Genomic DNA, 144179 nt, shown 5'->3' on the forward strand with positions numbered 1-144179 from the left:
CTTGGCCTTCTTCATCGTCCTATGTGTGAGCTTATCTTGCAAGCTCTCTATAATTACACCTTTTCACTGGACCTTTGGATGAAAATTATTAATAATGGCTTCACAAAACACCAATGACTGGCCTTGCTTGGTATAAACATCCATACTCAAAGGAGCCTAATATAACTAGCCTTTCCATCAAGGTTGGGAGGGGGGAGGCAATTAGCGCCATCCATCCACTCGACATTCCTTAGCAAAATGGATTGCTGCATAGGTTAGATGCACACCATGTCAACACGCAGAATTCACTAAGTCTGCATGCAATGAAAAATCTCCAACAACTACAGCTTTGTCTGCAAGCTGGAGCTTATCTGCATTAGGGTCGTACTCCACTGGCTCACCACCAAGGCATGTAGCCTCTAAGAAGAGCACTTGTGCTGATGGGTTGTGGATTCCAATTCTCTCTCTCTCTCTCTCTCTCTCTCTCTCTCTCTCTCTCTCTCTCTCTCTCTCTCTCTCTCTCTCTCTCTCTCTCTCTCTCTCTCTCTCTCTCTCTCTCAAGTGATGATTGATCATGTTCATATTTGTATTGAACCAATCTGGAATATATTTTCTTGTGCCAATCCAAAACACAACAATTGACAAATAAATTTACTTTATCGAGATTGTGAATATATCATCCTATGACCAGCATATCTACAACTTAACCACTGCTGATATTACATCCGTTTTGGATAAGGATTGCACTCAATGGGTGTCCCATAAGTGCATCATTACTAATCAAACAAGCCATCAACAAGATAAGGAAGGGAGAACATAGTGTCAAGTTGATTGCATGAGGATTGCAAGTTTATACAGTCATACCACATAACATCTTAAGTCGACAGTACAAGCATGAACTTCCATTTACTGCTAGGTATACTATTAGAACGATCACATATGACCACCAACCCATCCGCCCTTAACATCAGATTTGTTAAGAACCTCAATGATGAAGTGGGCGAGCGGGAGCATGTGTGAGTGTGTGCAACAATGGAGAAGAGAGGAGAAGAGGAGACCTTGTGTTTGCAGGGGCTAAAACCCACTCTCAACATGTGAGCCCCCCTTATTCTATTAAGTATATAATGAATAAATATAGTGGGCAGGCACCTGGCCTAACTGGCCACATGGGGCTTTAACCCAACAACCTCCCACATAAGGAGTATGTGGTCGATCGCTCAATACTTCCTCTACGATTAGAGCTAGATGCACACACATTCAGTGAGCTAGTGGGCATTGGCTGAGGTCATACTTGTGATGGCTTTGTACAGATCTTGTACGGTTTTCTTTTCTCTTTTACGGTCACACTGGCCTTTACGTGGGAGGTTGTTGGGGTAAAGCCACATGTGGCCGGTTAGGCCAGGTGCCCACCCACTATACTTATTCTATTATGCACTAGTGGGCGGGCACTGGCCTAACCGGCCATATGGGTCTTTACCCCAACAACCTCCCACATAAAGGCCAATGTGGCCGTGAGAGAGAAAAGAAAACTGTATAAAATTTGTACAAGGCCATGACAAGTATGACCTCAGCCAATGCCCATTGGCTCACTGAATGTGTGTGCATCCAACTCTAATCATAGAGGAAGTATAGAGCGATCAACTACATACTCCTTACCAAAGCCGCACACATCCCATAGGTATCTCACCGTACGCTACAAAGTGCCCCTATGCTCAAGGCCAACGTCAATCACTGCACGGCTAACTTCTCCCACTGCAAATGCACCTATCGTAAATGCAATCTCGGATCTTGTGATTAGTATCTCGTACATGAGACTCTCGAATGTTGATGCAATCCTTGCAATCTCTACCAATTTGACCATCTCAGTCAAATCTGGCTCACACCTCCACTCATGGAAATCACCCTGACACCCAAACTTCGATCCCTGGAATCCATCCTCGTGTTCATCGCGTGTCACATGCACACCAAGAGCATCTGTTTGTTCTGAACCTTGTGTAGCAAGAGCAATGCCTACAAACCAACCAAATATGGCACAAATTGATGCTCAAAACATCTGAAAATTAGCCCACATATGCCATTGCAAGGTGAAGAATATCATTCCCCCAAAAACACACATTGTGTGCATCCACATGGAAATATAAACGAGCATCAACAAATGTGTATCAGATGAGCATCCAAATCAGCTGAAAATTTAACTCACGATCATGCTAGAAATATTTGCAGAACTCTCTGCAAATCCATGTACCACAATCTTGAAATTTGCTTAATCGCATTAGTCAATGCACATTAACATGTAATGAATCCACTCTCGAATCAAGTGTCATAAAATCTAATATCTAACCAACCCAAATGATTTTCTCATATTAAACTGATCATTTAATATGGGAGAATAAACGGGAACAAGGGTTAGAATAAAGACATGTACTTATGGATCTGTCTCAACACGGGGCCAAGGTTAAAGGGGTCCAAATAAGAGATGGTATGTTAAAGGGCAATGCTACCTAATGGAGCTTAAAGACCTTAGGGTTAGCTTCACTAAAGACCAAAAGTTAGTGTTAAAAAGTCATTTGACCTTAGGCAAGCTAGGGCTGACCATTAAGGTGGGAACCCTGCCCAAGTATGAGGTGCTTGTCGGCTTGCTAACTAAAGTGCTTAAAATGTTTGTGGGAACCTTGCGCAAAGCTTGAGGTGATTTTTATGCTTAAAATGACTAAGGTTCTTGAAGTGTTCAATTCAAAGACAAACTCTCAAGAGGTATCAATGATTTCCATGCTTGAAACTAAGTGCGTGGAGTATTCAATTCAAACCAAATGACTTAAGAAGCATAAAACACACATGTTCAAATGATCCTCCACATGTGGTCCTCATGATGTGCTTGAATCCTATTGGATAGGTTTTAAAGGGGTCCAATGAGAATTTAGATGCATAAAAATAAATAATTAAGTTCTTTCTCTCAAAGAGGAAAAAGAGGACACACGTTCAAATAAAATAAGTAAATAAGACGAGAGAGAGAGAGAGAGAGAGAGAGAGAGAGAGAGGTGTTGACCAAGCATGAGAGGGGGGTATATGAAAGGCCAAGGGGAGACTGAATACTAGATCCTCCTCCCAGCCAACCTTTTATAGGAGGGCCCATGGTCCTTTGCCCTAAATGGATCCCCTGTCCATACCTTCAGTCCGGCCCTTGGCCTAGGTCCCTGATCCCCCTAGGTCGGGTCGTGCCCTTTAGCCCTTGGCCTGACATTACTTCCCCCTTGGTGTCCTCAAAAACAAAAGTGAAAACATCTTCTAAAGAACACTATTGTTTTTGGCAGTGGAATCCTTGTCGGATCCAGCTGCCTAAGTGACCAAAACACGATTTAGTAGAAGGTTCGATGAAACCAAGAAGACTATCTTGATTTTCAACATTGTTGTCCCTTTGCATATTCAACATAGCATAAAAATTCCATTTAGAACTCACATAAGCATGCTAAATGAATTATCACAACTAAGATATATCTAAAGAAAACTCCAACGCAATACATGCTTACTAATTGGATTGCTTGGTGCTAACGTACACACTTTGCATATCCTTTAGCACAAGATTATGCTTTGTAATCTACTTAATTTGCCTTTCCCCGTGGATATTGATAGTAGCATAATCGTTGTAATTTGCATATCCCCTTGGATACTGACATTAGTATAACTTTTGTAACATGGCTATCCCCTTGGATACTGACAGTGGTGAGGTTTGTGGGAATTCCCCACGGTTTACAGACATTCTTTCAGATGACTGGTAAACGGAGATCACAATGTTGTACACCATTGCTAAGAAAATAACAATGTCTTGAATAACCATCTTGGTTAACTTGAAAGATCCACAAGCCCCCAAACCAAGCCATGAACTCTATTGGATTGCTTGGTAGACCCCAAAAGGAATCTCATAGAGATACTGAACTTAGAGTGCAAATATGCTTCATAAGCAACGAATGTGATGAATATGCATGCCACTCCAAATCAGCGTTTGCTAAACACTAGGACCCATTACACCTAGTGTGCATGCATTTAGCAAAAAACAGATCCGAACATGTATATCCATGATCATGCTAACACACATTAAAGAGGAATGTAAATAATTTTGAAACGAAACCAAATACTTTCAGCTGCAATCATTTGCAAGCCTTGCTGAAACATTTGAACCATAATAGAAGGTGAAACAGTAATCACTTCTAGGTACAACCAATGAAACCTTTTCATTAACAACTCATAGCCGTGCTATATGCATAAACAACCATCTGTAATGTTGTTTAGCTGCACTTGTACCTTAGCAAGTCATTCTAACTATTTAACAATTTCTAGCCACCGAAATTGCTCCTGATACGTCGTGCAAAAAATGGTCTAGAAAACATATTTGACCAGCACCTAGGGACTTTTTCGTGACACAAAATTGAAATAGTGGGTGTCGGTGTCAATCCCAGAGACTCATATTTTCCACATGTGGAATATGTCTCATGTAAGGGTGTTTGAAAAAAAAACATCCTTCAAGTACGAGATGTACTTGTGCGTGGAGGTAACATCAAACACTCTATGACGGGAGTGGGAGGGACCCTCATTAGCCTTGCTCCACACTGGCTAAACCGAACTCCTTGAGTTCTTAGACCATGTTGTATCCCATGTGACAACATGTGCCAAATAAAACCCTACAAGTGGGTCCATAACTGCGTAATGCAAAATTTTATTTATTTATGGGCTCTTACCTGACCTTGTCATTTTGCTGAAGAGCAAAATAAATGAAAACATAGAAGTCTATGCATCCTACTTGGAAAAGGAAACAAAAAGCATAAAACCAAATCAGATGCGTACCTGGGGGGTGAACATAGTGTTGTTCATTTATTCGTAGCAAAGGCCTAGGAACACTAATTGAAAATTAGTGAAATGCAAGTAGTATTGCACATGTAACCTTGGGTGTTGCCTTTGCAATCCAGACCCCTTGGTTAAAGCAACATTGTCAAACCCCTTGATGAAACATTGCATGAAAACTGTTCAACTAGCAGCCGATATTATCTTAATTCAACTTTGGAAGTTGAAATTATCCAGGAGCCCTTAGCAGCTTATGGACTTCTTTCCGTGAAAGTGCAAGTGTGAAGATTCCAAGAATTGACCATCACACTTAATAAGTGATTTAATAATCACGATCTGGATCCTACCCCAAAACTAAACTCATATAGACACTCGTAGTGCTAGATATAAAATAGGAGACCCACTGAAGTTGGAATCGTATTCACATAGATCTTTTATGGACCAAAAACTCCATAATCTTGGGTTTTTGTGAACAACCGTGCTGTCTGAAATGTTGGCGTCATCTATACACCTTGGTAGAGATAAGACCTTACGAGTTTAAGACGTTCAAGAACTCAACTGGATTTTCGCACTCAAAGTGTGTAGTTCTAAAATAATGCCCAAAAAATCACTAATGGCAAGACTCTTGCTTGTCCATTATAACTGATGGGTACTTAACTGGATAGAAGTGTTCGATTTTGAAATCAATCATTGATGGACCACAAACAGAGGACGCTTGGTGTGCGTGTATGTCGCACGTGTCAATGTAAGGAACTTTTCGATACACTGCGTGCGAGCCACAAATGGCTCGAAGCACACAACAAGCCTAAACTAGTAAGCTCAAAGATGACGATGGTGTGTCACTCACCGCTCTACGCTTGCTTCGTGGAGGATTCCTCGCCGCGAAGAAGAGGAGATACCGCTACGCCGCGCTCAATGCTCGATCGCACGCTCTCTCTCTCTCTCTCTCTCTCTCTCTCTCTCTCTCTCTCTCTCTCTCTCTCTCGCTCGCATACACACACACACACACACACACACACAGGGAGATGAAGAAGAAGAAGATGGAGATGGAGCAAGACCACTCTTCAATTGCACAAATGAGAGAATGAGTGAATTTTAGGTTTAGTTGACTTTTATATGAGCTCGCCCCATTCACACTTGGGCACCCATGCTTAGCCAACTAATCCCTTGAATGTTCCAGTTAGAGTGCGCCTCTCATCGGCGATCACTCTTACCCTTTTCCTATTGGACCGACAAGCCTGGTACCTGACTCTACCAAGTAAATAATACAACGTCCGTCGTAGGTGATATGGTGTCCGCGAGTCGTGAGGGTTAACATGCCCCCCTTCCTGATGTAGATTCCGTCCTCGGAAGCTATTGAGTTGAAGCTCGTTCGTCGAGGTGGAAGAGCATTTGAGATGAATGTCCTTAGCCTTCTTCAGTCACTGCAAAATCAAACAACATTGACACATGTAATTGCATTCTCATATAGAATTAAAAAGCATATGCAGTTGTAGGCAAACAATGTGATTGGTAACAGAATTTTAAACCATTTGTCAGCAATAAAGATTAGATTGCAATATAATCAAATGCATAAACAGATGTAAAGATAAAAAATTAAACAAGTATGGGTTCGCTAATTTAATGGTCGAAAGGCACTAGATCGACTATTAATACCATGGGTAAGCTTCTTAATTTTCTTTGGTCAATTAAGCTGTTTAATAGTGAGAGCCAAGTATTTCATGTTCGATGGCTAACTAGAGGCTATACCTAGAAGACCTTGTAGTTAAGTTACGATAAAAGGAATTTCTCATGAAATCATTGCCTGACTGATTACCTTTTCTTTGACCCCCCAAAGTCTTTTCACAGTGATTCAATTTTGATGTGTGTGCTTATTTTGTATGCCTTGGGTTTTTTGCTTTTCAAGGAAAAGCGCCCACACTAGGAACCTCTAGGGCTCTAGTACCATAGGCGATACATGTGAGTGAAGTACCAAATCAAGCTGAGATTTCTCTTCCAGCTTAAGATTTTACATTGTGGCACTTTGTTTTTTAAATTTTTTTTGTTCATTTTCAACATTTTAATTTTGTAACTTTGGGGGGTCATATAACACTGTTACACCTCCCCAGGCTCATCACACTAGTAAACTCCCTTTATAATACTTAAGCTAAAGGTCAATAGGGTCAAGCCCACTAGAAAGCCCTAGTACATTTCACACAATGCTGCCTAAATCGGATTAAGAACGTAAGTAACCATTGATTATTAGGAAGGCATTCCCCATGGTATTAAAAGAAGATCTGTAACACCTAACTTGGTCAAACTAGCTTAGTCAGACTCCTTGATTTTTAAATCTAGACAAGTGATTATGACAAAAAATTACATTGAATTTAATGTTTGATACTAAGCAAATGCACTAAATATTATGCTACCAATCACAATTAAAGCAGACAAACATGGATGCAAAAAGAATAAGGGGCAATGTTAATGGACAAGAAACACCTGTTTGTGTTGCTGGTTGCGCTTGATTTGAAGTGTGAACGCGAGAAAGATTCCATGAATGTCCAAATCCTAATCACAGCAACACGTTCCTGTACACACAAGGAAGCACAAAGAATACCTCTAGGAGGCACATCAGTGGGAAGAAAGAACTTTGCTAATCACTAAACTCTCAAACAGAGACACTCCTATCGTACTAATCTTACCTACCCTCCATCACTAAAGTGATGAGGATCAAAGTTGTTTTCTGACATAGGTTTCTGTTTCAGTGTACCGGATGTGAATGTGTAGGTCTGGGTCAATGTTTTGACTTTTGTTGTGCATACTCGTTTGCTAATTGCTCTTGCTCTTTATTATTTTTGTTTTTTGTGAGTATAAGGCTTTATATGTACATTCCCTAAGATTGGGAGATTGAGAGGTCAGGGAGGAAGGTTGAGAGGAGAGTGAGTGAATGATGACTGTCAGAAATCAACCACTCCCCCCTTCCTTGGGTAGATCTTACCGTTTGAAATGTGCTCGTCACCCTTTGAAACCAATTGTTCCAGTTGTGGTACTAGGTGGGGATTTTTGCCATTAGTTTTCTATTACCTTAGGTGCCTCGTCGAGTTGCAAGGGTGGTAAGGTGCTCTCCCAAGATCAAACTTGAAGTGGTTCATCAGGTGATTCTTGAACAATGGGAGGTGTGGATTCCTTTGTAGCTTCATGGAGGTCCACTATTGTAGGTAGAAGATGTGGAGAAGCTTTTACCTCTATGGATGCATTACATGAGGAGCTAGAAGCTTCATGGGACTCCCCCCTTCCTGCGCTAGGTGGAACAAATCGTTCTTTCTTCGGTACCCAAACTAGCTTTGGAGCGGGTGTGTAGCATTCAATGATTTTTTTCTTTCCACGATTGTCGATTTGTTTTGGAGCTACGGGATTGAGTTCACATGGGTCAGGTGATAGGTAAGAACACAATCTACATTTTGGCACCCATATTTGATCATTTCCTTGATAGGAGCCTTGGGCTTCCAATACTCGTTTAGGAATCCAACTCCACGTTTTCTTACATTTCTTGGAGCGAGTGGAACGTTTCTTACAAAGCTTTTGTTTTTTAGCACTAGCTATGGTCGCTAAAGAAGCTTTAGGGACCCACTTGTATGTTTTCTTTGTTATATTAGGATGAGTCTTGCCAGAAGCTATATGCATTGCTTGTAGCATATTTAAGGGTACGGGCATTTCATCCCCCTCAGGTGTTACCCAGGTTGTCCCCCTATTTCCCCAAGTGACTGTGGTTGCTGCTAGGTGGACCCAATCCACATTGTCGGACTCAGTCATTCCAAGTAGTACGTCCATATAAGGAGAATCTTCCCCAACATCAGTGTCTGCTTTACACGTGTAACAATACTGCAATGGGGCCGAGTGAACTGTGGTGTCAGATCTATGATCAATTATAAACCTGTTTCCTAGGGGATGTGCTCGACCAGTTACAAGATCCACTCGAATGACAGAATCTTGAAACTGCAAGGAGACATGGTTTTTAGACCAGTCATGCACCATTTTTGCTTCCCTCATAAAAGGACGTCCTAAGATCATCTCCGATGCCATAGTGTGTTTGGAGAAATCCATAACAATGAAGTTAATCCTTATTTTATGTCCAAAGATCTTGATCTTGAGATCTTCTAGCATCCCAATAGGTTTAACAATAGACCCATTGGCCATTTTCACTACTATGGTTCTGGTCGCAAGGTGAGGTCTTCCCATAGTTACCCAACAATTTTTAGTCACAATGCTAACCCCAGTGCCACCATCAAGGATTCCCTTCACAGTTAATCCCTTAGTAGTGATTGGTATGGTCGCATTGGATTCATCACCCTCAAAGTATTGTCCCAACTTGTTAACGGGTATTTCTATAACAAGGTTCTCATCTAGGTTGGGTTGTGGATCTAAGTGTTCCTCCTCTATTGGCATCTCCCCAACTCCATCCATCTGGGCAAATTGTGGCAGCCCAAACTTCAGTTCTCCATTGAGGAAGGCTCGAAGAGCTGAGACTAGCTCAGGGTCTTTATATAGTTTGGACATGATGGTGGTTCTAACTTCTGAAGACATGACATCCATCAATTTGGCAATGTTTAACGGCAACTTTTGGGCCTCAGTCCCTTGACGTGGGGAAGATGGGATCTCCATTTCTTCAATAGGATCAAGTAGTCCCTCTATAAACATTCTTTCCATCAAGAAGTGAGTACGCCCACTTTCCCATGACTTTAAGTCACTTTCTTCTTGGATGACACTAGGTATGGCTAAGGGTCTATGGTCTTGGTGAGGTTGTTGTTACGTAGGGAACACGGTGTCTGTAATCTGGATCTGCCTAGGGGCTGGTTCTAGACTCCTTTGGGTATCTTCTACCAAACTCCTTAATTGCTTGACTCTCTCAATCTCCTCTGTAGGGTTTGGGTAAGTTCCTATCTTCTTTTTGGATCCTGGCCATTGTGGCTTATGAAGATCTTCCTTGTTGGTTTCTATCTTAGTGGTCGTTTTGGTCTCCATGGTTTCACTTGAATCTGAATCCTCTTCAACGTCGTTCATATACACAAGGTCGTCACCAATCCCTATGTTGGTCTTTGAACTGGGGTCTGACTTCGCTGCTTTTTGCGATCTCTTTCTTCGTGTTTTCTTCTTTTTCTGTGATTGGGCAATTGATGTCGTGTCTCTTTCCTCAAGAATATAATTTTGTTTTTGGAGCATCGATCGTGTGAGTACGTTTTATCACTTGTGGGCTCAGATTGCACTGAGACTCCTGGAGAAACAACATATGGAGGATCCATCGGACTTACCGAAGGAGTCTCCATTTACGATAAGGTCGGTTGTTTAGCCTTTCATGTATCTAAGAATCTCATGAGACCCGTTGAAGGCATGTTGATCCCCTTGTTCTGTCTCTCTAACTCAATGACCCTGTGGATGACCTCACAAACTCTTTGTTGTTGATCCTCCACACTAGTAGCGCCCATTGTGGATTGTAGGACATCTAACCAACCCACGTGATGGGTGTGACCTATGTATAGGTCGGTCAGAGTTTCCATTTGTAGTTCGTATTGTCAGTTCTCATTTAGGAACACTCCATCTAGGATTGAGGTGCTAGGGGTGTCCTTTGAGCTAGATGCCATGTTGCTTTCTAGGGGTTGGCTCTTAGCGGTTGCTAAGTCAGGAGCACTCGATTGCTCTCTTAGCAAGGATATTGACATAGGGGCTTTTGCTTTTAACTCTCTTCGTTGCTCCGCCTTACGTAAGCTCTCGACTTCCTTTTCCCTCGCGGCAAGGATATTTCGCTCAACCTGTTGCACTTCGGCAAGGCTTCTACCATCGGGTAATATGACCTCGGAGGGGAATAACTCTGAAGAGTCAGGAGGTGCAGTGAATGAAGTATTCATGTGCACATTCTCTAAGGGCATAGGGTCTACGTTGGTCACGAATGGAGAATTTACTTCCCCACCCTCCTCATTTACATCATTAGCTCCATGTTCGGAGCGAGTGGCTCTACTAAAAGTTTCCTTCAGGTGGCTAAGCACGCTCGGCCTGGACCGAGGACCCATGGCATGCATGTCTTGGCTTGAGCTATCGGGATTAGGCATTGGGAAACCCTCCATGACGTCGTAGTCAGAGGAAGAGTCACTAGCCGCTATGTTCGGGTCTTGGTTTGTACTACCTTGGGTCCCCGCCGAGGGCCCAGAACCTAAAGTAGGTGGATATTGAGAACTCGTGTAAGTCGAAATTCTCTCTAGTTGCTCCGTCTCTATCACACGACCAGAGCGCAGATGCATGTGCCTTTGGCACCCTACAAGTGTCGGTGAATAACCTCGAAGGTTAACCGCTTACTTTTCTTAAGCGTCCGTTTTCACTCGTGTTTTTAATGTTTTTTAATGTTTGATTTTTTAAATTAAAGTTGTGATAGCTCGAAACAAGCGTATCACTTAGAGGGTCGCTGTGTGCTTTACAGTACAATTTTCGTGCATCTGAAGTTCTTTTGGTCCTCAAAAAATCGATTTTTAGCTACGTGTGAAGCTAAAATTCGTAATTTTAAAAGGCGACTGAGGCCTAGTCCTGAGCGTGAGCTTGGGCTTGGGTCTGGGAGATATTCCCGATCGTCGTGACTTATTATAGATAGGAGGAACAAGTGATGATGAGTGTAGGGAAAGTTGGAGTGAAAGGTGAGTCGGAAACGGGAGACCAATGACAAGCTTGATAAGGGTTTCTCCATAGGCTGACGATGGCGGGGTTGGGCTCATGAGTTGCTGCCTGAAACACTATTTGGAGGGGTATTTAATATCTCAATCAAGATCTAGAGGGTCATCCTCGGTTTGGCCCTCATGAGATACGAGGAGGTGGCCTTGCTAGCAGCTCCAAGCCCACACCTTAGGCGGTCACATACCCTACATGCTTCAATACATACTAGTACCTTTTCCAATTCCCATTTCTTAGAATCGTTCCCAATTCCGTTGAAGATTCCATTCATCACTCATACTTTGGTAAAAGCTCTCTCTTCTCACTCCTTGCACTAGCACGTAACGGCCTCAGGATCCCGATGTAAAGAGAACACTCTGGCATAAACCAGTTTAGCGGGTCCATTGCGTTGCACCTTGGGTAAATCCTTTCGTTAAAAAATGGTACGCTTTTCGTCTCATCCACCTTCCTTCTCGCATGGCCTCCTGCTCGCTCCAACCCTACCATGTGTTCCTCTCCCTACCTCACGTGTTTGTTGTTGCCATCGCTCGTTCTCTCCCGACTGCCACACCTCACCAATTGCCCCCATCCTCCCCTACTTGCCACGTGAGACACCTTTAGACTTTCATAGTACCCCCAGATTCGCAAATTGGTAATTCTCCAAGATACCGCCTAATGAAATGCAAAAAACATTTGTACCACCTACCTACTAGATTCTCATTAATAAACCTCTTCAAAAGATTAGACCCACCTACTAGGTGGAATCTCAGGAGCTTCCACCTCCATTTTTGTCGAATGCCAGTCCAACATGCAATGTGTTTAGGGTCAAAACATGCCTTCGAACCCGATACCTTCCATGCGTCCTATGCGAATCACAAAGTTAACCAAAAGAAATACTTTCTTTGCCTGTTTCCTCGCACACGTTGCTCCACCACACATCTAGGTTTAACTTCTTCCCATACATCTCGCCACATGGACCCCACAATCCCCCATCACTTACCACTTAGCATACCCCCTTTTCACTTAACTTACCACGCGTCCAATCCAGGTTTCGGTTCTTCATTTTTGGCTTTCTAAAAGAAACCCTTAGTGTTGGGTTGGGTTAGGGGGACTTTCATAGTTTTTAGTGCATGATGGAGAATTACCTTTCATTTCACATCCTGTCTTTACTTTTCTTGCATTCTATTGTTTTAGAATGCTAAAGTAAAGTTTCACCTTACATAATTTTAATAAATTTTACACACACATATATGTTTTTTGGCCTATTGAAGACCATAGGGTTCATTGTGCAAGTTGTTGCAAGACTCAGGCCATTGGATTCTTTGGCTGGATGAGTGCCACATGGCAAGGGTCTTTGTAAAATAACTTTGTTGTCCTTTTTGTTTCCTTACATCACCTTCTTTGAGAGACAAGTGTCCCTAAGGGATTCAAAAGTCTTCTGAATAGAAAGCTAAAACTTTGGAATAGAAAGCTATTCTCCAATGCAGCATTTAGTTTCTCCGCATGCTTGAAAATGACTTTAGAGATAAAAACATTAAACAAAATATTCATAGGAGTTTGATCTTATGATGCAGTCTTCGAGAAAGTCCTTTTTGTTTAAGTGGCAAGTTTTCTCCTTATACAAATACAAAATGGAAATACTAGTAGAAAATTTTAAATTTGCAAAAATATTCAAACTACTTTCTAGTATATTTCATCGGGTTTTTACTCCTTTGCCATCCTTTGCAACCGGCTAATCTTGATTTTCAATTGGCTTAAGCCTAAGCTCAGACACATCTTTCTCAAACACTGAGGTATTGATAAACGATTCTCTCATTTGAGGATTTCAAAAAGAAAAATTCACTTCACTAAATTATTTAATTATTTTCTATGCTTATTTGAAAGCATTAAAATATTCTTTTGTTTTGATTTTAATGTGTCTTTTTATTTTACTTCCTTTTTGTTTTATTTTGTTTCAAAATACTAATGTGCAATGGACACCATTTACCTTATTATTGGGGCTCTTTCATAATATATAAGCCATTTGCGAGTGCCGACTAGAAGAACATTAAAAAATGGCCTAATTGAGACTTACCTTAAATGTTATTTAAATTTTATTTGTTTTTTCTCATATAGATTTATGTAGACCATAATGAACTTTCACATTGTTTTTTTGGGACTCCATAAGGCCATTGTAAAAGGGTTACATTTTGGGTGCAATTGTGGACCATTGGTTCAAAAGCTTGTTGATTAGTGATACATGGCAACAAACTATCTTTTTTGGCTTTCTAAAAGAAGCCTTAGAGATGTGTTGGGTTATGATACTTTCAATATTTTCAGCGATGACTGAGACTTACCTTAAGTGTTATTTTGGTTTTAAAGTATTAAATGGATTTTTTTTTTCCATCTTAATTCTAGTAAGTTCTATACTACATACATACACACACACACTTATATATTAATTAGTTATATATATATATATATATATATATGAGTGAACCATGATAAAGAAAAGAAAAACCGGTGCAATGATGTCAAAACTTAGCTCAAAAATTCTACAAATTTTTAAAAAAATACTAGTATATTTGGTTTGTTTCTTTGCGAGAAGGACACTCGATCGCTTAATAAAAGACACATTCTTGAATAGTGCTTCACTTCTACTTAAACTCAACCTAAAGATTTTATTACTTTCTTATTGTTTTAGAAAGCCATCGTGATCCTTTCACTTGTTATATTGAAATTGAGTAGCAAAGACTTATCATTTACTACTCCTTTTCCAATTAAATCCCAAAGATGACATCTCACTTAAATTACCCCCTATCTCGCAAGATACTTTGCTTGACATACTCCCACTAGCACAGCCAACAATCTATGTGCTAGCCATCCCTCCTTGATAAAGTTGGTGTTGCCTGAGTGACGGGCTTGCTATATAAAAAGAAGGAATCACCTCCACCCCCCCCCCCCCCCCCCCCCCCCCCCCCCCCCTCCCCCCCACGCATGTCACCCTGCATGTTCCCCAAGTTGGACCCCATGCTTTTCCTTCATCTTCCCTCTCCACGTCATTCGGTCATCTTTCCCTTGATTGTCAGCTCCTTCCCTACTATTCATCCCCTTGTCGTCCACCTATCATCCATTTTCACTTTGCTTTTTGATAACAAAAGGGGGTATCTCCCTTCATTCCATGCAAAAAATGTTTGTACTACCTACTGGTATGACAGATTATGAGTACCGAAAACCATCATTGACAAATTAAAATAGTATCGCACAGTTTTATCAATTTATTTCCCTTTTCCTTTTTTTCCCCCAATAAAACATTGGGAAATATATAAGAGAGGGCAAAAAAGAGTACAAAGACTGTCATGCCAAGGGTAGGACTATAGGAGGGCACGACCCTGGCCAAGGGCCGATGGATACACATGCGGTACAGGGGCTATGTATAGGAGGGCCAAGGGCCTATATATAGGTATGGTTGGGTGGTTAGTGGCAGGTCTATCTCTCTATGTCCTTTCACTCGTATCAGAGCTCAAGGGGGAGGAAGGAGAAGGAGGGTGGAAGGCATGGAAGCCAGGTCTCTCTCTCTTTTTCTCTCTCTCCATTCATGGAAGCTCCGACAGCTGGCTCTTCCTTCTATGAGAAAGGCACCTCTTCTGCATGCATCTAAAAACGCCTCTGCTGCATGTTGCTACACAAGGTCGTGGATGCATGGCCGTAGATGGTCTCTCTCTCTCCCTCTCTCTCTCTCTCTCTCTCTCTCTCCCCCTCTCTCTCTCTCTCTCTCTCTCTCTCTCTCTTTCGAAGAAGAAACTCCAAGGCAGGTTTGGACAGAAAACAGGGGACGCAGGAGCGGTCCCTTGCATGGGGGTGGCGGTTTCAACAGAAGAGTCGGCCGCGGGAAACCTCCCTAGCATGCAAAAGGCGACGCCATGGACCTGCACGGTTGGGGGCGCGACAAGCACCAAAGAGAAGCGCCATGGCATACTCTGCAGGTTTCATCTCCTTGCTAAGGCCTTTCGGAGCCGGCAGAAGATGGCGCAAGCGATTTTTTCCTGCGTGCGCTCTCTGCAGCAGAGCAGCCATGGCAAAGGGCTTGAATTTCATGTTTTTAAAAATTCAATTTTAATTAGGGCGCCCTATTTTTGGGCACCCTCTCCTGTTAAGGGCTACGGCCCGTGGTGGACTGACCACGCAAGCACATAGTCCATGGATGGAGGTTGTGGCACCATGCATAAAGGCAGGACGCCCTGCTCGGTTTGCCAGGATGCATGCGAGGCTTGAAGGGGCAGAAGCAGCCATGGCTGCATGGCATGCCTAATACAATAGAGAGGAAGCAAAGTGCAAATTCACGAATTTCCGCTCAAGGAGATATCCAAATTTTTGAGTTTTCATTGGTTACCAAAGTGGGTTTCGGCATGCAAAGCTTAGCATAGATGATTATGCGGCATGCAAGATGTTTCTCGCAAAGGGGATCAAAAATATGAGGATATGCTTGCCGCATACACGGACGAACGCCATGCTCATTAGGTTTAGTTTTTTTCCTAATTCCAATAATTTTTTTTAATCTCTGTGAAATCTTACTTTGATAATTATACGGATAGCATCTCAAAGATTGATTTTTGATGCAACGGCAAGGGCGACTGGCAAGAGCCCAGAGTTTGGGCTTGCCAAGCAAGGATTCTCTACCTATACATTGTTTAACCACAGTATGTGGTGATGCAGACACTAATGCTAGAGGTTGGAGATTGTCACAAACAATGGCAATCAAACCTGGCAGGTACGAGCCTTGCAGTTCTCACACAATTCCACATTGGTTGCGAATTTGGCAAGGCCCTTGACAACATGAAGTAGAGTAACTATTGAGCATGTGATTGATAACTCTCGTATGCAATGGCATGAATGATCACGGCTATCATTCATAGAACCAGGCAGGTCTGAGATACATAACTTGTACGTGTTCTACTATTTTTCACTTACATTTACAATTCGACAAGGTCGATTTTTTGTGCATGATCGACAAGGTCGAGTCTCTTTGCTATGCCATCTGTCGTCAATAGCATTTGTTGGCAATGAGGCTAGACATAGTTCTATGAAGCAAGGCTTCAATCTATACATCTTGCATTGAGGCTGGCCATGCTTGGCATATGCTATGAGCATACAAAATTGGGAAGAAATAGGCAATGTGTTTGCAGGTTATTTCATTATGTACCAGACGAGTGTATAGGATATACGATGGCGTCTGTGTAAATTTGGCTATGAGATTACTTTGGAATGAGTTTTTTCCTTCCAAATTTCATGACAACTAGTTGCAGCAACAACGACCAGGTTAGCCAAGTTTAAGTTTTTCTTGTTTTTCCCTGTTTACTTGGCAATTACTGTCATTGTGCAAAGCAAAGTGCTTTGGCAATTTCATATGAAGCAACGCTTCGGGGAACTGGCAAAATAGGGAATATCAGCTCACAGAATCCCTATCAGTCTAAACTATGCAAGGCACTTATGGTTTTGGTTCTCACGGTTGAGACCATCACTCTCCGCAAGGGCTTAAAGATTCTGCATACAAGGCATGCTAGTGAGGTGGATTCAATTCTACCGCTTCATGCATTACGCTTCCGCTATCACGCTCGCAAATCTATTAAGGATAGACTAAGTGATGGATTGTTTAATATGATTGTTGGTTGCTATCAACACACAACACTAAAAGGAACATAAATCTAGGACTTATTTTCAAAGTGCCAATGCTAAGTCGTCCTCATACAATCACGACCCCTGCATGGTAGGTGGGCCGGAACGAGTTCTTTGTTTTTCTGTTACCTCTCTCGATGACCGAGTCATACCGAAAAACTGTGGAATGCTTATACAATAAGCTGCAATTTAGGCATAAGATGCGTAAGAGCACACAACTTGGATACACACTCTAAAAACTTAAGAAAAGTTCCTCAGCCCAGCATGCTCTTGTTTCTCTCTTTCTCTCTCTCTCTACGGGAAAATGAAAATCTTCTAAGAAGCTTTTGATATATGTTTTCAGTGCAACAGCCAAGGTGCTCAAACTCTCGGCTAACACGTGGCTAAGATGCTACTCAAATTAGTCTTCATCGTTTCGTCCATTGAGCACTAAATTGCATAATGGCTATGAGTCACATTGGCTAAGAGCCACTGTCATGCCAAGGGTAAGACCTAACTATTGGCATTCGTTGGGTGATTGTTTTCAAGATCGAACAGATCTACCCAGGGAAGTACACATCGATGTTGCTGGACAAGCAAGAGTCTTGTTATTACGGATGTCTAGGGTGTTATTTTTGCACTACATGTTTTCAGTGCGACACTCAAGTTGAGTTTTTGATAATCTTCAACTCACAGCAACCGATCTCTATAAGGAAGTATCGATGCAACAATCAGTCGAGACAGCATGGTTGTCCATAAGAGCTAGGCATTTCACTTTTGTTGATTTCCTGCTCCTTCTATAGCACTACGGAGTATGCCCGTTATACTTTCAAGGAACGAATTCCGCAATTTACCATGCGACAGTGGGCAGATTTAACTTTTCAAGTTGATTCCAATCATTCTGTACACGGTTGACTATGTGTGATTACTGTTACCTGCTAGTTGAGCAATTCCTACAAAGGGTCTTACCAAGGGGTTTGACTACGTAGATTCTAACCAATGGGTTTGGATTGTGAAGGCAACAACCAGGGTTTCCAATGCAATGTTGCTTGTTTTTCCACAGGTAGGCGAGGTGCTCTTGTGCATTTGAATACGGGTAAGTGAACATTCAATTCAAATCTCGCATCTATTCATTTGGTGTTATTCCATTTTTTAGTATACTTTGCTTGGTTTTTTCAAGTCGTATAAATACACTTGAATCCTTGAGAGCCATGCCCAGGGCATGTCAGAGCAAATTTTTGGGCCGTAGTGTCCACTATACATTATGATGTTATGAACCCACTTGTCAAGTTCGCCTTGGCACATGTTGTCACATGGGATACAATGTGGTCTAGGAACTCAAGGAGTTTGGTTTAGCCAGTGTGGAGCAAGGCTAATGAGGGTCCCTCTCACTCCTGTCGTAGAGTGTTTGCAGTTACCTCCACACATGAGTACACCTTGTACTTGAAGGATGTTCTTTTTTAATCATCCTTACATGAGACATATTCCACATGTGGAGAAAATGAGTCTCTGGACTGACACTGGCGCACATTATTTCAAGTATGTGTCACGACAAAGTCCCTAGGTGCTAGTCTCATCTGTTTTCTAGACCATTTTCAGCACGACGTCTCAAGAGCAATTCCAGTGACCAGAAATTGTCGGATACTTAGAATGACTTGTTAAGGTACAAGTGCTACTAAACAACATTACAGATGGTTGTTTATGTATATATCAAGTCTATGAGTTGTTAATCCAAAAGTTTCATTGTTTGTACCTAGAAGTGATCACTATTTCACCTTCTATTATGGTTCATACGTTTCAGCAAAAGATTGCAACTGAAAGTATTTAGTTTCTTTCCAGGACTATTTACATTCCTCTTTAATGTGTGTTAGGTGCGTCACATTTTCCATAAGTATTGGCAAGGATCACCATGGATATACAGGTTCGGATCTGTTTTTTGCTAAAGGCATGCACACTAGGTGTTATGGGCCCTAATGTTTAGCAAAGGCTGATTTGGAACGGCATGCATATTCATTAAGTTGTTGCTTATGAAGTATTTTGCACTCTATGTGCAATATATCTATGAGATTACTTTTGGGTCTACCAATCCCCAATAGAGGTCATGGCTTGGTTTAGGTGTTTGTGGATTTTTCAAGTTAACCATGATGGTTATTCCGGACATTCTTGATTCCTCAATAATGTTACACGATATTGTGATTCCCATTTACCAATCATCTGGGAAGACTGCCTGTAAACCGTGAGGGAAACACACCTCAGTACTGTCAGTTATCCAAGGGGATAGGCAACTTACAAAGTGTAATCTTGTGCTAAAGGATATGCAAAGTGCGTACATTAACACCAAGCAATCCAATTAATAAGCATTTATTGCTCTACTTGGAGTTTGCTTATTATCAGATAAAGCATGTTTGCGATTAGGTTTAGTCTCTTCATGTTTAAATCAGGTTCTCAACCTTGAACACTAGTTATGGTCGGGTTGTTTACTGATGAAATTTGAGAATAAGTCAAGGACTTATACTTGGCTGATGAGTTATGTCAGCAAGTTACTTTCATGAAAAGTGTTATGTCAGCAAGTTACTTTCATGAAAAGTGAAAAGCGGTACTCTTTCAGGTACATCTTTGTTGTGAAAACTCGTTTAAGCATGCTGAGGTGCAGTCTAAATGGATTCTACACACTAGATGGTTCCAAAAGGACAACAATGTGAAAAAGCGAGATGTTATTCTTGATTTCATTGAACTTCCTACTGCACCGTGTTTTCAGTCAAACAAAAGAAGACGAGGGCCAGGCATGCGTTAAGGGGACCTCCTTGCAAGGGCCAAGGGCTATAAGTAGGGAGGTTGGAAGGAGAACCACATGCCGGTCTACCCTTTGTCCTCTCACTGGTTTACCAACCACTGTACAAGGTCATGACTCGGTATGGGTGGTCGTAGACCGGTTGACTCAACTATGTAAGTTTATTTGCTGGAGCCATGAAGGATACCACTATGGAAAACATTAGTGTTCTTATGAAGATCCTACCACTTTTGTTTTCACGGACGAAAACGCTTTTCCAAGGGGGGAGTAATGTCATGCCAAGGGTAGGAATATAGGAGGGCACGGCCCTGGCCAAGGGCCGATGGATACACATGCAGTACAGGGGCTATATATAGGAGAGCCAAGGGCCTATATATAGGTATGGTTGGGTGGTTAGTGGCAGGTCTATCTCCCTATGTCCTTTCAAAGACCGTGAGGAATACGAGAGCATAGGGGACTTGAATCAGAGCAGATCGTGCAGAGAGACGGAGAGAGAGAGAGAGAGAGAGAGAGAGAGAGAGAGAGAGAGAGAGAGAGAGAGAGAGAGAGAGTATCTAGGGGTGGTGATTGGGATGAAGCATGTATTACAATGGGAGGTGCACGAGGGGTGCATGGGAGATTGATGCAAGGAAGCGGAGTGGTTAGTCAAGGGCGACTTGGGCATGAGGAAGGTGGGTGAGTTAAGGAAGACTAAAGATGGCCTCCTGAATGTCCTCCATGAGGGTGATAGAACGAACAACCAGCTGTGAGGCCTCTCTGATCTTGTCCATATTCTCAAATGTCATGTCAATGAGTATGGATGGTTTAAGCTTCACTGTGTTGGCTTGCTTTTGAGTGTCACCCAAGGACTGGAAGTATGCGCCGATGTCCCTCACGATTGGATTTCGTACATTGTAAGTTGTAGCTTTGGCATGTTTGGTTTGAACCACTTGCAGGTTAAAATCAAAGAATGTGCATTTCAGATCTTGAAAATGATAAGAGTGATCAAATAGAGATTTATTTCTTTCTTTCTACATAATCCAATAGAACTTTTGCTCTTATTATGTTCCAACATGAGGAAAGGATTATGATGAAGTCCCCACGAAGGATCTGTTTCCATGTGGGGGTGAACTTTAGCACCGAGACTAGAGGGCAAGTGATGGTTTTGGATCGAGGGTAGTTGAGGAAGGGATGTGGGGAGGGTTTCAACTTTGAGATGGCATAGGGACTTGAACAAGAGCAAATAAGGGGGGGGGGGGGGGGGGGGGGGGGGGGGGGGGGGGGGGGGGGGGGGGGGGGGGGAGAATATCTAGGGGTGGTGATTGGGATGAAGCATGTATTACAATGGGAGGTGCACGAGGGGTGCATGGGAGATTGATACAAGGAAGCAAAGTGGTTAGTAGAAGGCGACTTGGGTATGAGGAAGGCGGGCGAGTTAAGGAAGGCTAAAGATGGCCTCCTGAATGTCCTCCATGAGGGTGATAGAACAAACGACCAGCTATGAGGCCTCTTTTTGATCTTGTCCATATTCTCAACTGCCATGTCAATGAGCGTGGATGGTTTAAACTTCGTTGAGTTGGCTTGCTTTTGAGCGTCACCCAAGGACTCGTAGTATGCGCCGATGTCCCTCAAGATTAGATTTCGTACATTGTAAGCTATAACTTAGGCATGTTTGGTTTGAACCACCTACATGTTAAAATCAGAGAATGCATTTCAAATCTTGAAAATGATAAGAGTGATCAAATAGAGATTTATATCTTTTTTTGTACATAATGCATAGGAATTTCTCTCTTATTCTGTTCCAGCATGAGGGGAGGATTCTAATGGAGTCCCCAAGAAGGAGCTGTTTTCATGTGGGGGTGAACTTTACCACCGAGATCAGAGGGCAAGTGATGGTTTTGGATCGAGGGCAGTTGAGGAAGAGATGGGGGAGGGTTTCAAACTTCGAGATGGCATCTTGCACAGAGGCCGTCTGAAAGACCAGCTTGTATGCTTTTGTCTCTTGAGGATTAGCCACAAAAGAATGGACTCTTTAGGATGGATGGTGGGGTCCCATATTTTGGCGAATTTGAAGGCCCAATGTCTCCTATCTAGGGAGACCTTTGGTTGAGGACGATGTGGAGGGAAGGGAAGACTGGGGGAGATGATGGTTGGGGGTGGGCCAGAGTGAACCCGCCAACCCACTCAAACGCCTTGACTGGGACCTGGGCTGTGGACTGAGAGTTACCACGACTCACCAGGAGGGAATTGGGCAGTTCTTGCATGAATGAAGGTCATCTCCCATGATTGGAGAGGGGTTGAGAGGGAGAGATCGTCGGTTGTTTTCCACCCGCGCTTGAGGCGGTTCGAGAGGTCGCCCTAGTGTTTTAGGCCTTTGTTGTAAATTTTGAGTGCCGATCTTTCCTAGACCTGGGATATAAGGGGATGGGCCACTAGATTGGATCTTGAAGCCTGACTATTTGGGAGTGATTCGGAGCCCATTTAACGTTGATTATGAACCTGTTCCATGATGACCAGAGGGATTTCAGGAGATCTGATCCTTTGGCCTTAAATTCAAACAGGTTGAAGAAGATGAATACCTAAGAGAAGTTCTTCCAGCCTTTGTAACCCCCAGGAGAACTCCTGCATGTGTCGAAAGAAGAGGATTAACCACTCCTGGCTTGGGTTGGTGAGAGTTATGGTGATCTGCTTGACTGTGAGCTTGTCAGCCCAGATTGAGATGTCCTGAGTCCCTAATCCCCCTTTTTCTTTATGGAGGTAGTTTAGTTGCAGAATTTTTGAAAGGGTCTCCTGACCAAAGAAAGTTCACGCAACAGGAGCTAACCTATTGGAGGTGGGAGTCAAGAGGTATCCAATAGGAGAGGAAGAAGCAGACATAGGCTAAGAGTAAATGACTGACGATCATGACTCTGCCAACCAGTGAGAGTTGGAGCCACCCATCTATGGAGTTTATCCCTGAACTTGGAAAAACCCGTTTCCAGCGTTGCTTCAAGGAGACCTGGAATCCGAATGGGATCCTCAGTAGTCTGCAGATCTCCCCTTACTTGATAATTTTGCAACCTTGTTGGATAAGCCAGTCGGGAAGGGGGGACTTGGAAGCCCTGATGCTTGTTTTTTTGTGATTCACTTTGGAGCCCAAAGCTAGACATAAAGTTTGCATGGCTGCCCAAACGTGCATGAGCGAGGACTGCGCGTACAAGAGGAGAACGTTGGTGCCATCAACGAACTGCGAGAGGCACTGTTGGCCGCTGTTGTTGTCAGAGAGGGGTATTCCTTTGATGATCCTTTGTTCTAGCTTACCCTTTATCAGGCAACTGAGGCCGTCAGTGCCAACAACGAAAAGAAGAGGAGCTAAAGGGCACCCTTGTCTCACACATCTGTTGACCTCGAAATACCGAGATAAAGCTCCATTGAGGGAGACCCTGGCTCTGGCATTACCAAAAAGGGTGGCTACATATCTGATAAGGTTGGGCCCAAAACCCATCCTTTCTAGACTTTGGAGGATGAAAGACCACTCCAACCGATCATATGCCTTATCAAAGTCAATCTTCACGAACACATAATCTAGGCCTTTGTCTTTCGCATGCTCTATTCCTTCCCAAAGAGAAATAACAGCTTCTAGGACCCTCTTGCGTTGATGAAGCCTTTTTGTTCAAAGCACAACCACTTCATAAGTATTGGGGTAATCCTATTGGCAAAAATTTTGTATCAGGTGGTGAGCATGGTGAGGGGTCTCTAATTGCTCAACTGATCCTTGCTACCTCATTTGTGAAGCAACTTGATGATGTATGTGCTCAATAAAATGGGCAAAGCCTGAAATTTGAGAGATTCATTCCAGACCAGAAGGAGCATTGGGCCCAGGGTCTCCTTGAAGGTAGAGAAAAATTCAGCAGGTAGTCTGTTGATGCCTCGGGTTTTCTTTGGTTGGAGGCCCCCTATGGAGATATGAACATCTTGGAGCGACATGGGTTGATCTGCCAGAGCTTGAAGCTCGGGGGGGACTATTGATGTCCTGTGGGTCCAAACAAGGTCCCTGGCTAGCTGGATTTCATGCGGCGGGGGGGGGGGGGAGAGAGCCCGGTAGTGGCTTTTTACATACTCTAGGTTTTCTTGTTCTGAGGAAGCCCTCCCTTGGGGGGTGAGCTATAGTATCTCTCTTGTTGTACCCTTAGGATGTTGAACATTTGCTTGGAGGGCCTATCGATCTGACCCTTTTCAGGAATGTTTCCATTTCACTTCAATTGAATCTGGTTATCCATTATAATAATAATAATTATAATTATAATATAGATTAAAGCGATTCAAATACGAAGTGCTCTAGTTACATATTTTCACCGCCCATAGCGCACAATTTTAGCGGACGAATGTCTGCTTTCGAGGCTAGCAGTAATGCAGATGCTGCAGTGGTGTAGAACGTGGAAACCCATTGGGCGGGAGATCTGCGAGCGCTCCGTTCTCTTCATTCAGTTTTTCTGCTGCCTTGACATATTCAAAGAACATGTTGCCGAGATTTCGCAGGTAGGAATCCTTGACTTGAGAGAGAGAGAGAGAGAGAGAGAGAGAGAGAGAGAGAGAGTGAGAGAGAGCGCATTGCAGGTCGTGGGCCCAAGTATGCTGCCAACCTTCAGTGCCACTGGAGATGTTCTTGTCGTTGAGCGTTTGTCCACGCGATTCCAAAGAATAAAGCAAGGTGATGTTGTTATGGCCGCCTCACCAGAAAACCCTAGGCTCATTGTCTGCAAACGTGTACTCGGACTTGAAGGAGAACGAGTAGTTGTGATGCCTACAAAGGGCAATGGCCGTGTACAGCATGTGCAGGTATTTTGCATTCTTGTTTTCATGTAAGCCTTATGAGGAATGCACAAGTAAATTTTTCCTATATGCTCACTATCACCTGTCATGTTTCTACAAAGTCAACTGCATAACTCCTTTTTCAATATTTGCATTGTAGGTTCCCAAAGGACATGTGTGGCTGCAGGGTGACAATACGTCAAATTCAACGGACTCACGGGATTATGGACCTGTGCCTTATGGATTATTGAGGGGCAAGGTTTGCCTTAGAGTAAGTAATTTAACACAGTGCACACTTGTATGAGTGCCTATTATGTGCACCCATGTGTCAAGATTTATGGAAGTTACCAGCTTGTTTCTTACCGGCAGGTGTGGCCTCCAAATGGATGGACTAGGTTTTAGGACACATGAATGAGGAAAATATGCAGTTGTTATCCTTCTCTTTCTCGGATTCAAACATTACTTCTAACACCATAGGTAATTGCTACTATAGCTTTGTTTCTGGATGCTTGGCAAGACTTTTTGTCGAAATCTTAATGCTACTCCCACTATTGAGCGCTGACGACGTTAGTGGGGATGTCACTGTATTTTGGCAATACTATGCATGATGGAGTTGATGGTTATATGGTCTTGTGGGTGACTACCATGAATGTAGACCTTCCACTTTCCTCAAATGTGAATCAGGGATTATTCTTGATTCATTTAGGTATATGTTTCTATATGATGTTTTTAATGCAGGCTGTCGTTATGCGTTGCGCTTACTTAGCATGTGACGGACTGAAGAATTTTTCATGGACATACTGACATTATTATCCGATAGGTTGTTATGCTCTTGTTGGGAAGAGAAGACGAGGTCTTCTAGAAAATTGAGTGTTCGCTAATAAGAAGTATTAGGGTTCTGTACAGGCCTCTCTCTCATGGGTTTGGTACATGAGTATCTTCCATAAATCAAGGCAGGTCTTTGGCTTTTGCTAGGTGTGGAGGATGAGTGCCATTGGGCTTTGTTAGACGGGCTCACTTTGTTTGCTCTATGTCAGACATGTCGCTACGAAGGATTTCAGGCTGGCATTGATGTATCTTCATAACAACAATTTGAGCCAATGTTGCGATCTGACTACGAGGAGCTTTGCCATTGGTAGGGCTTTGATTATGAGCCGGGTGTTCTTGCTCCATCTAACTACATTCTGGTGGACGATGCATCTAGGGGTGTTATCTCAGTTGAGGTGCATGGTTTGCAGTTTCTTGTGGGGTGGATCCGATGGCACTAGACACTTAACCCTCGAGTTGCATCGCGCATTGTTATTATCCTAGGGAGGATGGAGGCTTAGGTATCATTGATTTGGTGTTGCAGATAATGTATTGTTTTCCAAGCTCATTGTAAATGACTCAAAAAGGGAAGGACTCAAGAGTCAAGACTCAAGAGGTCTACATGTTGGCCCATGGTGCCAACTGAATGACAACTAGCTGTGAAAAGTCAGTTTGCTCCAAAAGATCATCCTCAAGTGGTGCTGTTTCAATCTCTCCCTCTGCATCTATCTCTGTCTGTGGGATAGGATCATCCTCTGCAAGTGCCCACTCCGTGAAATCATCACTTTGGTCTGACTTTGGAAGCATCTTCAAATTTGATGAGACATATATGAGATCATTGGCTCTTTGCACATCAAGGCGATTCCTCTTTTTTGAGGCAACATGAGCATACACACTCCAAAGTTGCTCCAAGCAACTCGTAGTGCATGCTTGACTAAGAATGCGAATAGCCAAATCTTGTAAACCGCCCAATCTCGCCCCAAACTCCCCTCACCAAAGAGCACTCCCATCTCAAAGCGAGATGCTTGTGCATCAGACATGTGACAAATTTCTCCCTTTCCATTCCTGCAGACATTGATTTGCCTCCGAATCTCGGTTCTTTCCTTTGGGTCGGGCACAAGGCGCGCAAGGATGGTTTGCCAACCATTCATCACCTCTTTGGTTCCCTTGTTGGAATTGTTGATCCACTACATAAGCGCCGCTTGAAGAGGAGAATGGTAAGCGTTCCACCTTGACACACAATTCTTGGATCTCCTCGTATCTACATTATACATAGTACATGGCACATGCACAAGGCTTGAATCAAGATTCAAAACAAACTCAAGCGAGTAAACTTGTAAAGCATAGGGAAAAGTGACTCGTGACTACCTATCGGGGTCGGTCTTTTCAAGATAGGCAATCATGGTGTCCATGGCCTCATATATCTTGCTGATGTAAGGTTTCATGGAATCCGACGCTTGCAAAAGGTGGATGATAGGCTTCACTATTTTGGAGATTGTCTTTACTTCCTTCCATTTCGGCATGTCGGCCCGTGCTCGGCATGCCACTCCATTGGCACTTTTTGACTCCGGCATTGCCATGAACTCATCACTAATGAAGAGTCCCCTCAATGCCCCACTACACACACTCAAGCAATGGAGCATAATGAAGTTGAAGGCGAAGCGAGTCTTTGAGTATGTGAAGAGCTAGCTTTGACCTCTTTGAAAATTCTGCCCTAACCTATTTAGAAAATTTAACATTAAAAATGAGAATTGGCATTCCATATTGAAATTAGCTTCAAATTGAAATAAGATTGGTTAACACTTAATGGTTACCTTTTAATGATTGTTGACAAAAGTCACCATTGTATTTCCAAGGCGCCTATATCTTTGAGCAGATTGTTGAGGCAATGAGCCATGCAATATGTGACCGTGGTTTTTGGATAAAGGGATTCGATGATGGCTCAGCGGCGCGATTGCTATTTTTCCAAGCGGTGACGACGGAAATGACATCATGCTTTCCCACCTTCTCAATGGTAAGCGCCCACTCCGATGCAAGTACTTGCGCACTCTTCGCGATCCCGGATGCATCATGGGAGTCAATGAAGTACATCTCTCCCCGAGAATATGCCACCACGCCATGGACGGCGACGGGTATCATTCCACCCATCCACAATGAGGGATACCCCATTCTTCTTCCATGAAGCCCTTGTGGATGTACATGCTACCTCCACCATCATCTTCTCCCCCTATCAAGAAGAGTGATGCACAAGCTCTCCGAAGAGGGAGGGACATATGTGGGTACAAACTCTCCGATCTTCCGTGCCATTTCTTTAAAATATGGAGACTTTTTGTTAAAAAAAAAGTGTACATTAGTGATATACATTGTACAAACTAAAGATTAAAGCTTAAGCCTTTTAAGTTGTAGTCTATAGAGCTTACTGTGCCGCATTGAAAGCAATATGGTCATCTTGCCACGGCCACATCTACCTCCTCTTTCAAGGCTGGTTTCCAACTCTCTTGGGTGGACGAGAATAGGGAAAGGTGACGATGAAGGGTTTGTAGAGGGTGGAGGTGGACGGTCGCCATTGGTGTTGGTTGATGCACAAAATGATGCCGAAGAACGGGATGCCGATGCTCAGATGAAAGCCGTCGTGGCCATCTTCCTCAGATCCACCGTGCGACGCTTGGTGCTATTCTTCTTGGCCTCTTTGATATCTGCAAGAGTCTTCTCAAGGTGTATGAGCTTTTGCTTCTCCTCATCCGAGACGGTTTGCAAGCAAAATTGAATTTGATGCCCTTGTTCATGAAGGAAGTGTGCGCGCACCTTCCTCATGAAACCGTTGCGTTCGTAGCCACAATGACGACACTTCCATGGCTTGCTTCCACCTCCAACACCGGACTTGGGAGCAATCACCTCACTCCACCATGTCCATGTGAAGTTGGCGGAGGAAGGGGGTTGAGAAGCCACGGCGGGGCCGGAGAGAGGAGGAGGAGGAGGGCTTAGAGAAGCGTCGGATCCATCTTGAGATGCCATAGATGATAGATATTAGAGAGAGCTCGCCGCTCGGAGAGAAGGAGAGAGGGGTAGGCTTCAAGGAATCAAGCCTCAAGGCTCCAAAGTTTCGACTTGGAGTCGAGGAGAGATGGGAGAGAGAGAGGGAAGGAGAGGGGGAGGGCAACTTGCAAGGCTCAATGCTTGGTTATGTAGTATGAGGCTATGGTGACTACGAGCCTTGAGGGTTGAGGCCTTGCCACCTTGGGCCCGATGGCCATGGGAAAGAGAGGGGAAGCAGAGAGTCTTGGCCCTTGATGGATATGTATGAGGTTTGCCCCTTGAGCCGCTTAGTCTTTGGCCCTTGGGACCTTGGGTCCCCTTAAATAGAACCCCCCCCCCCCACCCCCCCCTCCCAAACTTCCAATTGAAACGTCCCCTAGGGCCTAAACGGCGTTTGGAATTTGAAGTTCAAATTTTAAAATTCCCGCCCGTTGGGGCCTACGTCCCATACAAATCTCACCCTGGACGCGTCCCGTCCCCGCCCCTTGTGATGAACGTCTCAATGTCCCAAAATCGCGTCTCGTCCCGCGTCCCGGCGTCCCCCGTCTTGTCCCCGCCGTTAAGGCCCGCGCTGTTAGGTGCAGCGGAATGAATGTTGTATTTTCTCAAGATTAGTGATCTATATTTGCTCAAGGTTCCTTTTAGTTCTTAGGGAAGGAGAGAGCCTTCCGTCTTATGGAGAGTGCTATGATCACGAACAAAGTGAGTGGATATTGTGCGTGCAAGTGTATGAGACTGAGGGAAGGAGAGAGAAGAGATACGACACCCGAGAGGTTGTAAAACCCTCCTCCGAAGGCCCCACTCTTGTCGGCGAGAGTGGTCTACTTTTGATTGCACAAAGGTGTACAATGATGATGCATGAACTGATGGAAATGGGGACTATGTCGGTGACGACGATGATGACTTTAGGGCTGTTTTTGGTCTTCTTCTATCTGCTGTCCACAAAGGGGGGAAATGCTGAGGTTCTAGGTGATCTTTGGGCTGATTCGTATGGCTGAAAATCTCTGTTTTACTGCTGTGGTTATGGCTGAAATTCTCTGATTTGAAGAGGCTCGTATAGCTGACAAAAACGCTGGGGTATTGCACTGATCAACCTGCGTTTTTGGGGCTGAGGTCGAGGGCTGAAAACGCTGGATATTTGCAGGGCAGAGCTGCGTTTTAAGGCTGATTTGACGTGCTACTTGACCCTGTATGGCTGCGTTTTACAAGGCTGAAAGCATCAAGTAAAAACGCTGAGATCTGAAGTACAAAAACGCTGATTTCTGCTGAGTCTTTGCGATCCAAAAACGTTGGGCTTTGGGTTGCCTGAAGGGGGAACAAACGCCGGGGGATGGAGCTTGTAGGCATGGGAGGCTTGATCTAATGCTGAAAAACGCTAGGGGTGCGGGGGGGGGGGGGGGTGGTTTTATTGCTGAGAAGTTGCCTGTTGAGCGGGAAGCTCCTGCTGCCTCTTCTGCCAGAAAGTGCTAACTTGGGTTTGCTTATATATTAACTTAGCAATATTGCCCCGCCTACTTTTGTTGGAAAGTCACTTAAAAATAATAAGTGAAAATAACCAAAAATAGGAAAAATAGGCTAAATGCATTGGAAAATTCCCATGACTGAATCTGATGGATTCTGAAGGGAATACTGATGATCATGTTGTGTGCAACCAGAGGATATGCATCTATGCTAAGTGACTGGGCATGCACGGTCTACGAATAGACTCACAAAAGTGCCAGATCACTGCTAATCTAGACTTGACTGGACTGACTGAACCCTGCTGTGGTGTAGCTTGTCCACGGACACATAGGGTTGGGATGTGTCACGTGACATCCCCTCCTTTTCAAAGTGAGGTACTGTTACCAAACTGTATGGCGTCGAGGGAGATCGTCAATAGCATCCGGAATCTTGGAAGGGACTCTTCGTCGGCCCACTCTGATGTGTGGGTCGTGCGGTACTTGAACTTCATAAAGGTCTGCAACGCTTGTTTCTTTGGGCCGCGCCGAAAGCGACAAAGTCTTCTGTGGCTCCTTCGATGCTTCAACTTCGTCGAGAGACCTGCTTCTTTCGTCTTCAAGAATCTCCATGGTTGAAAATTCCTGAAACCATTTCCAACACAAAACCATGAACATACCCATTCCATGTAAAGTGAAGGAAAAAAATATTGTCTTCTCTAAAGACTGTGTATGCAATGTAGATGAACAAATAGATGGAGTGACAACCCGTTCATCAAACACATGCAAACAAGGAAATCGAATCTTTTCTGTTTGATCGAAATCAATCAACTGTGGCAAATCACAATGGAAATGCCCATGCTTGGTGCTCATACTATCATGTGCTCTTTCGGAAACTGTGTCACGCCAAGGAAGAGACATGGCATGTGACTTCCTCACATACAAACTTTTCAGCTTTTCATGAACAATCCGCATACATTCGTGCTCATCCATGAGAGGAACGTGCTCAACATACAGTATGTCATGCCTAGGAAAAGGGATCACATAACGATGTTGACTAAAATACAGGAAACCGTCACGAATGAAACATTCGAACAATGCGTGCGTATCAATCATGCGAACACATAATACTTCCTGTGATGGTTCTTTGGACCAAGGCTCGAGAGCCAAGATCGCTTCGTCGGGATGTATCGAATCTACAACGAGGTTAGCTTCACTAGAAAAAGCATCAACTAACACATCATCCTTGTGAATAATCACATCTTCTTCATGCAACTCATCATGCTTGTGAGAAATCACATCTTGATCATGCAAATCATCATGCTTGTCATTGTCATCCAAATCATTATCCCCAAATTATCATGCTTCTCATTATCATGCAAATCTTGTGTATCATGCTTTGGAGAAGAAGAGACTGAGAGAGTCTCCTTCTCTTGAATCCTTGCAATCTTGTCCTGCATATTAGCAATGAGAGATGGAGAATGAGCAATGTCTTCTCCATGAAAGACAGTAGAAGAATCACTTTTGGCATTGAGAGTTAAAGTGCTAGCCTCAAAATCAATGAGAGCGTTAGTCTCACGAAACCATCGAATGCCCAAAATCATATCACATCCTGAGAGAGGAGAAACAACAAATCTTCTAGTGAAGGCAGTCTGTTGAATTGCAAACAACACATCAAGGCACTCCTCCGTGATGAGAGTGTCCATACCAGGATGAAAACCAGAGACCTCGATAGGAGATCTCGGACTAACTTCGAGGCGGGCTCTCTCAACAAGAGAGGAACTGATCACATCATGCATACTACCTGGGTCAAACAATATGACAAAACGGTGCCTCGACGTACGACCATAACATTTAATGAGAGATTCATCAATGGGAGGGTCTTGAGAAACTTTGGGCACACTCGCGTTATCATTCATTGCATTGACAGAGAAAGTGGGTGCTGTGGGTTCTTTAGATTCATTCGATTCAAGCTTAGGACATGTTCTTTTTATGTGACCCTTAATGTGACAATGAAAAAAACGACCTTCTTTAGAATAAGTGCTTTGTTCTTTCGACGTGCTGTGTCCTTCTACAATTCCTTGTGCTACCTTTTCATCTGGAGTAAGCTTAGATTTAGCAATTGTGTTAGCCTTCCCTTAGATTCATTGGAAGAATTCTTTGATGAGAGACTGTTGGAAGATTGGTTAGAAGAGTTATCATTCTTACCGTTCTTACCATTCGGAGGGTTCTGAGAAGTCTGCGAGGTACTTGTGGAAGTCTTGTTCTCCTTAGGCTTTCCCTTGTTGTGCTTCATCTCCTGTGCGAGAGCAATCGCTACCGCCTTGTTGAGATCGATTGGATCGAGTACCTTGACATCGTACTTGATATACTCGTCCAATCCAAAGAGAAAAGACTCTTAGCGCTCATCATCCGATTTTCGTAATTGAGTGCCTAGCTGCAAAACACGATTAGAAAAAGACATAACTGGCATACCATTTTGCTTGAGAGAGCGCCAATCGTACTTCAATCGTGCAAGGTACTGAGGTGGCATAAACCGCGCCTTGAGCTTGTCTTGGAAATCAGCCCAACTGTCACAAGGAGGTGGCAGTTATTAACCATGTCACAAAGATGTGGCAACTGCTAACCTTGGTTGTTGGTTTCTTTCCAATGGGGATTATTTTATTTGTTTTGAGACCCTCTTTTTGAAGTAGCAAACGGTTGGACATTGTATGGCCAATGTGAACGATAGATTCACCCGCAGACGGGAAGTGGTCGGCATTGGAATTCGTATGGTAAGAGGATGTCTAGGCTCAGAGCAAGATCATATAGGTCCCCCCGTCGCACTTAGCAAGTTGGTGGATACTAGGAAGTGAACTCAATTAAGGCGTAAAGTCAAGGTGGGACTACCAACAAAAAGTATCCGACATTTGGGCCACATTGCACTTTTGGATGCGGTCCCAATGAGGATAGATGGTCAGAAGACCAGTGGGAGCCCAACGGAAGCATCTCCTAAAATTTAGGGAACTTCTATTTTGGGCCGTGAAATGTGTTCGCGTCATTACCTCCGGTATGACTAGGGGAACATTTTACAACTCTGCCGCGAAGTCAACTGGGCAACTGGTTAGGATATTTTTAAGCTGCGAACCCGAAACGGGAAAATGCTTGTAAATGCGCCAAGTGGCATTTCTGTGCACTTTCCAATGCAAGGAAAAATGGGCGCTGAATTTTAAGCTGAGAGGAGCCTCATTCACTCTCTGTCACAGAGTAAGAGCTATGGAGTGCTTCCTTTCCCTCTCATGTACAATGTGGTGCTAGGAGTGATGCCCTGCACACTACACACTGTTCTCTCTCTCCCCTACGTGCAGTTATGTGATGCCCCACAAGAGGGCTACTCATTTGACTGATGTACAGTTGTGTGGGTTCATGCTTTTGTGCTGAGGCAAGAGCCTCCTTGAGCAGGAACAGGGGTAGCTAGTTGTTGCTCCAAAGTAGGCACTGGTGAGGGTCATAACCTCACCGTACAGGTGCAAAATCAGCGCACTGTAATTTTACTGTTTTTCAGCCATACGGACGCCTGGACCATTGGGAATCGTGCCCCATTGGCAGAGGACAGTTAGGGGACTGTTTGGGGCTGAAAACAGGGCAAAAACCAATAAATACAGCGTGCTGAATTTACTATTTTTGGGCAGGAATCAAAGGGTATACGCTAGTAGAAGCGAGTTCGAGCAGGGGAATTGGTTTCGCGCAAGTTTTGGGGTTGTTATGTTGCCAAAATTTGGCCAAAACAGGCGGTATCTAGTGGGATATAGTCAAAGGATTCCCAGGACTCTTCTTTGTACTTTACCCTCCTAAGGAATAAAGAAATACCGAAAGGGGCACCAATTTTGGGGCCTACAGGTTGCCGGTGTCTGCTCGGAGCATTCTAGCTTGCGAGCTGTGTGTATTCAAGTGTTAATTCCCGTCGCAGGTTCTCTTTGCAAAGTGCTCTGTGTGTGTGTGTCTAAAGTAAAGAATTTCGGGTGAAAGCCAACGCCTACCGCCCTACGGGCCGGTTCATGGTTCCGTTGCTGGGATATCAATCACTTTTTCCTTAAAGAGTGAGCCTGGATTGTTTTGGGTAAAGACACAGAGTGCAGGAACGCGGGGATTACACTATGGCCGACAAGGGGAAGGGAATTATCGAAGAGGGTTCCTCTTCAAAGGACAAGCAGGAGATTCCTATGGTTTTTGAGATTTGCGAGAGCTCACGGCCACGTCAGTCTATACCTCCTGTCAACGTAAATGTCCCTCCAGTAGTACAGGGCTTTATGATTGGGCAACTTGAGGATGATGCGTTCAAGACTCAGTTAGTTGCCACGATGAATGTCTTTTCGCAGCTGGTGCAGAATCCGAGGTTTATGGAATTCTTGCAAGCGCCATCAATGCAACAACAAAATAGGCAACCTACGCCGCGTATGGAGCTTGTTGATGCTCAAGCCCAGGTACTTCATGTGGCGCAGGAGGAAAGGGAACACTCGCATGTTGCGTCGGGGGCTCCAAAGTAGGTTCCTCCCGTGAGTGAACAGGTGGCTAGAACGCCTATTCCACAGGTTATGCCAGTTCAGCCCGCTACCTTTCAGAGCCAACATGCTGTCTTGAATGGACAGGGAGGTGGATACCAGGCTATGCACTCAGTTTTTCCACCACCCACGGTATATCCTGGGTATTTCGCGGGTAGATCAGTGTTCCAAAGTATGGCTGGTTATGCGCCTGGAAGTCAGCCGTACATGCCAGGAACAATGTTCGGGGGTATGCAAGGCATCATGCCAAACCCCATGTATGGTAGTATCGACATGCAGCAAGGTTTCCACTGCAACCAAGGTCAATTTGGGGTGCCACAGGGTCATTTTGGCATGGCTGGTTTTTCTGGACAGCAGCCAGATATCGCACCTCTGACTCAAAATGTGAATGGCCAACACGTGCCGATCATGCCTACTACAATGTCCATGTTGCAGACCATTCCGTATGACAACTTGGGGGCAAAAGCCGAAGGCTTACAAAGAAGATGGTGCAGCGGTAAAGTTCAGTATCTTCAGTGGTTTCGAGGATAAGACAAAGGCCCTCACTTTCCTCCAGCAGTTTGACACAGCTTATGCGGGAGGGAATTTTACAGAGGCCTCGAAGGTGAGGAAAGCTGCCACTTTCTTAAAGGACAATGCGCTTACATGGTGGACGACATTGTTAATGCAAGGACAGGCACCCGCCACTTGGGTTTACTACAAGCAAATGTTTGCATCTGCTTGGCTGTCAAATGAATTTGAAGCCGACGTCATGACAGATTGGCACTAGCTTACTTCAGCTTCGTGCAAGAGCTTGCTGGAGTACAATAGGAGGTTTTGTAAAGCGTTACTCTCAGTGACCTATAGATTTGTGCCATTGACAGAGTAGATAGAGAAGTACTGTTGTGGGCTGCCTAAAGGGCTTCGCGATTACTGTACAAAGAACAGAGTGGCTACCCTTACTCAGCTTATGGAAGTTGCGAACACTGGTCTTGCCTTGTTGAAAGGAGAGGACAGTGGATTTCCGAGCAGTGACAAAGGAGGGCAGCAAAAGAAAAATTCAGCGAAGAAGCCCTTTGTGAAAACGGCTCCTGATGCGTCACAGGGGTCAGAAAAGGCCACCAAAGACAAGGATTCAGCCGGGACTTCCGGAGCGCAGGCAAAGAAATAGAAAAGGAAGCCTTTTGTGCGCAAGTCGCTCGAGGAAAAGAAGGTCCTAATGGCTGAGAACAAATGCTTTATATGCGAGCAGCCTGGTCACTTTTCTATCAATTGTCCACAAAGGAAAAGGTCAGCTGACTCAGAGGATAAAGAAGACCAGAAAGGCAAGAAGCCAAAACCCACGGCAGGTTTAGTGCAAGACATGGTGGGTGACAGGCCCAACACAGATGCCAGTGAGTTATGTAGGGCATGGGGTAAAGTTAGGGATCAGACGGCACTCATCTTCTTTGATCCAGGTGCCAAAGCCAACTTTATCTCACCAGAGTTAGCTATGAAGCTGGGCATCAAAGTTGAAGAGATGGGATACACAGCAGAGGCAGGGTTGGCATGTCCTGGCCACTCAGAGTGTGTTACTCCCATCAATGGAAAGCTGCGTCTGCATATTCAGTCGTATGTGGACATTGAAGAGTTTTACATCATGCCGCTGGAAAATTGTGACGCCTTGTTGGGGATCCCGTGGATGTTCCGAGTGCATGGAGTCTTGGATGCCTACAACAAAAAGATCAGTGTACAACATAGGGGCAAAACTCACATCTTGGATGTAAAGTTTAAAGGAGAGTCAGTCCCTATTGTATTTGCTTCTGCTATCACTTCTGTAATAAAGAATCATCTTTTTGTGTACTTGATTTTTGCACGTGATGTCTCAGATAGTGATCAGTCAAATTTATCTATGTTAGATAAAGAAAGGTCAGCATTTTTGCAAAAGTTTAGTGACTGTTTTTCTGATTCATTACCGTCGCAATTGTCGCCAGAGAGACCCGAGGACCATCGGATAGATTTGGTGCCAGGGTGTAGCCCACCAAATAGACCTCCCTACAGGGTTAGTGCGGCGCAACAGAAAGAGATTATGGGCCAGGTTGAGGAGTTATTAGAGAAGGGGCTGATTCAGCCTAGTTCTTCACCCTTTTGCTCCCCAATGCTCCTAGTGCAGAAGAAGGATGGCTCATGGCGCATGTGTATTGATTACCGTGCGTTGAATAAGAATACCATCAAGAATAGGTTCCCTATTCCTAGAATTGATGATATTCTCGATCGTTTAGAGGGTGCTGCAATTTTCAGCAGGATAGACCTTAAGAGTGGGTACCATCAGATTCGTATAAGGCCAGAGGATGTGCACAAGACTGCGTTTAGAACGACATTTGGCCTTTATGAGTTTCTAGTGATGCCGTTTGGGCTAACAAATGCTCCTGCCACGTTCAACAGAATGATGGACCGGATTTTCCGCTCGCATCAACAGTTTGTTGGAACGTTCTTCGATGACATGATAGTGTATTCGAAGAATGAAGAGGAGCATAGGCGTCACTTGACCATTGTGTTTGAAGAGCTGCGCAGTCACAGGTTTCTTGTCAATCCTAAGAAAAGTGAATTCTTCCTCGAAGAGATCCACTTTCTGGGCCACATAGTCTCAAAGGATGGTGTTAGAATGGATCCCGCAAAGGTCGAAGCTATCAAGACATGGCCAGACTTGAAGACTGTGCACGATGTCAGAAGCTTCTTGGGATTGTGTTCCTACTATAGAAGGTTTATCAGAAATTTTGCAGAGATAGCATCGTCTCTTCATGCATTGCAAAAGAAAGCGGTCACTTTCAGATGGACCCAAAAAGAGATTTCAGCTTTTAGTCTCTTAAAGGAAAAGTTGACTTCAGATCCAGTTATTGTTTTGCCAGATCTCAGCAAGTCATTTGTGGTCAAGTGTGACGCGTGTGGCAGTAGCATCGGAGCAGTGCTAATGCAAGACGGACGGGTAGTAGCTTATGAAAGCCGAATTTTGCAAGGGCCAGAGAGGACTATGCAAGTCTATGAGAAAGAGCTCTTGGCCGTGATTCATGCGCTTTCTAGCTGGAAGCACTACCTCTTAGGTGTTGATTTTGTTGTCCAAACAGATCATCAGACCTTGTGATACTTCTTGACACAGTTGTTGGGTTAAAGGCCTAAATAACCCCTTTTTGTACATTTTTATACTTTGGACACATTTTTTAAAGGTCACTTATAATAAAAGTGGGAAAACCCAAAACTCACTTATTGAGTTTTCCCCAAAAACGTGAGCTCTCTCTCTCTCCCTCTTCTTTTGCTAGCGCTTCCTCTCCTGCTGCTCTTCGCCTCCCCTCTCTGCACACACATTGCACTTCCTCGCGTGCTCTTTCACTTGCACACACCGCCGCGCGCTCATCAACTGGTATCAGAGCCCGATCAGGGTTTGCCCACAAACCTGCAAACACTGAATTTCAGCCAAGAAGGTCAACTTTCTCGCGAGATTTTGCAATTTCGTCGCCAAAGGACTCGTCCCCGGACACTAGAGAGCTCCCGGTAACCCAAATTGACCTAAAACAGGTTGAAATTAGGTCAAAAACAGGAAATTACAGGTTATGACAGCGAAAATACAAGTTTTGCAAATGATGTATTAAGGCGTGAGAATACTTTTGCTAAGTCCCCGCTACCCGAAAACCCTGAAATTGCCGAAAAACAAGCCCTAAAACAAGTGTTTTAAGCAAATTTCAGATTTACGCAAGTTTTTGCAAGTGTTTTTATGGTGCGATTACATTCGGGAAAGTGCAAATTGATGCAATCTACGCACATTTGACAAATTTTGTCGATGTATGACCATTTGTGGCTCAATTTCATGCAATTTTGATGCTACAAATTGGGGCTTTTGCGCTTACATGCTTCTAAAGGCTTTGTATTAGCCTTATGTATGTCTTCTGAGGCTAAAAACAACTAAATTCGTTGTTTTCGAGCACAAATTCGCTCGCTGAAATTTCCTGCGCATAAATTCCAGAAATTGAATTTTGTGTCCAAATCGTCCTATTTTGCTCCAAACTGCTCCTGTGACCATTTGGAGCTGTAGTGCACATCTCTGTGAGGCTATACTCCGATTTTTGCGCATTTTGCCCAAAAATTCAGCGTATTATCCCTCTTATTTCGTGCAACTATGGTCTCATCTTCTTCGGATGTCAAGAACCTCTTCGAGATTAGGAGGTTTGATGGTACAGGTTTTGATCTTTGGAAAGACAGGATTCGGGGAATCCTATTTCTTAAGGATTGCGAAGGGGCACTTGAACAGGTGAAGCCACAGAATATGACGGATGAAGCATGGGTTAGCATGAACAGGAAGGCTGTTACATACATTAAAATGGCCATGACAGATGAGACCGTCATTGATGTAAAAGGTCTCACGACTGCTTTTGATATGTGGGAGAAGTTAAAGGGAATGTATGAAAATACAACGCCTGTCAACCAGGTGCACTTGATGCGAAAACTTGTTGGCATGCAACTAGATTAGTCCAAGAGCGCGGCAGAGCACTTGTCATTGTTCGCAGGTACTTTGTCGCAGTTTTATAGGATTCTGGCTTGCCCCCTTTTGATGATAAGTTGAAAGCTATCTTCTTGCTTATGACCTTACCATGAGTCATGGGAAACTTTGGTGGTTTCATTGTCCAATAACCCCAATTTGACCTTTGATGGTGTTAGGGGTTCTATCTTGAATGAAGAAATCAGGAGGAAAGCAAGTGGAGAGGGAGGCAGCTCTGCCAACATGGTTAGAGGCAGGACAGAAAAGAAGAATGCTTATGCACAAAGGAGTAAGAGTAAGAGTAAAGAAAAGGGAAATGCAAGCAAAGGCAAGGGTGATGTGACTTGCTATCAATGTGGCAGGAAAGGTCACAAGAAACTTGATTGCAGGTACTATAAAGCTGAGTTAGAAAGAAAAAAGAATGGCGGAGACAAAAAGAAAGAGAAGAAGGAAGTCAAGGCAAATGCACAGGATAGCTCAAAGGACAAAGAGAAGGCCAATGTGGCTTCTAGTGTCGTGATTGAGGAGCTGTCAGATGTAGAGGACATCTTGTGTGCCACTTTGTCAGATGATGATGCTTATGACTTTGATGCCTCTCTCAATGTTCATTCACAGGACATGCAGATCACCAAGAGTGATCTTATTGATGCTTTGTTGACTGTCAATGATGCATTGTCCCAGACTTGGATTGTTGATTCCGGTGCTTCATTTCATGTGACTCCTATCAAGGAGTGTTTCTCTACTTTTGATGTAGGTAAGCGTGGCCATGTATACCTTGGAAACAATCATGCATGTTCCATTGAGGGTATTGGCACTGTGCATCTCTCCATAGATGGCACGAATGAGCTTGTCTTGCATGATGTTAGATATGTGCCGGGAATCAAGAAGAGTCTGCTTTCTGTTGGTCAGATGGATATGCATGGTTACAACATCTTGTTTGAGAGAGGATCATGGAAAATGACCAAAGGCTCAAGGCTGATTGTAAAGGGCACAAAGAAAGGGACACTTTACTGCATGCATGGAAAGGCCGTGTTGGGCAAGTTTATTGCATTGACTGAAATTAACTCTCACATGGAGTTGTGGCACAAGAGGCTTGGCCATATGAGCCAAAAGGGCCTTTCTAAGCTTTGTACTTTGAACAAGCTTGATGCTAAAGACACAAAGCTTGACTTTTGTAATGAATGTCAATATGGCAAGCAAGTAAAGCGTTCTTATTACTCTGGTGTCTCTCGTAAATCTTGTGTGCTTGATCTTGTACATTCTGATGTATGTAGCATGCCTACTAAGTCTATGGGTGGTGCATGTTATTTTGTCTCCTTTTTTGATGATCATTCTAGGAAAATTTGGGTTTATTTGCTTAAATCTAAGGATGAAGCCTTTGCTGCGTTTAAGAGATTTCATGCATTTGTGACCACCCAAATTGGTAGAAAGCTAAAATGCTTGCGTACAGACAATGGGGGGAAGTACACAAGTGCTGAATTTAACAAGTTTTATGAAAATTTGGGCATTAAGAGGGAGCTTATTGTACCATACAACCCCTCTTCTAATGGTGTGGCTGAAAGATTCAATAGGACACTTTGTGAGAGGGTGAGATGCATGCTGTCCACAGCTAATCTCTCTCATGGATTTTGGGGAGAAGCTTTGAAAACTGTAATGCATGTATGCAATCGATCCCCTCACATGTCTTTGAAAGGTGACATCCCTGAAGAGGTTTGGTCTGGCAAGCCTGCTTCATATGATCACTTATGTATTTTTGGTTGCGAAGCTTTTGTGCATGTTAGACCGGAGTTGAGGAGTAAACTAGATGCAAAGTCCATTAAAGGCCTCTTCATGGGATATGGTGAAGAAGGCGAAATGGGTTACAGGATTTGGTTACCTCAGCTCAAAAGGGTTCTACGCAGCCGAGATATTGTTTTTAATGAAACAAGGTTGCTAGTCGAGAGGAAATTCCGAACTGTGTTAGAATTGTGCACAAGGAAAAAGCAAGCACTTGAATGAAGATGGGTTCAAAGGAAACTTTGAGGAAAAACAGATGCTTTCTGAGAAAGCGGGATTGCTTTTCGGGAAAGCAGATGCTTTCCCGCGAGGAAGTCTATGTCTGCATTGTAACTGTGCATGTGATTGCATCCAGGGACGCCTGGGAAGTGCTGTGAAAGCATTGTTTTTAACTTATAAGGTTTTATTGAGTTTTTGGGCAGGTTCAGACTATTTTTAAAATACGTTGGTCGCCCACTTAATAAGTGGGCAGCCATTTGATAAATAAGGCAACATATCAGCCAGCGTTTTCTCTCTCTTTTTCTGGCAGAACAGAAAAAAATAAATAAAAAAAATGGCCGCGATCTCTACGCGAGCAGCTATTCGTGCCCGTGGCTAGGAGCTATAAAAGCATCACATGCCCTCACTCAAAGGGGAGGACCAATCTTTGCAAGGAGGAGATGTTGCTGCAGATTTCAGCCGTAAAGAAACGTTGCCGGTGATGCCCATGACTGCTCCAAGTGTACCAGATGTCGCCAAGACCCAGTGTGCGAGTTCCCTCGCGAAGAAGTGCCTACGAAGCGTGTTTCCATCGCGACAAGTTGCTGTTTTTCTCTGTTTTCAGCCCATAAACGCTGTAGACGGGGCTGATTTACGAGAAGGAACCCGAGAACATACCTCTTTTGTGTGTAGGATTGGAAGAGAGGATTTTTCTATGTAAAGATCTCTTCCGGGGAATTGCTTTTTCGAGAACCGAGTTGCGTTTCGAGCGTCGAGACTTTGAAGGTAACGATTTTCATGTTATGATCTCTGAGTATTTGATTGTAGGTGTACTTCCTCTTTGTGAGGGAGTAGGAGCAGAGGAAGGTATGAGCCTCTGCAGGAGAAAAGCGCTCTGAGGAACTAGAGCTAGATCAGCCCAGGGGTTTCGTACCCGAGTTTGGGAAGTAGATCCACGGATCGGAGAGAGGTAGTCTCTCAAGTTGTGATCCAGAAGTTGGGATTCCCAAGTAAGGACTTCGTGTCCGGGAAAGCAGAGTTGTTCTGCGGGAAGGGGACTCTGGAAAGAGAGTTGGAAAATAGTTGCAGGGATGTCATGCCTTGAGTCTGGAAGGTGAGATCCAAAGGCGAGAACCTTGATTTTCGAGGAATTGGAATAAGGAACGGAAGTTCCTTGGAATAGGGTTTTGCCCTAGGAATCGGAAGCTGAGGCTTCCGGGAACCATCAAGTCTTATTCTCGAACGAACGTGGTAATATGTTCGGTTCAAGTGCTTGTATAGACTTCTCCTCAGTAATAAAGATACTATTACAGGGGGGGGACGAGCCCATCTTTTGGTCCCCAGTACTGTGTCGATCTTCTCACTCGCTATCTCTCTCTCTATTTATTTCTCTCTATATCCTCTGGCTTCAGTAATAAGTGATAAATCCTATTTATCCGAATGTATTTTATATTGTTATACTCTCTTGAGCACCTTTTTGCGCCAAAGATATTCCGACACGAGAATCTCTATTTGAGGTGTGTTCGGTAGAAGAAATTTGAGTTTCTCTACGAAGAAGAGGTTTTCTGATGGTCGTTGATCATGAGTACGCTATGTGCTTTTATCATTACAGTAGCAACTTTTGGTTGCGGTATATGTTTCTCCATGAGCAGGCCAAGTAGCATTTACACGCTGTTGGAATAAATTCGAACTATTCTGTTCGTAAGAATATAATTCTCCAACCGTTTCAAAACGGCAAGAATTACATATGGGAGAACATCCCTGAGAATCAAAGAGGGTTCGCTCTATTGTGAACTAGGTTTGAACGTATGTTCAGAAAATGCTATGGCTAGAATCCTATCTGCTTGAGATTTTGCAAGGCGTCATTGATGCTTGCAAGGAGGAAAAGATTGGAAGGAAGTGCGCCGTGCACAAGGAATCTTCGGATTGGAACCGTCCGCTTACGTTGAGCGACGGCCCGAAACAAGAACCTTCTATAAGGTGATCACAGACTTTGTTTGTGAAGGAAGACATCGAGATTAATACTCTTATGATCTGGGCATTCCCTATGTGAGAGGACACAAGAGGTTTAATACCCTTTGGACTAACAGCGCAGGATTATGCGTAACGACAAATACCTAGATTGATTTCTAGGAAGATTATTCTTCTTGAATTTGAGAAGACGAAATCAAGTTAACAGAGTCTTCGATAAGGAAACTTTGGATCAAAACAATTGGCCTACCCAAAGCAAAGGCCCGGAATAAGAACTTACTTTGGTAAGATGACACACTTTGTCTGCCACGGGAAGATTCACAGGAGCTTAATGCTCTCGACATGCCCTATGCGGCAGGACAGAAGAGGTTTAATATCCTCAGGACTAATAGCGCAAGGTTATGCGCAAGGACGTAGACCTAGATTGATTTCTAGGAGGAATTATTCTTCTCGGGATTGAGAAGGTGGAATTGAACTAACAGATTCTCGGATAAGGAAAACTTCCGATGTGTTGGAAAGATGTGAATGATGAGTTCGTACATAGCTCGTTAGTTTGATGATTGGTGAAGTATATCCTCGAGGTACTAAAGGAAGGACATGAACCGGTAAGGTAAGTATTGAATTATTGAATTTTTGTTTAATTTAATTTCTAAGTTCTCTTTTGAGAAAGGACTGGCTCAACTCACCATTGAGCAAAATTTGAAATTTTCCGGTTTCTCCCCGGCAGTTCAGTTGGACCTCTACAATTGAGGACAACTGTTTATAAGCGAGAGGGATGTTGCTAAATTGGCTTTATCTGATAGAAAAATAATTCTAAATGAATTATTGGATTTATAAGTGAGAGGGTTTTCTCGCTTGGAACACCAAGGAAAAATAATTCTAAATGAATTATTGGAATTTTAAGTGAGAGGGTTTTTTTCACTGGAGACATCCGAGTACAGAATATTCCTAGTGCGTCATTCAGAGTAATGACGGGAGCACTGTGAACGGGAATATCTATAAGGCCACCAAGAACGGGTACTTCTGATGCGTCACATCGGATGGGTGACAGGGAGGATCGGGAAGAAGTATCCGACCATCCGGGAACGGACATCTCTGATGCGTCATAGGATGGGTGACATAGAGCATCGTGAAGGGGATTGTACCGTAAGTTCGGTAGAAAAGGACTAGGTGATGGGTATTCTTGATGCGTCACAAGGTGGGTGACGGGTGCATTGGAAAGGGGATATCCATAGTCGAGAGGAAATCCGAACTGGAAAGAGGAATACGCGTAAAGACGCAAGCACAAGAATAAAGATGGGTTCTGAGAAGCTTTTCTTAAAAAGCGGAATATTTTAACAAGTTTTTCGAGAAGAGCAGACGCTTTTCCGTGAGGAATCTATGTTTGCATTGCATTCGTGCATGTGGTTGCATCTAGGGACGCCTGGGAAGTGCTGTGAAAGCATCGATTTTAACTTATAAGGTTTTATTGAGTTTTTGGGCAGGTTCAGACCAATTTTAAAAATATGCCGGCCGTCCACTTAATAAGTGGGCGGCTAGCCACTTAGAAAATAAAGCAACAAAACCAGCCAGCGAATTCTCTCTCCCTATTTCGGGTAGAACAGAAAAAAAAACATAAAAAAAAGAAAAAAAAATTTGAAAAAAAAAACAAAAAAAAAAAACCGGCCGCGATCTCTCCGCGAGCAGCTATTCGTGCCATGGAAGGATCTATAAAAGCACCACATGTCCTCACTGAAGGGAGGTTACCAACGCCACCAAGAGAAGACTCTGCCGCCAGATAACGCAAGAGATCGCGAGACTACGAAGCACGGAAGTCACTTTTCCCGCGAAAGAGCGACAGGTACCTATTGTGGATTCGTCATACGAATTGTTGTCGCGTGTTTGCGTATGTGTTTGCAGGTACTTCATTGCGAAGGAGAAGCGAAAGGCTTTGGCCTACGCATGGGAACTCCGGGAACGGAATTCGGAAATGTCTGCGGAGTCTCGATTCCGAGTACAGACGGAAAAAGGATTGAGACTTGTCTTTCGGATTTCCCTTACGGAAAGGAACGACCATCGAGTCAGACATTTAGAATGGAGGGGTTTTCTCCGGTTCTTGTGCTTGTAAAAAGGTTCTCCCTAATAAAGAATACTCTTTAAGAGGGGGGACCAGCCCATCTTCTAGTCCCCAGTACTATGTCGATCTTCTCACTATCTCTCTCTCTCTCTCTATTTATTTCTCTCTATATCCTTTGGCTTCAGTAGTGATAAATTCTATTTATCCGAGTATATTTTACATTGTTATGCGCTCCCGTTTGTGACAGTGCTATCAGAGCATAGCAATATAAAATACATTCGGATAAATAGGATTTATCACTTATTATTGAAGCCAGAGGATATAGAGAGAAATAAATAGAGAGAGAGATAAAGAGTGAGAAGATCGACACAGTACTGGGGACCAGAAGATGGGCTGGTCCCCCTCCGTAATAGTATCTTTATTACTGAGGAGAAGTCTATACAAGCACTTGAACCGAACGTATTACCACGTTTGTTCTAGAATAAGATTTGATGGTTCCCGGAAGCCTTAGCTTTCGATTCCTAGGGCAAAACCCTATTCCAAGGAACTTCCGTTCCTTATTCCAATTCCTCGAGAATCAAGGTTCTCGCCTTTGGATCTCACCGTCCAGACTCAGGGCATGGCATCCCTGCAACTCTTTTCCAATTCTCTTTCCAGAGTCCTCTTCCCGCAGAACAACTTTGCTTTCCTGGACACGAAGTCCTTACTTGGGAATCCCAACTTCCGGATCACAACTTGAGAGACTACCTCTCTTCGATCCGTGGATCTACTTCCCAAACTCGGGTACGAAACCCTTGGGCTGATCTGGCTCTAGTTCCTCAGAGCGCTTTTCTCCTGCAGAGGCTCATACCTTCCTCTGCTCCTACTCCCTCACTAAGAGGAAGTACACCTGCAAACAAATACTCAGAGTTCATAACATGAAAATCATTACCTTCAAAGTCTCGACGCTCGAAACGTAACTCTGTTCTTGAAAAGCAATTCCCCGGAAGAGATCTCTCCATAGAAAATCCTCTCTTCCAATCCTACACACAAAAGAGGTGTGTTCTCGGGTTCCTTCTCGTAAATCAGCCCCGTCTACGACGTTTAGGGGCTGAAAACAGAGAAAAACAGCAGCTTGTCACGATGGAAACACGCTCCGTAGGCACTTCTTCGCGGGAACTCGCGCGTTGGGTCTTGACGACATCTGGTACACTTAGGGCAGCCATGGGCATCACCGGCAAACGTCTTCTTTACGGCTGAAATTTGCAGCAGCATCTCCTCCTTGCAAAGATTGGTCCTCTCCTTTGAGTGAGGGCATGTGATGCTTTTATAGCTCCTAGCCACGGGCACGAATAGCTGCTCGCGTAGAGATCGTGGCCGTTATTTTTTTTAATTTTAATTTTTCAAAAAATTGTTTTTTTCATTTTTTTTTCTGTTCTGCCAGAAAAAGAGAGAGAAAACACTGGCTGATCTGTTGCCTTATTTATCAGATGGCTGTCCACTTATTAAGTGGGCGGCCGGTCACCTTTAAAAATGGTATGAATCTGTCCAAACGGGAGCGCATAACAATGTAAAATATACTCGGATAAATAGAATTTATCACTACTGAAGCCAAAGGATATAGAGAGAAATAAATAGAGAGAGAGAGAGTGAGAAGATCGACACAGTACTGGGGACGAGAAGATGGGCAGGTCCCCCCCCGTAATAATATCTTTATTACTGAGGAGAAGTCTATACAAGCACTTGAACCAAACGTATTACCACGTTCGTTCTAGAATAAGACTTGATGGTTCCTGGAAGCCTTAGCTTCCGATTCCTAGGGCAAAACCCTATTCCAAGGAACTTCCGTTCCTTATTTCAATTCCTCGAGAATCAAGGTTCTCGCCTCTGGATCTCTTTTCCAACTCTGTTTCCAGAGGCCTGTTCCTGCAGAATAACTCGGCTTTCTTGGACACGAAGTCCTTCCCTTGGGAATTTCAACTTGCGGATCCAATCTCAAGAGTCTACCTCTCTTCAATCCGTGGATCTGCTTCCCAAACTTGGGTACGAAACCCTTGGGCTGATCTGGCTCTAGTTCCTCAGAGCGCTTTTATCTTGCAGAGGCTCATGCCTTCCTCTACCTCTACTCCCTCACGAAGAGGGAGTCTTGGCGACATCTGGTACACTTGGGGCAGCCATGGGCATCACCGGCAAACGTCTTCTTTGCGGGTGAACTCTGTAGCAGCATCTCCTTCTTGCAAAAACTGATCCTCCCCTCTGAGTGAGGGCATGTGATGCTTTTATAGCTCCTATCCACGGGCACGAATAGCTGCTCGCGTAGAGATCGCGGCCGTTTTTTTTAAAAATAAATAAATAAATAAATAAATAAATAAATAAATAAATAAATAAATAAATAAATAAATAAATAAATAAATAATTTCCGTTTCTGCGAGAAAAAGAGAGAGAGAAAACGTTGGCTGATCTGTTGCCTTATTTATCAAATGGCTGTCCACTTATTAAGTGGGCGGCCGGCGTCTTTTAAAAATAGTCTGAACCTGCCCAAAAACTCAATAAAACCTTATAAGTTAAAAACAATGCTTTCACAGCACTTCCCATGCGTCCTTGGATGCAATCACATGCACAGTTGCAATGCAGACATAGACTTCCTCGCGGGAAAGCATCTGCTTTTCCGAAAAGCAATCCCGCTTTCTCAGAAAGCATCTGTTTTTCCTCAAAGTTTCCTTTGAACCCATCTTCATTCAAGTGCTTGCTTTTTCCTTGTGCACAATTCCAACACAGTTCGGAATTTCCTCCCGACTATGGATATTCCCTTTCCGATGCACCCGTCACCCACCTTGTAACGCATTAGGAATACCCATCACCTAGTCCTTTCCTACCAAACTTACGGTACAATCTCCTTCACGATGCTCTATGTCACCCATCCTATGACGCATCAGAGATGTCCGTTCTCGGATGGTCGGGTACTTCTTTCCGATGCTCCCTGTCACCCATCCGATGTGACGCATCAGAAGTACCTGTTCTTGGTGGCCTTACAGATATTCCCGTTCACAGTGCTCCCGTCATTACTTTGAATGACGCACCAGGAATACTCTGTACTTGGATGTCTCCAGTGAGAAAAACCCTCTCACTTAAAATTCCAATAATTCTAAATGGAAAAAGAGAAAAAAAAAGAAAGAAAAAAAAACAAAAACGGCCGCGATCTCTACGCGAGCAGCTATTCGTGCCCGTGGCTAGGAGCTATAAAAGCATCACATGCCCTCACTCAGAGGGGAGGACCAATCTTTGCAAGGAGGAGATGCTGCTGCAGATTTCAACCTTAAAGAAGACGTTGCCGGTGATGCCCATGGCTGCCCCAAGTGTACCAGATGTCGCCAAGACCCAGTGTGCGAGTTCCCTCGCGAAGAAGTGCCTACGAAGCATGTTTCCATCGCGACAAGTTGCTGTTTTTCTCTGTTTTCAGCCCATAAATGTCGTAGACGGGGCTGATTTATGAGAAGGAACCCGAGAACATACCTCTTTTGTGTGTAGGATTGGAAGAGAGGATTTTTCTATGTAAAGATCTCTTCCGGGGAATTGCTTTTTCGAGAACCGAGTTGCGTTTCGAGCGTCGAAACTTTGAAGGTAACGATTTTCATGTTATGATCTCTGAGTATTTGATTGTAGGTGTACTTCCTCTTTGTGAGGGAGTAGGAGCAGAGGAAGGTACGAGCCTCTGCAGAAGAAAAGCGTTGAGGAACTAGAGCCAGATCAGCCCAGGGGTTTCGTACCCGAGTTTGGGAAGTAGATCCACGGATCGGAGAGAGGTAGTCTCTCAAGTTGTGATCCGGAAGTTGGGATTCCCAAGTAAGGACTTCGTGTCCGGGAAAGCAGAGTTGTTCTGCGGGAAGAGGACTCTGGAAAGAGAGTTGGAAAAGAGTTGCAGGGATGCCATGCCTTGAGTCTGGAAGGTGAGATCCAGAGGCGAGAACCTTGATTCTTGAGGAATTGGAATAAGGAACGGAAGTTCCTTGGAATAGGGTTTTGCCTTAGTTCGGTTCAAGTGCTTGTATAGACTTCTCCTCAGTAATAAAGATACTATTACGGGGGAGACCAGCCCATCTTCTGGTCCCCAATATTGTGTCGATCTTCTCACTCTCTATCACTCTCTCTCTCTCTCTCTCTCTCTCTCTCTATCTATTTCTCTCTATATCCTTTGGCTTCAGTAATAAGTGATAAAATCTATTTATCCGAATGTATTTTATATTGCTATGCTAAGGAACTGGACAGGAGGTTGTTATACTCTCTTGAGCGCCTTTTTGCGTGCAAGGATATTCCGACACGAGAATCTCTATTTGAGATGTGTTCGGTAGAAGGAATTTAAGTTTCTCTACGGAGAAGAGGTTTTCTGATGGTTGTTGATTATTGAGTACGCTATGTGCTTTTACCATTACAGTAGCAACTTTTGGTCGCGGTATATGTTTCTCCATGAGCAGGTCAAGTAGCATTTACACGCTGTTGGAATAAATTCGAACTATGTTCGTAAGAATATAATTCGCCAACCGTTTCAAAATGGTAAGAATTACAGATGGGAGAACATCCCTAAGAATCAAAGAGGGTTCGCTCTATTGTGAACTGGGTTTGAACGTACGTTGAGAAAATGCTATGGCTAGAATCCTATTTGCCTGAGATTTTGCGAGGAGTCCTAAAGTCTTGCAAGGATGCCGTCTGCAAGGAAGAGACGCTAACGGGCGTCAGGAAAACACTGTTGGTGATAATAACTTGCAGGAGGAAAAGATTGGAAGGAAGTGCCGCCGTGCACAAGGAATCTTTGGATTGGAACCATTCGCCTACGTTGAGCGACAGCCCCAAACAAGAACCTTCTTTAAGGTGATCGCAGATTTTGTTTGTGAAGGAAGATATCGAGATTAACACTCTTATGATTTGGGCATTCCCTATGTGGGAGGACACAAGAGGTTTAATATCCTCTGGACTAACAACGCAGGATTATGCGCATGGACAAATACCTAGATTGATTTCTAGGAGGATTATTCTTCTCGGGATTGAGAAGGTGGAATTGAGTTAACAGATTCTCGGATGAGGAAACTTCCGATCTGTTGGAAAGACGCGAATGACGAGTTCTTACATGGCTCGTAAGTTTGATGATTGGTGAAGGATATCCTCGAGGTACTAGAGGAAGGACATGAACCGGTAAGGTAAGTATTGAATTATTGAAGTTTTGAATTTCTGTTTAATTTAAGTTTGAAGTTCTCTTTTGAGAAAGGACCAGCTCAACTCACCATTGAGCAAGATTTGAAATCTTTTCGGTTTCTACCTGGGCAATTCAGTTGGACCTCTGCAGTTGAGGACAACTGTTTAAAAGTGAGAGGGATGTTGCTAAACTGGCTTTATTTGAAAGAAAATAATTCTAAATGAATTATTGGATTTATAAGTGAGGGTTTTCTCTCTTGGAATAACAGGAAAAATAATTCTAAATGAATTATTGGAATTTTAAGTGAGAGGGTTTTTCTCACTGGAGACATCCGAGTACAGAGTATTCCTAGTGCGTCATTTAAAGTAATGACGGGAACACTGAGAACGGGAATATCTGTAAGGCCACCAGGAACGGGTACTTCTGATGCGTCACATCGGATGGGTGACAGGGAGCATCGGAAAGAAGTATCCGACCATCCGGGAACGGACATCTCTGATGCGTCATAGGATGGGTGACATAGAGCATCGTGAAGGAGATTGTACCGTAAGTTCGGTAGGAAAGGACTAGGTGATGGGTATTCCTGATGAGTCACAAGGTGGGTGACGGGTGCATCGGAAAGGGAATATCCATAGTCGAGAGGAAATTCCGAACTGTGTTAGAATTGTGCACAAGGAAAAAGCAAGCACTTGAATGAAGATGGGTTCAGAGGAAACTTTGAGGAAAAACAGATGCTTTTTGAGAAAGCGGGATTGCTTTTCGGAAAAGCAGATGCTTTCCCGCGACGAAGTCTATGTTTGCATTGTAACTGTGCATGTGATTGCATCCAGGGACGCCTGGGAAGTGCTGTGAAAGCATTGTTTTTAACTTAAAAGGTTTTATTGAGTTTTTGGGCAGGTTCAGACTATTTTTAAAATACACCGGCCGCCCACTTAATAAGTGGGCAGCCATCTGATAAATAAGGCAACATATCAGCCAGCGTTTTCTCTCTCTTTTTCTGGCAGAACAGAAAAAAAAAAAAAAAAAAAACGGCCGCAATCTCTACGCGGGCAGCTATTCGTGCCCATGGCTAGGAGCTATAAAAGCATCACATGCCCTCACTCAGGGGAGGACCAATCTTTGCAAGGAGGAGATGCTGCTGGAGATTTCAGCCGTAAAGAAACATTGCTGGTGATGCCCATGGCTGCCCCAAGTGTACCAGATGTCGCCAAGACCCAGTGCGCGAGTTCCCTCGCGAAGAAGTGCCTACGAAGCGTGTTTCCATCGCGACAAGTTGCTGTTTTTCTCTGTTTTCAGCCCATAAACGTTGTAGACGGGGCTGATTTACGAGAAGGAACCCGGGAACATACCTCTTTTGTGTGTAGGATTGGAAGAGAGGATTTTTCTATGTAAAGATCTCTTCCGGGGAATTGCTTTTTCGAGAACCGAGTTACGTTTCGAGCGTCGAGACTTTGAAGGTAACAATTTTCATGTTATGATCTCTGAGTATTTGATTGTAGGTGTACTTCCTCTTCGTGAGGGAGTAGGAGCAGAGGAAGGTATGAGCCTCTGCAGGAGAAAAGCGCTCTGAGGAACTAGAGCCAGATCAGCCCAGGGGTTTCGTACCCGAGTTTGGGAAGTAGATCCACGGATCGGAGAGAGGTAGTCTCTCAAGTTGTGATCCGGAAGTTGGGATTCCCAAGTAAGGACTTCGTGTCCAGGAAAGCAGAGTTGTTCTGCGGGAAGAGGACTCTAGAAAAGAGTTGCAGGGATGCCATGCCTTGAGTCTAGAAGGTGAGATCCAGAGGCGAGAACCTTGATTCTCGAGGAATTGGAATAAGGAACGGAAGTTCCTTGGAATAGGGTTTTGCCCTAGGAATCGGAAGTTGAGGCTTCCGGGAACCATCAAGTCTTATTCTCGAACGAACGTGGTAATACGTTCGGTTCAAGTGCTTGTATAGACTTCTCCTCAGTAATAAAGATACTATTACGGGGGGGGACCAGCCCATCTTCTGGTCCCCAGTACTGTGTCGATCTTCTCACTCTCTATCTCTCTCTCTATTTATTTCTCTCTATATCCTCTGGCTTCAGTAATAAGTGATAAATCCTATTTTTCCGAATGTATTTTATATTGTTATGTGCTCCCGTTTGTGACACTATCTGAGTGGTCGTACTTGCTTGCAAGGCAGAGTCAGCAGGAAGGCTTGTATTCTGCGACAGTAGTACACACACACACACGCTATTGACAAAGGAGGGCCTACATTACTAACATTGTGCCACCGACTTGGGTATTGAGCAAGGGGCTCATAAAAAAAATCTTCAAAACTATCATTAAAGAAGGAAGGCGGCTCCTTCCATCCTCGGACCGTGTAAAGGCACGCTCTCTCTCCCCTGGCAGTAATGGCTTCTGACGCACGAGGGGCTCTCACAGCATGGGGCGGCTCTGCTCTCTTCACTTCAGACACTCAGGAAGTGTGCATACCGAACCTTTAAATTCTAAAGGTGAGGGCACTCCTTAGCCCTCACTTAGCTTGAGATTCAGTGTGTGTGTTGGGTAAACCCGTTCTGTGTTATTTCTACTTGAAATACCGAAAACAATGGAGCTTGCTGCTCAGTCGCCACAGGTATTATAAGTTTACCTAAACTTTCTTTTTTTCGCCAGAGACGGACTGCTGTTTTAAAAAAAAAAGATGTTTTAGCATGAGGCCTGGTCAAGCCTAATGGTTGTTATCCCTTGACCGACTGTGGTTCTGGAGATGTTTTAGCATGGCATATGGTTGCTAAATACTACATAAGCTCTCAAAGGCTTTGGCAATCGTTTAAATGACTGCAGAATAGGCATTTTTTACTGTTTTTTTTTGGGTTTTTTCTCTCTGCCTAAACGAATTTGTTTTCCCTAAAGATAGATTGTAGTAGCATATGGGTGTTGCTACCTACTCTTTGCCCTCAAATAGGGTTGGACATATTTAGATGGATTGGCATCTCTTGGGTAGATCAAGGGAAGTGACTGGATGTAATAACTATGGCATATTTTGGTGGATAGTGGTTGTTCTGCTCCTTTATCTGAAAAGGAACCTTGGGCAGTTTTTAGCTCGTTACTGCATATAGTTTTATGAATGGGGTTTTTCATAACCAAGCTCCTATCTACTTGTTTTTGAAAACACTATATATGGAAAAAATCTGCTAGGCCTAGGTATTATTGATGGCCTTGGAATCACTTGTGCATAAGAAATGAAGGTAGGTGTTTTTTGTTTTTTGTTTTTTTTTGATTGAAAGTAAAACTTTTTCATAGAAGCCGAGGCTTGCCACAGTGTGATGAAATGGCTCTTTAAAAGAGCCGTTGAAAGACTTCACCTCTGCATAAAGTATTAGGTATGTATGGGGCAGTGTGTTTGCATGTACAGGTGTATATGGTTGGGAGTATGTTGGTTGGCTTGGCTTTATGGCCGTGCTTAAACATCTGTTTCACTGACGGAAAACTGGTTCTTTTTTCCCAAATATGTAACTCGTTTTTTTGGGGCCTTTCTCAAGCCGTTGCAAGTTATCTCAAGTTACTAGGCCTAACTGGTCTTTCGACGTTAAAACTGGTTTTTTTTAAAAAAAGTTAATCTTAGCTTTGTATCATTCAAAACATGGGGTACCTTGTACGGATTCACAATGTGAGGAAGGATGACCTCTTGCTTGGCATAACCCTCGGTTTTTTAGGGGAACTGCCAATCTTTGATTATTCTGCTCTTTCTGAAGGGAAGTATATGGTTTTTTAGCTTGGCATGTGGAAAGGAACTGAAAAATGACTCCACACTTGAAAGTATCTTGGCTAAAGTAGGGCTGAACACTGTCAAACTGAATGGAATACTAAGGGCTTAAAGAGAAACTTGAAGTTTTGAAGGTAAGTATGTGGGGATTACTCTCAGCATTGGCGTAAAAAATTGGCTTTTTTTCATGACATAAAGCTCCACTTGAATAGGTTTTCTTTGATACTCTCTTTTGATTGGTAAGTGAATGGTTGCTACTGTTAATTTAAGCATAGCTACCGAGCTATGGAGAAATCTTGGGAAGTTGAAGGTAAGTATATGGTTGGTACTCTCAAACTTGGCATAAATACCGAGATATGGCTCGAGAAATGAGGTCTCACTTGGTAAAAATGGAGTTTTACAATACTCTATTGACTAGTAAGTATATGGTTGCTACTATGGGCTCAACAAGCATAGCTACCAAGCTATGGCTTAACAAGTAAACCTCACTATTCTTTAAAAATCTAATAACCTAGCTTGTCTAAAGTAATTAAATTCTGTAAGATGGACATGGATAACAACTGATATAGTCCATTAATATCTGTAAAACACATGCAAGGCTAACTGAATTGTTGTCTTGTTTGGATGGATGCTTGTAAGGACTCTATCTTATCTTGGAGGGTTTCTTTTCTTTGGCAAGCAACATTTCTGTTATGAAATATCCATTGAAAAACGGGGAAATTTTTTTACTACCAACCACATTGAAAGAGGATCTCTTTCTTACAATCATTGTACTTAGATAATTCTGATATTGAGTTATTTTCGTACAAATCAGTTCATTGATCCTTGGCCAGTTGTCTTTTGAATGTAAAAGTTCAATTATGTCTTAGTAAGTAAGATTTAATACAGCTACACACACACACACACACACACACACACACACACACACATATATATATATATATATATATATATATATAGAGAGAGAGAGAGAGAGAGAGAGAGAGAGAGAGAGAGAGAGAGAGAGAGAGAGAGAGCTTCCCGTCCTCCTCGCTGGAGTCAAAGGAAGATGAGTTTTAGGATTGAGGCTATGGTGGGTGAAGCCGGTGAGGATCCATGGCTGCTTGGAGATGGGCAGAATTTAGAGAGAGAGAGAGAGAGAGAGAGAGAGAGAGAGAGAGAAAGAGAGAGAAATAATGGAACTCTCTTGTATTCATTAAAAAACCTTTACAATGTATATAAAGAGAGTAATCTTGGCATGCAATGTTTACTAAACTGGTGGTCTGTAGTTGCATGCATTAAGAGCATGTTCTCACATGGGTGCCAATGGGCTTGGAGACCCATCAATCCCCCCCTCAAGCCCAAACCACTGGCAACATAGGTGTGTGTGTGTGCATTTCCCTCAGACAACTATCATAGTGAGACAACAAGAACTGGACCAAAACACAAATGGGAGGTCTTACAACTTATATGTGGTAGTGTCTATAACTTGTACAAAATTTGGCATTATAATAACTGACAATTGAGAGGCTAAAACAAGGCTTTGACATTGATATTGATAACAGACCAAATTAAAAATAAACCTATGATACTTAACAGGGAGAATAACTTTTTGTATGTTGTGTTGTTGATGTACCGAGTGCTCGAAGCAAATCTTCTTTGAAAGTAGTCTGTAGTTGCATCTTGTAGACATAGCAGTTACATCTGTTCCAACAAATCTTACAATACTCCATAAATTTTTTCGCATGGAGTAGCCCTTGATTTTCATCTACCAACGATATAAGCAGAGATGTGTAGAGGTGTGTGAATATCCCCTTCTTTACCTTCAATCGGTTGTGCGAGCACATTGAATTGCAACGTTTTGATAAACTCCTTATCGAGAAATGAATCATAGCAAAATGTGGATCGAGTTGGTGATATCAAACTCGGAAGATTAGAAAGATTCGAATTTGCTTAGACCGAAGAAACACTCTCTTGCTTTGTGTGATTGCCCACTTGCTTGAAGGCCAAGGTCAAATAAGGTGGCCACTATTTCAAAATAGTGTGAAACTAAAAGAAAATGGCGAACTCTGTAGCAGACGACAGCGCCGGTGGATGGCTTTGCTCGCAGCGGGCTGAAGAGGCCGAAACAGTAGATCATCAAGTGTCAAGAGCCCACCGACACACCAGGGCGAACACTTTGAGGGTGGTTTGGAGCAGTTCTGAGCACGTCGAGTAGTACTCTTCCTTCTTCACAGGAGGCTGTTCCTGCGACTTTCTTCAAGGCAAAACTCCCCTTACAGACAGCCAGTCCCATGCAGCCCTTCCCGCACGACCTCCGTGTCTATGGCCTGGGCTCTGATACCACATGTTAGGATCGAGGCTATGGGGGGTGAATCCAGTGAGGATCCATGGCTGCTTGGAGGCGTGCAAAAATGAGAGAGAGAGAGAGAGAGAGAGAGAGAGAGAGAGAGAGAGAGAGAGAGAGAGAGAGAGAGAGAGAGAGAGAGAGAGAGAGAGAGAGAGGAAAGCTCGACATAAATAATAGAACGTGCTTGTATTCATTAAAAAACTTTACAATATATATAAAAAGAGTAAACTTGCCATGCAATCTTCACCAAATTCGTAGTCTATAGTTGCATGCATTAAGAGCATGTTCCCACACGGGTGCCAATGGGCTTGGAAACCCAACAAGGAGCTCTCTGAACTGTTTGAAGATGAAGACGATGAACTGGAGTCATCCTCAAAGCGAACACGCTTCTTGGATTTGCTTGCTTCATGGAATGTAGATTTCCGACCTAAGTAGCTGGGATAATTTATTGAACGGCTCTTCTTCCGAGAGCTCTTGGTAGTCTTCATCAGTTTGTTGACCTTATGTTCAAGAGCATTGTCAAACTCTTCTTATGAGTACAGTTTTTGCTTTTTTGCATTTGAATTTGCTTTCTTCTTCATAGCCAACGTGAGAGGTGAAAAGGTGGCATCACGCCATCGTGAATGGACCTTGTCAAGTGGGTGGTTCCTTGGCTACTTTGCGTATTTCGGGTCCTCAAAATACTTGATCATGCTGGTATTCCATCCTGTCAAGATATTCGGGTGGGAACGGGCCATGCTTTTCCCATGATTCCTCGGAAGGTCTACCCCCGTTGGAATTCTAGTTGGTGTTTGTTGATCAACGACGGAGTTCCGCTTCCAGATGCATTGGCCCCAAAGGCTGGCGCTGTCACCAGGAGGTATTTTTCCTGTTGCCTTCCGTAAATAAGTACTATATATTTTTATTTATTTTATTTTTACTTGTTTTCCCCGAAACCCTTGAAAAGGTGCAAGTGGACATTGCATGGCCAATGTGAAACGGTTGCGGTCGAATAGGTTTCTCACAGCGGGAGTCTGGGTGGGTCAGTCTGGGACTGGTCGGGCCAGTTAGCACTGAATTCTGACGAGTATGGAAGCCTGTGTGCGCCAAATGAAGTCTGGGCCACTTATAACTTTATAAGTCAGTGGGAACTAGAGAATTAACTCAAAAGGGGCAAACTGGACACATGGCAGCTTCTGGGGAGTTTGCTACTTCCAGCTGAAGAGGGGGCGCCCAATTTGAGAGTGGAGGCTGATTTTTGATCATAAGTGAGCTACAGTGTGTGTGTGAGTAGTGGGTGCAGGTCTACAACTTTAATGGAAAGCTTGCCTTCTCCTCTGTCTCATGTAGCACGATGATTTGCTCTCGTGCATCTCTCTCTCCGCTTTGGCACATATGGTAATGCCCCACTAGTTGGGCTACTCAGATGAACATGTACAGTTCTGGGGGTTTATGCGCGTTTGCCAAGGCAAGAGCCTTTTGAACAGTAACCGGATTAGCTAATTGCTAATCCCCCACAGGAACGCACAGTTCCATCGCGAAAGATTGCAAGTTCGGAGAGTTTTCTCGCGTGAAAACTCGTCCAATTCACAGGGGAACTATCTCATTGCGTGCGGGAGCCCTTGGGACACGCGTAGGCGTGTTCGCTCCGCTAAAAACGATCTGACAACGAATTACAGCCTGCTGTGTTTTTCTGCAGGTTTAGGGTTTCGCACCTAAACTGCAAGGGAACACCGGGGGAGCCTCGTGAGAGCCTTGGGATGCGTGTATAGGCTTTTGGGCACCCGACAGTGAAAAACAGGGAATTACAGCCCGCTGAATTTCTGTGACATCTCACTAGAAAGCTTCCACATAGCGAGGGAATTTGTCCTAGACAGGTGCTTTTGACCTACAGGGGTTTTTGCGCCGTTATGTTGCCAAAATCAGGTCGAAAACCTGCGTTTTCAGCCCTCGCCAGGTTTGGACAGCCTTGTGAAAGCTTGTGCGAAGTGGTCGGATCGTTTACCTTAATTTGAATAAAGAAATACCGTAAGGGGCGCCAGTCTTTGGGGCCTGCAGGGTGTCGGTCTTGTGTGCGCAGTGACATTCTAGTCGTTGGACGCAACTGTGTTCTCTTCCATTCTCAGTGCTCTGTGTAAAGTTAACAGGTAATTGAAATAGTACCGGCCTCTACGTTGTACAGGCCGGTTATATGGTTCCATCGACGGGATAGTCACTTTTTCTTCAAAAAGTGCAGCGTGGATTGTTGTGGGTGAAAGCAACACAGAGCTTGTCGTTATGGCAGAGAAGAGAGACCAAGTACCTGAAGAGGGATCTTCCTCACATGGCACGGAGAAAGTTCCTTCAACTCTTCAAGAAGAGGATAGGTTGTTTAGAAATCAACTGCGTTGCTGCATGGACATGTTTCAACAGTTGGCTAACAACCCAAGGATGCAAGAGTTCTTACAGGCTCCGACACAGGGTTTTCAACCTCCTACACAAGGCATGACTGAGCCGTTGCAGGAAAAGGAGATTTCCAATGCGTAGAGGACTCATGATGCTCGAGGGAAAGCCCATGTGGTTGAGCAACTAGCGGTGTCCAATGATCCAAAGCAACTTGCTTTAGCTGGACAAGAAACGTTTGTGAATGGTCAAGGGAGTAATGAACACGCTATGCGTCAGACCCTTCCATTACCTAATACTTATCCTGGTTATTTTGGAGGTGGTTCAGTGTTTCAAGCTATGGCTGGACCTTCCACAGGTTATATGCGAGGGAATGTGTTCGGGACAATGCAAACAGGCATGGGTAACCCTATGTACGCGAACATGGGTGTCCAATCCGGTCTTCAGGGTGCCTACGGCCAGTTTCGAGTGCCTGGAACACAATTTGGTATGGCTGGTTTTTCGCAGCCATACGTACCAAATGCAGATACCACAGGTAAAACAGTTGATGCGAGTGTTGGAATGAACAATCATGGAGCACCACTGTTACAGCCACCTGTTTATGATAATGTGGCTCCTTTGAGTCAGCTTAAGGATTACAAGGAAGGTGGGCAGGGAGTGAAGTTTGAAACTTTTAGAGGAACCGAGGACCAATTGAAGGCTTTGACCTTCATACAGTAGTTCGATGCAGCTTATGCTGGAGGAAACTTCACGGAATCTTCAAAGATACGCAAGGCTGCCACTTTCTTGAAAGGGAATGTGCTCCAATCGTGGACCGCATTGTTGAACCAGGGTCAAGCCCCAACAACGTGGGTCCAATTCAAACAGCTTTTTGCGCCTGCATGGTTGACGAACACTTTTGAAGTGGATGTGATGACAGAATGGCACGAGTTGAATGCTAAACAGTGTGCGAATCTCAAAGAGTACAATAAACTGTTTTGGGCCGCACTGTTGCAGTCACCTCTTACAGGTTTGTGCCATTGTCAGAACAGATTGAGAAGTACTTTTGCAGATTGCCCAAGAAAATCAGGGACTACTGCACAAAGACTATTGTCATGAATATGTTTCAGTTGATAGAGAATGCAAGAGTGGCTAGCAATCTCTCGAAGGGAGATTTCGATGGATTTAATAGCCACAAGAAAGGGTCCCAGGGCAATCAATTTTCAGCCAAGGGCAATGTTGCAACAAAGCCTTCTGAGCCTCCCACAAAGAAGCCCTCCACTGAAGAAGGTGATACATCCAAGAAGCAGTTTAAGTCTTCTTCGGGACGAGGACAAGGACAAAAAAGGCATTTTTTTGGCAAAACTTTTGAAGAAAGGAAAGCTCTTAGGGAGGCCAAGAAATGCTACATTTGTGAACAGGAAGGACATTTTGCAAATGAATGCCCACAGAAGAAGTCACAGGATAAGGATGACAAGTCAGACCATAAAGGGAAGAAGCCAAAGCCAAGTGCAGGACTTGTTCCAGATTTGGTTGGAGACCAGCCAAACACAGATGCCACGGAGCTGTGCAGAGCTTGGGGCAAATTTAGAGACCAGACAATGCTGGTTTTCTTTGATCCAGGAGCCTGTGCAAATTTCATATCACCAGAATTGGCATCAAAGTTGGGCATTCGTGCAGAGGAGATGGGTATGATAGGGGAAGCAGGTTTGGCATGCCCAAGTCATTCAGAGCCCGTTACTCCCATTTTGGGGAAGCTTCGTCTGCACATTCAGAGTTATGTCGATGGTGGATACTTACAACAAAAAGATTACCCTTGTACATAGAGGAAAGACTCATGTCCTTGATGTAAAGCTTAAAGGCGAGTCTGTTCCAGTTGTTTCTGCTTCTGCTATTTCATCTATAATAAAGAATCATCTTTCTGTGTACTTGATCTTTGCAAAAGAAGTACCTCAAGTTGTATCTAATTTGTCTACCTTAGATAAAGACAGGTCAACTTTTTTGAGTGGTTTCAGTGATTGTTTTTCGGACTCTTTGCCAGGGGAGTTACCTCCTGAGAGACCTGAGGATCATACTATAGATCTTGTGCCAGGTTCTAGTCCACCGAATAGACCACCATACAGGGTTAGTGCAGCCCAGCAGAAAGAGATTATGGGTCAGGTCAACGAGCTTTTAGAGAAGGGGCTGATTCAGCCCAGTTCATCCCCTTTTTGTTCGCCTGTACTCTTAGTGCAGAAGAAGGATGGTTCATGGCGCATGTGCATTGACTATCGCGCCTTGAATAAGAATACCATCAAGAACAGGTTCCCCATACCGAGGATAGATGACATTCTTGATCGGCTTGAGGGAGCGTCATTGTTTACAAGAATAGACCTAAAGAGCGGGTATCATCAGATACGCATTAGACCAGAAGATGTCCATAAGACTGCGTTCAGGACAACATTTGGTCTCTATGAGTTTCTTGTCATGCCATTTGGTCTCACAAATGCTCCTGCCACATTTAATAGAATGATGGACATAATTTTTAGACCACATAGAAACTTCGTGGGTACCTTCTTTGATGACATGATTGTCTACTCAAAGTCTGAAGAGGAGCATAGGGATCACTTGACCGCAGTTTTCAATGAGCTACGCAAGAATAGGCTACTCATTAATGCGAAGAAAAGTGAGTTCTTTTTGCAAGAGATTCACTTCCTTGGGCACATTGTTTCAAAGGTTGGGGTACACATGGATCCTGCTAAAGTGGAAGCAATTAGGTCATGGCCAGACTTGAAGTCCGTACATGACATTCGAAGCTTTCTAGGCTTATGTTCCTATTACAAGAGGTTCATCCGAAATTTTGCTGAGATTGCTTCTCCACTCCATGCACTGCAAGGAAAAGGAGTTACTTTCAAGTGGACAGCCAAGGAAATTTTAGCGTTCAAACACTTGAAAGAGAAGCTGACTTCCGATCCGGTAATTATTTTGCCAGATCTTTCTAAACCTTTTGTGGTTCAATGTGATGCGTGTGGCCATAGTCTTGGTGCAGTTCTAATGCAGAATGGCCGAGTAGTCGCATATGAGAGCATAATTCTTTTGAAGACTGAAAGCAACTTGCAAGTCTATGAGAAAGAATTGCTGGCAGTAATTCATGCTCTTACTAGTTGGAAACATTATCTGCTTAGGGGCTGATTTTGTTGTCCAAACGGATCATTAAACCTTGCGATATTTTCTCACACAGACAAAGTTTTCTGAGAAGCACATGCGATGGGCAAACATCTTGTCAATGTTCCATTTTCAGATTGTGCATGTGCAAGGGAAAAAGAACGTGGTGGCTGATGCGTTGTCACGAAAGCCCCAAATTTCAGTAGTGTCAATTCCGTACCATTGTGAACTAGACGAAATGAAGACACAATATGCTGAAGATTCATATTTTGCAAGGATCTATGACCAGCTTGTTGATGGGCAACATCATGAGCACTATATGCTTAAGAATGACTTTCTCATGATGCATGGAAAGTTATGCGTTACCAAACAGTTACGGCCCAAAATTTTGATGGAAAGTCATGCTCCACCTTATGCTGGGCATCGTGGAATTGATGCGACAGTGAAAGGGGTTGAGGCATTCTTCTATTGGCCAGCTTTGCGTCAAGATGTTGACACATTTGTAAGATCATGCTTAGTATGCCAAAAAGTCAAATTTGATAGACAAAAGCAACCGGGATTGTTGCAGCCATTGCCGATCCCAGACAGGCCATGGGAAAGCATAGCAATGGACTTTATCTTTGATCTTCCAAGGACGCAAACAGGCAATGATGGGATTTGGACTATTATTTGTAGGTTCAGTAAGCAGGCCCATTTCATTCCTGTGAGGAAGAAGATAAAGCCAGAACACATGGTCAAGATATTTATGAGCAATATCTTTAAATATCACGGGATGCCTCAGTCAATTGTCAGTGACAGGGATCCACGTATGACGAGTCTTTTCTGGAAGGCATTGTTTGAGAACATGGGCACTACGCTAAAGTTCTCTTCTTCATTTCATCCGCAAACTGATGGACAGTCAGAAGAGGCAACTTCTATTGTTCTGGACCTGCTCAAATGTTATGTGTCAGAGCACAAGGCAACTTGGGAACACCATCTTCCATTGGTTGAATATGCTTACAATAACACTGTGCATACATCAACAGGTAAGGCACCATTTGAGATAGTGGAAGGAGGGAAGAAAGTCCCGTCCATTTTGTAGACTAAGGACCAGATTTTTGAGGCAGACAAGTATGTGCAAGATATGGATGAAACATACAGGAAGATAAAGATTGCTCTTGAAAAGACTCAGGCTAAGCCAAAGAAAGTTGCTGATCGTCACTGTCGTGAACTTGTATTTTCACTTGGTGATTGGGTACTTTTGCGCTTTGAAAAGGCCAGGTTAAGGAAAAGGAAAGGTTAAGGAAAAGGAAAGGCAAGGAACGCTTGTTTCCTAAGCTCAGTATGCGATATTATGGTCCTTTTCAGATTTCAGAAAAGATCAGCGATGTAGCTTACAGGTTAAAGCTACCAGAAGGCTGGAAAATACATAATGCTTTTCATGTCAGCCTTCTAAGACCCTTTGTTGGTGATATGCTAGAGAATATGCTTGATGAGGAACTACCCGAAGTGGAAGAATTGGATGAAATCCTTGTTCTTGAACAGATATTGGCACATAAAGAAAGAAAGGTTAGAGGGAAGGTTGCAAGACGCTATTTGGTGAAGTTCAAGAACTATCCATCGTTGGATGCCAAATGGATGGAAGAGTCTGAATTGCTTGATTCACCTCAGCTATTGCAATTGTATCTTGAAGCCTTTCAGATGGAACCCACAGCGACTTGATGTAGCCTTTTCTGGAGCAAGGCAAGAGCATGGTTCATGATGCTCAAGAGAGTAGTTAAGCAATTGTATCTACTCTTTCCATACAGAATTTAGCTAGAGAAGTTTGTGCTTGAGAGTACACTAGAAGACTTCTATGCTTGATATATGTGTCGTAGCCAGGTTGGTGGGATTGTTTAATCGTCCAACGCTACATTTCCGGAAGCATGTATATCTTGGATTCTCATCATAGAATATATGTGATATCAGGAGATACCGCATGTATTATTGGCATGCAAGCGAGGTCGCTTGCAGTATTTCAAGGGTGGGGTGTGTCACGAGGAGGTGTATTTTTCTTGTTGCCTTCTGTAAATAAGTACTAGATATTTTTATTTATTTTATTTTTACTTGTTTTCCCCGGAACCCTTGAAAAGGTGCAAGTGGACATTGCATGGCCAATGTGAAACGGTTGCGACCGAATAGGTTTCTCACAGCGGGAGTCTCGGTCGGTCAGACTAGGACTGGTCGGGCCAGTTAGCACTGAATTCTGATGAGTATGGAAGCCTGTGTGCGCCAAATGAAGTCTGGGCCACTTGGAAAGTCACTTATAACTTTATAAGTCAGTGGGAACTAGAGAATTAACTCAAAAGGGGCAAACTGGACACATGGCAGCTTCTGGGGAGTTTGCTACTTCCAGCTGAAGAGGGGGCGCCCAATTTGAGAGAGGAGGCTGATTTTTGATCATAAGTGAGCTACAGTGTGTGTGTGAGTAGTGGGTGCAGGTCTACAGCTTTAATGGAAAGCTTGCCCTCTCCTCTGTCTCATGTAGCGCAATGATTTGCTCTCGTGCATCTCTGTCTCCGCTTTGGCACATATGGTAATGCCCCACTAGTTGGGCTACTCAGATGAACATGTACAGTTCTGGGGGTTTATGCGCGTTTGCCAAGGCAAGAGCCTTTTGAACAGGAACCGGATTAGCTAATTGCTAATCCCCCACAGGAACGCACAGTTCCATCGCGAAAGATTGCGAGTTCGGAGAGTTTTCTCGCGTGAAAACTCGTCCAATTCACAGGGGAACTGTCCCATTGCGTGCGGGAGCCCTTGGGACACGCGTAGGCGTGTTCTCTCCGCTAAAAACGATTCGAAACAGCGAATTACAGCCTGCTGTGTTTTTCTGCAGGTTTAGGGTTTCGCACCTAAACTGCAAGGGAACACCGGGGGAGCCTCGTGAGAGCCTTGGGATGCGTATACAGGCTTTTGGGCACCCGGCAGTGAAAAACAGGGAATTACAGCCCGCTGAATTTCTGTGACAGCTCACCAGAAAGTTTCCAGATAGCGAGGGAATCCGTCCTAGATAGGTGCTTTTGACCTTCAGGGGTTTTTGCGTCGTTATGTTGCCAAAATCAGGTCGAAAACCTGCGTTTTCAGCCCTCGCCAGGTTTGGACAGCCTTGTGAAAGCTTGTGCGAAGTGGTCGGATCGTCTACCTTAATTTGAATAAAGAAATATCGAAAGGGGCGCCAGTCTTTGGGGCCTACAGGGTGTCGGTCTCGTGTGCGCAGTGACATTCAAGTCGCTACTGTGTTCTCGTCCATTCTCAGTGCTCTGTGTAAAGTTAACAGGTAATTGAAATAGTACCGCCCTTTACGTTGTACAGGCCGGTTATAGGCGCCCCATCTGGTATTTCTTTATTATTGATGTTGTAGGGTTCTCTCTCTGTAGGTGCTCCTAAGCTGATCTACCAAGAGAAAAGGCCTTCGCACACTTATAAAGGTTTTACAGATGGCCTTTGGCCAAAAGCAATTTATTGAAACGCTCTGCTCTCCAAAAGCTCCTGCTCCGAAAGCTAGCACCCAAAGGGCTGTTTGAACACAGCATAGTTACAGGGAATGGTCTTTTTCAGGTCTCCGTTCCCCATTCCCATTCCAACTTCTCGTTCCGAATCCCCGTTCCGTGTTTCAAGCGTGAGTGTTCGTAACATGGAAAGGCGTTTCATGCCCGTTGCCGTTCCCCGTTCCCCATTCAAAATCTTGAAAAATATAAAACAAAAACTAATCAAGATGGTTCCAAACAAAGCACCCCTTTATGTGATCTCTTCCAGGTAGGTTACACATTGATGAGCACTTAAGAGACAGACACAACTGTATAGCGCATTTATAGGTTCCATTGTATTTATCCATTGTCATCGTACCATCGTACGGTAAAGTACCACTGTACGACCACAGCTGTGACCATATTTTTTGTCCAGTACGATACATACAATGGATAATTAAATATACCAAACAAAGCAATTGTGATGAACCAAACTCCCTCGAAGACCAAATGGTTGTTCCACCCCCTAAACCAGCTCCTTAATGAATAAAATGGTGCACCCAATAGCCCCTTGTAATGAAACTGTACAAATCGCAGAATATGGCATATGATGTCACAAGTTTGTGACCTGGCATTAGTGTCCCCAACTTAAAACATTGGCTGAGTGGAGACAGAGGGGGAGGCTAGGGTTTAAAAACCTAACCCAACTTGCAGATAATGGCAGAGGCCCCTAAACCCTTTAAAATAAAGTGTGGGGTAACATTGTACGAGGCTGATGACGTGACAGCCCGTACAAACACCCTTGTAAATTGCGGAGCTGATGCCATGGCACATTATATGCCTGTGTATAGACTTTTTGCCTGTGGCTTGACATTTAACTTTATTATTTCAGATTGTCTTGGCCTTAATTGAATAAATTGCAGTCCTTTTAGTGTGTTGCTTGGGGTCAACTGCTGGTTTGGTTCTCATTCTTTTGTTGATGTGCAGTCCAACACTTTTGACTCTATGGAATGCAGGTTCCTGAGGGCAGTGTCATAGCGTTGTCAACATATGAATGGCCAGCCATTACATGGCTTGTTATGGGGCGCTTATGAGCAAATTGTACTCTGCACGTATAATCTGCTGTTCTTCAATGTTCCAAATTTGAAAGTCCCAACTTTTGGTCTGGACAAAGTCCCGGGGAGAGTTTTATTTTGAGTTGTATGGTAGACTTATTCATAAAGTTTTTAGAGTACCTGTGCTGAAGATGTTCACCGCAACAACTAGATTTTGGTACATTAATTGAATTTTGTAGTGAAATAAAATAGGATCTTTCTACTGCAATTTTGACTGATTTTCTGGACACAATTTCTTGAGAGGTATGGGCTATGATGTCAATTTCCTGAAGCTGATAGTGGTCAGAAGATCTGGCTGCTGTAAGTTCTACTCAATGTTTCGAAGCATTTTGTGTAACATTTGCAGTGGCCATCTTCTATATGATTACTTCCTTACTCAGCTGAGCCCGTCGTTGCATGCAACTTCTAAAGCCACCAATAGCAACAGTGTGTTTCAATTTATGCGTTCTTTAATAGCGAAGTCTCATCAAGATTGAATCCATGGTAGGATGCTCACACTTGGTGCATACAACTTGTTTGAAAATGTTGACGGGAATGCAAAGAGTGTACTACTGATACGAATACACTAAGGTCTGGTGCCAATTTCTTGACCCGTGGAGTGAGTCTGCTTTAGTTTCATGTGGGTGCTTATATAAAAACAAAGTGATTTTAGCTTGCTAGAAATTTTAACACGCTAAAAGAGGGTTGGATTTATGGTAAAGATTACTCGTTTAACTGTTGAGCTCATGTAAACTGGAAGTCGAGTAACGGGTTTTTACATAATTATATTTGTAGATTTGGTCTGCGTTCGAGAATTTGCCAGCGTTTCCTCGTTTATAGGCTACGTAATGTAGTGCTTATAAATAGCAGTCGATCCTATTCCAATCTCAAGGGCAGACTCTCTTCATACCCCATATTGGCACATTGTACGTACTAGTGAAGCAAGGTTAGGAGAAGAAAAGACAACGTGCAAGTCAATCAAGAGAGCACTTTGGCATAAGAAGACTCTTTTAAGTGTGGCAATCTATGGTTGTCGTGTTTTTCTTCTTATTGATGCTATTGTGCACTCACTGTGAAAGAGAAAATTCGTTTTCCTACATATCAATTTCTGTTTGCCATCTTGCTCTTGCATGTGAAAGCCAATTATGTTGCCATTGAGCAGGCAGGTAAATGGATCACATTTTGGGCTTGATGCATTCTGCTGAATTGCATTTATACGAGGGTTGTCTAAACACACGATGCTGCAGATTGGAGTGTTCTGAGATAATATTACACATCATTTTTCCAAATCAAATTGTGACCTTCACTTGCATCCAAGGGGCAGATGCGCAGCCATTGGACCAACATATGATCAGCTAGCCATTGGAGCAACATATTAGTAGTTGGCATTCCACTTACTAATGTCAAACAAGCAGAGGAAGACTTTCACCCTATTGCCTAATGTGGCTCTTGTGATTTGTGTGTTGCAATAACATTGCAGAGCCGTCCAAAGCTGGTCTCATTTCATATAGCGCAACTTAGGGTCTTTTATGTAATTGTCACAGTGCATGTGTTTGTGAGTGAGAGATCAAGGCTTTCTATTATATACATGTTCTCAAATCTTGATGGATCTTTACTGGCAAATCAACGTACATAGAGCCTAAAGTGGTCAACTACTCTTAATGGGAAAGGACTAGTAAACCCTAATATAAAATGATACCCGTGTGTGTGGGTATGGGTGTGGTCTTTTCACCTTTCAAGGGACGTGATTGCAATGGCCATCCTCATCTTGAGTCGAGAAGCCAATTCGCAGGACTAGTTGCTAGTCATGAAACAAAGAGGTAAGTTTGGTTCTGATCTTTTGGTTGACAAAGAGAGTGTCTGACAAATGTAGAAGAGGGGATAGGCGTGTTCATTTGCTTATTGCAATGAAATAGATTTGTACAACAGAACAACGGGTACATACAACATCTAACGTGCAAAAATTATAGGTCGATACCTTTGTTGGAGCTAAATGGCTCTTGTGCCTTTGGTAGGTTGCACAACTAACTGTTTCTCATAGATTATCTCATGTGAACTCTAAAGTGACATTTTGAAGTTGAAGTGATTGTAAATATTGCTCTACTCATCTCTCTCTCTCTATCCTTCCTGAGCTTGCTTCCGTCACATCTTCTGCCACGACTTAGACCTACACACTTTCCTGTCCTAGCCATCGTGTGGGTGATTCTCAGCATCGTCAAGGTCGTTGGTTGGTGGGTAGGTGATCCTAGCCCTACATCAAGTGCTATTTTTGTAGCGGAATCACTGCTGCAGTCGACGGATTGATGACAGTTCAACATCCATAATTAATCAACAGCAGCCTCTCGAACATTGCGAATGATTATATGCCTCGTAAGTGGCTGTAACTAGAGTGCTTTGTCAGCTTGCATAATCGGAAGTGGACGAAGAATGCTAATAGAATATTAAATTTGTTGTCCAGGTTATAAGATTTTTATCCTCATTATGAGTAGTGACAAGGATGTGGGACCGTCCAACCGAAACACCTATCTCTCAACGAGGGTCTTATGTCCTTGTAATCAATGCAAGCATGTTGTGCGACGGACAAGACGTGTTTCTTTGCAGCACGTTCGCGAATATGGCGAGTTCGATCCATCTATTATAGATCGAGTTGTTGCCAATTATAACTCGTCGGACTCTGAGGTTGGCCAACAAGCAGCAATCTTGCAACCCAATAGACGTGTTCGCAGGCGCTTTGGTCAAGCAGTATATGTGAGGCCACAAGATGTAGCCTCTGACAGCTCGGGGGATGATCATGCAGAGCACATTCCCAATGAGACAATGTTTGAGCCCGAGATTGATGAAATGATCGAGACGATCATGGATTCAGAAAGGCTTATCTATGATGATATAAAAAGTGAAGCCGATACGCCATTGTATAATGGAGCACATATGTTTAGATTGAAAGCACTCCTGGTTCTTCTCAACATGCAGGCAAAGTTTGGATGGAGTGACACTAGCGTCACAACGCTTTTCAGGTGATCTATTACAATTAGTTTACTTTAATAAAACTCTAAATGTATAATGATCTGATAGATTTTTACACGACTGTATCGTATTTTTATGTTGTGTAGATTGCTTAAAGAGTACATACTACCAGCTGACAATGTGATGCCAGATTCCCGAGATGAAGCAAGAAAGATTTTGCGAAACTTGGGGATGGATTACAATTCTATCCACGCTTGTCCTAATGACTGCATTCTTTTCAGAGGGGAATACATAGACATGGAGAAGTGTCCGAAATGTGATTCTGAAAGATATCGAGTAGATCTCCACGGGACAAAAATTCCACAAAAGGTTTTGTGACATTTTCCTCTGCTTCCTCGCATCAAGCATTTCTTCGAATGTAAGTCCATGGCCGCCCTAGCATCATGGCATGAGGAGAATAAATCTTCGGATGGTGTGCTACGAATTTCTGCAGATTGCGTAGCCTGGAAACATATAGATGGAACATGGTCGGATTTTGCCAGGGAAGCTCGAAATTTGTGCTTAGGCTTGGCTATGGATGGCGTAAATCCATTTGGTCAAAGATCAACATCTTACAGTGTATGGCCCGTTGTCATCGTCAACTACAACATTCCCCCGTGGTTGACTACGAAGAAGGGGCACCTATGGCTAAGCTTGATTGTGCCAGGGCGATATAAAGTGGAGAATATGGATGTGTATCTTCGTCCACTATTGGAAGAGCTACAACAATTGTGGATTGGCATAGAGGTGGTGGATATGAGCCGACACACAGAACGACGGAATGCTTTGATCAGAGGCATTCTAATGTGGACCATGCATGACTATCCCGGGCTAACAGAATGCTCAGGTGATCTATTGACACTCCTCACGCAGACACTGTAAATCTTGTTTTTTCCCATAGTTGATCTATTATCATGTGTATATATGCAGGGCTTTAAACAAGCGGATACAGAGCATGTGTCACATGTGGATCTAAACTGAATGCACGTAGGGCGCCCTCACTGAAGAAGCAAATCTACGAAGGTCATCAAGCGTATCTTCCAGAGAATCATGTGTTACGCGACGGCTTTTTGGGAAGAGAGCCACCTAAGAAATGGACTGACCTAAGAGACACTTTCGTACTATCCAAGCATTGTGAACAAGTAAGTATGTAAATAGTTAACATCCCCCTTTTACAAGTTATGTGCTTGAAAGCTCTCATGTAAGTTATGTGGCTCTGGCAGGTAATATTTCATCCTACAAAGTTTACATCAAACTGGTGGTACGTCATAGAGGTAGCCCCTCGTAGTGCAAGGACGTATGAAGGCTACCATGTGCCAATCACAACGGCATCAATGGAGGAGATTAGAGAAGATGCTCAATCAGAAGCCGCTGCGATGGTGCCAGACGAGCATCAAAATGCTACTACTCTATATGGGGTGCATGCAGAGGAGCTACAAAATGAAACAGAGGATATGTGTTTAAACGGAGAGCTCTATATAGATATAGGAAGTTATGTTGAGTTATGCGAGGATGAGAGAGAGATCTCTTAAAGCCACAAATATTGTATTTGAACAATTTTGCTCCGTGTTGTAAAAGCTCTGGCTCTCTAAGTACCTTCCATGGTGTATAACGCTCTTTTCTACTCGCGCTCACATCTTTTGATTGAAAATTCTGAGTTTTCGACTTGCCTCTTCTATTACTCAATTCATTGCGTCATTGTATTTATATGCGTCATTACGTCATTGTATTTAATGGTCTTTGCGTCATTGTCTACTCTATTAATTCAATATTAAGTTTAAATATTCGTGTGTTTAATGCAGGTATGGATGATGAGGAGTTTCTTTCTTCTTTGTCACCGCAGCAGAGACAGTGGTACGTGGAGCGTCATCGCTCTGGCGCATCATCGCGCGTTCCTACTCCATCCGCATCTCCCTCTCTTTCGGAGCATTCGGCGCGCTTCGAAGCTTCGGTGTTGACGAGACGATCTTCACACTCGTTTAGACACCGACGCTCTAGTGGTGGCGGTGGCGGTTGTTGTGGGGATTTCGCCGCCGATGCCTCCACACCGCGTCGTGTTCGACGAGGCTCTTTACCCTCCCCTTCTTTGCCCGCCCCCACACCAGCCACAACATCGCCATCTACGCCAGGTTTCGCGCGGCTGACTGTTCCTAGCAGCTACCCACCTCTACCTACTCCGCCAGGAGCCACCCCACTCGACACTCCTCGCTTAGGGGCTCAGACGCCGGTGGAGACACCTGACGTCCGTACCCCCATCGACACGCCGCTAGAGACCCCTGCCGGGACACCCAGGTTCACGCGTCACCGGCCAGAGGGCTTGCCTTACTCCGTCGACTTTAGCGGCGGCATCATCATGGATAATGACGGCAAGAAGGTGATCTCGCGCATGCGTGGTCTTTGCTCTCAGCTGTTTAGATACTACATACTAAACAAATGGAGTGAAGTACCAAGTGATTTAAGCCAGAGTCATCAGCATACTTCATGATGAGTTTCCCGTTCCAACACGGGATCAGCGCTTCAATGAAGACCTGATGAAGATTCGAATGCGCGAATACTGCAAACACAAGCGTTCCGAAGTGCAAAAAGCAATCAAGCATGGTGGAACATGCCAGATTGGCTGGCCAAAGAAGATTGGAAGAATGCGAAGAAAGCAGCGCGCGAGAACCCCGACAAGTGGAAGCAACAAAAGAATGCAGCCAGAGCGCGAGTAGAGGCAGGGAGCTCGCACCACTTGGGGAGCGGTGGATGGGCATCATTTGAGGCTGATTTTGTAAGTGTTTTCGCATTGCTCTTTATGTTCGATAGTTTAGGGTTTATGAGTTTTTTAATTCTAACATAATGAAATCTTTGTATGTTTTAACAGTGGTCGATGACAGGACGTGATCCCACACCGTACGAGCGCGAGTACGCAGGCAGGAAGGGCTTAAACGCCCTGATAGACATTCTCAGTTCTTGCGGTGGCATGGTTAGTATTAGGGTTTACTCTTTTCTATTTTTTGTATAGTTTTATACATGTCGTTATATGTTTATACTTACTGAAAGCTGTCTTATTGTCTTTTTTTGCAGAATCCGACAGATACACCGCTTGGACGCGATGAGACGTCTGATTAGACGACGTCAATTTAGTCGTAGCTAGATAGCATTAGTTTAGGGTTTCTCATAGATTATGTATCATGAGATGGATTTTATACGTCTTTTTGAACCATGTATATTATTACATTTGTCACCGCAATTCATTTTGCCAATCAATTCTTTATGCCTATGATGTTGTACAATTGTCATTATTACATTTGCCAATCAATTCATTTTGCCTATGATGTGTACAATTGTCAATTTTATGCTTGTCAATTTTGCAAACAATGCGTCTTGTGGGTGACTATTTTGGGTCTATTATCTACCCTTGCACTTTTTTTAAAAAGTGAATCAAGTACAATATGGTTGATGGGTGGCAGGGCATTCAATGCCCTGTCACCAAATTTTTTTTCTCTCGGGCGTCGCTATAACCGTCGCTATTTATGGCTCTGTAGCGTCGCTATGAGCGTCGCTATAGACTTCTGTGTAAACGTCGCTATAACCGTCGTTATGAGCGTCGCTATATAGCGACACTTATAGCAACGCTATTAGCAATGGTTTAGCGACGCCGGGGGTTATAAAAACCCAGTGTATTTCCGTCGCTAACAGCGTCACAAGAGCACACAACCTCTTGTAGTGCAATAGCGTGAGTTGGGAGAGGCAACAGGCTCCGGATGTCAACCTGCCGTGATTTGGGAGAGGAGTAGGCTCCGGATGTCAACCTGCCGGAGAGGCAATAGGCTACGGATGTCAACCTGTCCCTGTTTACTTCGTTACTCTTGATGGCGCTGTTTGTTTTAGAGCTTTACAGAGCACGACAACTTTTTACTTCACAGCTTTTTATTTGCTTGACGTTGCTCCTTTTATTAGAGCTTTAGAGGGAGATCATGTCAAGCCACGTGGGCTGCTGAGAAGCCAAGAAGGGAAAATCCGCCACTTCGCTAACGAAGTAATTAATCATCAACCTCGTTTCGATCATTGCCCATGATTTCATGCCTCGTCAGCACGCGTAATCCATGAACCTCGTCAACATGTGTCCTCTGAAATTATACATTGCTGTAGGTTGTCCGGCACGCATTGAGGCGCATCTGCAAGCGTAGCATCAATTTAGAACCAGTGTGCGGCTCTGTAATTGTCTTCAACATGCAAGGAGCTTGGCCCGCAACCCAACGACCCTTGACGGTCGGGATATGGACACTTAGTGTCCATTCACTCATATTACCTGCTCCCCCATGGCTCTCAGCCTCTGTCGATTGCCAAGGGGTCGCAGGTATTATGAGGAATGGACACCTACCCCATAGTCCTTGAGAATCACTTATCAACCCCCCCACACAGTACATCACATGTATTTTTGGTCCCATAAGTCATATTTGACAACCAAGGACATCTCCCTCTCTCTCTCTCTCTCTCTCTCTCTCTCTCTCTCTCAAAAGTGGTATCTCAAAGCTGAAGTTTGCGGCATGGGACAGATTACACGATGACGGAGTTCTTCAATATACATATACTTGTGGGAATTCAACGCAACTTTGGAGCGTTGGAATTTAACTAGAGAGAAATCTGATCAAAATTTAGGCTTAAGGCAGTTATCGACTTGAAAACATTGTGTTTTAAGCAGTAGATGCTTTCATGCTTTAATTGACATGTATGCTCGTTGGGGTGTATTCATAAAAACACACAGTGCTTTCCGAGCCACTTGCACGAGAGCTTGCAACTTGTTTCATGTGTAGATTACTGTGAACCTTTGAGGGTATGACTTGAGATTGTGGGTAGCCATTGTAGATGAGCCATCTTTGGGGCATTACGCTAATGCATTGATTCAATGTGCTTATGTTGGGAGTTAGATGGCAAGTTGCAAGCAGTATGGTCACATATACCTTATACTGATTGATGCATCACGATGCCATGGGTGCATTTATGCATTTTTGAAGCATCGAGATTTTGATGATTTGTATTTGAATGCTAAGCATTATGGCTGTGACTTTGATGTCGACCGTGTTGACTTGATTTTGCTATTGAGCTTGGTCGATGCTAGAATTGTGGATTTTGTCCATTGTCATCAGTGTTATGTTGATGTTGGTTTTTGGTAGATTTGTTGATTTTCTGAACAAATATATGCTCTCTTCACTCAGAGGTTTTTCTTGTATGTTAGCAGAACATTGATGGCCACATTGCAAGATTGATTGGGTTGTGTAAGAATTTGGTGAAGGGTTTTTAATATGAACATTGATGGCCACATTTCCTAGAGAATAAGATTGATTGGTTTGATCTTCTTACACAACATCTCCATAGGTTATGTATAGATTGGGTATAGGTGCTTTTCTAGTTAGATGTGTCAAATGGAAAATGTTTCGAGTAATTTAGGTTCAATCTTTGCTCATTTCTTATAGTCATTGTCATTCATGATTTTTGTTAGAATCTTGCCATATTCAATATCTTCAATTTAAGCATTCCTTTTTCACGCTTTTTGATTGAGATATTGCCAAGATTATTGGTAGAAGTTTGCTAGTTTTTGGTTTCTTGAGCTTATTTTAGTCTCGTGCTTGAAAACGACAATAGCTATGTAATATATAAAAAAATATTTGGAAAGTAGCAACGTCTCATGGAAAGTGTAGATATAAGATGTTCTTATCCAAAAGCAGCAGTTAAAACCTGTCAGAGCTTTAGCAGCTAAGCTTACTACCATGCCTAAAAAGGATTGGCCAGATTTAGTTGCATAGATTAAATTTTTGATACATTACAATAATCAATTAGAAGACCACAAAATCACTTTGGTACAAAATTATGCAGTCCTTAAGAGAACGAAGCAACTTCTAACAAGGTTTACATCTATGAAGAAAACCTTTGATTTATGAGTTGGAGAAGATAGGAATGTTGCTTCATATATGAATGATTTTGATCTTCTTTTTTAGTTGATCAGTGTATGCTCATAAGCTAAATTTAGATAAAAAAGCAAAGTCTATATCTCTAATGTGCTCTTTATCAACATCATGGGATATGTTTGTTACTACCATAAGAAATTGGATCTCCCAATTCCGAAGTCTCTGGAATATTCTCCTCATGAGCATTCAAATCTATATAAGTAACTTGTTATGGAGGTACTCTAAAATTTGATGACTTGACAGAAGTTTGTAGAGCAAAGCAAGCAGGATGTAGTCTTTTTTATTAAGAGAGGTAGAAAATAGGTTAGACGGAAGACACATGACAAAAGCAAGTCTCATGAAGATCGTAATAAGTTCAAAGACGAAAAGAATGTTTAGTGGTTTTAGTGCAAGAAAAAGGGTCATAAAGGAAAACTGGTTGAAATGGAAAGAGAACAATAAGAAAGAAAATAATGATCTCATCAGGGATGATGAGACATTTTGTTTGCCTCTTTGGTACTTCCATGTTCCAATATGGCCCATTTACCTAGATTTTCTTAGATTTTGGAGTATCTTTTCATGTTACTCCTAAAAAAGAATGATTCTATGATAGGAGAGTAGAGGTGGATATGTATAATTGGGAAATGACTTTAGTTTTAATATAGTTGCGCGGGAGAGATGCATTTAAAGCTTGCCAATGGTTGTCCATTTTTTTTTTCCAGCAATGTGAGACATTCACTAAATCTCAGCAAAACAGTTTTATTTTTGGTGGGTAGTTAGATGATTGTGGATTTCACACATGCTTTGGCAACGGTGCATGAAAAATTGAAAAGGAATCTGTGGCCTTTGCTAGAGGATATGTGTGGGCCTATGCCTACCAAGTCACTAACTCTTTGTTCTTGAGTCAAAGTAGATAAGTGTAAAGCTTTCTCTTTGTTCTTGAGTCAAAGTAGATAAGTGCAAAGCTTGCAATCTAGGATTTTGAAGTGACTGCTTCATGAAATATGCTGATAGAAATACCGAGAATGGAAAAATCATATCTTAAAAATACAAAAAAGGGTGAGTTTTATTCAAAACTTTATAGATAGTCTTTTGGAAGTTTTGATACCTATTACGAGACAAAAAACAACTCAAAAAAGCCTAAGAATGTGACCCTCTCTCTGGAAGTGGTTTCAAGTGGGCATGAGTGGCAATGCTAAGGTTGGTCTAAATCTTAAAGTCTATAGAACAATCCAAAAGGTATGGGGAATTTAATTTGGGTTATAACATGATGTTTTGGGACTAAGATTTGTGTAAAATTGATTAAAAAAAAAGTTCATTTTTTAAAAACCTGTGAACATATCCACAAGCGGGAAAACAAGGGCTAGTTAGTGGATATGGGTAGGGTTAGAATGGATGATCATCCCTTGTATGTTAAATCCCACATATAATCCTATCCAATCCATGAGAGAAGAAGACATGGAGTTGGGCACATGGCCCATTTTTCCTTGTTCTTGCCCCCCCCACCATCATTCTCTACATGGCATGCACGCCATCGAGTGTCCTCTCTCATGAAGGGAGGAGTGTGTGAATGGGATTTATTCATCAAGAGAGAAAAAAAAAAAAGAAAATAGGAGGTTATCGAACGAGCCCAAGAGGAAGCTTGAATATGGATTCTAAAGCAAAAAGCTCGACTACTGCAATAAGATGCTCAACCATATGTAGCGACCTTCGAGAAGAATTTTGTAAAGTGTTTTTAATATATTTACCAATGTTTTTGGGAATCAAGTTGTATTTTGTAAGTAAAGTTCAAAAACTTTTTGGTTGCACCATAGACCTACATCATAGCCTCTCTCCCCCCCCCACCCTCTCTAAATAATATTCCATGCATTTCAAATAAAATGTTATTGGAGTGACTATCAATCAACGATATAATTACAACAGAGATTATTAAGGCCATCCTTATCTAAAAACAATTTACTTGCAAGCTTCCCCTATTCTCCATAGGTGCTTAAAACTCACGTAAGGGATAAGACTAGAGAGAAGAGGCTTGTTAGAGCTTAAATCACAATTGTGAGCGCATTACTCTTAAATAAATAAGCATGTATCAAAGAATTTTTTTTTCTCCTCTTATTTTCAAGGAGCGAATGTCTGTACATTAATAGAAGATTGAGCATGTACATTAATAGAAGTTAAGCCACAATTGTGAGAATCCTAAGTTCACTTTACCTTTGGAAGTGATTAGACATTAAAAACCTTAAGTAATGATGTGTACATAGGAGTCCAGAGAGCAAATAAATTTGTAACAAATTGACCTTGTGCATGATAAAGCTTCTATAGAAGGAGTGGAAGCAATTAAATTTCTTGCTTGAATATTACACCAACCATACGGTAATTCAATTTTGCGATCACTATTACGTACCACATCCTCTCTCTCTCTCTCTCTCTCTCTCTCATCCATCTCATTCGGGATGCACGTCTCAAAGTGAATGTCTTCAAGAAGAGAGTTTTTCCTTGGCAAAAGTAGCACAAAGCAATATATACCAATATATTGTCTACATAATGTCACAAAACAATTGCTACAATCATCCATCATACAATGGTAGCCTCCAATATTTCTTTATGTCACCAAATCAAGGTTGAAGCCAAATGAAAATTTTGAAAGACAACAAGGTGAAGTAATGACCCCAATGGGTCTAAGCAAAAGAATGGCAAGAAGAAAGATGAGAGCGTTTATCAAGTAAACAATTGACTCTCTGTGGAAGGACTGGAGAGATTCAAGAAGAAGAATTGTTGCTTCAAGTGTGGGAAGTAGCCATCCTTATTGTGGTTGCTCTCTCAAGCATGCAAAGAAGGAAACCATACATTGTAATGGGTCTTTTCTTTCTCGAGCATCTCTCATCATTGAGAAAGGACGATCACGTGGGAGATGGCTCTTTTGTTGCAAAGCCTTCGATACAGTGCCCATAGCTAGATTGATGCGCAGACTGCAGGAGGTGGGGGTACCCACAAAGTTTATTTGGGGGATCATGGCTCTATACAGGTCAGTAGTGGGGTATGTACGCACTCCAGAGGGGATTTTTGATTTGGTTCAATCCACTATTGGGGTGAAACACGGCTGCCCGTTATTGTTATATGCTGATGATATCGTGTTGATTTTTGGCTCGCCATAGGGGATGCACCGTCATTTAGATGCTTTGTACACATGTGCCCATGATAGTGGATTGTTTGTTAACCTGAGGAAAACCAAGGTTATGGTGTTTAACACCACACCACAATGGGGGTCAACACCCACATTTACATATGGCCAAGAGATGGAGGAGTATACAGATGCATACACCTATCTTGGGGTAGTCTTCAGTGGACCGGTGTTTTCATTGAGGAGAGCAACAGTGACTAGATTGACGAGAGCTTATGGAGGCTTAAAAGGATTGGAGAAGATGTGTTTGTAGGTTCAGTTTCATGAACCTCGAACAACGCTCTGGCTTTTTGACACTCTAGTGGCTTCAAGTATGCTTTGTGAAGTTCAAACTTGGGGACCCTCGGTGGACGACCATTGCAACTTTGGTAGCACTGATGAATGGAGATGTATGGAGAGGCCTTTAGTCTCTATGATCTCTTGGATGATTCAGGCTAAGGCCTTGGTGCCACAAGAGATCATTCAAGCCGAAATAGCTACCCCCCCTCTCGTGGTCGAGGTACTTACTAGATCAATATCCTTCATGCGTGCTTTATGGGACCTCCTCAGAGACAGATATGCTTGACTGGCCCTTGAGTCATCCCGACAGCTAGCGCTACAGGGGATACACCATGTTGGCATGGGTAGATGACATCATGGTTTCAACATGGATAGATTGCCTCCATTCCAGTACTCCTTAGATGCACCCTCCCTATCTCTCACATGGATAGAGATCACTAGACTCATACATGAGGATTTAATTCAGCTGGATACGAGGAGCACATGGATACTGCCGACATAGGAGTTGGGCACAAAGATGACTTTCTATAGAGAACATCTTCTCCAACTAACAGAGGATGGATATGTGATCATACCGGCCTATATGGACACTCATTTATCCTATGGGACACGATGTGGTATTGGTTAGATTCACATATCATTGCATCAACTAGAGATTGAAACTGCCAGATTTAGGAGAGCACCAACAGAGGACAAGGTATACCAAATATGTCATATAGAGCGAGAGACATAATTACATCATATTTGTCATTGTCCGGTATACTATGAGATACGAGGCCGCTTTCATTGTCTATTCACAGAGGGCTTTGGACCATTGGCTAGAGTCATGAGGTATCAGGATAAGAGATGCTTCGGGTTGTTTTTGCTAGAGCTGCACATACACAAGGAGAGTCTCTTGAGCAAATCAGACATTGGGAGACATTCATAGTGGGAGATCATTGAATTCTTTAGAGCAGAGACTCGATAGCCGGACGAGCCTGCTTCACAGAGGGCTTCAGAGGCCACCCATACCGGAGGTATATTATTTGACAAAGCCATTGAGCTTGGGTGAGCTAGACGCCCACGTCTACGAAGGCAACCATGATATTACGGAGGCTCCATAGGAGGATCATGACTATTCTAGCATGACATGGGAGACACGACTTTTCACAGAGGCGGACATTGACGAAGCTCTTCAACAAAATTGATGCAATACTTTCTTAGACAATGCCCAATGCTGGGCATCCTCGGGCATTGATGATGATGAAAATTTTAGTTTGTCACTTTACTTCATTTTTAATTTTATTTTTGTACCCAGACATTGGATTAGATACACCAAGATTGTATCAGTTTGGTCTCATAGGTCATTTTGGCCTTTTGAAGATGTTTTATATAACATTTCAACTCATTTCTCTCTCTCTCTCTCTCTCTCTCTCTCTCTCTCTCTCTCTCTCTCTCTCCAAGTCTCAAAATGAGGCTTCTAAGGGAGATTAGTCTATACATACCTCGGATTGCCGACTCACTTTTTGTGACGAGACTTCATGATTAGTCCTACCTCATATGTGCCATGACCCTTGGATTGAAAAACTCTAAAAACAAACATCGTATCGCCAATTTCCATCAGTTTTGTCAAACCGATTCAACTTAAAACATGTTTTTCGCAATTTAAGTGACCAAATCTTGATCAAATCTCCAAATCGACTTTTGGAAGTTTTTGTCACTTCATGGACTCTTTATGGTATTTTTTATTTTAAAATCAACAAAAAAGAGAAAATAGAAAAATTAAATAAAAAATTATAAAAAATAGCTAAGATATTAGAAAACATTGATTACAAACAAAAAATCCTTATTTGTTATTTTTTTGATGGATTTCTCCACTTTTGATTAATATTCGTAGAAAATAACATTATTATGTACATATGTACACACATAAGGGCTCATATCTAGCGTTTGTTCCTTACTCTTGATATACTTCATTTTCTTAGAGCATAAAATAAAAAAATTTGTCAAAAGAAAAATCAATGGCGAATTATAGCACAAAAATCAGTAAAACAATGCCCTTTTCTCATTTGATCAATATGTTTGCATTTAGACTGCCTGCCCCCCTCCAAGTTGGAGTTGTCCTAAATGACAATGAGCCGTCAAGGTTGTGTTGTGAATGGGCATCAAAGTAATGCCTTATACAAGGCCTTGTAATGTAGCCCTATGTATGAATACTCAGTCAATGCATGGAAAAATCAAGGTTTACGTGTTCTTGTGTGGTTGAGTTCTTACCATGTAACAAGCATTGTAATTCTACACGCGCTTTTGAATCGATGAAGGTTGAAACTGCTTCTTGGCTTGAATTTGTGTTTGAAGTTTAGGGCACCATATCAAGGTGCTAGGTTTTGAAATTTTCCATTCTGGTGATGTCTTTGAAGCACTTTTTAGGAATTTCAATTTCAAGGGAGGAATTTGGCTATTTTATTTTGGAATCCACAGTCGGTATGTCAATTGCTAAGTAGGAACAAGCTTCTTAGGCACCCATACCTATTTGTATCACACTAGTTGTGTTTTTTGAACCTTTGCAATATGGATGACTGATCGTGTATCACACTTTGCCATCCCTCTTGCTTTTGTAGCTGGTTGAGATAAACTTTGCAATTGGGTTTTTGGCACCCAAATGAAGTTTGCATCAATTCTTGGGGTATCCTCCGATATCCATATTTGTCGCTTTGAGGGTGTTTGGTGCTGCGTTGGTGTGACCTTGGCATGTCTCTTCTTTAGTAACCAATTTTTTTTGGGATGATTGACTTGAATTATTTGTTTCCATGCTCCTGAGTCTGCACTTGGTGACACACAATGTATAACTAGCTGCTTTGTCTTTAAGACTGGTAGGTTGGTCTCCATTAGTAGTAATAAAGGGAGAAAAACAACTATAGATGCACAATTATGGTTGTCAATAGATTCTATAGGTGTCATTTTTGGCGTTTCAGCTGCAATGTTTTGTTGTGCTTCTATTGCATTGAAGTTATTTGCCGACTCTTTGGTTCTTTTGTCACCCTCCTCAAAGAGATACCTGGTATCTTCCATGGAAGCAAATATGATCGGTTGTACTTGAAGTTCTATTGCAAGCCGAATGTATATACACCTTGTATTTGAATTGCAATGGTGTTTCTAGTATTAGTTGAATATCAGGGGAGTCTGGAGGTAGTACGAAGAAGCTATGGGGACATGGTAATCCTTTGATGTGTTGTATGATCTCCACACAACCTGAGGCAATACTGATAGTCCCATTGAATCTTGTGAACATCTTTTCAATGGTTGTAGGACCAACTATGGTATTTTTTGGTGTAGATCCAAACTAATTGTATTGAATGCACACCAAAATTGACCAACACATGAATAGGTAACTTGTGGCCCCAACCTTTGTAGAAATGTAAGGATATAAACTCTCTTTGTCCTCCTCTGTGCTTGTTAGTTGGTAGATCCAAAAATATTTTTGCTTCTTGAAGTCATCCATCATTTGTTTTCTCTTTGCGGATCTTTCTTTGGCTTCCTATTGTGTTGTTGAAAAAATGTGCCATACTTGTCCCTCCTATTTTTAGCTACATGTGCCCTTTCAAGCATCCCTCGAGTTAATGGCAAGTGATATTTTTTAAATCTACAGCCACTAATCCAATTGGGCATTTCCTGTCCATGCAATGTAGCAAGTTTTATGGCCCCATTTAGTGATATATAATGAATCACAAATGGTCTCATACCTCGATTTTTTAGTTTCTTTGTATTTTGTTTAAGAGCATTAAGAAGCACATAATCTCCTGGCGCAAAGTATTTAGAATTAACATGCTTGTCATGAAACTCTTTCATGTGTCGCTTCTGAGCATATATTTCTAGTACTACTCTTAGCCTTGTCTCATCCAATTTTTCTAGGTCATCCAATTTTGCTACTCACAAAGTTGGAACAAAAGACTCTATGGGTAAAAACAAACACCATGTTATACGGTATTTTCCCTAAGGAATTTTTTAATGCAACTCTTTAGGCCCTATATCATTAACAATTTCAATAGGTAAGCCATACCCTATAAAAATACTTTCATACAAGAAGTGTGTTATGGTTATTGCATCATTATTTTGTGTAGCTTTTGCCTCAACCCACTTGTTTAGGTAATCCGTGGCTAATACAATGTATTTTGCATGAGTCTTGTAAATCAACAGTGCTATGAGACAAGTATGGGACCACAAAATCTAAGCCCCATGTGACAAGCAACGTATGCTCCATCATTGGTCTCATAAGCATTTCATCCTTTTTAAGTGTTTTTTTATTGGGACATTCTCCGCACCTCTTCATGTATGCACTAGCATCCACGAAGAGTGTTGGCCACCATATTCCGGAAAACATTAGGCAACTATTCACTTTTTGATGCACAAAGTTTGAGCTCATATGACTGTGCTTGAGTTTGGATAGCTTTTATTATTGTTTTTGATATATCTGATGGAAAGGGAACTTGATTTAAACAATTTACAATGCACCTATTCCAGTTAGGTGCTATGGTCACTTGAAACAAATTAGCATGTTCTACAGGGGGTCTAGCTAAACATGAAATGTAGTTCTTAATGTACATGTGGGCATCAAACGTCATGCTAGGCCAAAAAACTCCCATTGTCATCAAATTTTGATAGGTCCGAGTCTTCCCCTAGTGCACCCAATCCATAGTGACATGTGCTTCCCTTATGTATAAAGGGATCCAAGGCTTCTATACATAACCTCAATATGCTAATAGAGTATCTGTGATACAATCTCCCACTAAGAAGTTGAAAATGATTTCTTTGCTCAATCAGTTTTTTGTCAACCATTCTTTCTTGATCTATCGTCAACTCTCCTATGATTAAAATCAAGATTATGCTCTCACTCTATCTAGGCATTGTTGGAATTAGGGTTGCAGAGAAAACCACACAGCTTGGAGACGACGAAGGAAGCTCAAGGCACACAATAGAGAGTGTGTTACTTAGTGTGCAATGGAAAGATAGATAGCCCTAGAGTGATGGGCGTATATACAATGCATGGGGGAAAAAACCTCCTAAAGAGGGAAAAAATGCCCCGGCGGTGATGTGTGTTCACACACATCACTACCACATGTATATGGTAACAAATCCCCCCTGGAGTGATGCGGTGAACGAGAGCTGGCACATGAGTAAAGGGAAGTGCCATGCCCTAAGGACATGATCAGTCCACAAAGGGGAGTAAGCCCAAAGCTTTGCGGAAAGCTTCAAGCTTCTCACGAGACAATGCCTTTGTGAAAAGATCTGCAAGGTTGTCCTGTGTTGGCACATAAGCCAAAGCTGATCTCTCTTGCTGAGAGCCTCTCCCTGACATAGTGGTAATGCACCTCAATGTGCTTTGTGCGAGCATGAAAAACTGAGTTCCTCGCAACTGCCAATGCGCTCTGACTGTCAGTGTAGATAGTGTTGGCAGTGTCCTGTCCAACACCCAAATTAGCCATAAGGCGTCTGAGCCATACACACTCAACCGTAGCTGTGAAGACTGCCCTATACTCAGCCTCACAACTCAAAGTGGCCACAGTAGGTTGCCTCTTGCTCAACCATGATATACATGAGCTTCCAAGCATGAAACAAAACCTGATGTGGACACTCACGTGTCAAAACAACCAGCCCAATATGAGTCCAAAAAAGCATGTAAGTCTGGCGGCAATGATCCCCCCTTGGGATAAAACAAGCCAAGATGTAAAGTGCCACTAAGGTAGCGGAAAATCCTCTTGACAGCCTGCCAATGCTTAGACCCTGGGCTATGCATAAATCTGCTGACCTGTGAGACTGCAAACTGAATATCTGGCCTCATGTTGCATACATAAATGAGGCATCCAGCAGCAGTTTGGTAAAGAGTGACATCAGAAGGATCGCCAGCATCATGTAGACTCAATTTCAAACCTGTTTCCATGGGAGTGGCAATAGGTTTGCAATCCTCAAGTCCAAACTTACATAGCAATGTCTCTATGTAACTTTTCTGACACAAGGCAATACCACCATCACACTGCTTAAACTGTATACCCAAGTAATGATGCAATAGCCCCAAATCTTTCATCTTGAAAGTAGCGTTCAAATCAGCCTTAAATTCAACAATATGTCTCTCATTTGGTCCAGTGATCAGCAAATCATCAACATAAAGAACCACAATGAGAAGTACATCACCCTCACGCTTTACATACAATGTGCTTTCTGTTGGACTGTTACGAAAGCCTTGTTTGACCAAATGAGTGTCAGCTTTCTCATACCAAGCACGAGGAGATTGCTTCAACCCATACAAAGCCTTCTTACATCTGCACACTTTGTCCTCTTTGTCCTTTTATGACAAAATCGTGAGGCTGCGTTACATAAACTTCCTCAAATATGTCACCATTCAAGAAAGCAGTAACAATGTCTGATTGATGTACATCCCAACCAAAATGAGCTGCCAATGCACATAGAAAATGTACAGTAGTCATACAAAAAGTGGGAGCAAAAGTCTCTTCATAATCTATGCCTTTTTGCTGTGCATAACCTTTTGCAACAAGTCGAGCCTTATGGCGATCGATCTCACCATCCGGCTTGCGTTTCAACTTGTAAACCCACTTCGTACCAATGGCCTTTTTGACAGGAGGCAAATCACATAAAGTCCATGTGTCATTTTCTATAAGTGCATCCTATTCTGATTGCATGGCAGCCATCCAATTTTTTGAATTTTGTGCTTCATCAAAAGTCAGAGGCTCCTCAACATCATGTAAGCTAGACACAGCCAAAGCATAACAATCTGATGCATAAGATGCACGGGGAGAGCCTGAACGAGTACGACTAGACAAAGGTGCATCCAATTTATTGTCACGCAAAGTGTGCACCAGCCATTTTGGCATACCTCTAGCCTGCTCATTTTCAGCCCTTTCCTCATCAAGTACATCATGTACATCTACATCAGTAATAGGCTGATCTAAAACATTTTCAGAAACCCCCATAGGCTGTATATTTGCCTCATTGGAACTTACATTCGTATTTCCACCACTAAAAAGAGGCAACAAAGTGTCATAAATGTCCTGTGAGCTTACATTACTATCTCTAGTACATGACAGCAAGGGCTGAACAGAATCTTCCACAAACACTACATCTCGTGAAACCAGAATACATTTTGTTTGTGGATGATACAACCTGTATCCTTTTCTTTCAGCACTATAACCAACAAAAATACATTTGATAGCCTTATCATCCAATTTTCTGCATTGCACTTGTGGCACCAAAGCATATGCCAAACATCCAAAAACACGCATGTGCTCAATAGAAGGCTTTCTATCATGCCATGCTTCATATGGAGTAATAGACTGCAAAGCTTTCATAGGACACCTGTTAAGTACATAAGTGGCACACATGATGGCCTCAAGCCAAAAAGAATGCGGCAAAGCTTGACTTTTGACCATACATCGTGCCATTTCCGTCAGTGACCTGTTTTTCCTCTCAGAAACACCATTTTGCTGAGGTGTATAAGGCACTGTACATTGGTGTTTTATCCCACGACTAGCCAGAAATGCATTAAATTCATGAGACATATACTCCCCCCCTCGATCGGAACGGAGGGTGCCCATAGTACATTTCGAGACATTTTCAGCCATAGCCAGAAATTGTTTGAAGCACATAAAAACTTCGGACTTCGCTTTAAGCGGAAATACCCATGCATGCCTGGAGTAATCATCAATGAAAGTCACGAAGTACAGGTAATTGCCCAAGGATGGAGTTTGCATGGGCCCACAAACATCACTATGCACAAGCTGCAACCTGCATGTGGCCTGAACTGAACCATCCTTTGGAAATTTAGAATGCTGCATCTTACCCAAAATACAACCTTCACAAACATGTTTGACAGGTGCTTCAAGAGGCGGCAAAGAAGCAACCATATCAGATTTCGGCAAACGCAGTAAACTGGCAAAATTCAGATTACCAAAACGTGCATGCCAAAGTTTTGCATCTGAAATAGCCCTTGAATCTGCAACAACATTTGCAAAATTTTGTCCACACTTGTCATACAAAGTGAGCTTATACAGCCCACAACACAAAAGCCCAGATGCAACAATTTCATCACCAAAACTGAGATCATGAACTATACATCTGTCATCCACAAATTTGACTACAAGTCCAAGTCTAGCAAGTGTGGATACAGACAAGAGATTCTTCTTGATCCCAGGTACACAAAGTGCATCAACAAGTGTGAAGGAACTGCCATTAGCAGCAGTGAGCACAATCTTTCCAACTCCCTGAACTGGATAAGAGGCGTTGTCGGCACAAGTGACTGAATTCCCATGAGGATAGACTCGAGAGAGGTAAACAATTCATGATGTGAGGTAATGTGCTTTGTAGCACCACTGTCGAAATACCACACATGTGAATCTGCAGCAACTGACAAGCATGCATCATGGATAGCAGGATTGTAAGTGCACTCTGCGCTAAAAGCCCATTTTGCATCAATATCAGCATTACAGTCTCCTTTCAGAGAAGACTCAACGATGGCTGCATTTGTAGTGGAACCATCATTTGCAGTGGAACCACCCTCTTTCTTCTTAGCCTTTTTGGCCTTCAACTTAGGACACGACTTGATCAAGTGATCATTGGCTTTAAAATAATGGCAACGCATCTTCTTTTTGCCCTTATCACCAGAATTTCCAGACGAATTGCTGCTAGCAGAAGCATTAGGAACATAATTTTTGCCACTCGCAGCAGAATCATAAGAAGTGGCTGCATTGCTGTTACCACCCTTTCTTTGAGAAGCAATAAAAGCCTGCTCAACTGCACGTTGCCTAGTCCTATTTTTTCTCGAAAGGGACTCTTGCAATAGCAATGTGCATAATGCATCAAACTTGACAACTTCTGGATTTCCTTGGGTCATAAGTCTCCAAGTACTAGCAAAAGTCTGGTAAGAATCTGGTAAGGCATCAAGAACAGTCTGCACAAGGGAACTGTCTGAAATGACTTCACCTGCAGAAATAAGTTGCTCATTGATATCCTTGACACTAGCAAGGAAAGTGTCCATATCATCTTCCTCATGCATAATCTTCGACTCCAGCTCTTTACGCAGCAAAGCAATTTTAGCCTCATTGTGGCTTGCATAAAGACCTGCTAGAATATCCCAAGCCTGTTTTGCAGATTGTACTGAACGGATGTGAGGAACAATGGTGCGCTTCACAGACAACGCAATCAATGCATGAGCTTGCGCATCCTTAACATCCCAACGAGCTTGTTCTGCCGTAGGCAAAACAACTCTAACAGCTGCAATCCTTGCAGCAAGACCTGCAACATCCTCAACATCGCCTACATCCTCAGAACCAGGACGTACATCAATGCCCTGCACAATGTTCCAAACACCCTTTGACACAAGAACATGTTGCATCATATAAGCCCACATAGGGTAGTTGTCCCCATCCAACCTGTCCTCAACAGCAAACATCTTGAACACATCTGTGTTGTTGTTGTCAGCCATGGTAAATGCTGCACCTGATGTGAAAACTGCCCAAAAATAGGAGAAACGAAGCGGGAACAATCTGTGATATATAGCACAAACCGTAGAAGACTATAAGGCACCTGTTATGCAAAAAACGGCACTGACAGAAATTCTGCACAAAATGACGAAATAGCCTGTGCAGTACTGCCTATAGTGGAAACGGAGGCCGAAATGAGCCCAAATCAAAATTATGAGCAGACTGAGCTCTGCAAGCTCACCCGAATTATTTTTCAACCTGCGAACGCTCGCCAAAGCTCACTAAAATCGGAGAAAGTGAGCAGGCGTGTACTGGAGCAGCTGGCGACTAAGCCCGGGAGGACGCAACCTGCTCTGATACCAATTGTTGGAATTAGGGTTGTAGAGAAAACCACACAGCTTGGAGAAGACGAAGGAAGCTCAAGGCACACAATAGAGAGTGTGTTACTTAGTGTGCAATTGAAAGATAGATAGCCCTAGAGTGATGGGTGTATATACAATGCACGGGGGAAAAACCTCCTAAAGAGGGAAAAAATGCCCCGGCGGTCCGAGTGTGTTCACACACATCACTACCACATGTATATGGTAACAGGCATCATCTCAATGTTAAAGAGATATGCATGTGGCAAATCATCTTCAATTCCCGCAAGATTCTCATTGTTTATAGGATTAGAAAGGTGATCAACCCTTTGATGGGTAGTACCCTTCTTTACCACAAATGTGAAATCAAATTCTAGTAAGATGATGAACCACCTTACTATTCTACCTGTGTTGCATGGTTTGTTAACAAGGTACACTAGTGCTTGATGATCAACAAAGAAAATGAATTGATTTTTGAGGATATAATGCCTAAATTTCTTCACTACATAGACCATTCCAAATCCTTCCCTTTCAGTGGGTTATGTAATTTCCTTCAACACACTATTTAATTAGTGACTGACATAGCAAATTGGAAAACTTGAAGTACATGTGTGAGAGCATGTATGTGTGTGTGTAGCAAAGGACAAGAGAGAAGAAGAGAGGAGACACAGGTTTGGGTGGACTCCAAACACAATAGTGTTACGGTTATGAGTCCTTATTATTTTATGTAGAATAAATGGTTAGTGCTAGTTATCGATTAGTCTCTGGCCACCCAACACTCAGGCACGGCACATTGGGCTTTACCACCCCAACAACCTCCCACTTAAAGGACAATGTGACTTTAAGCTGGGGTGACAATGTATATATACATACAATACAGGTAGACAACGACCATGATCATCTACCCAATGCTTATGAGTGCCCAACAATGTTCAAACCGCTCTAAAGGTAAGCCCTTTGTTAGAAGATCAACAAGATTCTCAGTGGTGTGAATCTTGGCAAGCTGCAATTTCTTGTCCTCAAGCACCTAAAGATGAAGTGATACTTCACATCCACATGCTTTGTCTTTGCATGAAACACTGGATTCTTTGCCAATTGTATAGCACTTTGGCTATCACAATGTAACACATGCATCTCAACATTGATTCCCAAGTCCCCCACCAACCGACCAAGCCATATAGCTTCCTTGCAAGATTCTGTAGCTGCAACATATTCAGACTCTGTAGTAGACAAGGTAACACAAACTTGCAAACAAGATTTCCATGAAACCGCACCTCCAATGAATTCAAAAACATAGCATGAAGTAGACCTTCTCTTGTCCAAGTCTCCTGCATAATCTGCATCTGTGTAACCCATTAGTAATTACACATGCTTCCTTTCTTCCAAAGAAAATGCACTTGTGTTTTGTACCATTCAAATGTTGCATTGTTAAGTATGGAGCCTGATTTACGCTTGTAATTTTTTGTGGTAAAAGCGCACATTTGTAAGGCCCCCATTATGAGGAGAAGCCATCGTGCGTGAAGGAAATTCACTCGCCGAAAACCAAAATTTTCACGGCCAACAATCAGGGGCAACTTTAGGGATATCCGGAATATTCCTTTTCGCCGGAATATTATGGCCGGACGGCGGCCGGAAAGTGGTCGGAAAACAACCGTCAGTTGGCCGGTGGCCGGTAGTAGTCAATGGTCAGTGGCCGGTGGTCGGAAGTCAATGGCCGGTGGCAGGTGGCCGAATTCAATGGCTGGTGACCGAATTCAAAAGCGGACTTGTCTTCTCAAGGGCGGCCACACATGGGCGGATTGGAGGGTCTGATTTGGACTTATTCACACAAGGGTGGCTACACATGGCTGCCTCTCATGAGAGAGGGCAGCCCTTTTGGCCTATAAAAGGAGTCCATTTCTACACACATTTCATAGAGTGTGAAATTGATGCGACAAGGTGAGTGTGAGGTGGTGAGAGTGAAGCAAGGCGGGAGCTCCATTAAGGGTATAATCCCTTTGTAAACTACTTCTTGTTTTGAAGTACTAAAGCCATTGAGTGGCTGCTTTCCCGTGGACGTAGCCCACATTGGGTGAACCACGTATATCGTGTGTACTCTCTCTCTCTCTCTACTCTATAATCTCGTGTATGTAAATCTGTCTCTCTCCATTAAGTAATCTACTCAATTATCTATTTAGCTACGTCTTATTTCCTAACAACTGGTATCAGAGCAAGGTTTGCTCGTAGCTAAGTTATCTCAAGGAAAGGATTCCTTGAATTGAGTGGGAGTTATGGCGGAGGAAGGGAAGCTCAAGATTGAGAAGTTCAACGGCAAAAACTACCAACATTGGAAGATGCAGATTGAAGACTATCTCTACCAGAAGGACCTCTATTTGCCACTAGGCGGTCTTGCAAAGAAGCCCGCAACGATGGCAGATGAAGCATGGATTGTCCTTGATCGAAAGGCATTGGGAACAATCCGGTTAAGCTTAGCGTCAACGGTGGCCTTCAATGTTTCGGAGATGAAGACCACGGAGACTTGATGAAGTCACTTGATGACTTCTACGAGAAACCATCGGCATCCAATAAGGTATTTCTTATGAAGCGCTTGTTCAATCTAAAGATGGCAGGAAATGGTTCAGTTGCAGAACACCTAAATGACTTTAACACAAACATAAGTTAACTTCGATCGGTGAAAATCAATTTTAATGATGAAGTGCGAGCTCTCCTTATACTATCATCTCTACCGAATAGTTGGGACAGCCTTGTGATGGCTGTAAGTAATTCTATCTCCGGTACAAATACTCTTAAGTTTGATGATGTTGTGGGTGTTCTCCTAAGCGAGGAAATGTGAAGGAGAAGTATAGAGAATCATCAAGTGCTGCACTATCAGTGGAAACAAGAGGAAGGCCTAAGGAAAGGTCCAAAAACCAAAAGGGTCGTGATCGCTCAAGGTGGAGCAAGTCACGCACAAAGTCAATTCTTGAATGTTGGAACTGCGGCAAGAAGGGCCACGTCAAGAAGGATTGATAGTCCCAGAAGAAGAAGGAGACAGAGTCTCAAGACAACAAGCCAACATCGGAGGCCAATGTGGCAGGTAAAGTAGAGCAAGATGCTCTAATTCTCTCATTAGAAAATGTGTCTAATTCTTGGATAGTAGATTTCGGGGTTTCATTCCATGCGACACCACACAAGCAACATTTCCAAGACTGCACCAAAGGTAATTTTGGGTATGTATACTTGGGAGATGATGAAGCTTGTGAGGTTGTCAGCAAAGGTACAGTTTTTGTCAAAACTGCTAACGGAAATGAATGGAAGCTTAAAGATGTTAGGCATGTTCCTTCTCTTCGCAAAATTTTGATCTCTACAGGACAATTGGACGATGAAGGTCACAACATTGCATTCGGAAACAAATGGTGGAAGATATCAAAGGGATCTTTGGTGGTTGCCAAGGGAGAAAAATTTGGTACACTTTACTTGTGTACTGTTAGCATGCAACCTTCATCTTGTGCAGCAACTACGGAAGTTGGCAGTGCGGTGTGGCACTACCGACTTGGGCATATGAGAGCCAAAGGAATGCAAATCCTTCAAACAAAGAAGCTTCTACCAGGTTTGAAAGAAGTGGACTTAGAGTTCTGTGACGATTATGTTTATGGTAAACAAAAGAGGGTAAAATTTCAAGAATCAGAAAATGAAAAAAAAAAAAACTTGAGTTGGTTCATTCTGATGTTTGGGATCCTGCAAGTACACCATCACTTGGTGGCTCATTGTACTATGTAACATTCATAGACGTCGCGACTAGAAAAACATGGGTTTATGTCATGAAGAATAAATCCGATGTATTTTTCATATTTCAAAGGTGGAAAGCCTTTGTGGAGAATGAAACAGGTACCAAGGTTAAATGCCTCAGATCCGACAATGGAGGCGAATATTGCAGCCAAGCTTTTGAAAGCTTTTGTGCTAGCAATGGCATTCGGAGGCAAAGAACAACTCCAAGGACACTTCAACAAAATGGGATTTCGGAAAGGATGAATAGGACAATCATGGAGCGAGCACGAAGCATGTGGCTACATGCAGGCCTACCGCTTGAGCTTTGGGCGGAAGCTGTAAGTACGTCTGTGTACTTAATCAATCGGTCACCCTCAACGGCATTGGATGGGGGAGTTCCAGAAGAGGCATGGACAGGTAAACCGGTGTATTATGCATTTCTCAAAGTGTTTGGGTGTGAGGCTTTCATGCACATAGATAGAAGCCTAAGATCAAAGCTAGATGCAAAGTCCAAAAAGTGTTTCTTCATTGGCTATGGAGAAGGTGACTTTGGGTATCGCCTATGGAATCCTGAAGATGGTAAAATATTAAGGAGTAGGGATGTAATTTTTAACGAAAAAAATATGTACAAAGATTACTTGGAAAGAAAACAAACAAAAGAAACAGGTGATGAGTACATGGAGCTTGAGGACGGTGAAGACTCAAGGACTGCAAACGGTGACAATGTGCAACAACGTCAACCAAATGAGGAACCTCAACCTATTTCCCGAAGATCTACAAGAGCAAGTAGACCTCCAGAAAGGTTTGTTCCTTCCTTCAACCATCTCTTGATCTCAGATTCTAAAGAGCCAGAATCATACGAAGAAGCTATGCAACATGAATCCAAAGAAGAATGGACGAAGAGCATGCAAGTGGAGATGGACTCACTACATTGTAACCAAACATGGGAGTTGGTTGAGTTGCCTAAAGGTAAGCGGGCACTTCAAAACAAATGGGTGTACAAGCTGAAGGAAGAATAAGGTGGGAAGAAAAGGTACAAGTCTAGGCTTGTGGTAAAAGGGTTTTCTCAAAAGAAAGGTATTGACTTCAATGAAATATTTTCTCCTGTTGTAAAAATGAACTATTAGGCTTGTCTTAAGCCTTGTGGCTGCTCATGATCTAAATCTCGAGCAAATGGATGTAAATATGGCATTCCCTTACGGTGACTTAGAGGAGGAAATCTACATGCTTCAACCAAAGGGGTATGAAGTAAAAGGTAAGGAGAAAATGGTTTGCAAATTAAAGAAGAGCTTGTATGGTTTAAAGCAAGCATCAAGACAATGGTACTTGAAGTTTGATCGATGGATGTTGGATCATGGATTCACAAGATGCAACTTGGATCACTGCGTCTACACGAAGAATTTGGGATATGGGAAATTCATCATCCTAATGTTGTATGTTGATGACATGTTGATTGCAAGTGCTAACATGCAAGTGCTAACATGTCTAAATCTTTTTCAATGAAAGATTTAGGTGCTGCAAAGAGGATAATTGGTATGAAAATATCAAGGGACAGGATGAAGAAGACAATAAAGCTATCTCAAGAAGAATACATCAAGAAGGTACTAGAAAGGTTTGCAATGCAAAATGCAAAACCAGTTTCTACACCTTTGGCTGGTCATTTTAAACTAACAAAGGATATGTGTCCAAAGACACAAGAGGAGATAGCCTATATGTCTAAAGTTCCATATGCTGCAGCGGTAGGTTCTCTAATGTATGCTATGGTCTGGACAAGGCCAGACATTGCACATGTAGTGGGAGTTGTGAGTAGGTTCATGGACAACCCAGGTAAAGAGCATTGGCAAGCTGTGAAGTGGATACTTAGGTATCTAAAAGGGACAACAACAAATGCTTTGTATTTTGGAGGAACTGATATTTTTCTAGAAGGGTATGCTGATGTAGATATGGCAAGTGACAAAGATACTCGAAGGAGCACTACTGGCTATGTGTTCACGGTTGGAGGCACATCAGTAAGCTGGGCTTCAAAGCTGCAGAAAGTGGTTTCACTTTCTACCACGGAAGCAGAGTATGTAGCAATGACGGAGGCAAGCAAAGAAATTCTGTGGCTTCACAGATTCTTAGAAGAGCTTGGATTCAAACAAGACAATTGTGTCTTGTACAGTGATAGCCAAAGCGCTATCCGTCTTGCGAAGAACTCAGCCTTTCATTCCAGGACAAAGCACATTGAGGTGAGATATCACTTCATACGCACTCTTTTGGAAGAGGGATAGCTAAAGCTAGGAAAGGTGCATACAAGTGAAAATCCTGCAGACATGTTTACAAAGGTGGTGAACAAGGAGAAGTTGAGCTTTTGCTCATCTTCAATCGGCATTCAAGGATAAGAAGCCGGAATGGAAAGCAGTCACAGGTTTGGTTTGGTGATCAGTCTCCAAGTGGGAGATTGTTAAGTATGGAGCCTGATTTACCCTTGTAATTTTCTCTGGTAAAAGCTCACATTTGTAAGGTCCCCATTATGAGGAGAAGCCATCGTGCGTGAAGGAAAATCACTCGCCGGAAACCAAAATTTTCACGGCCAACAATCAGGGGCAACTTTAGGGATCTCGGGGGCGGAAGCCCCCGAAACTTTTTTTTCCCCTCGCCGAAATATTCCTTTTTGTCGGAATATCATGGCCGGACGGCGGCCGGAAAGTGGTCGGAAAACAACCGTCGGTTGGCTGGTGGCCGGTAGTCAATGGCCGGTGGCCGGTGGTCGGAAGTCAATGGCCGGTGGTCGAATTCAATGGCGGACTTGTCTTCTCAAGGGCGGCCACACATGGGCGGATTGGAGGGTCCGATTTGGACTTATTCACACAAGGACGGCTACACATGGCTGCCTCTCATGAGAGAGGGCAGCCCTCTTGGCTTATAAAAGGAGGCCATTTCTACACACATTTCATAGAGTGTGAAGTTGATGCAACAAGGTGAGTGTGAGGTGGTGAGAGTGAAGCAAGGCGGGAGCTCCATTAAGGGTATAATCCCTTTGTAAACTACTTCTTGTTTTGAAGTACTAAAGCCATTGAGTGGCTGCTTTCCCGTGGACGTAGCCCACATTGGGTGAACCACGTATATCATGTGTACTCTCTCTCTCTCTCTCTACTCTATAATCTCGTGTATGTAAATCTGTCTCTCTCCATTAAGTAATCTACTCAATTATCTATTTAGCTACGTCTTATTTCCTAACATGCATAACCCCTTTCACTGCCTTTCAATGTTTCGTGGCTCAATTTGACATGTATCTGCTAACAACTCCCACTACAAAAGAAATATTAGGACGTGTAGCACTCATAGCATACATCAAACTCCCAACTGCAGATGAATAAGAAACTTGTGCCATTTCAACCTTTTCCTCTTCAGAATTAGAGTAATAATGTTTAGAAATTTTCACATATGGAGGCAATGGAGTACTCGATGCCTTCCTCCTCTCCATATTGAAACGCTTGAGCACTTTAGCAATGTACTTAGGTTGAGACAAATAGACAAATTTCTTGCATCTGTCTCGCCTAATGCGCATGCCAAGGATATGGCTTGCTTCACCCATGTCTTTCATTTCAAAATTTGCATGTAATTTTTACCTCAAGACTGAAATATCATCCCTGCATTTACCAAAAATTAACATATCATCCACATAAAGGACCAAAATCAACAAACTACCATCTTTAGCTTGCTTAGTGTAGAGCCAATGGTCCATATCGCTACGTTTGTATCATTGAGAGAGCATGAACAAGTAGAATCGACGATATCACTTCCTTGATAATTGTTTTAGACCATAAATAGCCTTTTCTAACTGACACACCAAGTCTTCATTGCCCTTCTCAAGAAAACCTTCTAGCTCCTGCATATAAACTTCTTCTTGAAGATTACCATGCAAGAACACCACTTGATATCCATCTGGTCAAGTTCCATGTCCTCTTTAGAAACCGACACAAGTACACACCGCAGAGTAGTCATCTTGACAACCGGGTGCCTTGTACTTGGGTTTATTATCATGATGTGTAATTTTTTGCTTATACACCCATTTACATGGTAATGCCTTTTACGTTTAGGCAACCGAACCAACTTCCAAGTTTAACTCTTATACAACAAATCCATTTTTGATTGCATATCTTTCTCCCATTTTGCCTTGTCATCCATTGACATGGCTTCCTTATAGCAGGAAGGCTCTCCACAATTTGTCAACATAATGTAGTCCAATGAGGGAGTAAATCTATCAAGAGGCCTTGAAACTCTAGTAGACCTTCTCATAGCTGCTTGAGCTGGTTGTCCCTCAGCAACATCTTGTACTCAGAGGATTCTGCCCTTGTTGTTTGACGTTAGGCACTTCAGCCCTATTGTAGACAAATCCATTGTCTTAGAAGATAAATCTCCTGACCTCCATTGCATGCACAGGCTTCTTATGCATCTTTTCTTCATTGAAGTATACATCATTGTTGCAAACTATATTTTTAGCTTTAGGATCCCATAACCAAAATCCCATCTCACCAGGATTGCCATAGCCAAGAAATATGCATTTCTTTCACTTAGGAGCCAACTTGCTTCAAAAATCCTTTGGAATATGGAAATACACTTCACAACCAAAGACTCTAAGATTCTTGTAATAACGTGGCTTCCCACACCAAAACTCTTCAGGTACCTTCTCATCTAAAGCCTTGTTAGGAGATCTATTAATAAGATGTATAGCAGTTGCTAATGCTTCCACCCAAAATTCATTAAGGCAACTCCACATTAGAGAACATGCTATGTAACTTCTCTTGTATGGTACGGTTCATCCTCTTAGGAACACCATTTTGTGGAGGGTTATAAGGAGCAGTCAACTCTCTTTTGATGCCTTTGGAATCACAAAAATCTTGAAAGGCTTTAGTGACATACTGACCACCATTGTTTGACCTTAAACACTTGACATTCTTGCCAGACTAATTCTCCACTAATGCCACAAAATTTTGAAATTTTGAAAGAATTTCATCCTTCTTTTTCCTGAGAGGATATACCCACACATTCCTTGAGAAGTCATCAATGAATGTAGCAAAGTACAATGAAACTCCCATGGATACGTTAGGCATAGGTCCGCACACATCACAATGCACTAACTCTAATGGCTCACTTTTTCGAGTGCTTCCCCTTTTGTGTGGTGATTGTGTTTGTTTACCATAAAGACAATGCTCACAAACTAAAAAGTCTAAGAACTTGAAGACAGGAACATAACCAAAACGAGACAAGATTTTCATTCCCTTTTGAGACATATGTCCTAACCGGAGATGCCACAAAGAAACACTTGGTTGCTCGGTTTTACAAATTACATGGTTTTTAACATTGGATACATGTAGCATGTACAAAGTCCCAGACTTTGAACCTTATGATACCACTAAAGAACCTTTTGTGATCTTCCATGAACTATCACCAAATGTGCAATAATATCCTGCGTCATCCAATTGTCTGCTACTAATCAAACTTTTGGTAAGTTTTGACACATGTCTCACATTCTTGAGCATGAATGAAGAACCATTCTAAAATTTTAGCTACACATCGCCGACACCAACTATGTCGCAAGCAAAATCATTGCCAAGATGAACACGACCTTTACGGGTTGCATCATATGTATTGAACCACTCTCTGTAAGGAGTCACATGAAACAATGCACCCGAGTCAAGAACCTAATCTTGTAAAGCATAGTCATCAGAGGCAACAAAAAATACTAAATCCATGGAAGGTGTGAGATAAATGTCTCTATTAGAATCTTCAACAAAAACTTTGTTGATCTCTTCAATCTTTATACTGATTTCCTTAGTCTTGCCTTCTTCCCGCTTCTTGTCTTTACCTTTCTCTTGTTTCCACTTTTGACTGTCTTTCTTTATGTGATCCTCTTTGTGACAATGATAGCACTCAATGTCTTTTCGGCCACGTGATTTGCTACAAGATTTTCCTCTCTGATTCTTCTTTCCCTTTTCTTGTGATTGACCACAAAAAACGAGAGCATTGCTAGTACTACAAGAACCATCAAGATTCTTCCTGCTAACCTCTTCAATAAGCAAACTACCCTCAACATCAGCACATGTTAAACCATCAGGAGGTGTTGAGTTACTTATGGCTGTGTGAAAAGTCTCTAAAATTTCTAGCAATGTAACTAGAAGAATGATTACCCGCACACTGTCTTACATTATATAAACAGCAGAACACAGGAAAACAAAACATAAGACAGATTACAGCAAATAGAACACTGCCTTCTTCATTGATATATAACTGAATACAGAGTACAAGAGAGAAGATGTATTTGATAACATGAACATTAGAGATATTCCCAAAGACAAGTATGCCCCCCCATATACAACCGCTGCTCCAGCGCAGATCGGGAACGGTGCAAAACCCCCGTCCTGTCTTATGATATCCTATGAATAACTTGCCCAAAGCCGCATGACTCCTAGTCCGCAATGTCCAGACCTCCACAGGACCGCACTGTGCGGCTTATGCTGTAACACCTGGCACGCACGGTGGATTGCGCGGAATCCACACCTTAGCCCCTCTGTGTGGAAGGTTCCGATTATTGTTCTTCGACCTGCTCTGGTGAAGAAGAAATGTCGATGTAACCAAATCCTCAAAAATCTGCACGATGAGCCCGGTACACCTCGGTCAATAGATGTGGATCTATCTCAGTGTGCTCCGGCCAAGGATCCCTTGGAATAAATTGTGTTGGCAAAGAAATAGACCGAGGAGCCTGCGGAAAAGGAGCAAGAGGCGTATGCAGAGGATAATATCGAGACATGTATCTATTTAGTGGAAGACTGAGGGAGAAGGAATGAGCCAAAGTCTCCACCCAGAAACATAACATGCGCCACTCCTTACGAAGGTGATGAATCACTCACTGCAAACGAGAGACATGAGCCTGGGCCTCAGCACAATCTTATGTAGCTTGCACCCAATCAGCAATATCAAAACCTTCTGGAACAACATTCTTACCTCTGTCAGTATTTGATGGCTCAGGTTGCCTCATCACAACCTGCTAAGTAGGTTGCTGCACTATCACCTCAGCAGATAGCCTTGTTCTCCAACTTTGTATTTGATTCTCCAAAAAATTATGGAGGTCATGCTGCATCTCCACTGGTAAGGCATCCAGATCATTCATGTTGATCATCACATCACTAGGAATGAGCCAAAGTCTCCACCCATAAACATAACGTGCGCCGCTCCTTACGAAGGCAATGAATCACTCACTGCAAACGAGAGACATGAGCCTGGGCCTTAGCACAATCTTCTGTAGCTTGCGCCCAATCAGCAATATCAAAACCTTCTGGAACAAAATTCTTACCTTTGTCAGTATTCGATGGCTCAGGTTGCCTCATCACAACCTGCTGAGTTGGTTGCTGCGCTATCACCTCAGCAGACAGCCTTGTTCTCCAACTCTGTATTTGATTCTCCAAAAAATTATGGAGGTCCTGCTGCATCTCCACTGCTAAGGCATCTAGATCATTCATGTTGATCATCACATCACCAGGATGAGATGCTAAATAAGTGGCAAGGCTATTCTGCATTCGCAATTGGAGCATTTCATCTTGAATAGAAGCCACAAACGCAAAATTAGCCTCCCCGAGTGCATGTATTTCTTCAGTTTGCCGCCGAGCTGCCATAGTTAATTCAACATTTTGATTTGTTAAATCGGCAATGCTAGCCTGCAAATTTGATACCTGCGTTTCTAGCTCTGTGACTCGTGCCTCAGTTGCGGGAGCTGGCCAGGCCGAACGAATAGACTCTGCAAGATGCTGCAAAAAAGTGCCACATGCCTGGAGTTGGTGAGAGGGGTTTGCGGCGGTCGTCTCCCAGGGCAAAATTGCTGGAAGGGTGCCTTTCATCGAAGCAGCTATGTTCGTGACTCTAGAATTTCTTGGTTGCGAGGAAGTGTCCGCACCCCCAGAGCCAGTCCCAGTCAGAGTGGAGGTTGCCACCCTTTCCTGCATTCTGCGTCTTCAGCACGTAATAGCGGAATCCTCCAACACGGTGGATGTCAAAGCAGAAGGTGGTGTGGAAAACAAGTTCTCCTCCTGACCTCACTTCTGGTTTGATGTTCCTGCAGTGGCTATCTCCTATGCACTAGGGGCTACCACTGTAGTGGATGTCCCGGGCATATCCACAATACAAGAAGGGGTTTGAGTCACCCAAACATCTGGCACTTCCTGACTCTGAGTTTGTGGCAAGGGTGTTGTAGTACCACGTACTACAAATCTGTCATCTTCAAAATGACCCGGAGGACGCAGGGTGAGAGGAAAAACTTCTCTCAATGGAAACACCAACGTAAGCAATTGGCCGACTTTTGTATTTGTTGGGGTGTTTCGCCCCATCTGTGCAACCAGTCTTTGGCACTCTGCGAGCAACCGCTCTCTGAAAATCGCTGCCCATGCGACTGTTAGGAAATAAGACGTAGCTAAATAGATAATTGAGTAGATTACTTAATGGAGAGAGACAGATTTATATACACGAGATTATAGAGTAGAGAGAGAGAGAGAGTACACACGATATACGTGGTTCACCCAATGTGGGCTACGTCCACGGGAAAGCAGCCACTCAATGGCTTTAGTACTTCAAAACAAGAAGTAGTTTACAAAGGGATTATACCCTTAATGGAGCTCCCGCCTTGCTTCACTCTCACCACCTCACACTCACCTTGTTGCATCAACTTCACACTATGAAATGTGTGTAGAAATGGCCTCCTTTTATAGGCCAAAAGGGCTGCCCTCTCTTATGAGAGACAACCATGTGTAGCCGCCCTTGTGCGAATAAGTCCAAATTGGACCCTCCAATCCGCCCATGTGTGGCCGCCCTTCAGAAGACAAGTCCGCTTTTGAATTCGGCTAGCGGCCATTGAATTCGTCCACCGTCCATTGACTTTCGACCACCGGCCACCGCCCAACCGACCGGTTGTTTTCCGACCACTTTTCAGCCGCCGTCCGGCCATTATATTCCGGCGAAAAAAAAGTCTCGGGGGCCTCTGCCCCCGAGGCCTTTAAAGTTGCCCCTGATTCTTGTCCATGAAATTTTTGGTTTCCGATGAGTGATTTTCCTTCGCGCACGATGGCTTCTCCTCATAATGGGGGCCTTACAAATGTGCGCTTTTACCACATAAAATTACAAGGGTAAATCAAGCTCCATACTTAACAATCTCCCACTTGGAGACTGATCTCCAAACCAAACCTGTGACTGCTTTCCATTCTGGCTTCTTATCCTTGAATGCCGATTGAAGATGAGCAAAAGCTCAACTTCTCCTTGTTCACCACCTTTGTAAACATGTCTGCAGGATTTTCACTTGTATGCACCCTTCCTAGCTTTAGCTGTCCCTCTTCCAAAAGAGTGCGTATGAAGTGATATCTCACCTCAATGTGCTTTGTCCTTGAATGAAAGGCTGAGTTCTTCGCAAGATGGATAGCGCTTTGGCTATCACTGTACAAGACACAATTTTACCCTCTTTTGTTTACCATAACCACAATCTTCACAGAACTCTAAGTCCACTTCTTTCAAACCTGGTAGAAGCTTCTTTGTTTGAAGGATTTGCATTCCTTTGGCACTCATATGCTTAAGCCGGTAGTGCCACACCGCACTGTCAACTTCTGTAGTTGTTGCACAAGCTGAAGGTTGCGTGCTAACAGTACACAAGTAAAGTGTATTGACTTTTTCACACTTGGCAACCACCGAAGATCCCTTTGAGATCTTCCACCGTTTGTTTCCGAATGCAATGTTGTGACCTTCACTGTCCAATTGTCCTGTAGAGATCAAATTTTTGCGAAGAGAAGGAACATGCCTAACATCTTTAAGCTTCCATTCATTTCCGTTAGCAGTTTTGACAGAAACTGTACCTTTGCCGACAATCTCACAAGCTTCATCATCTCCCAAGTATACATACCCAAAATTACCTTTGGTGTAGTCTTGGAAATGTTGCTTGTGTGGTGTCGCATGGAATGAAGCCCCAGAATCTACTATCCAGGAATTAGACACATTGTCTAATGAGAGAATTAGAGCATCTTGCTCTACTTTACCTGCCACATTGGCCTCCGATGTTGGCTTGTTGTCTTGAGACTCTGTCTCCTTCTTCTTCTTGGACTATCAATTCTTCTTGACGTGGCCCTTCTTGCCGTAGTTCCAACATTCAAGAACTGACTTTGTGCGTGACTTGCTCCGCCTTGCGCGATCACGACCCTTTTGGTTTTTGAACCTCTCCTTAAGCCTTCCTCTTGTTTCCACTGATAGTGCAGCACTTGATGATTCTCCTGTGCTTCTCCTTCGCATTTCCTCGCTTAGGAGAACACCCACAACATCAACAAACTTAAGAGTATTTGTGCCAGAGATAGAATTACTTACAACCATCACAACGCTGTCCCAACTATCCGGTAGAGATGATAGTATAAGGAGAGCTCGCACTTCGTCATCGAAATTGATTTTCATTGATCGAAGTTGACTTATGTTTGTGTTAAAGTCATTTAGGTATTCTGCAACTGAACCATTCTCTGCCATCTTTAGATTGAACAAGCGCTTCATAAGAAATACCTTATTGGATGCCGATGGTTTCTCGTAGAAGTCGTCAAGTGACTTCATCAAGTCCTCCGTGGTCTTCATATCCGAAACATTGAAGGCCACCGTTGACGCCAAGCTTAACCGGATTGTTCCCAGTGCCTTTCGATCAAGGACAATCCATGCTTCATCTGCCATCGTTGCGGGCTTCTTTGCAAGACCGCCTAGTGGTAAATAGAGGTCCTTCTAGTAGAGATAGTCTTCAATCTGCATCTTCCAATGTTGGTAGTTTTTGCCGTTGAACTTCTCAATCTTGAGCTTCCCTTCCTCTGCCATAACTCCCACTCAATTCAAGGAATTCTTTCCTTGAGATAATTTAGCTACGAGCAAACCTTGCTCTGATACCAGTTGTTAGGAAATAAGATGTAGCTAAATAGATAATTGAGTAGATTACTTAAGGGAAAGAGACATATTTATATACACGAGATTATAGAGTAGAGAGAGAGAGAGAGAGTACACACGATATACGTGGTTCATAACTTCCTCTGCCATAACTCCCACTCAATGGCTTTAGTACTTCAAAACAAGAAGTAGTTTACAAAGGGATTATACCCTTAATGGAGCTCCCGCCTTGCTTCACTCTCACCACCTCACACTCACCTTGTTGCATCAACTTCACACTATGAAATGTGTGTAGAAATGGCCTCCTTTTATAGGCCAAAAGGGCTGCCCTTTCTTATGAGAGACAGCCATGTGTAGCCGCCCTTGTGAGAATAAGTCCAAATCGGACCCTCCAATCCGCCCATGTGTGGCCGCCCGTGAGAAGACAAGTCCGCTTTTGAATTCGGCCACCGGCCATTGAATTCGGCCAATGGCCATTGACTACCGGCCACCGGTCAGTCGACCGGTTGTTTTCCGACCACTGTTCGACCGCCGTCCGGCCATAATATTCGGGCAAAAAAAAAGTCTCGGGGGCCTCCGCCCCCGAGGCCTTTAAAGTTGCCCCCGATTCTTGTCCGTGAAAATTTTGGTTTCCGGTGAGTGATTTTCCTTCACGCACGATGGCTTCTCCTCATAATGGGGGCCTTACAAATGTGCGCTTTTACCACAGAAAATTACAAGGGTAAATCAGGCTCCATACTTAACAGCGACTGGCCCAATGTTGGCAGAATGCAAAACATTGCGTGCTTTGGCCGAGATTGTATATGTTTTGGCTTGCAGCCAAATTGCCTAAAAAAACCAGCGATAGGCATCCCTTATCGCTGTATCTGTAAGCCCTGAAAGTTTGTATTCTCCTTTAACTTTCAAACCAAACTCCTGTTCGGCCTCTGCACCAGCTAGGATAACATGTGAAGCTCGTGCAACACCATCATTAGGCAAACAACAACATCTTGAAATTCTCTCGGCTGTCAGCTGAATTTGTTGGTTGTTAATCTACACCATGTCCCCAGTAGTAGCTAGTGGCTCGATCAACGTTGTGGCCTGCAGGTGGAAAAAACTCACAGGTGCAAATCTTGTAGCCAAGCATCCACTGTGTGAAGAGCTAGCTGCTGCACTGGAGTAAATGGGATGCATTACAGCAGGGAAGCCGTCATGGTAGCGAAAAGACATAGAAGCAGAGAGAAATGAGGTAGCAGAATCTTGTGAGCGTGATGCAAAAAACGTGAGGATAGTATGAAGTATCAAGATTACATGCAAAAGAATACCCAATCATGATTAAGGCAGCTTCCGGCTCTTGTACCACAGCAAAGGGACACTGAATCGAGGTAGGTGAAAAATAATGGCGTAGTCAAAATCCATTCACCGGCACGGAAATCACCTCCCCCCGCAAATCCGCCAAGTAAAAAGAAGTGGGCCTGCATGCTTTGAAAATCCAGAATGGTCCCGACCATCGTAATTTTAGCTTCCCAGGCATCTTTCCAAGGCGAGAATTAAATACCAGGACCAACTGCCCCTGTAAAAATTGCCGTGCTTTAGGGCGATCTGGCCATTTCTTTCGCCTGGACTTTAGATCTTGCAACACCACAAAACTGCACCATCGCTCTTCATCTAGTTCCTGCAAAACATCCAAACGATAAATTACGAAATCTTTCGGAAGAAGCTTATCCGCAATAAGCACCTGCAAACTGGGAACCACATGCTCCACTAGGGTAATTACCTCCATACCAAATGCCAACTTGAAAGGAGTCAATATTGTTGCCACTTTATAAGCTGTCCGATAAGCCCATAATGCGGAAGGAAGTTTCACATCCCAATCCGTTCTATGCATATTCACTAACTTTGTTAGAATATGAACCAATTGCTTATTAGTTGATTTAGCCTACCCATTCGCCTGAGGGTAAGATGGAGAAGATTTCCTATGCAATACAAAGTAAAACTGTAGCATTCTCTCCATTACCTTATTCAAAAAATGGCTACCCCGATCACTAACCAGCTCAATAGGACAACCATATATGGAAAAAACATCCTTATATAAACACCTAGCCATAGAAACTGCAGTATTATCTTTCAAAGGCCATACCTCCACCCATTTGGTAGCATAATCCGTGGCTATCAAAATATACTTATTACCCGTGTGAGCTGCCACTGGTTTAAAAGGTCCAATAAAATCCAATCCCCATTTTTGAAAAGGTTCCAAAGTCAATACCGGCTGAAAAGGCATTCTGGACATTTTAGTGGGTTGTCCCAACCGCTGACACACATCACACTGTTGCACATAGCTTCTAGCATCTTGAAACAATGTAGGCCACCATAATCCTGATTGTAGAAATTTCCTAGCCGTGATGAAGGCTGCAAAATGGCCCCCTACAATGCCGGTATGACTTCCTCCAAAACCGCTTCTTGTTCTTGTGGTAGACTACATATGAGCAAGACCTCCGCAACCGTGCGATAATAGAGCTTCCCCATGATAATCTCAAAATTCCTGCTTCTGATAGTCATCCGTTTCCTTTGATGACTGGACAAGAATGAAGGTATTTCTCCACTGTCGAGAAAATGAAACATCTCCTCATACCAAGTCGATGGAATGCTGGGGATGATCCTTGGTTGTTGCGTAGCTATAAGATCATTCGCAAAAACTCCAATTAAAAACAAAGACGCATCCAGAAATTCATCAACTACCCCCGTTGCGATGGCTCGCCGGAATCTAATCTGGATAGGTAGTCAGCTACCGCATGCTGGGCTCCTGGACGATGTATGACCTCAAAATCAAGTTCCTGCAACAAGAGCACCCATCTGGACAATCTTCCTGTCAAGTTCTGTTGGCGCACCAGATATAAAAGAGCCGAGTGATCCACATGAAAGAAAAATTGCCGGCTCAACAGATAATGCCGAAATTTTTTTACTGAATAAATCATCCCTACACATTCTCTTTCTATCACTGAATAATTCCTTTCTACGGATGATAATATTCTACTGGCGTAATAGACAGGTTGGAACCACCCTTGACTTTGTTTTTGCATCAACACACTGCCAATGGCCCGATCAGAAGCATCCACGAATACATGAAAATCCTGACCCCAATTCGGAGGGATCATAATCGGAGCTTTGAACAACTGATGTTTTAATCTCCGAAAAGCCAGATCACATTCCTTCGTCCATTCAAAATCCTTTGAATTTGCTGCTTGATTAATAGGGATTGCCAAATGTGCGACAAACCTCAAATGCCTCCCATGCCAACAAGCTTGACCTAAAAAGACTTGACAGTGTTTCGAATTCACCGGTGGAGGCGCTTCCATAATTGCGGCTATTTTATCCGGATCCACGAAAATGCCATCCTCAAAGATTATATGACCCAATAACCTTTTGCTTCTAATTGCAAATGCACATTTAAGAGGATTTAAATTGAATTTTACCTCTCGACACTTCATAAAACATAACCGCAATTGTTTCAAATGCTCTAGCTGCGCTCCAAAAACACTGAGATCATCCCAAAAAACCCGCATAAAATCTGTCAAATAGGGACCAAAAATTTGAAACATATCCCTTTGAAAAGTTGAGGGCGCATTCCTTAATCCCAACCACATCACTATGCATGAAAAAACGCCCCATGCTGTGATAAAAGCTGTTCTAGGCTGATCATGTAACGCCATTCAAATTTGGTTATATCCACTAAACCCATCCAGAAAAGTATACATCTCATGCCCTACCACATCATCCAAAAAAGAATCCAAAAATGGAAGAGGAAAAGGATCCAACTTTGTAGCTGCATTCAAGTTCCGATAATCCACACAAATGCAAATTTGCTTGTTTTTCTTTGGTACCACCACAATATGAGAAATCCACTCGGGATTATCAATAGGGGTAATAAAACCCACTTCCAAAAGATGATCAATTTCCACCTTAACTTGATTTGCCACATTCAGATTCATCCTATAAGAATGCTGCTTCACTGGCACCGCATCTGGTTTCAGGTTAATAGTATGCCGATAGAACTTTGGATCCAATCCTCGCATATCCGCATATTCCCATGAGAAAACATCCTTAAATTCTGTCAGTAAGTCAATCAAGTCTCCTCTGAAACTTTCCTCAAGTTGCTTATTAATATAAATGGGCTGAGACTCCGCTTGTTCCCCTAGAAAGACATGCTCCAATTCATCTTCCTTCACCCGTGTAATTGTTGGGGTATAAAGCCCAATGTGGTCGCCCAGGTAAGTGGACGGGCCGCCATGTATGTACACATATTCTTTTGTAAAAACCTAATAAGAACTCACTATGCTCTACACATTACAGTAGAGCGAGTTCACCATATCGTCGTGCTCTTCTTCTCGCACTCTCTCTCGCGTCGCAGTTCCGCTCGTACTCCTTCAACTGGTATCAGAGCTCAGATCGAGGCTCGGGGCAGCACTGCAGGAGACTAGAGTCACCAACTCAGATTGGAGTGAAATTCGACAGGCGAAGACACGGCCCTAAATCTCGTGGGACAGCCTGAAGGGCCTGGTGTTGACAGAATTTCATTCTGAGGTCATCTCGGTCACCGTTCGGCTTCGACAAAGTTTTGCGCAGGCCATTTTTGACTACGTGGTCTCAGCGGGTGCAGATCCGACTCTGCAAATTTGGGGTTTTTGGCCTACGACTGCAGGTGCTGAGGATATCGACACTCCCAGAGTGTTGATTTGTGGCTGTCTACACATCGAAGAACGGCTCACAGTTCTTGGAGGCGTGTCACATACAACACGGGCACATCTACACACAGACTGTAGGCGACATCCACTAGTTCATCAGGTAGCTTGTGTTTGCTGCTTGATATTCCAGATTTCATCCTGACATTGCAGGTACTTCCACATGGGATGTATTGTCAGAGATGATGTATGTCTGTTGAGGGTTTGCTGGCTGTGAGTCACGCAGCAAACAACCGCCGCAACGGTTACAGCATACAGTGGAAATTTGTGGATGTATGACTTTGTGGGAAGTCTATGTACTGTCAGATTTACTGCAGCCTTTGTTGAGGGTCGAGTGAGGTTTTATTGAGCTGGGGGATTCTCGAATGTTGAGATCCTTTCGGTGATACAGGTCTTGGAGCGATCCCTCGAGCACCCTTAGATAGGCAGCTAGGATGTATTGACAGTGAGTTAGATAGTTGGGATTGCATCTTTGCTTTACTGCCGTTGAGGCATTGTCGCAGTCTATGCTTACAGGACAGTCAGAGACAGTACAGGTGCAGGACAGGTTTACCCATAGCTTACAGTGTCAGAGAGACAGTGTTTTTGAGCTGTTTTTTGGTCTGTTTTTGAGTACACCAGAGCCATTTTACAAAGGAGACTCTACCAAAATTTATGCAGAATCTGAAGCTTTCTTGGTTCATTTGACAGGTTGATATTGGTTCAGAGGTCAGTTTACAGGGGAAACTCTGCCGAATTTTTCCCAGGAAAGTAAACTACTGTGAAGCGTAGCTATGGCTGGATCACAGGACACTGCTCTTTACAATATCAAGAAGCTGGATGGAACCAATTTCCCATTGTGGAAGCAGTAGATTTGGCACGTGTTGGTACAAAAGAAGCAGATAAAACCTATAAAGCTCAAGGGGATAAAACTAGAAGATATGGACGAAGATGAATGGAGCGAAATGGATGAATTGGCACTTTCTACCATTATGCTGACTTTGGCAGAAAGCGTTTACTTCAATGTAGCAGACGAGATGTCGGCTTATCAAGCATGGTTAAAGCTAAGTGATCTTTATGAGAAGCAAAGTGCAGCTTCACAGGTATACTGGCTTAAGAAGCTTGTTGACTTGAAGATGAAAGAAGGGACACCTATGTCCAATCATCTGAATGAATTCAACACAATCTATAGTCAGTTGTCAGCTCAAGGTGTCAAGTTTGATGAACCTGTTAGAGCTATGTTCTTGTTGATCACATTATTGGAAAGTTGGGACACTTTTCGCACAGCTTTGAGTAATTCTGCACCTCCAGATGGTTTGAACATAGCAGGTGTAGAAGGAAGTCTGCTTACTGAAGAAACCAATAGAAAGACAATGGACAAAGGCAAAGGAACAACCTTAGTTGTCAGGGGAAGGACCAAAGAAAAGTACAAAGGTGGAAAGAGGAATAAGTCTCGTAGCAAGTCCCGCAGTGCTAAAGGCAAGAGTGACATAGAATGCTACCATTGTGGCAAGAAGGGTCACATGAAAAGAGATTGCAGAGAATGGAAAGCAGAAAAAGGCAAAGAGAAAGCTGAAGACCATGGTGAGAAGAACAAGTCCTCAGTGAAGATTCAAGAAATAAATGTGACAAACACTGTTGCAGAGGATGACAGTCTAGTGTCAGGAGACATCTACTTCTTGAAGAATACAATGGACTCAGCTCTTCTTACAACATCTGATGGAAATGCACTGAGTGACTGGATTATAGACTCAGGGGCATCACTTCATGTGTCTCCAAACAAGGAGTGGTTTACCTCTTATGTGACCACTAAAGATCATGTTCGGCTAGGCAATGGGCAGACATGTGAGATCTTAGGTGTTGGAGATGTTCAATCGAAGTTTCAGAATGGCTCTTTTTTCACGCTGAAGAATGTGAGACATGTTCCCGCAATTACAAAGAGCTTGATCAGCACAGGTTTACTTGATGATGCTGGCTACTCACCACTTTTGGACAGAACATGTGGAAGATATCCAAGGGTTCTATGACAGTAGCACATGGAGTAAAGTCTGGAGGACTTTACATGATTTATGTATCAAATGTCTCTAAAAATGTAATCAATGTAACCGAGCAGCCGAACGTTTCTTTGTGGCATAGCCGGTTAGGACATATGTCCAAGAAGGGAATGGAAATCTTTTCTCGTTCTGGTTATTTACCTGGCTTTTCATTTAATGATTTTGAATTATGTGAACATTGTCTGTATGGTAAGCAAACACAGCAGCCACATAAGCATAGAAGCAATAGAAGAGATACACAGTTGGCACTTGTTCATAGTGATTTGTGTGGACCTATGCCTAACCTATCTCTAGGGGGAGCTTCTTACTTTATGACATTTATAGATGATTACTCGAGGAAAGTATGGGTTTACTTTCTCAAGCACAAGGATGAAGTGTTTAGTGTTTTCATAACGTTTGTGACACTTGTGGAGAATCAGAGTGGCAAGAAGCTTAAATGCTTACGCACTGACAATGGTGGAGAGTATGTTTCAAAGGCCTTTCAGGACTTTTGTGAGTCAAAAGGTATAAAACGTGAACTTACTGCTCCTTACAATCCTCCTCAAAATGGTGTTGCTAAGAGGATGAATAGGACCATACAAGAGAAGGTCAGAAGTATGTTGTCTAATGCACAACTGCCAAATGGGTTTTGGGCTGAAGCTGTTTGGGCTGAAGCTGTATCAACAGCTGTTCATCTTGTAAATAGATCTCCTAGCAAGGTTTTGTAGAAGGATTCAGTGCCAGAGATGGTATGGTCAGGCAAGGTGCCCTCATACAAGCACCTCAGAGTCTTTGGCTGTGAGGCATATACTCACGTTCCAAAGGAATTTAGGAACAAACTTGAGCCAAAGAGTAGAAAGTGCATCTTTCTAGGCTATGGTAATTCTGGTGAGATGGGGTACAGACTTTGGGATCCCGAATCCAAAAAGGTTGTCCGCAGCAATGATGTTCACTTTAATGAATCCAAATATCATTCTAAACCAGAGAGGGTTGAGGAGATTAGAAGAGTTGTCTTCCAAGAAGATGGACCTGCACGTGCAAGATAAAATGTCAGGGCTCAAGAGGAGCAAGGAGAGGATAGAGTGGAACCACAGGTTGTGGCTGAGCCTGAGCCACCTATTGTGCATAGATTTGGACGTGTCACGCGACCTCCTGATAGGTTTTTTCCATCTATGAACTATGTCATGTTGACTGATTGCAATGAGCCTTCATGTTACAAGGAAGCAGTGCAAATGAAGGACTCCGGGAATTGGCAATTGGCCATGCAGTCAGAGATGACATCTCTGCATAAAAACCAGACATGGAAGCTAGTTAAATTACCATGGGGCAAAAAGGCTCTACCCTGTAAATGGGTTTACAGGTATAAGATCACTGCTCATGATAGTCAGTCAAAGTACAAAGCAAGGCTTGTTGCCAAGGGCTTTAAGCAAGAACAAGGCATTGACTTTGAGGAAGTCTTCTCTCCGGTGGTCAAGATGACTACATTGAGATGCTTTCTTGCATTGGTTGCCATATTAGATTTGGTGTTGCACCAAAGGGATGTCAAGATAGCGTTCTTGCATGGTGATTTAGATTTGGAAATTTACATGCAGCAGCCAGAAGGGTTTGTTGAGAAAGGCAAGGAAGATTGGGTATGCCAGTTGTTAAAGAGTCTTTATGGCTTAAAACAATCACCGAGGGCATGGTACCATAAATTCCACAAGTTTATGCTTTCTCAAGGCTACAAACGTAGTGAGTTCGATCACTGTCTATATACAAAGAAGGCTAAGGATGGCAGTTGGATGATCCTTATTTTGTATGTGGATGACATGTTGATTGCTGGCAAGCACTTGGAAGAAATTTCAGCTTTGAAGTCAAAGATGGCAAAATCGTTTGACATGAAAGACATGGGTGAGGCAAGTCATATACTTGGTATGCACATTGAGAGAGACAGATCAAAGAAGTTGATTTGGTTATCTCAAACAGAGTATATTGACAAGGTTTTGCAACGTTTCAATATGGAGAAGGGAAAGGCATTGAGTGTTCCATTGCCACCATATGTGAAACGTAGCAAACAAGATTGTCCTGTGTCTGAGGAAGAACAGGCTGAAATGGATAAGATTCCATATGCGTCTGCAGTGGGTAGTTTGATGTATGCAATGATTGCTACTCGCCCAGACATTGCATTTGCAGTGGGAGTAGTAAGTCGATACATGTCAAACCCAGGCAAGAAACATTGGGAGGTAGTGAAAGGAATATTGAGATACCTGAAAGCTACAAAGAGTATGCGTATATGCTATGGGAGTTAGGAGCTAAGTGTAAAGGGTTTTACAGACTCAGATTATGCAGGTGACTTAGACAGCCGAAGGTCTACGTCAAAGTATGTCTTTACATTGGCTGGTGGAGCAGTATCATGGCGTTCTAGATTACAAGATTGTGTTACTCAGTCTACTACAGAGGTTGAATATGTTGCAGCATCAGAGGCATGCAAAGAATCAATTGGCTTAATCGACTAGTAACAGATCTAGGAATCAAAGAAGAGATGCCTGTGTTATATTGTGATAGTCAAAGTGCTATACAATTGTCTCGCAATCCAGTTTATCACTCAAAGACAAAGCATGTGGATGTGAAGTATCATTTCATCAGGGAAATGCTCGAGGATAAGCAACTTCAGCTTGTCAAAGTTCACACCACAGAAAATCCTGCTGATCTACTTACAAAAGGACTTCCCTCAGAGAGCTTTGCGCATTTTCGCAAGCAGTTAGGTGTAGGGTAGTACATCACTTCTCTACATCTCTTGTATATTAGCTTGTATAGTAGCTTCTCTCACACTTAAAGTACCACATTGGACTTTAAGTGTGAGGTTGTTGGGGTATAAAGCCCAATGTGGTCGCCCAGGTAAGTGGGTGGGCCGCCATGTATGTACACATATTCTTTTGTAAAAACCTAATAAGAACTCACTATGCTCTACACATTATAGTAGAGCGAGTTCACCATATCGTCGTGCTCTTCTTCTCACACTCTCTCTCGTGTCGCACTTCCGCTCGTACTCCTTCAGTAATTTTCCCCATCTGTGATTCAAACACACGTTCTTGCTTAATAATATCCTCCAATGATTCGGGATTAGGCCAAGCTTTCTGTTGCACCCCTGTCTTGGGTGAAATTCCTATAGCCTCGAGAGATTTTCTCTCCGGAATCATAGAAATGTCGGCAAGGTATAAAGAAACTAAATCCGGGTTAGCCTTCAAAAATTGCTCCTCTTCATCTTCTTCTAATCCTTCTACCATATTTACTGTTTCTGCCATCACAGGCCATGCTGCCTGAACGGGTTGCCTACATGTTCCCAACATCACCCGAACTTTTCTACTGTAAGCATATTTGCCTCCCAATTGTGCTTTACCCTGGATTTGTCTTAACCATGGTCTCCCCAAAATAAAGTGATAATCCTGACTATGATCCTCAATATCCAAGACTACTAAAGAAACAACAAAAGATAAGCCAGCTACATCCAGGACAATGCCCCAAAGTAATCCTACTTGCTGCACTCTTCTTTGATCTGCCATGCGGACTACAAAGGGTGCAGGTTCCCAATCAGTGAGTCCAAAATGCTCACAAGCTGCTTGAGTAATAATATTTACTCCCGCTCCTCCATCTAATAGTACCTTGTTGATGTATGTACCATGATATCTAACTGAAAGCTTCGGAATGCGGGTATCCGTGATCCTATTTGCCGGCAACGGGGCTGACTCGTCCCCCTCGCCTTCAGCTATCGCAATTTCCACTTCCTTCAGCTCTTTGGACTTTTGACTTAGCAAGACATTATGAAAATTCGGAACCAATTTCAATAATGAACCCAAAGGTACTTGTATTGGCGAATTGAGGACCTCTTTCCAAACTGAATTCCAATATCCCCTTCCCTAGTATCATCCTTGTTTCTGTCTTTCCCTTCGTTTGTTTCCAGACCAATGGTCGATGGTCCTGATGATTTCAATGGTGGTGCTGACTGTGGCATCCAGGTCACAGTCTTTTTCTGTACATCTTCTTGAGTCTTCCAATCTGGAAGCTTAACATCGGCTGTTGGAAGCACATTTGTACCAGATTGTGTGATTAGTGAAACCACCGGATCTAACTCCTCCAACCTTTCAATTTGAACCATAGCCACACTAGGATGTTTTCCCGCAGCACGTTCCTGCTTCTTCCGATCATATTCCATAGCTTCTGAACACTCTGACTGCCAATGCCCATCCCCCAAACAAAAAAGGCAGGTCTTGGGTCAATTAGGATCTAGGTCACCTCTTTCGCGACCTCGACCCTCTCCTTGACCCCGTCCACCTGCTTGTCCTTGAAAGGGCGCTTCTGATGTATGAGCATGAGCCATCGCCACCGCAAGCTCTTGTCCCTGAACTGATTGTGGTGGGTGCCATGTAGAAGAATCCTGACTCCTACGACCCCGACCATTTTCCACTCTATTGTGAGTGTTGGCCGTGCAGATCGCACACCATTTTTGATTAATTACACACTCTTGAGCAGCATGTCCCGGATTTCAGCAGTGATTACACCATAGTTCCTTCAGACTTTTAACCATCGCAATAGATTTTGACGAGCCGGATGGAACACCCTTCCCTTGACGCTGGGATTTTCTCTGAGGTGCCTCCTCCGATTCTTTCCCGAATCGCTGCTGCCTGTGTCTGAGGAATCTGAGTCTGAGGAATCTGATTCCGAACTATCACTGTCACTTCCCTGAGACTTACGATGAGATTTATTCCACTCTTTTTTCTTTGATTTCTTTGGGGATTCCGTATCCTCCAAAGCTTCTCCTGCTACAATAGCTCTGGCAATTACATTATCCAGTGGAGTAGTTACCTTATCCACTATTGCCATAGCAGTTCTAAGATCCTTATTGAGTCCACGTAGAAAATAATCATTCAACCCCTCGGTTGCCGGCCTTTGTGCCTGAAGCACCCGCTGCAAAAGCATCCGGAATTTTGCAGCATAGTCCTCCACTGGCAACGACTTTTGAGGCATCGTACGAAGCTTTTCTAGATGCTGAGGGACCATCTTTTCCATTCTAAACCGTCGCAAGAACGCTCTGGATCCTTCGTCATACATTTGGAAGTGATCATCAGGGTATTCTGACAACCATTTGGCGGCTTTCCCTGAAAGTGTAGATTCAAACACTGATTGTTGATGAAGAGGAATCACCACCCCAGGGTGATTCAATCCATACACTTTATTGAATTGTCGCAAATGTGCATCCAGGTCTTCCTTTGAAAGACCTCTCAAACGGCTATACTTAATATGAGGTTGTGCCATTGTCCCTTGCTAAACTATACCCCCTCCTGGAAAAAGCTCACGAACACTAATGGCGGCGAAACCCCAATACTGCTTACCGGAGACGGTGGTGGAGCTACATGTGTAGGTGAGGGTGAACGCACGACAAGAGGACATGACTGGCTACGCAAAGTACGCCACACACGCCGAATGCGTCTACCACGCATCGGACTTGATAATGGAGATACATGTTCCTCAGCCTGTGGTGTAGAAAAAATGATTTCGTCCGAACCGCCTCTTCTACGACGTCTCTCCATAATTGGAACCACCAGGTCAGGAGGACCTTGCGACCTAGTGCGCATGCATGTTCATCGCAGGTCGCCCATCGCGCATCGTGGTTGCCAGATGTAATGTCTATTGCCCGCAGAGGAGCAATAAGCATTACGGGAATGATTACCCGTACAGTGTCTTACATTATATAAACAACAGAACACAGGAAGACAGAACATAAGGCAGATTACAACAAATAGAACACTACCTTCTTCATTGATATATAACTGAACATAGAGTACAAGAGAGAAGATGTATTTGATAACATGAACATCAAAGATATTTCCAAAGACAGGTATGCCCCCCCATATACAAGCGCTGCTCTAGCGAAGATCGGGAATGGTGCAAAACTCCGGTCCTGTATTATGATATCCTGTGAATAACTGCCCCAAAGCCGCATGACTCCTAGTCCGCAATGTCCAGACCTCCGTAGGACCGCACTGTGCGGCTTATGCCGTAACATTTAACTCATTGAGATGGTTGCACATGGGTGTGCCTTCATTCATGTTCAAATCAACTAACTTTTTCAGCCAATAAACCTGTGATGCTGCACTTTGCTTCTCATACAAGTCACATAACTTCTTCCATAGCTCATAGCCAGTCTTTTCCATGTTCACATTGAAGTACACATTCTTTGACAAAGTCAGCATGATGGTGGACCTGGCAAGCTCATCCAACTCTTGCCAATCGTACTCATCCATATCCTCATGCTTTATCCCCTTCATCTTTATCGGCTGGATCTGCTTCTTTTGTACTAAGACATTGTAAATTTGTTCCTTCCAAAATGGGAAGTTAGTGGCATCTAACTCCTCAATGTTGTACAAAGAGTCCTCCAATGATGAAGCCATCACTCGACAAGGTACAAAAGTGATAGATTCGCTGCACTAAAGAAGATGATAGAAAACTTGAAATTTTTTGATAAAGTTTCCCCTGCAAAACTTACTTTTGAAACTAAAACAAATGTGTACAATGACTAAAAAACTGATCAATGTGGCTAAACTAGCAAGATAGAATCTCAAAGAACTGTCACTGTCAGTGTCTCCAACTCTAGAAGAGTGTCTTTGACCAACTGAACACTATCAAACGCATACGCATAAAGATGACAGCAATGCCAACAATGGTCGGTCAACAGATGCACACCAATACTGCACTAATCACATAAACATACGTCCTATGTTGATGTCAAAACTATGGGGATGTTGGGGGCTCGTCGCCGAAAGGATCTCCACATGTGAGAATCTGCCAGCTCAGTAAAACCTTACCAGGACCCTCAACAATAGGATTTGCATGTTTCCATCACAATACATAAACCGCATAAGATCTTACATCAACCACAAAAACCCTTTCCTGTAAGTTCTAGGCGGTTTGTCTGATTTAACAGACCCTCAAGATCTTGCATCAAATATGCATGTGACAGAGATTGCATCTACAAAAAAAACATGTACACAGAAGAACCAATGAAGGTAGACCACCCTGATGTTTGGATTGAATATCTCTCAAACTGTGCAAAATTTGGAGAAACTTCCTTTTGCAAAGCTGTAGACCATGTGAAAACGGTTGGGAATCGCAGGAAATAACATGAGAGAGCTATTTTTATAGGTCAAAACAGATCTATAAAAATTTGCAGCTTGTATTTCATGACCTACAGGCAAGTTTGAGTGACACATCTCAAAATTCGTGAAGATTTTGAGAAAACTTTCTTTTGCAATGTTGAAGAAGATAAAAAACCAGTCAGGATCCATGGGAATTGGCTTGAATGAAGACATTTTGATAGGCCAAAACAGATCTGCAAAAACGTGGTGCATTTTTTGCTGCTTCTCCACCTGCTTCTTCGCTGAGCTTCAATGGCGCTCCCAATCCTTGAGCTCTGATACCAATTGAAGTGCGCGTTTCGAGAGCATGTGTGTGTGTGTGCAACAATGGAGAAGAGAGAAGAAGAGAGAAAACATAGGTTTGGGTGGACTCCAAACACAATAGTGTTATTGTTTTATGTAGAATGTGTTACCATATACATGTGGTAGTGATGTGTGTGAACACACTAGGACCGCCGGGGCATTTTTTCCCTCTTTAGGAGGTTTTTTCCCCCGTACATTGTATATACGCCCATCACTCTAGGGCTATCTATCTTTCCATTGCACACTAAGGAATACACTCTCTATTGTGTACCTTGAGCTTCCTTCGTCTTCTCCAAGCTGTGTGTGTTTCTCTGCAACCCTAATTCCAACAATTGGTATCAGAGCAGGTCACGTCCTCCCGGGCTTAGTCGCCAGCTGCTCCAGCACACGCCTGCTCACTTTCTCCGATTTCAGTGAGCTTTGGCAAGCGTTCGCAGGTCGACAAATATTTTGGGTTAACTCGAAGAGCTCGGTCTGCTCAGAATTTTCATTTGGGCTCATTTCGGCCTCCGTTTCCACTACGGGCAGTACTGCACAGGTTATTTCGTCATTTTGTGTAGATTTTCTGTCAGTGCCGTTTTCTGCATAACAGGTGCCTTATAGTCTTCTACGGTTTGTGCTATATAGCACAAGTTGTTCCCGCTCCATTTCTCCTATTTTCGGGCAGTTTTCACATCAGGTGCAGCATTTACCATGGCTGACAACAACAACACAGATGTGTTCAAGATGTTTGCTGCTGAGGACAGGTTGGATGGGGACAACTACCCTATGTGGGCTTATATGATGCAACACGTTCTTGTGTCAAAAGGTGTCTGGAACATTGTGCAGGGCATTGATGTACGTCCTGGTTCTGAAGATGTAGGCGATATTGAGGATGTTGCAGGTCTTGCTGCAAGGATTGCAGCTGTTAGAGTTGTTTTGCCTACAGCAGAACAAGCTCGTTGGGATGTTAAGGATGCGCAGGCTCATGCATTGATTGCGTTGTCTGTGAAGCGCACCATTATTCCTCACATCCGTTCAACAAAATCTGCAAAACAGGCTTGGGATATTCTAGCAGGTCTTTATGCAAGCCGCAATGAGGCTAAAATTGCTTTGCTGCGTAAAGAGCTAGAGTCGAAGATTATGCATGAGGAAGATGATATGGACACTTTCCTTGCTAGTGTCAAGGATATCAATGAGCAACTCATTTCTGCAGGTGAAGTCATTTCTGACAGTTCCCTTGTGGAGACTGTTCTTGATGCCTTACCAGATTCCTACCAGACTTTTGCTAGTACTTGGAGACTGATGACCCAAGGAAATCCTGAAGTTGTCAAGTTTGATGCATTATGCACATTGCTGTTGCAAGAGTCACTTTCTAGAAAAAACAGGACTAGGCAGCGTGCAGTTGAACAGGCTTTTATTGCTTCTCAAAGAAAGGGTGGTAACAGTAATGCAGCCACTTCTTATGGTTCTGCTGCGAGTGGCAAAAATTCTGTTCCTAATGCTTCTGCTGGCAGCACTTCGTCTGGCAATTCTGGTGATAAGGGCAAAAAGAAGATGCGTTGCCATTATTGTAAAGCCAATGATCACTTGATCAAGTCGTGTCCTAAGTTGAAAGCCAAAGAGGCTAAGAAGAAAGAGGGTGGTTCCACTGCAAATGCTGGTTCCACTACAAATGCAGCCATCGTTGAGTCTTCTGTGAAAGGAGATTGTGATGCTGATGTTGATGCAGAATGGGCTTTTAGCGCAGAGTGCACTTACAATCCTGCTGTCCATGATGCATGCTTGTCAGTTGCTGCAGATTCACATGTGTGGTATTTCGACAGTGGTGCTACAAAGCACATTACCTCACATCGTGAATTGTTTACCTCTCTCGAGTCTGTCCCTCATGGGAATTCAGTCACTTGTGCTAACAACGCCTCTTATCCAGTTCAGGGAGTTGGAAAGATTGTGCTCACTGCTGCTAATGGCAGTTCCTTCACACTTGTTGATGCACTTTATGTACCTGGGATCAAGAAGAATCTCTTGTCTGTATCCGCACTTGCTAGACTTGGACTTGTAGTCAAATTTGTGGATGACAGATGTACAGTTCATGATCTCAGTTTTGGTGATGAAATTGTTGCATCTGGGCTTTTGTGCCGTGGGCTGTATAAGCTCACTTTGTATGACAAGTGTGGACAAAATTTTGCAAATGCTGTTGTAGATTCAAGGGCTATTTCAGATGCAAAACTTTGGCATGCACGTTTTGGTCATCTGAATTTTGCCAGTTTGCTGCGTTTGCAGAAATCTGATATGGTTGCTTCTTTGCCGCCTCTTGAAGCACCTATCAAACATGTTTGTGAAGGCTGTATTCTGGGTAAAATGCAGCGTTCTAAGTTTCCAAAGGATGGTTCAGTTAGGGCCACATGCAGGTTGCAGCTTGTGCATAGTGACGTTTGTGGGCCCATGCAAACTCCGTCCTTGGGCAATTACCTGTACTTCATGACTTTCATTGATGATTACTCCAGGCATGCATGGGTATTTCCGCTTAAAGCAAAGTCCGAAGTTTTTATGTGCTTCAAACAATTTTTGGCTATGGCTGAAAATGTCTCAAAATGTACTATGGGCACCCTCCGTTCCGATCGAGGGGGGGAGTATATGTCTCATGAATTTAATGCATTTCTGGCTAGTCGTGGGATAAAACACCAATGTACAGTGCCTTATACACCTCAGCAAAATGGTGTTGCTGAGAGGAAAAACAGGTCACTAACGGAAATGGCACGATGTATGGTCAAAAGTCAAGCTTTGCCGCATTCTTTTTGGCTTGAGGCCATCATGTGTGCCACTTATGTACTTAACAGGTGTCCTACGAAAGCTTTGCAGTCTATTACTCCATATGAAGCATGGCATGATAGAAAACCTTCTATTGAGCACATGCGTGTTTTTGGCTGTTTGGCATATGCTTTGGTGCCACAAGTGCAGCGCAGAAAATTGGATGATAAGGCTGTCAAATGTATTTTTGTTGGTTATAGTGCTGAAAGCAAAGGTTACAGGTTGTATCATCCGCAAACAAAACGTATTTTGGTTTCACGGGATGTAGTGTTTGTGGAAGATTCTGTTCAATCCTTGCTGTCATGTACTAGAGACAGTAATGTAAGCTCACAGGACATTTATGACACTTTGTTGCCTCTTTTCAGTGGTGGAAATACGAATGTAAGTTCCAATGAGGCAAATGTACAGCCTATGGGGGTTTCTGAAAATGTTTTAGAACAGCCTATTACTGATGCAGATGTACATGATGTACTTGATGAGGAAAGGGCTGAAAATGAGCAGGCTAGAGGTATGCCAAAATGGCTGGTGCACACTTTGCGTGACAGTAAATTGGATGCACCTTTATCTAGTCGTACTCGTTCAGGCTCTCGCCATGCATCTTATGCATCAGATTGTTATGCTTTGGCTGTGTCTAGTTTACATGATGTTGAGGAGCCTCTGTCTTTTGATGAAGCACAGAATTCAGAAAATTGGATTGCTGCCATGAAATCAGAATATGATGCACTTATAGAGAATGACACATGGACTTTATGTGATTTGCCTTCTGGCAAAAAGGCCATTGGTACCAAGTGGGTTTACAAGTTGAAACGCAAGCCGGATGGTGAGATCGATCGCCATAAGGCTCGACTTGTTGCAAAGGGTTATGCACAACAAAAAGGCATAGATTATGAAGAGACTTTTGCTCCCACTTGTCGTATGACTACTGTGCGTTTTCTATGTGCATTGGCAGCTCATTTTGGTTGGGATGTACATCAATCAGACATTGTTACTGCTTTCTTGAATGGTGACATATTTGAGGAAGTTTATGTAACGCAGCCTCGCGGTTTTGTCATAAAAGGACAAGAGGACAAAGTGTGCAAATGTAAGAAGGCTTTGTATGGGTTGAAGCAATCTCCTCGTGCTTGGTATGAGAAAGCTGACACTCATTTGGTTAAACGAGGCTTTCGTAACAGTCCAATAGAAAGCACATTGTATTTAAAGCGTGAGGATGATGTATTTCTCATTGTGGTTCTTTATGTTGATGATTTGCTGATCACTGGACCAAATGAGAGACATATTGCTGAATTTAAGGCTGATTTGAATGCTACTTTCAAGATGAAAGATTTGGGGCTGTTGCATCATTACTTGGGTATACAGTTTAAGCAGTGTGATGGTGGTATTGCCTTGTGTCAGAAAAGTTACATAGAGACATTGCTATGTAAGTTTGGACTTGAGGATTGCAAACCTATTGCCACTCCCATGGAAACAGGTTTGAAGTTGAGTCTACATGATGCTGGCGATCCTGCTGATGTCACTCTTTACCAAACTGCTGTTGGCTGCCTCATTTATGTATGCAACACGAGGCCAGATATTCAGTTTGCAATCTCGCAGGTCAGCAGATTTATGCATAGCCCAGGGTCTAAGCATTGGCAGACTGTCAAGAGGATTTTCCGCTACATTAGTGGCACTTTACATCTTGGCTTGTTTTATCCCAAGGGGGGATCATTGCCGCCAGACTTACATGCTTTTTCGGACTCAGATTGGGCTGGTTGTTTTGACACGCGAGTGTCCACAAGTGGTTTTTGTTTCATGCTTGGCAGTTCATGTATATCATGGTTGAGCAAGAAGCAACCTACTGTGGCCACTTCGAGTTGTGAGGCTGAGTACATGGCAGTCTTCACAGCTACGGTTGAGTGTGTATGGCTCAGACGCCTTATGGCTGACTTGGGTGTTGGACAGGACACTGCCAACACTATCTACACTGACAGTCAGAGCTTATTGGCAGTTGCGAGGAACCCAGTTTTTCATGCTCGCACAAAGCACATTGAGGTGCATTACCACTATGTCAGGGAGAGGCTCTCAGCAGGAGAGATCAACTTGGCTTATGTGCCAACACAGGACAACCTTGCAAATCTTTTCACAAAGGCATTGTCTCGTGAGAAGCTTGAAGCTTTCCGCAAAGCTTTGGGCTTACTCCCCTTTGTGGACTGATCCTGTCCTCAGGGCATGGCACTTCCCTTTACTCATGTGCCAGGTCTCGTTCACCGCATCACTCCAGGGGGGATTTGTTACCATATACATGTGGTAGTGATGTGTGTGAACACACTAGGACCGCCGGGGCATTTTTTCCCTCTTTACGAGGTTTTTTCCCCCGTGCATTGTATATACGCCCATCACTCTAGGGCTATCTATCTTTCCATTGCACACTAAGGAATACACTCTCTATTGTGTACCTTGAGCTTCCTTCGTCTTCTCCAAGCTGTGTGTGTTTCTCTGCAACCCTAATTCCAACAGAATGAATGGTCAGTGTTAGTTACTAGTTAGTCTCCGGCTGCCCAAGACTTAGGTGCGGCACATTGGGCTTTACCACCGCAACAAAATCCATATTGCCTTCCAAGTTGTGCCAAGTTGTGCCAATATACATCCAATGGAAAAAGAGAATGTATCAACATGCACATGGAAGATCTTATTCCAATATAGCGCCTTAAGGATAAGTGTTGATACCAATGCCAATCTATAAAGAGGTTTCACAATTACCGCATACATGCACATAAAACTTTTGTAATATCCACAATGTCCCGTAAATGATTGAACCTCTCTAAATGATTTTGGACATGGAATTTCTATAATTTTATCCAAATCTATAGATATTCCATTTGTTGACACAATATGTCCTAGGATCTTGCCTTTTCTGCTTAGGAAGACACACTTCTCTAAGTTAAGGTAGATTTGATAGGTGCAACAACTACTTATTCTAGGACATGATTTGTAATGGGAAAAGAATAATTATCGTGAATAGTGGTTGCATTCACTTTTTTGAGATTCACACACACTCTCAACTTACCATTCTTTTTGGGCACTACAAAAATTGGAGATACCCAATCAATGTGCTTCATCTCATAAATCATCGCACCTTCCTTGCACTTATCAATCTCTTCCTTGATTGTCTTTGCAAAGGTTTCATTGTAAGTATATGGATGTTGTCTTCTTGGCTTAACATCTGGCTTAAGGGGAATTGTATGTTGACAAATTGCAGGATCAACCCCCTTCAAGTCCTTAAAAGACCAGGAAAATACATTCTTATACTCCTTGAGAATCTTCATCAACAACTCTTCCTCATCAGGAGATAGATCAGTATAGCAATATATGTTGGCTTGGGCTCCTCACCTAGCTCTACTAAGTCTGTCTTTTTAGCATTCTTAGGTCCATTGTAAGATTTCCCTGGCTCTGTCTTTGCTCTAATGGAATGCTCAACAATAATCTTGCGGTCCTGAATAGTGTACTTTTTGTAGTGGGAGGGTACACTTATTCTATCCTTCTTTGACTCATTGCTATTCTCACTTTCCATCTTCGTCATCCACACTCTTTCAAGCTCTATTTCAACTCGTTATATTTCTTTCTTTGCTCCACTTTTGTCCATTGAGGCTTGCCAAAGTCATCAACTGTCTTAGACATGTCCTTGGGTGGTCTAGTGGCCTTTTGATTTTTTTGGCTTTGAACTATCCTTTTGAGGAAGTGTAGAGAGTTTCCCAATCACCTTGTCCTCTATGCAATCATAGGCTCCTACAAGCATCAAATAAGACATCTTTCCTTCTATAAGTGGCATCGGGTTTCCTATTATTCCTCTTTTAGTTTGTTTGTCCTCGTATCATTGTTGTCGTTGGGGTCTTTGATTTGGGAAATCAAAAAAATTCTCCAACACCGTTTTAGGCTCACTTTCTTGACCCTCTAATCCCTCATGATCCACAATAAAGTCTATTCTCTAGAGAATCCATAATGTCATTAAAACACTCATCATCTTGCTCTCTATTCTTGTCTAGGATAATTTCCTTGTCATTACCCATGGTAAGACCCTAAATAGAAATCTCATCCTATATGTGCAGACACTACATGCTAGTCTTTAGCTGTAGTGCTACATCATCATCCATTTTTTCTCCATGGTTGTCTTGTTATTGAATTACATTTATCATGCAAAAAGAAATCAAGTCCAGACCATTTTTGTCACAAATGTTTTTCGGGGTGATCTCATTGGCACACACATCTAAGGTGGCCAAAATTTGAGTCCACTCTAGGGGTTCCATTCATTATTTTGGAAAGGTTTAGGTTTGTAAGCAGAATCTTAAAATGACCTATCCCCTTTACACTCATCTTTTGTAAGGCTTTCACATTTAGAAGCTCCACACGTCCATAGGTGAGCTTTAGAATTCAGCCATGTAGGTATTTCAGATTTAGTAGTTGTACCCGAAATGAATTTCTCTACATGAATCTTATGTACTTCTCTGTAGCTATGGTCCCTTAAGTTGATCAGCGTAGTGGTCTCCATCTGGCATAAGTAGATATAGTCATAGCCCCACTCTTGAATCATCTTTAATGGGCGAATGAATGGTCTTCCTAGAATAACATCATAGTTATTCTTAGTACCAAAATCTACTACTACCAACGTATGCTCGTACTCAATTCCATAAGAAGTCATCACTACATGCTCTAAAACTCCAATAGATGTCTCAATATGTTGGTCAGTTAGCTGTAATTTTATTTGTAACTATTTAAGAGCAAGTTTTTCCCATTCTTCCCAAATACCTATAGTTGTTGTGGCAACACTTACACCACTGTCTAGAATAGTTATGGTTTTTGTTCCTTATTATTCTATACGTAATGTGGTGTTTCCATCTTCCCCTTTGCAATAATCACCCACTTTGTTTATGGGGATTGGTTTGGATTCCTTTTTGGGTTTGGTCCATTCCCCTAGTTCTCAACCTAATGTTTCAACAGGATTTTTGATTCCTGTTAATGTACATGTCACGAATGTTGACATAAATTCTTGCAATCCTTTATAATATATGATTGGATTATGAGCTCCTCTCTTGGATGGTAGGTTCATTTCCTCATATGGTCCTAAGTAGGAAGGAAACTTCCTAAGGTTTCTTCTCTACTATCTTCTAGTATTTTCTTGCCGTGGTCACCATACGTGGACTACATTTTGAAGTCCATGTATGCCCTTAACAAGATCACCTTTTGCCCTTGTCAAGGTCACCTTTTGCAATAGGTGCTGATTCCCATTGATGACTATCATCTCTAGCCTTCCTAATTGCATCCCAAAGTTCTTTAGGCCAATTACCTTTGACTTCATGCAAATTAGGAGACATATCGTAAACAGATTCGTCCGTTGTGTTTTCTACTTGTTCCACTTCTACATCTCCACAAGTAGGTCCATTCCCAATCCCTTGAGGATGTTGGATCCCTGTTGTATTGTCTTTCTCCCCGTTCTTGTTTGAGTTATTTTTGCAAACCCCATCATTAGCTGAAATCTCAGTCTCCTATATTGGTTCTTGTTCACCCGTTTTATTTAGGCTTTCATCCTTTTTCTCATCCATTTCTTTAGAATTGATAGGTGGTTGAGGCATTATCCTAGCTTGGACTAACATGGATAGTGGAGGTTCCATAAGCACTTAAACAGTCTCAATCAGATTTTTGGACATCTCCAATCTCAGCTTTTCTATCTTTGCATTAGGATAAGTCATCCACCAATGCTCCATCATCTCTTGGCTGCCTAGTCTCGCTTCATAAGCCTTCAAAATTGCTTCCAATGGCTCAAATTGTTTTTATCAACTAAGTCTGAACCTCCTAAACTTGCATCTTTTGGCTCTAGTCTACTTGGCTTTTGTTCAGTTTCAAGTGTTTCTTCTAGTATGACACTAGAACATGATCTTGTTGGTGGTTGTAATTATTCTTGAACTTTTGAAAACCCAACTGTAATAGCCTTTAACTTCTAATGGTATTGGGCTCTAATTCTATCCTATGTAGCTTTCCTTATATATTTCACACTCACATTGCTAGAGTCACCATTACCTCGCTCATTTGTTGCTTTTGGCTTTGCTTGAACTCTTGTTACCACCTTTAGTGGCACTTTTTCATCTGAATTAGAACCACTTGAAGAGGGTATGAACTCTACAATGTACAGTTTTGTTTTTCCTTCCTTATATGGGTTCTAAGGAAAATCTTGGTACAAATGTTTTCGTCCACAATCACCACAATGTCCACAATCATTACCTGTCACATTAGGAACATTGTTTGCAACATTAGCTTGGTCAATCAGACAAATCGTGGCCAAATCATCTTTGTCACATTTGAACAAGGTTCTAGGATTCTTTGTTGTCTTGATTGCTGTGCATATGGTCTCTAGGGATATGTGTTTGGTTTAGCCTCTCCTTGATTGCTATGAACATTAATGTTCTGTGACTCAATGTAAACCCTTCACTTGGGTGATACACTATTTATTATTGATCGGCAATTACTAGAGGATGAAGTAATCTTCTCATGATCATATGTCTGCATAACCATTGGTGGGGTAGGATCTTATGCATGGTGGTACCCATAGCTTTTCTCTTTGTAATACAATTGTATTAGCACTAAGGCGTTCTCTTCCTTGTGATGGTATGGATACACATACCTCACAACTGTCTGGTCTTCACCTAGTAGTGGCGGCTGGTGTCCCAACACAAATCTTGGTCTTTCAAATCTCGACCATGTATTTGCTGGTTGTGATATATATCTTGACGGTGGTGGTGCTAGCCTATTATGTTGATACCGAGGATTCACTAGTGCATTAGGCTGGTATTGAAGGTTGGGCTAATTGGGCCTCTCTCTACTTTGACCTTTGTTGTAGTAACATTCCTCAGTGGCATGATTCATCCACTTATTCTCAATGGCACACCATTTTTGTCAAGGATATGGTTGTGGAAACCTACAACAACCATGCAACAAGCAATGAATGTGCTAAGGATGTGCCTTAATATTTTATATGTATGCTGTAGAGTTTTGGGCTCTTTTTGAGCTCCAATTTGTGCAAGACTATGGGCTATGGGGTTAATTTAATTGTATTGTAAATTGGGTTGAAGTCAATGCCTATAAAAATGCCCTAAGCTAAGAGATAAGAATTATTGAGTGAGCAATGCTTTTCTAGAGATGGTGGTCATGAGGTTCTTGGGATCACAATGCTTTTGTAACTCTTAATTCTCATTAATCAACTCTCTTTTCTTCTTATTAGTCTACTTTGTATTGATTATATGCAAGAAGTTGAGTTACATTTTAGATTTCTAAATACTCTCTAATTAATTTGGGTCCTAGAAAATTGAGGAAGATTAGGCTATTCAATTCCGATTGGTATCATTTAGAGTATGGACGTTGATGAATGTTATGCCTTTTTTCTTGTCATGTATATTTCAAAAATTATTTGCCATGGGTTCTAATTAAGACTAGAATGATTTAGGATTTCATGTTGGAAAATTTTGGGATAATTATCACCATGAGAATTGTTCATAAGTTGAAAGCATATTTTGAGAATGCAATATGAGAGTAAATAAATCTTCCACACACAGAGAGAGAGAGAGAGAGAGAGAGAGAGAGAGAGAGAGAGAGAGAGAGAGAGAGAGAGAGAGAGAGAGAGAGAGAGAGATATTTCAATGTTGAGAGAATAGCCCCAATTGATGAATCTCAACATCAATACTTGTTGCTGTAGAGAAAAATGGAATGAGCAATATACCACTTTTAGGAGATAGGAACCTTAGTCCAATCTCCTCATGTCAATTTCCAAGATGGAAGTAGTTGGGGCATCCACTATATCTAAACCTACTATAGTACAAACCTTATCTATGTGTTTTCAAGATTATAGCACACCCTTTTCATTCAATCTATAAATTTATTTATTCTTTTGTCACATGATATTCCTCTACAAAAAAATGTGACTTTAGAAATGAATAATATCTTTTTCCTAACCCACCAGATAGGTATGTATATTTTAGGCGGTTTCCTTGAGCACAAGTATATGCATTGCATTTGTGCTATATTGATACAAAACTTATGCTCTTCAGAGCAGCTTGCAACCATTTCTATGAGTTTTCAAGATTATGACACACCCTTTTCATTCAATTTATAACTTTATTTTTCGTTTCCTCACATGATATTCCTTTACCAAAAATGTGACTTTTTAGAAATAAAAAATGTCTTTTTTAAAACCCACATGATAGGTACATATATTTTAGGTAACTTCCCTAGGCACAAGTATGTGTACTTCATTTCTGCTATATTGATGCAAAAATTTATGCTCTTCAACTACTCTAGGGTGGTAAGCAGATTATAGAAAAAGAGTAGCCTGCAACCATTTATTACCAAGCTATAGGTAAATATGTGTTTAAGGATGAAAAAAGGAGTTGCTCCAAAACTAGGGTGTGGCACTCCTTTTGGAAGCAACAAGGATACCTATAGACATGGTAATAATAGAGTAGGTGGCAGAGACTTTTGACCCTAACAAAGCCACAATTACAATTAATGAAAGGTAGAATTCAACTTACTGCTATAACAATTGCACACATTTTAAGACGACCCTACCATAAAAAACCTAGGGTTTGCACAGCTAATGAGAACATCAATTTTTGAAAGAAACACTTGATTTGAAGAAAGAAGGGAATTCTAGAGGGAAAGGTATGCTTGAATGAGCTCTGGAATATAAAGCAGCTTACAAGTTACAGATGAAGTCCTCAACATGAAGAATAATCCAACACATGTGTCTGAGAAAGTGTTTGGTATGTTTCTCGCTAGAGCTCTAGATAAGGACTATCCTTGCAATTTGACTTCCATCCTATATAGTAGTGTGGTAGCTCAAATAACTAAGGTTCAAAGTAAGCATTCATTCAAGGCATGGTACATCTAGAAATTCTTCTATTGGAGAACCTATGTACTACTCATCCCAGAATTGTAGCTCTGACACAAAATCCAAAAGAATCAATAGGACACACTGAGAAAATACTGGTGCTGATGGGACCAAAAGGATAGTTAGAGCAGTCTCATCTAGCATCTAAAGATACAACCAATTTGGCACAAGGAAAATCATACGACAAGGCTATAGTACCTTGGCATGTACAACTCTAAAACTAGCTATTGAGTTGTACAAAGATCCACCTAAGAAAGTAACACAAAAACCTGACCAAGCAACTACCAGGCCAAGCTACTACAACAACTACAATAGTGGTTCAAAGAATCTTGATAGGCTGCAGGTGTTGCAAAAACGGTTCCTAGAGGGTAGAATGCAAATGATACCTCAAGACAACCTCCTCTACCTTACCATGTATTTGTTTAGGTTTGATAGTGAGAAGCAAGATATTGGCTCAAATCACAAATACTTGTATAACCACCATTCAAATAGGTTGGAACACTATCTTGAATGCGGTTACCCAGATGATGGAAGCCCAAAGCAGGAGAGAGTCCATTGAATTGGCTCAGTTATAGCAACAACTAAAACAAGAGACCAAAAACATAGATAAGTGAAAGTATGAAGTTATGAATCTTCAAGACTCTCTTATAGAGGAATAAGAAAATAATGAACAATACAAAAAGACTATCCAACAAATGAAACATGATTATGAAGAACTATAATTTATCAATTCCAATCTGGCTCTGCTAAAAAATCAGAATCTGATAAGAGAGATATAAGGAAGAAGAGTTCTGAATTCACATCAACTTTGGATCAAAAGCAAGCACGATTGATAGTTTGGAAGCGGTGACTAGTGTGATCAAGCAATCAATTGTGGATAGATATATCTATCAATTTTTGGTAGATAGTACAAACTTTAAAGGAAATATATCTTTGAAAGTGGATGAGTTACAAAACCTGATAAAATATGAAAAGTGACCTAGAGGAATCGGCTTCCAAATATACAAATTCATTGGCAAATAAGGTGCTTCTAGAGCACCTCCATGCAGGTCACGAAATTGACAAGGGTTCAAATGATGAAGAAGATGAAGATAAGGAGAATGATACTACAAAGGTTGATCCAAATTCTAATCCAAAGTTTAATGATGATGATGATGATGATCACAACGCTCCCGATTAGAGGCAAGCAAAGGTCAACAAGCCAAGAAGGCACCAAATCAAGCCTAATAGAAACCTGACAAGACCCCAAGTATTTAGCCTGATATGACTCTAGGTTACCAGCCTGATCAAATGTCACACCCAAAAAATTGGAGGGACACAAGACCAAGTGATTATGGCATAGTTGAACAAAGGCAAAGAAGTTCTAATAGAGCATGATTTGGGAAACCAATCTCACTCTCCAATATCAATTCAATATTTGAGTTTGAATAAAAAGCTAAGGCAAGAAAAGACACTCTAGATCTAGAATTATTTCAATGATGATGATGCCTATTTCAATGATGCCTATTTGGATCTAGAGAGGTTTGAGGAGATGTTGTATGAGGGAGAAAAATAATAGAAAAACACTGGAAGGTGCATAACAATGTTAGTTCCCCAAAACACCTCAATGTCATTCAGGTTCTAAAAGGATCCTTAAATACATGATACCATAAGCAGACACATCAATGGGATCCCCCATATAATAAGAATGACTACAGTAAATGTAGATAGTAAGAACTACCTTTATAGAAGCATCAATACATAGCAAATTACTAGTAGCATCATTAATTACTATTTGGTAACTAAACAATGCATAGTCACTCAGATCCTAGTATGGGCACCTATAATAGGACCCATGACTTTCATTTTGGGGTCTATCGGTTTTTTATATCGATCGATCTCTTGCTCTATCTAATCTGATCAGATTTGATCTCACATTTGACTCTAAAGTTCTAACCTAAAATAGCTATCAAGTGACCAACTCATTCCATTTTGGAGATCATGGTGGTGAGCTAAGGCTCTTGACAAGAACCAGTCTACTACTTAGAATTCAGAGTCAACTAGATAATTGCAATGCTACCAAGATGATAAGCAAGAGGAAGAAGACCCACTACGGTGTTTTCAGAGGACCAAGTGTTGGGGTAAGCCCAACTTCTGGGAAAGCTCTCTAGCCACCTAGGAAAGATAAATGATGAGATAGTCCGATAGCAAGAGGGTGCAACCTCTCTAGCCAATGATTGTAGAGCACTAAGCCTACTTGAGAGGCTATTTTCTAATCAATCTTTGCACTTTGAGCATTATCATTGTGTCTATACTCTCTCTCTCTCTCTATGATCTTGCTCTTGGCATAACCTAACCCTATTATCCATCTCTTTAACCCTAACCCTAACACCATGGTTAAGTTAAGGCTTCATCCACCATGGCCTAATGCTAAGCCATTGGTGATTAGGGAACATGCTTCCACTATTAACCCAACAAGTGGTATCAAAGATTTGGCATGATTAGTGGTTCCTAATCTACTTCTTAATTGGACTATGTTTGTGGGATATGTTCATGGTGTTAGCCCATTGAGACACTACCCTCATCAAACGTTTGATTAAGCAAGTGATCAGGTGCATTTAATCTCTAGTAAGCTCTTTGATTGAGCATCATTAACTAGGATCGCTTGCATTTTTAGTGATTTTGCATGCTTTTAATCCTTTTAATTCCTTCTTGTTCAAGCTCTCATTTTGAAGTGTGACTTGTGTTGTGGAGATAGCCTACAACAATAGCTTTCCATTGAGCCCTTTACCTTTGCACTTGGAGGAGCCTAAAATCATTAATTAATTTACAAATTTTGTTATCTTTATCTCTAGAATTAGTACAGTCCTACAGCAACTCAATTGTGTGTGTGGGGGGACGGGGGGGGGGGAGGATTGAGCATTTAATGCCCAAGTTAGTTTTAGGTGGAGGTCAAGCTTTACATATTTTCAAAGGATTTCACCAACATGTGAAGGAAACTTTTTTGTTTTAAAAAAGTGGCTTGTTTGTTGACTCTGGAAAAGAGCACAAGGACTTTTGGCCTTTTTGTTTTGGGAGCCTTGCCACAAAGAATTTGAGCGTGTGAGAGGCTCATCCTTAACCTGCTCAGTGCTCCTATTATAGGTGCTAGCCCACACTGACCGCTATTTGCACACACTTTGGCCTCAAGAAACACCTCGACTACTCAGAGTGACATAATTACTCTGTAATCTGTTACAAATTGGCCCTACTTGGTTGTGCCATTTGAATCATCATCGTCACAGCTTGCTCAAATTGTTTCCCTTTTCCCTATAGAAGGCTACATCCTCACCAGCTCTTGCATTTTCTCATCCTCAGCCCTTTGCTATTCATCGATCATGCCTCATCACCTGTAGCATCGACAAGTGACTTTACTCGCTATCACATACTGTTCGTGCTCAAGTTTGTTGGCTGTTTTCTACCAAAAGGTCAACAATTGACTGTCAACATCCATTTTTCTGGGGTTAAAATTAAAAACAAAGTTTTTTTAGCTGGAGCCTTTCCCATAGTTTTCCATGGCGAGCTTCATTTAGAACCATCTTCATCAAAGTGTTCAATCCCATTGTGCTCTAAAAGCCTTAAAAGGCCCTTCAAGGGCGGCTTCCCATGGCCCTGCACTGCTTATATTGTTCATAGTAATTTCTAAGCCCTCAAGTAGGCTCCAAGCCCTCATTCTTGTCTGCATATAGCATGTTAGGAGGTATTTCCCACAACAGAAGGAGAATTTGGTTGCAAAGTGCATTCAAGGAAAAATCAAGTAAGCTCAAAATCAATCGATGTAAAGAGGGGCTTCTTGCAAAGAGAAGAGTGACTTTACATTTAGTCAAATTTGTAAAATCCCTTGAGGATCCATTTGCAGAAAGACCACCTTCATATGTATGCAATGCACAAAAGCAAAATGTGTAAGGGACTAGACACTTCCATTTTAAGACCTTCCCAACCAACACTCACATGAGCACCCACAAAATGTGCACCATTCTTACAATGTATGTGTACTTTACAACACACGTCATGAAGGCTGCAATGGATTAATGATCATGACATGAAAATGAAGCAAACAAAAATGATGACAACAAACAATGACGACATCAAAATGAAGATGATTTTGAAGGGGATACAAATGAATACCCCTTCACACATAATGAATGAATGTGATTTTTTTTAAAAACATGAACCTACCAAGCCCACTTGTGAACCATAGCAATGAATCTGGTAGAGAACCACTATGATACATCATTGGGCACTAAAACATGGTTGTTGAATACGTCGAGAATTGCCACAATGTATCTGCTTAAGAACTGTGAAGTGTTAGATCCAGTGAGAACTGCCATGATGTATCAGGTAGATGAATCATGTTATCCTAGGAGTACACCATGACATAAACACATAAAGTCTTTGTAAAACCCCAAGTTTGGCTTAAGGGGGCAAGCATTGGGGTAAGCCCAAGGAAAAGCTCTCTAGCCACCTAGGAAAGATAAATGATGAGATGGTTCGATAGCAAGAGGGTGCAACCTATCTAGCCAATGGTAAATCACTAAGACTAGTTGAGAGGCTATTTTCTTATCAATATTTTCACTTTGAGAATTATTATTGTGTCTATTCTGTGTGTGTGTGTGTGTGTGCACGTGTGTATGCTCTTACTCTTGGCATAACCTAACCCTAATATCAATCCCTCTAACCCTAAAACTAACACCATGGTTAAGTTAAGGATTTATCCACCATAACCTAATGCTAAGCCATTGGTGATTAGGGCACATGCTTCTACTATTAACCTAACACCAAGACCGTATCAACACAGTTGCTAAAGAGTCAAAGTAGATTCAGGAGTAAGAAACTAAGAGAGCAAGAGGTACCATCACAACCTAGGAAATTCAATGACCTAGTACAAAGAGCTCTAAAATTGGCTCATAGCATGTAAAGAAGAAAAGGGCCCATAGGTGAATATTGCAAAAGAGGCATGGATAGGTAAACCAATGAGTTATGCATTTCTTAAAGTGTTTGGGTGTGAGGATTTTATGCACATAGATAGAAACCTAAGATCAAAACTAGATGCAAAGTCCAAAAAATATTTTTTCATTGGCTATGGAGAAGCGGACTTTGGGTATCGCCTATGGAATCCCAAAGATGGTAAAATCTTTAGGAGTAGGGATGTAATTTTCAATGAACAAAATATGTACAAAGATTACTTGGAAAGAAAACAAACAAAAGATATAGGTGATGAATACATGGAGCTTGAGAGTCCGCATTCTTATAGACATGTCTATTTCACCAAGTCTTTCTCTGAGACAACGTTTAGATCGTTATGCCTTTCATGTGGGTTGGAACTTACCCAGTGATAATTTCAAGTTTTCATCGTCAGATATTAACGACTTCCCTTCTGAGATGTCTAGGATGGTGAAGACTCAATGAGTGCAAGTGGTGACAATGTGCAAAAATGTCAACCAAATGAGGAGCCTCAACCTACGCCCCGAAGATCTCCAAGAGCAAGTAGACCTCCAGAAAGGTTCATTCCTTCCTTCAGCCATCTCTTGGTCTGATATTCTGAGAGCCAAAATCATACAAAGAAGCTATGAAACACAAATCCAAAGAAGAATGGATGAAGAGCATGCAAGTGGAGATGGACTCATTACATCACAACCAAACATGGGAGTTGGTTGAGTTGCCTAAAGGTAAGTGGGCACTGCAGAACAAATGGGTGTACAAGGTGAAAGAAGAAGAATGTGGGAAAGAAAAGGTACAAGTCCAGGCTTGTGGTAAAAGGGTTTTCTCAAAAGAAAGGTGTTGACTTCAATGAAATATTTTCTCTTGTTGTAAAAATGAATTCAATTAGGCTTGTCTTATGCCTTGTGGCTGCTTAAGACTTAGATCTTGACCAAATAGATGTAAATACGGTGTTCCCTCATAGTGACTTGGAGGAGGAAATTTACATTCTTCAACCAAAGGGGTATGAAGTAAAGGGTAAGGAGAAAATGGTTTGCAGATAAAAGAAGAGCTTGTATGGTCTAAATCAAAAATCAAAACAGTGGTACTTGAAGTTTGATCGATGGATGCTGGATCATGGATTCAAAAGATGCAACTCAGATCACTGCATCTACGCAAAGAATCTGGGAGATGGGAAGTTCAACATCTCAATGTTGTATGTTGATGACATGCTGATTGCAAGTGTTAACATGCACGATATCAAAGAAATACAAGAGGACTTTTCTGATTCTTTTTCAATGAAAGATGTAGGTGCTGCAATGTGGATACTTATTATGAAGAATATCAAGGGATAGGACGAAGAAGGTAGTAAAGCTATCTCAAGAGGATTACATCAAGAAGGTACTAGAAAGGTTTGAAATGCAAGATGAAATTCTACACCTTTGGCTAGTCACTATAACTAACCAAGGAAATGTGTCCAAGGACATAAGAGGAGATAGCCTATATGCCTAAAGTTCTATATGCTGCAGCAGTAGGTTCTCTAATGTATGCTATGATCTGGAAAAGGCCATATATTGCACATGCATTGGGAGTTGTGAGTAGGTTCATGGATAATCCAGGTAAAGAGCATTGACAAGATGTGAAGTGGATACTTAGGTATCTAAAGGGGACAACCACACATGCTTTGTATCTTGGGGGGCACTGATATTTTCTTGCAAGGGTATGCTGATGCAAATATGGAAAGTGACAAAGACACTCAAAGGACCACTACTGGCTATGTATTCACAATTAGAGGCACAATAGTAAGTAGGGATTCAAAGCTACAAAAAGTGGTCTCACTTTCTACCACGGAAGCAGAATATGTAGCAATGATGAAGGCAAGCAAAGAATCCTGTGGCTTCATAGATTCTTGGAGGAGCTTGGATACAAGCAAGACAATTGTGCCTTATACAGTGACAGTCAAAGCGCCATTCATCTTGCAAAGAATTTAGTCTTTCACTCAAGGACAAAGCATATGATGAGATATCACTTCATACGTACTCTTTTGGAAGAAGGACAACTAAAGCTAAGAAAGGTGCACACAACTGAGAATCCTGCTGACATGTTTACAAAGGTGGTTAACAAGGAGAAGTTGAGCTTTCTCTCATCTTCAATCGGCATTCAAGGATAAGAAGCTAGGATGGAACGCAGTCATAGGTTTGGTGTGGAGATCAGTCTCCAAGCAGAAAATGGTTAAGTATGGAGCCTGATTTGCCCCTTGTAACTTTTAGTATAAAAAATCCACATTTGTGAGGCCTATATTATGAGGAGAAGCCATTGTGCGTAAGAAAAATCACTCGTCGAAAAACCAAAAATTCACGTCCAGTCTATTATGGCCGGCGGACGGCGATCGAAAAGTGGTTGAAAAATGGTCGATTGATTGGCCGGTAGTCAACGGCTGGTGGCCAGTGGGCAAAAGTCTTTGTCTGGTGGCCAAATCCAATGGCTAGTGGTCTATTTCTAACCAAACTTGTCTTCTCAAGGGTGGCTACATGCGGTTGTCTCCCATGAGAGAGGGTAGCACTTTTGGCCTATAAAAGAAGACACAAAATGCATTGTGAAGTTGATGAAACAAGGTGTGTGTGAGGTGGTGAGAGTGAAGCAAGGCAAGAGTTCCATTAAGGTTATAATCCCTTTGTAACCTACTTCTAGTTTGAAGTACTAAAGCCATAGAGTGGCTGCTTTCCCATGGATGTAGCCCACATTGGGTGAACCACATATATCATGTGCTCTCTCTCTCTCTCTCTATAATTTCTCGTGTGTGAAAATTATCTCTCTCCATTAAGTAAAATACTCTAATATTTACTTAGCTACGTCCTATTTCCTAACATTCAAGTGGCAATAAATCATCTACTAAGGAGTCCACTTCCAGTTCTAGTTCTTTTGAAAGTGAGGCAGAGGACTAGTCAAAGAGTAAGAAGAAGGGATCATGGACCAAGAAGATAGAGGCAATGTGGAAGTGAATATCTGAAATGTCAAAGGCTAGACCTATAGCTAGAAAGGTGGAGACCTGGTGCACTAAGTGAAAATCAAAAGAACAGTGGTTTGAAGAGTGTTGCAAATATATCTACTAAAGCATTCAAACATTTGTGGAAGAACTGCAAAATCAAAATGCACCAGTTTAAACAAGACAAGTATGTGTCCTTGATAGCATTGACAAACCTAGAACAAAAAAATCAAGAGGAAATGTCAAAGAATATGGATAATGGGGCCGATACTAGCAGCTTACCAGGTAGAGGAAGATATAGAATTTTAATAACAGAGGGTGAGGAAGAGTTGACTTTACAAGGCATAATTTCAATTGTTATACTTGTGGTAAGTACATACACCCCACAACTCAATTCCTAAATGATGTTAAATTTGAATTGCCCAAAGGTAAGATGGCAGACCTAGTTTTGATGCAAGTGTTCACAAGGAGCGCTGGGGTTGTCATTGAGGAGATACCAAAAGAGTAGGTCAATTGAATAAAGAAAATTGAAGAGGCTCAGAAGTGGGAGAAGCAGAGAGAAATTTGGAAAGACAAGGAGGTGGATGGATGGCAACAGTAGAGAACACTAGCGGCCAAGATCATCGAGGATCTAGTGAAGAAGATGCCAGAGAGACTTGAATGCTTGGGAGGCCATAACCATTCAACAACTTTTGCCAAAGTCTCTAGAGACTCAAGAGGAGAAGAAACTCCCCAAGAAAGAATCTTGTAAAGAAGATGAAGAACCAGCAAAGGCTTACAGGAACATGTGGAGAAGGATGTCCAACAAGTCAAGGTAGACTTGGATGAGGCTAACAAATCAGATCTAGGGACAAAAAATGTTCAAAAACAACAATCTAATTTTTTAGAAAAGGATCCTTTAGTTAGAAGACATAGGATGCCAACAGAGGCATGGCACTACAAGGAAAACTATCTAGAAGGGAGATCATTGAGTTTAGATAGTAGCTATGGAAATGAATTGGACAAGATCTACGTCAAGGTATGTGAGAGAATTTGGAGGCTAACTATTGAATTAGATGAAATTAGAATAACTTTGCCAAAGGCTGCTACTTTTATTAGGAAAACCAAAGAAAGAAAGAATTAGATGTAATGATTGTGGATTTTTTTGAGATCAAAGATGATGAAGTGTTGGTCATCCATACCGATTATAATATCAAGAAACAATGGGAGCCACTGTCAAGGGTCATACTAGATGGTGGTGCTGGTGTGAACATTCTGGGGGAGCATGTTAGTAGATAGAGGTTGGGAATTCAAGACATGAACTTGGCTCCTTTCAAAATTTGAATGGCACACCAGTGGATACTCTAGGATAATGGGATGGTTGAAAATATTCAGATCAAGGTAGGCTTTGAGAAGTTCAAAATCAGTTTCCTAGTATTAGATGTGCAAGGGGCATATAGTATGCTCTTGGGAATGCCATAGCTTAGAAGCACAAAGCAATACACGAGTATGTAGGGGCCAAACATTGACAATCCAAGGACCCAATAGGAGAATTTAGATTAAAAAAAGTAATAAGCTAGAAAAGGGCAATGAGGCTAGAAGATCTATGTAGGAAAACAAATGCTGGTATCCATGAACATGTTTCCCATAGCAGAGATAGGTTTAAATACATTGCTTTTGGATCATGAGAGGCAGAGCGACAAAGGCAGCAATATCCAAAAAGTTTCATTGAGTTGATCTGGATGAAAGACCAATGTATCTGGATGGTAGGCCATTTGAAGAACCAAGAAGCTAGACTATGGGGGATGCCCTACCAGATGAGGAGTACATGGATAATTGACAATAGAATGCAGATACACCTGGTTGAAATATGATAGAATCTGATCGAGAAGCATATTCAAATAATGTGGAGATCCTTTCAACAAATATGCAACATGCATATTTGTTGAATGTGCAACATGCATATTCAAGTAATGTGGAGAATCCTTTCAACAAATATGCAACATGCATACTTATGGAGAATAAAGTTGAATCTTTGGTAAAATGAAACGGGGGTGGACCAAAGTGGTTACTACCAGACGACCAATAAATAGAGGACTCGAATCTCGGTTCAAAAGTAGATCCTAAGATGGTAAAAATCAACAAGAATTTGAAGCTGGAGATTAAGAAAAGGGCCAGACAGTTGTTACAAAAGTATTGAGATTTATTCACGTGGGAGCATATAGATTTGAAGGGTGTCGATCTAGAGGTATGCAAGCATCAAATATCACTAAAACTAGATGCACAACATACTACGGCTTTAGAGGTACATAATCAATCCAAACTATGCCAAGAAGGTTAACAAAGAGACCAACAATTTATTGAAGACTCGATTCATAACTAAGGTGGCAAGTAGGGGCTGGTTGTTTCCTATAGTGGTTGCTTTAAAGAAGAACGGGAAAACAAGGGTCTGTGTGGACTATACGAAGCTAAATGCTTAAACCATCAAGATATTTTTCTTTGCCATTCACAAATATGATGCTAGATGAGATAATAGGCAAAAAGATAGAGCAAAAATGACATTCATTGTATCATTTAATGGCCTAGTAACTTGTGTGTAGTGGAAAAATAGCATGAACATAGTGAGCATTTTATTACAATAGATTCCTAATGAGAATAACAAGAGTGCTTGGGTGGAGAGAGCAACAAAAAGCATAACACCTAGTTAGATAGCATGAACAATACTTCAAAAGAGAGAGAAATTAAGCAATTGACAACAAATGAGGACCGGATATGCATGGAGCCGGTCCCCCCTCCAAAAGGCTTTGTATTATGGTTTCTTCTATCAAGAGAGACATTTTACAATACAATTCTTTGTGTTCCTTCAATACTAGCTAATGCAATGAAGATGGAAACTTCAAGCACTAAGCAAAACACTTATCAAACAAAACATCAATTCCCTCACGGTCTCAGACCCAAGACCTCACACACCTTCAAAGATGGTGAGAGCTAGCGGGGTGTGAGAGTAGATTGAGAGGAAGAAGGAGTAGTCTTACGAGAAATATGTACATCTCCTCACATAATCACTCATATTAGCATAGCTTAGATTAGTAATTAGCATGGTAGAGGAGATGAGCGTGCATTGATGTAACATTTAATGGCCTAATAACTTATGTGTAGCGGAAATTAGCATGAACATAGTGGGCATTTCATTAGAATAGATTCCTAATGAGAATTACAAGAGTGCTTGGGTGGAGAGAGCAACAAAAAGCATAACACCTAGTTAGATAGCATCAACAATACTTTCAAAAGAGAGAGAAATTAAGCTATTGACAACAGTTGAGGACCGGATTTTCATGGAGCCGGTCCCCCCTCCAAAAGGCTTTGTATTATGGTTTCTCCCATCAAGAGAGACATTGTACAATACAATTCTTTGTGTTCCTTCAAGACTAGCTAGTGCAATGAAGATGGAAACTTCATGCACTAAGCAAAACACTTAACAAACACAACTTGAATTATCCCCGTTCTCAGACCCAAGACCTCACACACCTTCGAAGATGGTGAGAGCTAGCAGGGTATGAGAGTAGATTGAGAGGAAGGAGTATCTTACGAGAAAGATGTACATCTCCTCACATAATCACTCATATGTAGCATAGCTTAGCTTAGTAATTAGCTTGGTAGAGGAGATGAGCATGCATTGAAGCTTGGATCTTGGTTGGATTTGCATCCACATGCCAAGAGAGTGTTGATGTAGGCTTCTATCTCACAAGCTTGGAGTAGGTGATGAGTTCTCCATTAAAGCTTGGGAAGAGATAGTCTTCTCTTTCTTCACCATGAGCTTGTGTGAGTGTGTGTGTGATAATGCCTTGCAAAAATCAGCCCCCTCTCTCTCTCTCTTGGGTGATCCCTCTTGCTAATTGCTCTTGCTGAAGCCTCATTGGCCCTCCCCAAGTCAAGACAATTACAATTAAGCAGCATAAGTGATAGCCTTCTGACATGTGTCCCCCTTTCCCCTTTTGTGAGAGCTTTAGGTAATTAAATAATTAAACTAAACTCTCATTGGAACCCTTTGCCTCCTGGCCAATAGGAATCAGGCAAGCCATGGGGCTCCTGAATGCTCATTGGACCCCTTGGGAGACTGCCCAATAGTCTTCTAGGAGACTTAATTCTCATTGGTTTCTTTTATTAAATGTTTTTAAATTAACTAAACTAGATTTACTCTAGCTTAATTCTCATTGGTCCACTTCAAGGGTCATCCAATAGAAATTGGGCACACCTTGTGGGCATCTGGCCTAGGGAGCTGACATGTGTCCCTCATTCCCTTTGTGTAAAGGGAGCCTGTGTGTGTGTGTGTGTGTGTGTGTGTGTGTGTGTGTGTGTGTGTGTGTGTGTGGCTTTCTCTCTCATCCCCTACTTTTAGGGCTCGCCCCCTCCCATGTAGGGAAGTGCAAAGACTTTTAGGGCACACACAAAGCATCCAATTTTCCCTAGGGTTGACCTTTGGACACAACCTTTGAATTTTGGAACCTTAGCATTTTGGAAGTCTTAATGGGCTGAACCTTAGGGTCTTTTTAGCCCATTGTTGCACATGGCTCTTTTGCAGATGCCCCCCCCTTTGGATCCCTATTTCCCTCCTTTGGATCCCTACTGTGGCCGGTCTGCTAGCTTAACCAATATTCTAGCTTTTTCTCCCCTGGCCTTCCCCACATTAAATGATCAGTTTAATATGAGTAAATCATTTAGGATAATTAGATATTGATTATTATGACAATTGAAGCTTGGCTCTTTGTTGGATTTGCATCACAAAGCCAATAGTATTTGGTGTAGTCCTCCCTTCTCACAAGCTTGGAGTAGGTGATAAGCTTTCCATTAAAGCTTGAGAAGAGAGAGAGAGTCTTCGTACTCCACACATAGAGTAGTGTGAGAGTGTAATGCAATAATCCTGAAGAAAATTAGCCCCCCCCCCCTCTCTTGGTCGACCCCTCTTGCTATTTGCTCATGCAGACACTCCATTGGACCTCCCCAAGCTTAGCCAATAGAATTTTAGGAGCATAAGTGATTGCCTTCTGACATGTGTCCCCCTTTCCCCTCTTGTGAGAGATTTAGGTAATTAATAAATGCAACTAAACTCTCATTGGACCCCTTTTCCTCCTGGCCAATAGGAATCAGGCAAGCCATTGGGCTGCTAAATGCCCATTGGACCCCTTGGGAGACTGTCCAATAGTCTTCTAGAGAGATCAATTCTTATTGGTTCTTTTATTAATTTTTTTAATTAATTAAACTAGATTTACTCTAGCCTAATTCTCATTGGTCCACCTCCAAGGCCATCCAATAGGATTTGAGTACACCTTGTGGGCATCTGGACTAGGGAGCTGACATGTGTCCCTCATTCCCTTTGTGTAACGGGATCTTGTGTGTGTGTGTGTGTGTGTGTTTGTGTGTGTGTGTGTGTGAGTTTCTCTCTCATCTCCTACTTCTAGGGCTCGCCCCCTCCTATGTAGGGATGCATGAAGACTTTTTGAGCACACACAAAGCATCCAATTCCTAGGCTTTTGACCTTTGGACACAAACTTTGAATTTTGGAACCTTAGCATTTTGGAAGTCTTAATGGGCTGAACCTTAGGGTGTTTTTATCCCATTGTTGCACCTTGGTCGTTTGCAGATGGCCCCCCCTTTGGATCCCTATTTTCCCTCCTTTGGATCCCTACTGTGGCCGGTCTGCCAGCTTAACCTTTATTCTAGCCTTTTCTCCCGTGGCACTTCCCCATATTAAATGATCAATTTAACATGAGAAAATCATTTAGGAGAATTAGATATTAGTTATTATGACATTACCTCTCTCTTGAAATCATAGTCGTCCTCGACTATGGGGTAGAGAAGATAAAGCATATTCATTAGTCCTTTTCCTAGCAGGTAGAGGATCCCTATGTTACCCTACGACATCATTCCAAAATGAATGACTAGTCCATTTGGTGCTTGAGAGCCTAAGCTGCAGCAAGCATGTCTGCACATTAGTCCAATCAATCTTCCATAGTAGAGTGACAAGCTCTACTTGGTTTTTGGGGGACGTCGTCTCCGCAAACTTGATCTAAGCATGCATACTACTTCAGTTTTGTGCACAATAAAGAAAAAGAGAGTCTTATAAGACAAAAACTTTGCTCATTTTTAACATTTGTACATTTGCTTACTCTAGGGAAGCATTGTAAGCATTGACAAGGTTTAGGTTATCCTTTAATTTTATGCCTTGCATCTATCTAGCATCTTCCAAAAGAATAATTCATAAACTTAATAAGATATTGTTGGATAGTCTTACCGCCTTTTAGTACCTTGTCTTCATGTCGAAGAATGGACTCGGGTTGCAACACCTCTTCTTGGTCCTCTATCTCCGGTGAGTCTTCAATATTTGGTTGTTGAGGTGGCTCTCCTTTATAAGGCTTTAATAGGCTCACATGAAAAGCATTGTGTATGAGCCAATGGCTGGGCAACTTGAGTTGATAGGCCATTTCATTGATTTGCCGAAGAATTTGGAAGGGACCATAGTACCTTTTTGCTAACTTAGCATAGTACTTTTGGTGTCCCGTAGGATTCTTGCCCGTCGTGTGCCTTAGTCAAAGCCTTGGGAAATTTGAGTAAGACCCAATCATTTTCTTTAAAGGCTTAGGCTCTTCTGTGCTTGTTAGTAACAACCTTTTGCCTTTGTTGTGAGATAGAGATAACATCCTTAATCTTTTGGAAAGATTCTTGTAGCTCTTGCTATACTCATCTGCAGCGAAGATCTTCCCGTGTACCTTAAGTAGCAGGGGACTTTTTGATCTTCCCTCAATTACCTCAAAAGGTGCTTTTCCCGTGGAAGTATGTACAATATTATTTTAGGCATACTCCACTAAGGGTAAGTACTTCTCCCATTGGGATCTTTGATCTACTTCCATTACATAGGCTTTTAGTAGATCAACGATTGTTAGGTTAGCTATTTCACTTTGGCCATCTGTTTGCGGGTGATAGGCCAAAGATAAGTTTAGCCTTGTTCCTAAATTCTCAAAGAGACCCTTTTATAAATTACTGGTCATTCTAGAATCTTTATCCGACACTATGGACATTGGCAAGCCATGGTACTTGAAGATTTGTGATATGAAAAGGGTTGCCATTTGATGGGCTTTGATAGTCTTTTTGATAGGTATAAAATGAGCTTGTTTATTGAACCTGTCTACTATCGT

The 144179-nt window shown here is 42.5% G+C and overlaps 2 protein-coding genes across 6 annotated transcripts; both read left to right on the plus strand.

Moving 5' to 3' along the window:
- Positions 1-24223: 24223 nt before the first annotated feature.
- Positions 24224-66517, plus strand: LOC147460370 (mitochondrial ATP-independent inner membrane protease subunit 1a-like). Of its 3 annotated transcripts, none has more exons than XM_086511455.1 (5): positions 24225-24409; positions 24488-24709; positions 24843-24953; positions 25052-25159; positions 66182-66517. In XM_086511455.1, the coding sequence occupies exons 1-4, from the start codon at positions 24281-24283 to the stop codon at positions 25082-25084; spliced, it is 495 nt and encodes a 164-aa protein (XP_086367581.1). In that variant the 5' UTR covers positions 24225-24280; the 3' UTR covers positions 25085-25159; positions 66182-66517. The 3 variants fall into 3 exon arrangements, with proteins under 3 accessions (XP_086367579.1, XP_086367581.1, XP_086367580.1); XM_086511454.1 differs by having other exon boundaries at positions 24226-24409; positions 66211-66517; XM_086511453.1 differs by lacking the exon at positions 25052-25159 and having other exon boundaries at positions 24224-24409; positions 66211-66517.
- A 155-nt stretch (positions 66518-66672) lies between these two features.
- Positions 66673-72580, plus strand: LOC147460371 (uncharacterized). Of its 3 annotated transcripts, XM_086511452.1 has the most exons (4): positions 66673-70433; positions 70515-72061; positions 72155-72256; positions 72358-72580. In XM_086511452.1, exons 2-4 carry the CDS (start codon positions 71897-71899, stop codon positions 72400-72402), a joined length of 312 nt encoding a protein of 103 aa, XP_086367578.1. In that variant the 5' UTR covers positions 66673-70433; positions 70515-71896; the 3' UTR covers positions 72403-72580. The 3 variants fall into 3 exon arrangements, 1 of the variants encoding a protein (XP_086367578.1); XR_015187960.1 differs by lacking the exons at positions 72155-72256; positions 72358-72580 and having other exon boundaries at positions 66673-70138; positions 70222-70433; positions 70515-71873; XR_015187959.1 differs by lacking the exons at positions 72155-72256; positions 72358-72580 and having other exon boundaries at positions 66673-68658; positions 68747-70433; positions 70515-71873.
- Positions 72581-144179: the final 71599 nt, after the last annotated feature.

The sequence above is a fragment of the Adiantum capillus-veneris genome, chromosome 4 (assembly GCF_014529385.1).
Source record: "Adiantum capillus-veneris isolate H3 chromosome 4, ASM1452938v2, whole genome shotgun sequence".
NCBI lineage: Eukaryota > Viridiplantae > Streptophyta > Polypodiopsida > Polypodiales > Pteridaceae > Adiantum > Adiantum capillus-veneris.

Excerpts from the sequence above, each read along its gene's own strand:
- LOC147460370 (XM_086511453.1), top strand. The coding sequence starts at position 24,281 with ATGCAGATGCTGCAGTGGTGTAGAACGTGGAAACCCATTGGGCGGGAG. Across the intron at positions 24,710-24,842 it reads GCCGTGTACAGCATGTGCAG|GTTCCCAAAGGACATGTGTG; the intron begins GTATTTTGCATT and ends TTTGCATTGTAG. Across the intron at positions 24,954-66,210 it reads GGGGCAAGGTTTGCCTTAGA|GTTCCTGAGGGCAGTGTCAT; the intron begins GTAAGTAATTTA and ends TATGGAATGCAG.
- LOC147460371 (XM_086511452.1), top strand. The coding sequence starts at position 71,897 with ATGCCAGATTGGCTGGCCAAAGAAGATTGGAAGAATGCGAAGAAAGCA. Across the intron at positions 72,062-72,154 it reads CATCATTTGAGGCTGATTTT|TGGTCGATGACAGGACGTGA; the intron begins GTAAGTGTTTTC and ends ATGTTTTAACAG. Across the intron at positions 72,257-72,357 it reads TCAGTTCTTGCGGTGGCATG|AATCCGACAGATACACCGCT; the intron begins GTTAGTATTAGG and ends CTTTTTTTGCAG.